General features: G+C 45.3%; 3 protein-coding genes across 7 annotated transcripts; 2 read left to right on the forward strand and 1 right to left on the reverse strand.

Moving 5' to 3' along the window:
* Positions 1-6112: 6112 nt before the first annotated feature.
* On the forward strand, positions 6113-53087 carry TRIM67 (tripartite motif containing 67). Of its 2 annotated transcripts, XM_041749700.1 has the most exons (12): positions 6113-6284; positions 6402-6912; positions 6976-7203; positions 39234-39329; positions 40419-40541; positions 41687-41797; positions 43157-43316; positions 45048-45193; positions 47066-47204; positions 48565-48868; positions 51515-51677; positions 52752-53087. In XM_041749700.1, the coding sequence occupies exons 1-12, from the start codon at positions 6160-6162 to the stop codon at positions 52815-52817; spliced, it is 2172 nt and encodes a 723-aa protein (XP_041605634.1). In that variant the 5' UTR covers positions 6113-6159; the 3' UTR covers positions 52818-53087. The 2 variants fall into 2 exon arrangements, with proteins under 2 accessions (XP_041605634.1, XP_041605633.1); XM_041749699.1 differs by having other exon boundaries at positions 6113-7203.
* An 8164-nt stretch (positions 53088-61251) lies between these two features.
* C3H1orf131 (chromosome 3 C1orf131 homolog) lies at positions 61252-76063 on the reverse strand. 2 transcript variants are annotated; one of them, XM_041749233.1, is made up of 8 exons: positions 75935-76063; positions 74770-75116; positions 64942-64998; positions 64138-64233; positions 63908-63994; positions 63607-63674; positions 63328-63380; positions 61252-62165 (listed from the first exon to the last, which is right to left on the reverse strand). In XM_041749233.1, exons 1-8 carry the CDS (start codon positions 76020-76022, stop codon positions 62080-62082), a joined length of 882 nt encoding a protein of 293 aa, XP_041605167.1. In that variant the 5' UTR covers positions 76023-76063; the 3' UTR covers positions 61252-62079. The 2 variants fall into 2 exon arrangements, with proteins under 2 accessions (XP_041605167.1, XP_041605168.1); XM_041749234.1 differs by lacking the exon at positions 63607-63674.
* On the forward strand, positions 75509-109534 carry GNPAT (glyceronephosphate O-acyltransferase). Of its 3 annotated transcripts, none has more exons than XM_041749231.1 (16): positions 75509-75652; positions 85290-85472; positions 91504-91680; positions 94599-94728; positions 97000-97127; positions 97440-97515; positions 97793-97944; positions 98062-98192; positions 99856-100079; positions 102799-103041; positions 104436-104515; positions 105355-105495; positions 106647-106746; positions 106827-106920; positions 107862-107923; positions 109244-109534. In XM_041749231.1, exons 1-16 carry the CDS (start codon positions 75632-75634, stop codon positions 109285-109287), a joined length of 1986 nt encoding a protein of 661 aa, XP_041605165.1. In that variant the 5' UTR covers positions 75509-75631; the 3' UTR covers positions 109288-109534. The 3 variants fall into 3 exon arrangements, with proteins under 3 accessions (XP_041605165.1, XP_041605164.1, XP_041605166.1); XM_041749230.1 differs by lacking the exon at positions 75509-75652 and adding an exon at positions 76251-76389; XM_041749232.1 differs by lacking the exons at positions 75509-75652; positions 85290-85472 and adding an exon at positions 76252-76389.
* The last annotated feature ends 18882 nt before the right edge of the window (positions 109535-128416 follow it).

The raw sequence follows: 128416 nt of genomic DNA on the forward strand, positions 1-128416 counted from the left end.
AATTTCAGAGATTCTTATGTTTGAGAATACAGCATTTATTTTTAGTTGATAAAGTCTTAAATACCCTTCTCATTCATACTTGAAATTCAAAGGACAAAGCAGATTGATTGTTTTACTTGTAATTTGCTGTTGCGATAAATTGTTCAACTTATTTGTAGTTTTTTGGGAGAAGAGGCAACATTATCCTGCCTCTAGAGTATTTCTGGGACACTTAGGCATAAAAACCATCCTGGAGGGGTGCTTGGATGGCTTAGTCAAGCATTTGAATCTTGATTTGGGCTCAGGTCCTGATCTCAGGGTCCTGAGATGGAGCCCTGTGTCCAGCTCCATGCTCAGCACAGGGTCTGCTTGTCCCTCTCCCTCTGCTCCTATCCCTATTTGTGATCTATCTCTAAAATAAATAAACAAACAAACAAATAAATAAATAAAATCTTTAAAAAAAAACAAAACAAAGAAACAAGACCATCCTGCAGCACAAGAAACTCATGCCTTGATGACAGTGCACTTCTCTGCCTTGATGACAGTGCATTGTGGAGTTTCAATTATTAATGTGCTGTTCCAAAGTGTCCAAATGCTTCTCTTTTAAAAGAAACAGGGCTATGGGAAATGGACTACTTAGGGTGACACTAGAGGGATTTATTTTTACAACCAGGAATTAAATATGAGGCCATCTTTCTGAGATCCATGAATAGTTTAGAATAGAGATGGAGATGACCAAAGGAAAGAGAAGCACATAGAAATAATTAAAGACTAAGATGATCAGGAGTAAGTAAAGGATATTAAGAGAAGATGTGCATTGCTAAAAAACAAAATTCCACTGAGTAAATTTAAAAAATCCTATTGGTTTTCTTCACTGATTCATGAACTGGGCAGCATCCCACCAAACAGATAGAAAGGAGCTATTTGGAGCTATACAAAAATGAAAGACTTTCATAAGCAGAAGGGAGCAGGAATAAGGATGTCATACGAGACCCAAAAAATGGGTTGGTTATTACAAGGTGGTTTTCCTCTAGGGGATGACAAGGGTCTATTAGGCAGATTACCTAATGAGCGCTAATCAGGCGATTCTTGATTGACTGGTTTTAGATTCCATTTCTAAGAGGGCCAAAATTGTAATTTTAAGTCTCAGTTTGGTGATGTGGGGCTTAGCATAAGTGGCTCCATTTGGGGCCTGCTACCTTATTTTTCTTTCCCCCCCCTTTTTTTTAAGGTTTTATTTATTTATTCATGAGAGACACACAGAGAGAAGCAGAGACATAGGCAGAGGGAGAAGCAGGCACCCTGTGAGGAGCCTGATGCAGGACTGGATCCCAGGACCCTGGGATCAGAACCTAAGCCAAAACCAGACACTCAACCACTGAGCCACCCAGGCGTCCCCGGACTGTTGCCTTTAACAGCATGTGCACACACACACAAAAGAACAAAAAGAAAATAACATATTTGAATCTGAGACTTAGAAGGAGAAAATTTCCTAGTGGATCTGTTGATACCTTCCACAGGGAAGAAAAAACAAAAGAAAGATTCCCACCAGTTCACCAGTTTTCAGAAAGGTTATGGGGATGAATAATCTTGAACCTATAGACAGTCAGTTGGTCCACAAAGACAGACAGGGAACCAGGCAATGATGGAGAAAACACAACGTAGGGAACAAGACAGACACGATCTCATCCTAGAGGAACTTCTTGTCAAGAGGAGAGAGATATGTAAATAAAATGGCAGATGATGATACTGCTACAGAGAAATAATCCAGGCTGCTTCCAGGAACATATTAGAGGCACACCTGACCTGGAGAATGGGGATAGCCTGGACAGCCTCACATTCAACAGTACTGAGTGAGAACAGAGAGCATGGTTTGTCTGGATTCCTGAGATCCCCTCTACTGTCCATCAGTCACTCAAAGCTCAGAGGGAAATTATCAACTGTGGCTTCATAGAAATACTTGAGCTTGAAGTCAATCCAGTTCTAGGTCCATCATCACAAGTTGCGAGACCTTGAGTTTCCTCATCTCAGTTTCCTTGCTTATAAAATAGAAATAATAAAATATTTCCATAATTCTAAGTGGTTATTAGATGAACATTAATTTAATAAGAAATTTTAAAGGTCAGGGTAAGTAGAGGAAGAAATATCTCTCAATTGTAGGATACTTCCAGATTTCAGCCACATCAATACATAAAAATACGTACATCATAAGGTTGAGGAAATATGGTTGCCCAAGACTGTGAAGATTAAATGAAATTATATGTGAGAATATGCTTCCACATTGTGCCTTGAGCTGAGCATCTGTGTCACGCCCCACCCCCACCCCCGCTGCCCCAAATTCATGTATTGAAATGTGGTGGTATTAGAAGGCAGGACCTTGGAGAGGTAATTTGGTCATGAAGGTGGAATCCACATGAGTGGGATTAGCACCCTTAGAAGGAAAGCCACCCGGTGGCTCAGCGGTTTAGCACCGCCTTCAGCCCAGGGCTGGATCCTGGAGACCGGGGATCAAGTCCCACATCAGGCTTCCTGCATGGAGCCTGCTTTTCCCTGTGCCTGTGTCTCTGCCTCTCTCTGTCTCTCATGAAAAAATAAATAAAATCCTTTGGAAAAAAACAAAAAAAAAAAAAGAAGGAAAGATGATAGCTTTCACTATCCTTTCACAGTGCTCTCCTCACTCCCCTCTCCCTTCCATGTAAGGATACAAGAGCAAATGATGTCAGCAAACACCAGAACTGCCAGTGCCTTGATCTTAGATCTGCCAACCTTACCTGCTTCACCCTCTGCATGGCCCTGACTTTAAAAATATACAAATGACTTGAAAATAATGGATATGGTATTCAATCCTGGGATCACATTTCTTCATGAGCCCTTTTTATTAAGTAGACTATATTGTTATTAACAACTAATATATAGAGTCTTTTAGAACCAAAAGGAAATTTCAAGTTCAATGAATTCTATGCTTAAATCTTAGAATACAAAAAACTGAGGATCAGAGAATAAGAGACTTTTCTACACTTTTCTACATGGCAAAGTTGGGAGAGAAAGAGGGCTTTTTATAGATATAAAAGATATATTTGACAATTGTTACTAATTATGGTTCTATACAGTGAGATATTGGAAATGACTATGTAACCTCAGTTTATACAAAGCAGCTGTAGAATACCAATCCCCCAAGTGAGCAATGCCCTAAGCAGTGCAAGGCTAAGCTGATTTAGGTTGTGGAATTGAGGTGGTGGGAATGGAGGGCATGTGAGAAAGGCATAGGTGCACAATTCTGTTGTATTAGATGAGCTTCCTCTCCAAGGAAAACAAAATCATGCTCAGCCTGAGTGACAGAGTTATTGGAATTATAGGTCCTCTGTACAGGAAAAGATTTACATACCCCTCCAGCAGTCTTCCCCATGCTGCTAGGCAGTTTACCTTGGTCTAAAAATGACAGAGTGGGTCTCAGGTTTATGGCGGCTTGGTGAAGGAGGGGGCTGTTTACAACAGAACTGTAAGAGGTTATGACTTTCTTTGCAGTCACCAGGAGGCTGCGCTGGGCTAGACAGAGGGATGATAATGCTGAAATCACAAGAAATGCATCTTCAAGTGCATTCAATCACAGGCCTGCCTATACTCATGCCAGGCATTCATGACCTGATACCGTAGCAACTTTCTTGAAGGCTTATCAAAGCATTGCAGGCAGGATCCACCTCATTATGGTTTTATCTATAGAAGGCAGATTTGGATAGGCTTGTCACCATCTCCCACCTGGGGATACTTGATACCTGGTTAAATAATTGTTCTAAGCTCCCTGTAGCTGAAGGGAAGTCAAGTCGGGTCTCTTAACCTCTGTGGGGCTCTGTTTGGCAGGAGGTCGGCCTGCCTGCTCTTCAACCTTAAGACAAACTGGAGTCAGGCTGCTCAATAGTGGACAAAATGGAACTGAACAGTCATAGGATGTTAAAGCCGGAAGTAGGCTTTGCAGTTTGTATTTAGGATTATTTCATTTAGTTCGCATACATAATTTGACCCATTTGACAGCCGCGAGATGGGAGACAGAAAGCTTAAGCAACCTGCCCAGGGCGGGGCGACGGCTCAGTACAGGAGCCTGCAGCCTGAAGTTCGGGCGGCCCTACGGACTGCTGTCAGGAGGGCATCGCCCCCCGTCCCCGGTGGTCTACCTGCCAGCGACCCCAAGCCGTAGTCAGGGCTGCAGCCTTTTCCTGCTGTAACCCGCCAGCCAGGGCAACCCCCAGCGGGTGACGAGCAGACGCTGAGACTCCACGCCTGGCTCGGTGGCGCCTATCTTGTCTTTGTTTGGAGTACGGGGAAATCTGAGAACGGGGGAGGCGTGACTGCAATATTCAGATCGTTTTTAAACAAACGATTTCCTAATTTGTGTCTGTTTCACGCCTGGTGACACCTCCGCAGGCAGCGCCTGCCGCGCTGCGAGCCCTTCCTCCTGCCTGTCTGCACCCGCCCCCCCCCCCCCCCCCCCCCCCACCCCGGCCTCCCCCAACCACCTTCGCCCGCAGCAGAGACCGAGGAGGGAGCAGAGGGACAGGCAGCGCCGCTGCGGGAGGCTGTCGGTGCAGCTCGCGGCTGGCCTGGAGATTTCCCCATTCATAAAACCGACACCTCTGCGCGCTGACTTCCCGCCGGCGCCCAAAGGCCCAGCCACAGCCGGGTGGGACCGGGTCCCAGGCGCTGCGTTCCGGGGCCAAGGGGCCTGCCCCGCGCGTCTTCGCTCTCCGCCAGGGAGTCTCGTTCCAGAATTCCTGCCTCGTGCCCTCGCCCAGCCTGTGCGGGCGGCCCGCAGGGACCGCGGATGAGCACTCGTGGTTGAGACCAAGAGAGAAAATGGCTCGCGGTCCCATCCGTAACCGAAACCTCGCCCTCTGACTTCAGGCTCTCCGACATTTTGTGACTCGGCATTTTCGGCCCTACCGGAGACCTAGGAAGCGACTGTCGAGCCCCGCTACCTGACCGTTCGCAAACCACTGGCTTTCCGGGTCCCCTTGTGCCCTTTAATGGGGATGGGCGGGAGCGCGGGAGCCGGCGGGGGAGGTGCTGGCAGGGCGGGGCGGGCCGGGCCGTCGCTCTAATTCCGGATGCGCGCTCCAGCCACGGAACAGATGGTCGTTGACAACGACCCTCTCTACCACACCCTTGAAATTGCCCCTTGACTCGCCTAGCAGCCCAGGCAAGCCCTTCCTCGCTGAGCGGACGCCCCTCGGCTCCTCCCGCCCCCCGGCGCTCTCTGCTCTGGAGACCACAACTCCTCGGCACGCCGCGCGGGGAGGGGGCGGGGGCGGGGGCGGGGCGGGCGCGGCGGGGGGCGGGGAGGGGATTCCCGAGCCAGCCGGGCGCTCGCCCTCCGCCGCCGGCTGCAGCGTCGCGCGGCCAAGGTCAGAGGCGCCGCAGGAGCGGCAGCGGCGAACCAAGGAAGCGGGTCAGTCCTTGCCGCGGGGGAACAGCCCCAGGGCGCGTCGGGCCGGCGGCAGCGGCCCCCGGGGGGGCGGCAGGCGGAGGTCTCGGAGCGGCCGGGCCCCGCGGAGGCAGTGGCGGGAGCCGGGACCCTGCCCGCGGGGGGCGGCCGCCGCGTCCCCGCCCGCAGCTGGGCTCCGCCTGGAGCCGGGGCGCTGTCCGCCGCCTCGTGGTGCTGAACCCAGTCCCGCGGCCCAGCGGCCCAGCGGCCCTGCTCACTCTCCTCCTCACCTCCTGGTCGCTCCGATTGGGGCGGGGCAGGGGCAACAGGGAGCCACGAGCAGCTGCCCCCTGGGGCCGACGGGGGGAAGCGGGACAGCTAAGAAACGGCAGCCCGGCCGCTGGTCCTGATGCGCCGCGGAGACGCGCACTGCAGCCGGCGGCGGCGCTAGTGCTGATTCATCACCTAGAGCGCCTCGCAGGCCATCGCGAGGGCAGCTACTGGCTCCGGACTCCGGCCGCAGGTGGAGGAGCCTCGCGGGCAGGAGGTGAGGACCCCCTGCCTTCTCTTGCCCCCGGTGGTCGCAGGGCGGTGGCCCCAGGATAGGAGAGGGGCGTGCCCCCGGGGCTGCGAAGTGGGCATGCCTGTGTAATGCCCTCGCTTGCAGTCTCTCTGGTGCTAACTAGGCTCGGTCCCTCCGCCTGTCTCTGGGGCTTGGGCCGTTCCACCTCCCCCCCTGAGCAGCTCGGTCTGCCGGTGCAGCGATGGAGGAGGAGCTGAAGTGCCCCGTGTGCGGCTCCCTGTTTCGGGAGCCCATCATCTTGCCCTGTTCCCACAACGTTTGTCTTCCTTGCGCTCGTACGATCGCCGTTCAGACGCCGGACGGCGAGCAACACCTGCCCCAGCCGCTCCTGCACTCCCGCGGCTCCGGGCTACCGGCGGCCGCCGCCGCAGCGCCTCCTCTGGACCAAGACCCGGCGGCTGGCCCGGCCTGCAGCGGCGGGAGCGGGGGCGCAGCTGGCGGCCTGGGCGGCGGTGCGGGAGGTGGCGGGGACCACGCGGACAAGCTGAGCTTGTACAGTGAGACGGACAGCGGTTACGGGTCCTACACCCCGAGCCTCAAGTCTCCCAACGGGGTTCGCGTGCTGCCCATGGTGCCCGCACCGCCTGGCTCCTCGGCCGCCGCGGCCCGCGGAGCCGCCTGCTCCTCGCTGTCCTCGTCCTCCTCAAGCTCCATCACGTGCCCGCAGTGCCACCGCAGCGCGTCCCTGGACCACCGAGGCCTGCGCGGCTTCCAGCGCAACCGGCTGCTCGAGGCCATCGTGCAAAGGTACCAGCAGGGCCGCGGGGCCGTGCATGGGGCGTCCGCAGCCGCGGCAGTGGCCATCTGCCAGTTGTGCGACCGCACCCCGCCTGAGCCGGCCGCCACGCTATGCGAGCAATGCGACGTGCTCTACTGTGCTGCCTGCCAGCTCAAATGCCATCCATCCCGGGGACCCTTCGCTAAGCACCGCCTGGTGCAGCCGCCGCCGCCGCCCGCGCCCGCCGAGGCCGCCTCAGCATCCCCAGGCGCGGCCCAGGGCGCCCCCAGCGGAGGCGGTGGCTGCAAGAGCCCGGGGGGCGCAGGGGCCGGAGCTGCTGGGGGCGGCGCTGCCCGCAAGTTCCCTACGTGCCCGGAACACGAAATGGAGAACTACAGCATGTACTGCGTGAGCTGCCGAACCCCGGTGTGCTATCTGTGCCTGGAGGAGGGCCGTCACGGCAAGCACGAGGTGAAGCAGCTGGGAGCCATGTGGAAACAGCACAAGGTGAGCGCAGGCTGGGCAGGGCGCAGGGACACAGGTGCAGAGAAGCGGGCGCGACAAGGCCCCCCCCCCCCCCCCCCCCCCCCGGCCTCCTCCCCAGAGAGGTGGCAGAAGGCAGGAATTCCTTCCTTCTTTCCTTCCTTCATTCATTCATTCGACAGACGCTGAAATGAATCCAGGGACTCTGAAGTGGGTGTTGGGCATGAGAAGGGCATAGAAAGATGACTTACTCGGTCCCCTTTCCCCTGAGATTGGATGATTTTACACAAAGGGCACCCAGAATGCAGAAGCAGGGCTTTTTCACTCCCAAAGTTGTCTAATAAATTACCCTGAGGGCTTTGCGGGATTTATGGCATCCGGGGCCCCCTTCCTCCCTAGAAAAAAAAAAATTTTAAGTGCAAGTGTTCCCACCCACCTGCAAAAAAGTGTCTGATCCCTCCCCGCACTTGGTTCATCTTCCCTGAAGATAGGAAGTTTCTATCCTAGCACTCAGTGAAAGGACACACTACTTCCTACAGAGCAGAACTCGCCTCTGCTTTCAGAGCAGATTTGCCTACACTCTCAAGGAGTCTCCAGCACTTTCTACCCCCAGAATGCCTCCCAGCCTAGAGGGAAGATATCATTCCTCATGGGCCTTATTTAAGAGTTTGGGTGTGTGGCCTTTTAGGAAGGGAGCATCATTCCCTGAGAGATTTTCTCTTGCTGAGACACTGCCACTCCTGGCAGTGGGAGTGTGGTGGCCCTGCAGATCAAGCCATACTTTTCTCTGCAGGCCCCCGAAAGCCTCCTTCCCCTGTGACTTGCCTGGGGCTGGCACCTCCCAAGTGAAAATGGAACAGCCTCTAAGTGCCAACTCATGGTTGTCAATGTGTTCAGTACCTGACACTGGGAGGGAGAATCCTCAAAATGAGGTCACATCCTTTTTCAGGATCCCTGGGCAAGAGTGGAGTAAGTTCTTCTCATGAACATTCACCTTAATTTTCTATCCAAAGGCCAAGCCATGCAACCGGACTTGCTGGCACCTGAGGTCAGTGATTGTGGCCTGACCAAGTTAGAGTCCCTTATTCAATGACCCCAACTACATCAGCAAATTTGGACACTTATCATTCAATATCCTCTTTCTCATAAACTCTCACTCCACAAATAGACAGAAGGTCTCCAAATGGCCCAACAGGAACTATGTATTCTGCTTGAGGAGGGAAGACATGGAAAAATAAGGAATTTGCCATGGTTACATTGAATCATCCGACTGGAAATGGACAAAAAGGGTGGCATAGATGAGAGAAGGGACTAACCATTCCTATTATAGATTTGTTGTATTTAGTTACTGTATAATTTCATCTGCTATTATGTGTGTGCTATTATTGTAATTCAACATTTTCAAATCAGAAAATTAGAAAAGAAATGGGGGAAAACATTAGAAATCTACCTTGGAGTAGGAAATTTGCAGAAGAGACATCATTTCACAAATAAAGAAATCTTTTGCAAAGAAGCTGTGATCAGCACCAAGACAAGAAGCATAGGTTCACATTCAGATTTCACAAGCTGTTACTTTTTCACAGCCTAGAGGGCCAGAATTAATTCTAGGTGTTGCCACCTAAATCTTTAGATTTAGTGAAGAGTGGAAACCAGCATGATTTGAGATGAGTGTGCACTCTTAGAAGAGACTAAGACTCTTGCCAGGAAAAGTTAAGTTGGATAATGAACTATGATTTAAAGAACCAAGACTATGCAGGAAAAAATCATTGGTCATCCTTCCTTTCGTATCCAAAGCACCTTTAGAACATTTCTATCCCGGGATCCCTGGGTGGCACAGCGGTTTGGCGCCTGCCTTTGGCCCAGGGCACAATCCTGGAGGCCCGGGATTGAGTCCCACATCGGGCTCCTGGTGCATGGAGCCTGCTTCTCCCTCTGCCTATGTCTCTGCCTCTCTCTCTCTCTCTGTGACTATCATAAATTAAAAAAAAAAAAAAAAGTTTCTATCCCCAACCAACAATGGAAAGTTTTGAGGAAATATGGAAAGCACATGTGATATTTGCTCAACAGAGTGGGAAAGTTATCTGTGGGAAATAGGACAATGGAGAATCTAGTGTCTCGATTTTATACGTAATGCCACAGCTTCAGGAAACTAAGACATCATCCCAAATCCAGAAGGAATGATGTGAGATACTTTTCAAGAATGAATAGGAGTTCTCCTGTTACCTTTCAGCAGGGGCTATTTTTCTACAGAAAGGACAATTGAGTGCTTACTATGAGCAGCCCAACCAGGGGCTAGGGAGCACTGCTGGAGGTGTTTGGTCTGAATTTGTGGGCAGATGTCTAGACATCCACTGTGAGGCTGGCTAGTTTTTGTTTGTTTGTTTGTTTGTTTGTTTGTTTGTTTGTTTGAGGGTGGCTAGTTTTGAAAGAGAAACTGGAACACTCAATTTCACACTCCCACCAGGGCAGTTTAAGCTCTTCCATAAAACTTAAAGTTTCCATTGTTGTTGCCATTCAAAAATCCCAGCAGCCATGACAAAGCCTTGTGGTACTACCAGAACTAGATTTGGGACAGAAACATTTCCCTAACACTCCTGTGACTGCAGAAGCCTTCATTAAAGCCCTGCTCTAATTCTTCCCAAGTGTGGCTGGAGCTTGCCATCTAATTACTGATTCTTTAGCAAAGAGACATCAATGTGACACTGAAATCTATTTTAAAACAAGATTATCACCTTTTGAAAACAGTGTAAAACCTTTAGGTTTGGGCCAAACACATTTTTACATATTTAATTTCTTATTGAAGTATAACTGACATATGATATTCTGTTAGCTTCATATGTACAACATAGTGATTCAACATTTATATACATTGTGAACTGACCTGTGACCGCAGTACATCTAATTACCATCTACCCCCATACAAAGTTAATACAATACTATTGACTGTTTTCCCGTGTGCTGTACATTATATCCCTATGACTTAGTTATTTTACAACAGAAGGTTTGTATCTCTTGATCCCCTTTACACACCCCCAAGCCCCTTGCCCTCTGGCAACCACCCCTCTGTTCTTTATATGTATGAGTCTGGGATTTCCTTTGTTTATTTGTTTGTTTTGTTTTTTAGATTCCACTTATAAGTGAAATCATGTGGTATTTGTCTTTCTCTGTCTGACTTATTTCACTTAGCATAATACCCTCAGCTCCATCCATGTTGTCACAAGTGGCAAGAGCCCATTCTTTTTCATGGCTGAGTAATATTCCTCTGTGTGTGTGTGTGTGTGTGTGTGTGCACGCGCGTGTGTGTGTACCACATCTTTATCCATTCATCTATTGATGAACACTTAGGTTGTTTCCATATGTTAGTTATTGTAACACATTTTTATATTATTCTTTTGGAAAGGGATTAATCATTTCAAAGAACTTCTGATGTGAAGAAATAATGTGTTGTAAAAGATAGAACACAGAAGGACAGCTTTTGTCTTTTTGCCTATTGATTATGGAATTCCAATTTTCCTGAAGCCAGAGGAAATGATCATTGTGAGCTATATCTCTTCCCTAGAATGACATGTCACAGAATGTCAATCAGTTTGTCCATAACCCTTGCTGGGTACAAATGCTCAACCCTGAATTAAAACGGTTAGAAATTGATTCCTGAACTAGGTATAAAATGCTGGATAAATCCTTTTTTAGAAATCTTTGGAAAACTCTGGAAGATAAGAGAGTATTAAAACAAAACTCTCACTGATACCCTAGGATTATTGTTCTTAATGAGTCATCACTTCACAAGAGCAAAGGAGGTGATGCAGCCTAGAAATCTCAGGGAAAAGAGGGCTTCAGATTACTCTCATGTCTTGAAGTTCTGCCAAAGGGCACTTGGCTTCTCAGCACTTTATTCCTATCTTGTTTTAGAAAAGCAATAAGGAAAGGCTTTTAGCCTTTAAAGCCTCAGAAGAAAGACTCCTCCATTAAAAGAAATAACATATAAATAAGAAAGGCAGAACCTGTAATCAAATCATAGCTGAACTATGATCTCAAGTACACTTATTTGAATATTGGTAGTAGTTTATAGCACAGGTAATAAATGCTTGTTAAGAATTAGAATTACATGGGATGCCTGTGTGGCTCAGTGGTTAAGCATCTGCCTTCAGCTCAGGGCATGATCCTGGAGTCACAGGATCGAGTCCCACATGGGGCTCCCTGCATGGTGCCTGCTTCTCCCTCTGCCTCTGTCTCTGTGTCTCTCATGAATAAATAAATAAAATCTTTTAAAAAAAAGAATTAGAATTACAAATGTAGAATTATAAAAATTAAATATCTCCAAATTCTAATTTGGAGAGGAAAAAAATCTCTAATGTTTTAGGGTTTCCTTGTAGAATTCTATCATACGTTTATTTTGTGTTTTTTTCTTTAATAATACAATATAAATATTTTTCTGTCAGTTAATGTATGTCATTTGTGATGACTGCATGCCATTCTTTCATATGAATTTAATATTTTATTTGATTAACACCTCAGTGCTGGATTTTAGGTTGTTTTGAGTCTTTTGTTGTTACAGACATCTTTCTAGTTAAATCAATGCCTATACTCTTTTTTTTTTTAAAGATTCTAAAAATTTATTTATTCATGAGAGACACAGAGAGAAAGAGAGGCAGAGACACAGGCAGAGGGAGAAGCAGGCTCTGAGCAGGGAGCCCTACGTGGGACACAATTCCGGGTCGCCAGGATCAGGCCCTGGGCTGAAGGTGGCGCTAAACTGCTAAGCCACCCGGGCTGCCCCTCAATGCCTATACTCTTATTATTTCCTTAGGTTAAATTTCTAAATATGGAGATGCTATGTGAAAAGATATTTGGCCTTAAGATATTTGTTTAATGTTGCCAAATTGCCTTTCATAAAGTTTATGCCTATTTTCTTCCAAAAGAAAAATTATGTAAATAATAAAATATTCGTGTAGACAGGACCATGGGGGATGAAAATAAGGTGGATTATCTTGTTTCTAGTAATTACTGTTTGCTATTTTCATTACATTATTGTTAGAGCTGTTTTTTTTAGAGCTGTTTTTAAAAAAAGAATTACAAGTATCTAGATTTTTATATTTTTAACTACTAGTTGGCAATCTGCCCTCCCTCAAAAATTGGTTTGATCTGAGCAGCTATTGCCCAAGTATCCCTCTTTATTTGAAGGGCTGTGAAAAGACTGGCCTTCAGGGCCCACGTAAGGCATTTTAATGTGGGGTTGGATGGGGGGCAAGAGAGTTCAGTAGAGAGTAGTAATTGGTAAGATGTGTCCCTTTGGGGAGATCTGAGTTCTACTACTCTATGGCTGATTGCTGTGCACTAGCTGCTGACCCAGGGCTACTAAATGGAAATGCAGTAGGGTCTTCAGAGCATGTGGCATGGAAATATGCATAATCTGAGTGAAAGCCTGGATTTTTGAGAATCTTTTACCAACTCTGAAGTCCTCAGAAGTGAAGTATCTAGACTGGCTTCTGTTCCATCTGCCCCAGATTGTCAAAGAACCAATGGCTAATCTGCTCAGACTTCTGGAAACATGATTCTGCTCTGATAACTAGAGTTTACCACATCGTCTCAAACTACCCTCTATGTTAACATCACCTTGCCTTCAAAGCCGGCTGGATGATAGCCCTGCCCCATGCTTGGATTTAATTCCAAGCAAGTCAGTAATTCCGGAACAGTTATTAGAAAGAACCCTATGTTAACAACTTTTGAAATATATGCCTTCCTCAGCACTCCAAACATTCGGAAAACAGAAAGTGGATTTCAGAGAAGAAGACAAAAATCCATAAACTTGAACCGCTTTTACCTTCTTTTTGAAGATTGTTTATAGAGACAGAAGGGTTTAGAATTTAGAAATAACTTAAAGAATGAGAAAGGACATTACTAGGGATAAATATATTTTACACTATATGCTGCTGTGTCATTTCAAGGTTGAGGTATTGTATTTTTAGCCTCTAGAGGGAGATCTTTTATGTGGATGGATATTCATGTTGATGGGACTTGAGCTGTGGATGTCAATAATGTGGAGTGTTCTAGAGGGAAGCTTATATCTTCATCTCTGAGACAGACTAAGGAAAGGGTTGACAAACTGTCACCCACCATCTATTTTTGTAAATAAAGTTTTACTAGAACAGAGCCATGCTCATTTGTTTACAATATTGCCCATGGCTGCATTTGGCTACAGTGGCTGTTGGAAGAGTTGAGTAGCTTCAGCAAAGCTCTGCGGACTGCAAAGCTGAAGATATTTACCATTTGGTCCTCTGTAGAAAAATAGTGTGCTGACCTCTAGACCAGGACCTGTGATTACAGTGTGGTTGGCTGAGCAGCAGCAGCAGCCAGGAGCTTGTTGGAAATGTAGAATCTTGAGACCTGCTATAGTCTTACTGAATCAGGATTTCCATGTTAGTGAGATCCCATGTTGATTTGTATGTACTTCAAAATTTGAGAAACCCTGGTGGGATGATTTTTGGGGCCCAAGGCTTTGGGCCTGTTGTTCTAACTCTGTAAGAAGTGTAACAAGATGTGTAAGCCATCTGAGAAATGGGGTGGCCCTTCAAGCCTGAAGCTAATACTCAATAAGTAGACTCTAGGGAGTCTGAGCAGATTGAACCAGAGAATCTTACTTAATTACCCTGACACTAAACAGAATCTTTGGGTTCAGCAAATTCTGTGTGTTGGGAGACAATACAGTGTTCAAAAACCACGTGGTCCAGAGAAGCAAGAATCTCTGAGGGATGAAGGTGTGTGCAAAGCTGTCTGGGCCCTTCTGGGCTCCAGTGTGGGCATCTCAGGAGAAGGAAATGCTAGACAAATGCTCTTTGCTGATTTCCTGGGATTGAAGAGAAACAGATTTACTGTTTATATCTCTGGATTTCCTTTATATTTGCTACTTAGTTGTTCTATAAAGAGAGTGCTTTGTCCACTCTTATCCAGTTTTGAAGGGCCTGCCTAGGGAGTGGTGGAGGTTGGAAGTATCAAAACCATGGAGCCAAAAGGAGCAAGGGAGAATGCAGATGACATTGTAAGGGAAAGAAGAGGGTGTGAATTCACTCCTCCCTGCTTGGAATTTCCTCTTGCAAAGCAAAAACTGTGGATTTAAAAATTTTAATCCTAGAATAGGCTGTTTCCAACAGATATCATCAATTCCAACCTCCTCATTTTGTAGATGAGGAACTTGAGGCACAGGGGTTTGCTATAGTTGCACAGCAAGTTGTGAAATGATTCTGGTAAAAGATGATCCTTTTAAGTTCTTCATTGTACATTTTGATTAACTATATAAATGTGATAGAATGCTGTGTATGTATCTGAACAAAAACGGGTGTATATAGCATCATCTAATTAATCTAAAGTAATTATGAATGGAAGAAATATTCTAAGAGGTAGGGACAGAGATGGGGACACAATTCCTCTTTCATTTAACTGCAATGGAGCAGCAGAAAATGGAAGTAAGTGGGTGAGGAGGAGTCAAAACGTCCTGTTTAGAAGAAGTAGTATGAAAGAGTTTGAGGTCTGGAAGGAATATAACAGATCATGTAGCACTGCCTCTTCATTTTCCAAGCAGCTATAGAGAGGTTAAGTGGTTTGGAGGAGAGAGAGGGTAGGGAATGGTCCAGAAGGAACAGAGACAGGTGAGGTGGGGCCGGTGAGCTCACTAGTATGGAAGAGGTCTAAATGACATAGACAGGAACATTAGCACTTGCCAGAAGGCTGGGCCTTGGTCACATGTCATTTGAAAAATCTGTTCAGACAGTAGATAATTTTTAAAAATGAGGTCAATGGGCAGCCCGGGTGGCTCAGCGGTTTAGCCTGGGGTGTGATCCTGGAGACCCGGGATCAAGTCCCACGTTGGGCTCCCTGCATTGAGCCTGCTTCTCCCTCTGCCTTTGTCTCTGCCTCTCTCTCTCTCTCTCTTTCCCCTCTGTGTATTCTCATGAATAAATAAATAAAATCTTAAAAAAATAAAAAATAAAATAAAAATGAGGTCAAGGTTGCATTATGAAAGTGGGCAAATATTTTTACAAATATTGTCCAATCTCTTGATCCTTGGTAACAATTTGATTCTGGGTGGTAGTAATAAACCAGGAAACCAATAAAATATGAATAATCAGAAATGAGAGGCCTCTTAAAGTGTGTGGCTTATCATCACTTAACAAATTATGTGTTACCTACCATATGGCTAGCTTTCCCTATCAGCTGAGTGGTATCCCCATGTAACTAAAAGTAATCTCTAGTATATGGATAACTAAAAAGCAGAGGGTGCATTTTGAACATTAATCTTTTTTTCTGAGCTTATACTTCTAATGGGTATTTATTCTTCGGTTCAACTACTTACTTATTCAATCAACAAGTAAATCTTGAATATCTATATCATACCAGGTACCATTCTAAACATTTAGGCCACAGAAGGATGTGTTCTCTTCCCACAGAACATAAACATAAAGAGAAAGAAGATCAACAAGTACACAAATAAATAAATGGGATATTTTCTGATATTGGATGATTTCTTAGTGGATATTAGATCATTTCTGATATCCACTAGGATGGAAGTAAAATAATGTGATAAAAAAAGACTTGGGGGACTTCCTTGTGGGGAGGGTTGAAAAAGCGAGACTTGAAAACTGGGTAAGAAGTGGCCAGCCCTGCCCAGTTCTGAAGGCAGCATGTTTTATAGGGAAAACAAGAACCAAGAACCAGAGGCGGAAGATGCGCAGTGTGTTTGGGACAGAAATGGGCCCCTGTGTTTGGAGTGTAATAAAAAAAAGATGAATAAGTAGTAAGAGATAGGCAGGGTGCAGAGGAGTCAGGGCCTGGCCCCAGATAAGTGCAGTAGGAAACAGCTGGAGGCCTTTAAGCTGAGGAGTCATTTTTTAAAAAATCATTCTAATTGCTGTTTACAGCAAGAGTAGAGGGTCAGAGCGGAGGCAGTGAGGCCAACTGGAGACTATTGGAGTAGTTTGGGCTGTAAAGATGGGGACTTGAATTAGGAGAGATGTAGCAATAATGGAGAGAAGTTTATATGTTCATATCCTGCTTGGGATTCTTTGAGCTTCTTAGATTTGTGGTTTGATGTCTTTTATTATTTTTAGAAAATTCTCTTATTTATTTCTTTAGATAATTCATTTCTCAATCTCTCTCTCTCTCTTATCCTTCTGGAATTCCAATTATATATATATATATGTTAGATTGTTTGATATTGTCCTACAGTTCTTAGATGCTCTATTCTTTTTTCTTTAATCATTCCTCTTGTCTCTTTGTGTTACAGTTTCAATAATTTATATTGGCTACTCTTCAGGCTCACTGATTTTTTCCTAGGCTGTGTCATGTCAACTGATTAACCCTTTCTGGATTTCCTCTGCATTTTCGTAGTGGTCCTGCCCCTTTTCCAGCAGTAGGAAGTTTCAAATAGCCTGGCCCAATGACTGTTTTCTGCATTTCCCTACCCCCCCCCCCCCAGAAAGATATGATTTTTCTCTTTTCTTTTTCTCCAGCCACATGGGTCTTCTCCTTGCTCAGAGTGATGGGACAGAAGGATAGTGTTGTTGCTTGTCCCTAGTGGCTTAGGATTTTGTTGTGGAAGGGAGAAGGGTCCTCATGGGGCTTTGTACTTCCCTGCAGTGACAGTCCCATTCCTCTTGCAAGCCAACTTCTGGGGTGCAAATGTTTCCCTCTTTTAATCTAGGAGTCACTTTAGATTGTGTAACTAATCAGGTTTCACTTTTCTCTTCAGCTGCTAGAATGCTTAGAGCCAAATATTTGGTGCATACATAGTAGATTTAATTATGTTACAGATTCCAAGACTTATTTCTGGCTTCATTTTATGTCCCCACCCTTCCATTTCTCTCTTTTAAGTTATGCACTATTGAATTCCACAGACCCTTGCAAACTGCCTTAAATACCTTTTGAAATAAATTAATAAAGAAGCAAATAGTGGCCTGCTTGAATAAAACCAAAAGAACAAGAAACCTCTGGAAAATCTCATTAAGATAATACCCTACTTCTGAACAGTGTTTAGTCACTGTTAAAGAAGTGCTGCTTGAAGACATTCAGCTCAAGGAACAGGGATCTTCCCAGTCACTGGGACATGTGACTGTTCCCTTTCAGTCCCATATAATAAAGAGACTCCAAAATAACTGTACCTGCTCTAGACAATAGGATCATTCACCCTATTTCACATCTTTCATGGGAATATCACCACATACCATCAGCTTGTTTGGAAGGTGTGGTTATTACCTCTCAAATTGGTTACCTTTACAAGTATCTGCAGCTTATCACTGATGAATGTTTGTCTTCCTCACAAAGGGACAAGTCAGGGCACATTAGAGGCAAGAAAATCCTGCTGGGGGTGATAGTGTCAGGAAGTGTGAGAGGTTTGAGATTTTAGCCTATGTACAGGCTATCAAATTCACTTACCACAATTTCATGGATGCAGGCAGAAGACATGAGACTCCCACATCAGAAATGAAGAACAATTTACCACTCAAAGCAACTGCAGTAGTCAGAGTATCAGCATTTTTGTGCCAGTTTCCTGATCCCCCACTCACACCAGGTGGTATGAAGAGGGCCAGATGCCACCTGCACACGTAGTAGGTCATATCACAGGAGAGGAACTTCAAACTTAGGGAGCCCAAATCCATTATAATGGGTGATTAGTATGGGACACTTTGCTCCAGAAAGAGACGCATCTCTAGCTTCCAAGATTGTTGCCTATACAAACATTCTTGGAAAGATTGTCCAAAAAAAGAGCAATCTTGTTGGTCAGACTTATAGGAACGAGGGACCCATAGAAAATTATCTTCCAAAAAGAAAAGAAAATTATCTTCCAACAGAATTAAATCAAAATTGAAATTATTTCTTCAGTGATTTCTGCTTCATGTACATCATAGGAAGTTACACAGGGCCCCCTGGTTCCCAAAGCTGCTTCTTTCAGTTTGAGTATACAGGCCTCAGAGCCATCTGGGTAAAGGAGGCAGGATTCATGGTATCATCTGTCATGTTTCTTGCTCCTCTGGAGTTTGCTGGGTGTCATGAGGATAGTGGTAGTGGTTATGGTGATGATAATTCTGGTATCTCTGCGGTGGGGCCCAAATAAAGTATGAGTTAAAGCTGCTCAGTTATGGTACCTTCATTCCTGAGTCTATTTGCATTTCCTCTAGCACCTGAAGGACAAACATCAGCTCATAGCTCTTTGTATTATCCAAGCAAAACATTCCATTGGATAAGCATTTGTTGGGCATCTACCATAATTCACAGGCTGTGCTGGAGACTGTGGATACATATAAAACAGGCTACAGGAGAGCTCGCAGACAACTGGAGGAGAGGAATCATTTTATATCCAACCTAATATACATGGAACTAATGTTAAAAAGTGGAATGAAAAAAAGAATGGAATGAGTGCCATATTTGAAATGTGAATGGACCAGTGAGGGAAGAGAGAGGAGAAGGCAGTTAATTCTGCCTAGAGTTTCAGAAGGGGAAAATAATAGTGAGGGGAGATTGAAGAGAGGATGATGTTTGAACTGATGTCATGAACGATGAGGAGTTTTGTTAAGAAAGAAAGAAAAAACTTAAATGTACAGCAATGTGTGAAGTGTTAAGAAGGATGTTTAAGATCTAGTTTCTACTTTCAAGCAGCTTATTATCCGCTGGTAGAGTGCCAAGGATTAACACACATTAACTTAAAGCAGAGGGGCATTGAGAAATATAATGCCATTTCTGATTTTATTTTTAAAAAAGGGGCAGCCCTGGTGGCTGGGCAGCCCTGGTGGCTCAGCTGTTTAGCGCCACCTTCAGCCCAGGGCCTGATCCTGGAGACCCAGGATCGAGTCCCGCGTCAGGCTCACTGCATGGAGCCTGCTTCTCCCTCTGCCTGTGTCTCTGCCTCTCTCTCTCTCTCTCTCTCTCTCTCTCTCTCTCAGGAATAAATAAAATACTTTAAAAATAAATAAATAAATAAAATTCAAAAATAAATAAATAAATAAGGGATCTTCAATTTTTCATTTTTAGCATCTGAGACTTACTGAAAACATCCTAGATCTGGAGTGGTAAAAGAATGATGTGATAAATGGGTTCCAGAAGCCACATTTAAGGGGACATCTAGCCTGAGAGGCTAAAAGAGATTGAATCTTAGCTTTACTTCAATTTCAGTGGAGAGCAGAAATCCCCTGGCTATATTCCTTTGGAAGATTCTTGTAAATTTTTATCATTATCCCAGGTTGTTATATTTAGCCTGTTTGCCAGTAAAACCTGGTAGCAAAAACTTCTGAACATTTCAGTTTGCTTTGCTTAGTTAAGGGGGATAAGGGTGGAAAAGGAAGAGACAAAAAAAAAAGAAATAAGAAAGCTAGATGAGAAAAGAGATTCACAGGAGGAAGGAGGCAATGAAAGGGAATGGACCAAAAGGTTGATTAAAAGGATGATTTTGGATTGGTCATTAGCTCCAGTCATTAGACAAGAGGGTTCATCACTGATGCACAAGAAATAAAGAACAACATGAGAGCACAGGTAACTGGTGCTGAAAGTATATGAAACCAACCCTAAGTATGAATACGAATGAGCACAAAGTAGGGGGCCATACCAACAGAGACATGAGGGAGGGCTATGAGAAAAGAGGAAAGTTGAGTTGACTGGAAGAATTTGGAGAAGTGAAAAGGAAGGAGATGTCCCAACAAAAAGGCAAATGCTCTTTTCTATAATTTGACCACTGAAAGAAAGGTCTAAGACCAATTCTCGTCAAATATGATTGTCACAAAGACAGTTCTATAATAGTTACCAGTGACTGCAATTGACCTGATCCTAACGAAGTAGTTTAGGAGATAGAAAACCTCAAACCTCACCTACCTTTGCTCAGCAAATGGCTTCTGTATATTGGCAAAGTCAGGATTCTGGTCCTGGGGGTTTGTGTACCTGACATCCTATTCCAGGCTTGTTTGGTACTATCCACGCATGTTTGGCATTATCACCTGATCTCTGGCCTATCTTCATGCAAGCATGGTTTTGACTGTGCCTAATTTTACTTTTCTGCCAGTTGAGTCTTCTCAGAGTCTTTATAGGCTCTCCTTCTAATACTCTAGCTCATCTTGATTAGATTGTTCTTATTTATATCTTATTTATATCTTATTTATATTATTAATCAATGGTGTCTTGCAGCTAACAGACTTACCAGGTGTCTTTCTTTATTTAACCAACTTTATCCCTCACATGCATAAATAACACTCTGCTTTGATCTTCTTGACAGCAAGAACTGTGTCTTATTTATCTTTGTATTCACAGTATCCAGCAGGGTAGCTGGCACCCAAGAAGCCATGAGAAACATTTATTTCATAAAGGAATAGTGAAAACACCAAAATGTATTCTAACAACAATACCACAAATGACTATTCCAGCACAGTTCCTATTAATTCATGGTGAATCATGGAACAGAGTGATTCATGAAGGAGGGGCATTCCAACCAATGGTATGGAAAATAAGGGGGGGGGGCGGATTTTGCATATTTCTGGGCCCCTGATTGAAAAGAGCCATCTACACTCATTAACATGGAACTTCCTTCTCTCATTTTATGTTTAAGAGGTTTCAGAAACAGTGAGCTGATCTCATGGCATGACAGAAGCTAGCTGGAAGTGTCGATGTGACTTTACCCAGATTTTTTTTCATTAAGTTTTAAAATTTTAATTCCAATATAATCAAACATACAGTGTTACATTAGTTTCAGATACACAGTATAGCAATTCAACAATTCCATACCTCACTTACACACTGCTACATCTTGTCCAGAGGCTAGATTGAGCAGAAATCTACTAAAGTGACATTACTGAAATCTTTATGCTGTGGAGGCAGTAGAATGTGGGGAATAAGAAAATTCATTTTAGAGACAACAGTCCTAAAACTCTATCACTTGCCATGGAATGGCTTTGTACTATATGCGATATTGTGCTTGAAGAACTCAAGGCAGTACACACCTCCTAGTAGGTGTTCAGTAGAAGAAATCCACTAATGCCATGGTTATTATCATGAAAGACAAGGTCAAGTATGCTGTGGAAGGGTCAGAGGTGGAGCACAGGAGTCCTCCTGCAGTAGGGCTGAGAAGCAGTGCCATCGTTGGATGCGACCACTTCACACCATCACATTAAATGGATATCTAGAGAGATCCATCCCAGGATCACCTGCACCAACCATCTGGTCCCTCACTGGCTAAAGTTATGGGGAAGATGTGAATTGAAATCAAAAAGTCTTTGGAGCTGTGTCTTTGGGTCAGTTTCTGATGCCTCTGTGCCTGTTTCTTCACCCTGGAGAGGCTGGTGTGGGACGAGCTTAGATGAAGTAAGTAAAGTACCTACTGTACCTTTAAGGCACTCATTCATTATAGTCCCCCACTTTCCTGAAGGTACCAGAAACTTGACCTGCTTCCCTTTCCCTGATATCCATATTTATGATGTGAGACAGAGTGTGTGTGATATGATTCCATGCAGTGAATACATATGAAATAATATGTGGCAGGATACAAAAGTATACATAATATATTTTCTTGCTAGGGCTACTGAAACAAATGATCACAAGTGAGTGGCTTAAAACAGCCATAGTGCATCCTCTCATTATTCTGCAGGTTAGAAATCAGAGATCAAAATGCCAGCAGGGCCACACTCCCTCTTAAGCCTCTGCGGAAGGATGGGTCCCAGGCCTCTCTCCTAGCTTGGGGTGGTTCTTTGGCTTATGGCTGTGAACTCCCATTTTCACGTGGCATTCTCCCCAAATGTCTGTGTCACTGTGTCCAATCTTCCCCTTTTTATAAGGACATCAGACACCTTTGATAAGGGCCCCCCCTACTACACTGTGATTTCATTTTAATTTAACAGATTACATCTGCAATGACCATAACCCCAAAATAAGTCACATTCTGAGATAATGGAGATTAGGATTTCCATATTGGAATTTCTGTGGAACACAATTCAACTCATGGCACACAATAACATTCATAGTCAATCTGGGTAGAGGAATGAATCAAAAAAGAGCTGGCAATTGAAAGACAAAAGTACAAATCCAGACAGATTAAACCAATTGTTTCCTGAAGCCCTCTGAAAATATTCAGCCACACTGAATGGCTTTGCTCCTGATGTTGCAGAAACCAGGCTCACTAATGGGTGTGGGGATTTAGATTCCAGTTGTGGGTCAGGGGCAATGAAGGTCCTGGAGTTGGTGGGGGGTAGTTTGGGGGAGGGCTAGGGGTGTTAGATGGCAGTGCTGGACATCTGCAGGGCTCTGAAGACTCCTAGGAAAGATGGAGAAGAATGCAGGAGAAGCAGGTTTCATCCTTACAACTTTTCACCCTTACAACTTTCCAACCCTACAATTTTCCCATGAGTCCTCATGATAATCACCAAAAGTAACTATATTGAAAATATTAATCATTCAAGATAACCATAATAAATGTTATTGCTTAACACTGTATATTAACTATGCTGGAATTAAAATTAAAAAATAAAAGCAGCAATATATATATGTGTGTATATATATAAAATTGTGTATATATATATATATAAAATTGCTGCATCAGGACATTGTTCTCACATTTAAATATCCTGAATTAGAAGGTATTTTGGGGGAAAGAGCATGGAGCTGTTTGTTTTCAGCTATAAAATTGCTTAGCAGTTCAGGATGGAGATTTCAAATATGATCTTACTTAGTAATGTGCTTTTTTAAAAAAAAACAACAACAAATAGCTTTAGTGTTTTTTCTTTTTTTTTTTTAAAGATTTTATTTATTTATTCATGAGAGACACAGAAAGAGAGAGAGAGGCAGAGACACAGGCAGAGGGAGAAGCAGGCTCCATGCAGGGAGCCTGATGTGAGACTCGATTCCAGGTCTCCAGGATCAGGCCCTGGGCCAAAGGCGGCTTTAAGCCACTGAGCCACCTGGGCTGCCCTGTTTTTTCTGATTGTAAAAGAAGAATGCTCATTGTTTAAAAAATTCAGACAATACAAAGATGTAAAGAAAAATGTGAAAAATCACCTGTACTCTTACAATTTATAACATGTATAACACACACACACACACACACACACACACACACAAATTACCTTAATAGTGGCTAGATAGATAGATAAATACAATATGTCTCTATACGTATCTCAAATACTTTCCTGCCCCAAGCTGTACGGGACTCCTGTCAAATCCATTGCATTGAAGTCAGCAGCAAGGAGGGTGGATGATGGATAAAGAAGGCAATGGTAGAAGGAGGGGTTGGCGACCCAGGGGAAAGGAAGAAAAAAAGGCACACGTTCCGTTTTTTGTTTGTTTGTTTGTTTTCACTTGTTATAAGTAAGAAGTAGGCACTATAATCCCCAACAAAAAGACTCTAGAATAGTAAAAACTCACCCAAGAGCCAATGGCTAGTAAAGGAAAGCCAAAGTCAGCCTGATTCCAGACATCACGTTGCTACATTTTATTATTTCTTCAAAGTACTTTCTGCTCTCCTTTTGGGATAGTTGTGCTTCTTACCCCATTCATACAAGGCTGGGCCATGTAACTCATGGCACCAATGAAGTGAGAGCTGACATTATATGCATCACCTCTCAGGAGAAGCTCCAAGAGTCAGTATGTGTTTCAGCGGTAGCTCCTTTTCCTCATCTCAAATGTGAGATGCTTCTTTAGCTGGATCCTGAAATGAAGACGATATGAAATTGAGTTACAGGTGACCTGTGGTGAGCACTCTGTGTGAGCAAAAAGTAAATCTTTGCTGTTGGCAAAGTAAATCTTCCCTGTTGGAAGCTTTTGAGCTATGTTTGGGGTGTTTGTTATGATAGCTTAACTAGCTTACACTGTCTGATACAACCCCGCTCTTTCCACTTCACTATCCTTTGTCTCTCTTCTGAGACTTGCCCTGTTTCTTGGTCAAAATATTTCTCTTTTCCTTTGATTGCATAACATTGAGGAAACACTTTTTAAACCTAGTGGTGTCCTCTACCAGACCCATATTTAGGTTTCTTTTTAGACTTGAATTTTTTTTTTTTTTTTTTTTTGAAATTTGGGCTTTTTCCCAAGATCCCCTGAACTATATAGAGAGATACTCCCTGTCACACGTATAACTCCTGGAACAGGACATGTTATTCAGAGATGACTAAAAATGTCTTTTAAAAAAAAATTATTTATTTATTTATTTATTTAAGAGAGCATGGGGTGGAATGGTTAGAGGGAGAGGGAGAGAGAATCACTAGCAGACTCCCTGCTCAGCATGGAGCCCTATGTGGGGCTCAATCCCATGACCCTAAGATCATGACTTGAGCTGAAACCAAGAGTCGACACTCAACCAACTGCATCACCCAGACATCCCAAAATTGTTTTTTATTATTATTTTGGTTTTCTTTGAACTTTTTTTCTCTAAACCTTTTTCTGGATAGTTCCATTTTGTATAAAATCCATGTACTCTTCGATGGTAGAAACATAAATGTAGCACTTCCTGAGCAAGTTTAAAAGTGATAGTTTGATATAGTTACTATACCTCAATAAGTATGTTCTCCTCATAATATCTCTGTGTGGTTAATGACAAATGAGAATCATATAATCCTTTTGTATAGTAAGTTACCCCAAAGAGTAAGAAGGGAAATGGCGTGATCATTCTAATATCATATTGCATGTCAGATTCAAAGCTAAGATAGAGTTCTAGTCCTTGTGTCTGAAACTTGGTTCACTTTGTAAACTTCCCTGTCTTATTGTCAACTAAAAAAAAAAATCATTTATTCAACAAATACTGAGTATACCCTGGTAGTTCATATAAAAATGAAGCAGAGTCAGGCAGCCCTGGTGGCGCAGCGGTTTAGCACCACCTGCAGCCGGGTGTGATCCTGGAGACCCGGAATCGAGTTCCACATCAGGCTTCTTGAATGGAGCCTGCTTCTCCCTCTGCCTGTGTCTCTGCCCCTCTCTCCCTCTGTCTCTATGAATAAATAAAATCTTAAAAAAAAAATGAAGCAGAGTCTCCATCCTCTAAAACCACACAGTTTAGCAGAAGAAAAAATAAAGACTGGATGACAGTGTAATATAATGAAGTGTGGGGTGGCATGCAGGCCCAGAAAAGATGCATCTATAGACTCAGGGAGGGCCGGGGTTGGAGGGCAAGACAACATGAAGGAGGGACACTTGAGCCAAGTTTTGAATGACAACTGTGTGCATTGGCAAGCAAGAAGGGCACAGCAAGTGCAAAGGTGCAGAGGTGTGAAGCAGCCTGACAGGTTGTGCTAAGGTGGTTTGTGTCTGGAAGGTGGTACCAGCTGCTGCCTTTGCCTGTTAACTGCAACAGGAACTGACAAGCCCAAGTCCCAGTGGGGCATGAATTTTCCAATTATTCTGAGTCTGGTTCCTGCACATGTGCACTCTTGAGGGTCATTTGGCACTAACTGACCCCCCTTATCAGAATAGGAAGGAACTGTGTGCCCACGGGTTTATCTAATGTCTGGAAGCCACATCCTGGTGATATCAGCCACCAGGCTTGCCTCTTCTTATTTTTGAGCTCAGCATTAAATCCTAGCCAGGAAGTGTGATTGGGGGCTCTGACATTATCAATATTGGCAGCTTCCAGATCCCAGTTGACAGGCCGGACTGCTCCCCCTGCATGCCTGGGGGCAGGAGTTCATGGAGAACTCCTAAGCTGTCAGCATTTGGAGAGTCGTAGCCTGAAGATGAGTCGTGGTTAGAAAGGAAAAGAGGCCTCTCTCCTCACCACCTCCATAAAGATGGCATTCATCGAGGTGAAGCATGAATCATGAATTATAACATAGCTATCTTTGTGTTTGTTTGGCCTCCTAACCACTAAATCAGTTAGAGTTCTTTGTTGCAAACAAAAGAAATAAACTCTGGTTAACTTGAAGAGAATTTATTGGAAATATAATACTTTTTTCTGAGCACTCGCGGAATCAGTGAGAGTTTTAAAAGATGGTGTTGAAAGTATAACAACAGTGAGCACACGCATAGCGTTGCCTGTTCTCACCTTCTCACATGTATGAAGTCACTTAACATGATAAAGTAGCTACCACCATTATCACCCTTTTCGTGGCTGAGAAAATGGCAGCAGGGACAGACGAAATGATTCACCCAAGCTCACAGAGTATGTGGGTCAGGATTCAATTACAGCATTCTGGCTCCGCAGGCTTTTCCAATGCTAAGAAGCAAGCTCGACAGGAATAGTCTACTACCAGGAGTCTGGACAGGGAGCAACAGAACACGTGCTTATTTTTCTAGTCTCTTTGTCCCTTTGCTCAGTTTCAAATTCCAAGTAGCTGGCATACTGCTGGTCTAGATCAGGCGGTGTTTGCTCCTTGTAGGGGTGAAGGCAATGGTATCAGGGCCGACTCCAGTCCCACTAGACTATACCCCATGGGGAAAAGGCAATTTCTTAAAGCAAAATTACAGTTCTATTATGAAGATCTGGATGGTGAACAGCAGGAAAACTATAGTTCCTGCAATTTCTGGAGAAGCCTCTCTGGGGTCTTTTTTTTTTTTTTTTTTTTATGATAGTCACACAGAGAGAGAGAGAGGCAGAGACACAGGCAGAGGGAGAAGCAGGCTCCATGCACCGGGAGCCCGACGTGGGATTCGATCCTGGGTCTCCAGGATCACGCCCTGGGCCAAAGGCAGGCTCTAAACCGCTGCGCCACCCAGGGATCCCTCTGGGGTCTTATTAGTAGAGTGCTGGCCCCTAAACCCAGGGCTTTCCATGAACCTGAGACGGCCCTGTGGAGTGGATATCATTACCCCATTTCACAGGTAAGGACACAAAGGCTCAGAAAGTGTAAGAAACTCAGTCACATGAAATTAGAGTTTGCATTCAGACCCTGACTCCAAAGTCCACTTCTAGGGGTCCCTGGGTGAGCACTCAACAGGGCTTCTGAGCACGTGGTGGGCAGATTGAAGGGTCCACTTATTCTGCTCTCAGGGTCTCAGTAGATATGAAGCTGAACTATGACCTAGGGAACAGAGCCCCTCAGTCACTGTTGCCCATATACCAAAGCCTGAGTGGCTGGCTCGGTGGAAATGTCCATCTGCAGGGATTTCTGAGTCTAGCCAGCTGACATGTAGCTACACTAAATCCATTCCTGTTGTCCACTTTCACATAGCCTTTATCTGAAACCTCTCTGCTACAAAGGAGTCTCCTCTTCCCCTAGACCTCTCTCCATTCCATCCACTTACTTTTGAGGGGTCTAAGGAAATTAAAAGAAGGAAGTTGGAAGGGTTCCTGGCTCTATTTTTCTCATCTGTAATGGGGAAAATCTAAAATTGCCCAAAGGAGTGGATCTCAGGTGCTCCCACCAGGGTAGGACCCCTGGGAACAGGCCATGAAGCTGGGATGAGCCAGACAGGGTAGGCCAGGAGCTGAGGCCACATCAAGAACAAGGTATCAGAACCCGTAGAAATAGAACTAAATGCAGTTTACCTCTGTGCCCCTAAATCCCACCAAAGGGAGACGACTCATCCCTGCTTTTCTCCTGCCCCAGAGTCCATGGCACTAGATTCAGTCAATTCACTATTCACTAGTGAGCAATTCAGACACTACCAAGTGCCTGTTCTTTGCAGGCACAGTGCTGAGGACACAAAGATGAATTTGCTTCTCACTCGGAAAGTGAGAACGCCAGCCAGTAGACAAGTAACTAGATCTCAGGACAGACAGTGATGAGGTCTGTCACTGGGAGAAAGCAAGATGTGGAGGGAGAACAGTGAAGAAGGAGTCCCACAACTCCATGGACTCTCAGAAGACTCTGTGGGAGAGGGGAACTAGGAGTGGGACCTAGGCAGGTTGAGCAGGACTGAAGACGAACATCATCAGTGGAAGTGACAGCTGGGACAAGGGCTCACAACTGGGGCGTGAAGCCAGGGTTGTGGATCTGCTGGGAGGTAGGTGCTTGGGTTGCAGGTTAGCCCAGGAAGGAAGAAGGTGCTAATCCTTCTGAGCACATCACTTGTCTTCCTCATCTGCAGGAGGCCAACAGATGGTTGCTGAGTGAATAAACCAGTGAATGGATGAAAGTCTTGACAGCCAGGCTGAGACGTTCTGACTTTGTTGTGCATGAGCCACAGGAGAGAAAACCTTCAAACCCAGGGGTCAGAAGGGGAGACATTCTGGCAGAGACAGGACTTTTTACAGAAGAAGGAATACATTTCCAGGCAGAACAGAACAGATGAGGATCGACAGCTGTGAATGTCCTTCTTAGACCCTTTTGCATTTTGCTGGGGCTGCCTTAACAAAGTACCATCAACTGACTTAGAATACTAGAAATTTATTCTCTCAAGGCCAGAAGTCTGAAATCAAGGTGACACAAGGCCACTTCCTTTGAAGGCTCTGGGGAAGCATTGGTTCTACACCTCTCTCCCAGTATCTGGTAGCTTCTGGGCCTGCTGCTGCTTAATTCCGGTCTTTACGGGTAATGTCCCTCCATCTGTGTCTGTCTCTGTGTCCAAACTTCCCCTGTATCTAAGGACACCAGTTTTATTGGATCAGGGCCCAGGAGGGTACTTGGAAAGTAATCTCTCTGCTTATCCTGGAGCCCCGGCCTTTTCATTTTCTTAAGTGAATCCCACACATCTCTATTATTGCTGTTCTGAAATCAGAGGATTTCAGGCATTTTTAACCCTTTGTAGGGATTACCATCAGCCACACATTTAAAAAACCAACACCTTATTAGTGAGTGGAAGATGAAAAGGTGGTAGAAACCCCCTGTGGTCCATGTAACCCCATTTCACAACTTCCTCCCCTGTGTCAAGGAGGTTACCAAATGCTTGCTGAATACCCAGCTCCTTTTTCAATACGTGTCCCTTTTCTACTGTCTCCCAAGGGGGTGTCAGGCTGTAGGAAGGGGTGTGGGAAAGGCAGGTCAAGAGGAAGCCAAGTGCCCCAACGGCAGAGGAGTAGGGAAACCAATCTCACTCTGAGCCGGGATATGTACAAAAGTACTGGTGGTACTTCCCCATGGAGACCTGCTGCAAATGGGCCCCTGGTTAGGATGAGGGACATCTAGTGAGAGCAGTGAGTCATTGGGCATGCCCTTCGCAGATAAAAGCATGTCCTCTTGTCTGTTTGCCCTTCTAGAGTTGAGCTGCCTGCATGCCCCACCTCTACCTCCCTATTCTTGCCTCATATACCCTCCTGATGTGATAGTATGATATTGCCATCTATAAATAAAATAGATGAGGGTCTTCATCTCAGTTCCTGGCACAGAGCTCCTAAAACCCTAGAATATCCTATGGGATAAAAGCAATAAAGTTTTCTTTTATATTAATGAGGTGAATTTGGGAAGCCCCTGGGTAACCTACAGATGGCCTTGTGCCTGGAGAGTTAGGCCCTTCTGTCCCACCCACCCACACCTCCCCACCCCTACCCCTACACTTCACCTCCCCACCTCCAACCCAACCTCCAGGGAAGGGAGAGAGGCTGGAGGTTGAATCAATCTCCAGTGTCCAATGACTTAATCCATCATGCCTCTATAATGAAGCCTCCACCAAACCCCAAAAGGATGGGGTTCAGAGAGCTTCCTGGCTGGTGAACACATGGGGATTTGGGGAGAGTGGCCAGCTCAGAGAGGACATAGACATTCTATGCACTTTCCCCAAGCCTTACCCTAGGCATCTCTTCCATCTAACCAATCCTGAGTTATATCTCGTTGTAATAAACTAGTAATCTAGTAAGTAAAGTGTTCTCTGAGTTCTGTGAGCTGCTCTAGCAAACTAATCAAACCCAAGGAGGGGGTCCTGGGAACTTCTGATCCACAGCCAGTCTGTCAGAAGCACATGTAATACGTGAGCTTGAGATGGGCATCTAAAATGGGTGGTGGACAGTCTTGTAGGACTGAACTCTTGACCTATGGGATCTGATGCTATCTCTAGGTATTGAGTTGAATTGGAGGACACTCAGCTGGTGTTGCTTGGTGTGCGGGGAAAACCCACACATGGAAAATGGTGTCAGGATCATAAATAGAAACATCTTTTTGAGAGCTATGTTCCATGACTGTGTCCACATAATCCCTCCCACCCTTCAATTGCATTAGGACCCATGTTAAATGAGGTGTGGGGACAACATACCCACTCTCATATACCTACCTGGCGCACTCTCTGCTCTCTTGCTTTCCCCAATAAGCCCACCCCCAGGGTAGAACTGGACTGGGAAATAAATACTGCTCAGCATCTCCTTCTCCTGAGGGTGGGCCACAAGGCTGCATGGCTGTGCAGGCACATCACCCAGGCTGAAGGGAACGTCACTTTGACATCTGGAAAGTTGCTATGGCCCTTGCATATTTGAAATTTTCATGGAGTGGAGAATGGTGCTCAGGTCTGACAAATAACTGAGATATTGGCAGATAGGCAGCCTGAACAAGCAGAATGACGGGGGCAGGGATCTGTTCAAGACTAAAGTTGCAAGGACTCCTGGGTGGTTCAGCGGTTGAATGGCTGCCTTCAGGTCAGGTTGTGATCCTGGGATCTGGGATCGAGTCCCCTGCAGGGAGCCTGCTTATCCCTCTGCCTATGTCTCTGCCTCTATCTGTGTGTCTCTCATGAATAAATAAATAAAATCTTTAAAAAAACAAAAAACAAAAAACCCTAAAGCTGCAGCCAGAGATAAGGGACAATCCCAGCCCACCAGCCCTGCCTCCAAGGAGTGTTGGTGTAAGATCAGGTTTTCTCTTTCCCCCATGTTGGTTGAGTATCTGAAAGCAGCATGAGCTAAGCACGTGGGCTTTGGGTTCAGAAAAACCTGGTTTTGAGCCCTGGCTCCACCACTTTCCAGCTGGGTGATCTGGAGCAAACTACTTCAAGTCTCTGAGCCTCAGTCCTCTCCGTTATGAAATGGGGATAATAATAGCATGTCCCTAAGAGGTTGTGAGGAATCAGCTAAATTAGGCATGTAAAGGCTTGGTGCTTAGTGAATGTTGTTCTTTATCCTTTTGTTGTTAGTGGGATGTCCCCCGTGTCAGAGAGCTGTGGCATTGTAAGAGAAGACAACTTGCAGCTGGGTTCAGGCAACCAGAATGTGCCCTGAGGCACAAAAACTATACCCCTTTCAGTAGAACCCCTGCTTCTGGCCTCAGAGGACAGGTTTTCCATGGATGGGTCTTGTCTTGATATCTGCCCTGTGACCTCAGGAGGGAACTGGGGACCCAAGTGGAAACAGGCCTTCAGTCAGGCACCATTTCTGGTCACTATGATGTGCCAGGCACCTGGCTCAGAGCTGGGAATAGAATATTGAATACACCCAACGTGACCTCACCCCAAGAGTATGTCTGAAGTAGCAGACATTGAACATTCCAGTGATCACACTGGAAAGGATAAATTCAGTTGCCAGGTGTTGCAAGCTGCATAATGTTCCCCAAGGACACCCACATCCCAATCCCAGACCTGTGACTATGTGACCTTATATGGTAAAAAGGACTTTGCAGGTGTAAGGAGTTTGAGATAAGGAGATGGTCCTGGATGACTCATCTGTATCCAATGTCAGCATGAGGGTCCATGTAAGAGGAAGGAGGAGGCCAGAGTTAGTAGTAGGAGACCTGATGACCACAGCAAGGGGCTGACCGATGGGGGAAGGGCCAGGAGCCCAGGAGAGCATGTGCCTCTAGACAGTGAAGAGTCAGGGAAACAGATTCTCCCTTAGATTCTCTAGAAGGACCCAGCCCTGTTGACACCTTGATTTTAGTCCTGTAAGACTCCAGAACTGTAAGAGAATATACCCAGTATTGATTCAGGCCACTACGTTTATGGTAACTTATCATAGCAGCAATAAGAAACTAATACACCCTAAGAACTCACAACCGGGGGAACTGAATAAGTCTAGAAATAAAGGAAAGGTAGATCCCCTCAGAGTATTCTATTTCACATCAGCCCTGGGGTAGAGGGTCAGTAGGGAGGGTTGCTGTCTTCATAGATACAGGTTTTCAGCGTGAACAGGGCCATGCCAGCAGCCTCCATCTAGAGGTTCTGAGGTGGCAGGCTCATAGAACAGAGCACTGGATCAGCATCTAGAGCCCCATTCAAATACCATGTCTCCTCCTTACTGGCTCAGTGGCCAGAAACATAGGAGTCAGTGAGGACAGAGCTGATCCTCTATGCCGTTTTGCCTCAGGGGGCCCTCCAAATCTGTGCCACATCCACTGGAAAGAAGCTTCCTAAGTAACCCCTGGTTGCTTAGTTCTTCCACCAAAGATACTTTCTGCTACTGGGGAAGAGGGGGGTCCCCTTAGCACGTGACCTACAGTAAATGCAGAAGAGACCTGCCACCCAGCATTTCTTCCCTCACAGCAAATAGTGGTCTGATCTTTCCCTAAGTGGACTTCTGCCTAAGGATCTTGTCCCCGTAGCATCAGTCCTTCACACTCTGTGGAACAAAGTTTCTATGACCTGGCCCCTTGGGTGTGGGTATTGAGTCCTGGGAGCCTACTGGGAAGGAGAGATCATATGGGATCAAGGAATCTGGGAGGTCTGGCTGCCACTACCTCACTGGGGAGAGGGGGTGTCCCCATTCCCATCTTAGCACCTGTGTGGGTCAATCGCTGCCCCTCACCCAGAACCTCCATACACCTGCCTTTCCTATGAGTTGTCCCCAGGGAGTGGAGTGCTAGGTTTTCCAGTCTCCGGCTCTGTCACTATATCTATTTCAATAGTAAGGCCCACCTCTGTGTTTTCAAGCCTCAATTTAGGCTGACCACTAGGATAATTTTGTTTATTTGGTTCCTGAGCTCTTAAAGCCTGTGGCTAGCAGTTTGGAGAAGACTGGAAAACAGCTGCTCTCTGCCAGCTGGAGAAGGGGTGCCGCTATGGGAAAGGGCTTTTTCAGCTATTGGCAGGTCACTTAGAAAAGGGAGTGAGCAAGAGTAGGTGGAAAAATGCTTGGCCTTCAAGCAGAAGCCAGGTATGGAAGGACATTTGAAATCCTGCCTTATATGACTACATTTGGGTGGATCAGTGGTGGCAGTTAACTAGAAAGAGTTAATGCCCAGAAGTCATGAAAAGCATCTTGATCAGCAGAGCAGGGTCAGACTGTCAGTGCCCAGTACCATATGGGGCTTTGCGCCCTAGAAACAGTAGGTTCAGAGTGGCCACATGGCCTTTTTAATTATGCCCAGCATGTGGGAGAATTGAGTCTTGCATAGCTCAAGGGAACAAATTAGACAAAATCTAGAACAAAATCACTGACACGGATATTTATGCAGCACATTCTAGGTGTAAGGCATGGTTCTATTCACACAACATGCACAGGACAAGCTTGCCAGGCATCAGGGGCCTGGTATTGGCAGACAGGAAAGCTATACACTTCTTCTGGGCCACATGTCTCAAAGGCAATAAGCTACATCCTAGAAGCCAGATCTGTTGAGATCAAAGGGGACACTTCATTTGGGGAAGGTAGCAAAAGCTTCGGGAGGAGGTGGCATTTGGGAAGGGTCTTTACAGATCAATGGTATGTTAACAGGTAACAGCAAGCAAAACTGGAGCAAGATTGCTTATGAAGCAGAAGGCACTGTAGGAGTCAAGGTGGGGAGGACAGAAGCCCAGGGGTGGCTGAGTCCCATTTGACCTAAAAGTAAAAACTACATGGGCGGCGCTGGGAGGTGACAATAGAGAGGGCAGCAACATCCAGAGCCTTAGACTTTGAGCTAGGGGCTGGACCTTGATTCAATGGGGAGGTGGAGAGTGCTGGTGAGAAGGAAATGACATGGTCAGAGCTGTGTTTGAGAGACAATGGTCAGGAGGTTACTTGGATAGGCAGGGTTCAATTTTCTGGCATGACTTTTAAGTGATGATCTTCAGCGTGTAATTGGGCATAGCCCCCATCAGTGCATATGGACAGCACTGAACTCAAAGCCCCACCTCACACCCTAGTAGATGGTGACTAATGGCTCCACTGAGGGCCTTGCCTTTTCTCATTTAGCAGTGGGGTCTATAGCACTAAAAGGAAAGATTCCCCAACTCATGGAAAAAAATGTTCCTCAAACTTTAGTAGATGATGTTAGATGCACACAAATAGATATTATAATAGGATGGGGTCTCGGGGAGCCTGGGTGTCTTAGTTAAGGGTCCGACCCTGGATTTCTGCTCAGGTCATGATCTCAGGTTCATGAGATCAAGCCCCACATTGGGCTCAGTGCTCAGTGTGGAGTCTGCTTGAGATTCTCTCTCCCTCTGCCCCTCCCTGACTTGCACACACATGCACACGCATACACGTGCTCTCCCTCTTTCTTAATAAATAAGTAAAAATTTAAAAATAATAATAACATGGGTCTTATGTCCCCACCCCCTTCAAGCCTAAGGACAATAGTTTCCTAAAACTCCTTGAGCACAGAGTTTTAGGGCTTTTACTTTCAAACAAGATGGCTTCTAGTAAACTTTAGTGCAACTTCACAAAACAAGCGTTTAGTGAGTGTCTGTGGTGCATATGGCATACTACCCGCACAGGGTGTGTCTTCTACCATTTACCATACACTCACACACTCATGCACTCCTTTACAGTCACCTTTTACTAGAAGCTCAGTTTCTCTGTGTGTGAAATGAGAGGTTGAACTGAGCCGTATCTACATCCTTGGTGTCTAACCTCCTGCATTCCTGCTGGTATCCTGATGTTAGCGAATAAAGACCAGGTTTGAAAGGAAGCAGCTTAGGAGTGACCATGACAAATAGGAGAATTATCTCTGAGGCCATTTGAACCAAAACTATGATAGATCCCAGTTAGGCAGGAGCCCAGTGGCTCAGTGGGTGAGTGTCTTCCTTCGGCTCAGGTCATGATCCCTGAGTCCTGGGATCGAGTCCCACATCGGGCTCCCCACAGGGAGCCTGCTTCTCCTTCTGCCTATGTCTCTGCCTCTCTCTGTGTCTCTCATGAATAAGTAAGTAAAAAAAAAATTTTTAATTCCAGTTAGGCAATTTTTAAAAATATAGTTATTTGAGGGAGAGCAAGAAAGCGCACAAGCAGGAGGGAGGGGCAGCAGGAGAGGGAGAAGCAGACTCCCTGCTGAGCAGGGAGCCCCACTTTAGGGACTAGCTAGATAATTTAAATAAATTCATGCTTTAGTCTGTTCAGGCTGCTATAACAAAATACCATAGACTGAGTGACTTCAACAAAAGATTCATTTCTTACTGTTCTGGAGGCTCTAAGTCCAAGATTCAGGGGCTGGTTGAGTCAGTTCCTATTGAAACCTCTCTTCTTTGGTACATGCACAAGAAGAGAGAGAAAGTAAGATATTTCTTCTGTCTTTCCCTCTAAGGACACCAATGCCATCATGGGAGCTCCACCCTCATGACCTAATTGCCTCCCAAAGCACGTCCAAGTACTATGACATGGGGTTAGGGCCTCAACATATGGATTCTGGGGGAACACAAACACTCAGTCCACAACAATTCATATATGACAGGCCTGGATTGAACAATTAAAGAGGATTTTGAGAATGCTTGTGTTATGTGACTAAGCATAAACATATGACATCTTTTGAGGTCTTTCCCATTTTATAGGTGGGACACTGTAGAACACAGAAATGAAGAAACCCAGCTAACTGGTGACAGAGCCAGGGTTTGAACTATAGTAGCCCAGAGTCCTCATGCCTAATGCATTATAATGCACTGTGCCATCCAGAATGGAAGATGAAGGCAGAGAACTGTCCTGTGTACCTAGAAGCTGCTCCTTGGAGCTGCTGGTGAAGCTGTGATGCTGGGCTAGGAAGCAGTTAGTTTGACCCAGCTTGGAAATACTTTTTTTTTTTTAAGATTTTATTTGTCTCTTGAGAAATTATTTCTACCTTCACCCCAAAAACGTTTCTCCCTTTCCACTTGAACACCCAGGTCCAGTTTTCACAATGCAGTACCTCTGGGCAGTTGAGGTAACTTGTGCTCATTTCACACAAGGAGCAATCGAGGTCAAGAAAAGTACAAGTATGTGCTTGCAGGACCAGCCCCAATGCCCTCCCTCCCCAGCACTTACATGGCCATCAGGCATTCTCCCATGGAGGAACAACAGACCAGGGCATTGGAGACCTCACGCAAATGAGCACACTGCTGGACCCTCAGATGGTTTGTGCTCTGGTATCCTCTCTAGGTGGTCATTGAGAAGAAGGAGCAGGAAAGGTCAGGCAGCAAGGCTGGTGGGCCTGCTAGCAGTGTCTACTGAGCTGTCTAAAATCCCTGTTGTTAAAGATCCCCTTGGAGCCCCTTTGAGCTGAGTATTTGCCTAAGGTCACTGGTGTCCTTCAAAACCACTCTGTTCTTGGGCCCCTTGCCATACTCCTTGGTCTACTCGCCAAGTAGGAAGCAGGTGGACAGGCCCTGCAGTGTTTTGGGCTGCTGGGAGGCTGGCACTGGCTGGATAGAGTGGGGCCAGAGCCATGCGGGCACCAATACCAGCTGGAGGGTGGAGGACCCTCACTGAGGCAGCCTCTCAGGGCTTCTCACTGGCAAAGGGTGCAAGCAGCAGTGATGGAGCTCCTGGGATCTGTCCTATGTTAGCATGTACCTCCAGGCAAGCTATCACTCTGCTCCTTTTAATCAGCCAGTGAGCATTTTCTGAGTCCCTACTTTATGTCAGCACCACTGGCTAGAAATGCAAAAACAAAAGACAAAGCGCCCAGCATCAAGGATACTATAGGTTAATGGGAAATGGGCCCCTTCTTGGGGAAGGAACTGGTGCAGCCTCTGTAGGCCTCATGCTTTGGGAGAGCAGAATAGGGAAGGAAGTGCTACACTTTTTAGACACTGATAACTTCAATTTAAAATCCTTGTTTTGGGGGCGCCTGGGTGGCTCAGTCAGTTAAGAGTTCAACTCTTGATTTCAGCTCAAGTCATGATCTCAGGGTCCTGGGATTGATCTCCTCATCAAGCTCCACGCTCAGTGGGGAGTTTGCTGGAGCGTCCCTCTCCCTCTGCCCCTCCCCCTGCTCATACTCACATGTGCTCTCTCTCTCTTTCTCTCAAATAAATAAATCATCAAAAAAATAAAATAAAATCCCTGTTGTTAAAGATCCCCTTGGGGCCCATGAACAATGCTGACTTCTCAGTCTCCTTTGCAGGTGCAGCTATCTGGGGATGGGTTCATTTGTCCTAGGACCCACACCCCTCCAAGGATGGATACAGAGATCTGCGCTGTCCAGAACAGTAGCCACCTCCATGTGGAGGTTGAAGCTTAAACTAAATAAAATTTAAAATGCAGCTCCTCAGTTACATTAGTTGCCCTTCAATGTTCAGTACAACATGTGGCTGGTGGCTGCCAAAGTGGACGGAGCAGACATAGAAGCCTTCTGTCATTTCCATAAATTCCATTGGCTAGTCTTCGTGCATAGATACTTGCAGTAGAAAGTGGCACATCCTGGGGATGAGTACTAAGATGAGCACTGGGTGTTGTATGTAAGTGATGAGTCACTGAATTCTACTCCAGAAACCAATATTGCACCATATGCTAACTAACTAAAATTTAAATTAAAAGAGGCGGGGGAGAGAGGGAGAGGAAGGAAGGAAGGAAGGAAGGAAGGAAGGAAGGAAGGAAGGAAGGAGGGAGGGAAGGAAGGGAGGGAGGGAGGGAGGATGGAAGAGGCACACCCTGGGCCAGCCATGGTGGGAGGAGACTAAACCGCCTGGGCAGGGGTAGGGATGGGGAAGGCAGTGGAGAATCTTCTCTGAGCAGAGCCCAAACCCCAGCTTCCTTCACCTTCAGTGTTGGTGCTTCCTAGGTCTGAGGCTCCCTGCTTCTCTTTCCACATGTCTCCTTGAGGTTCTTGCATGCCATGGCTTCACTGACCACATTTTCTCAGAAATGCTCAGCCAGGCTGCATTTGTACAGTTCAGTGGATCTCAAACTACATTAGATCCCCTCAGAGAGCTTCATAAAGGACAGGCTCCTGGCCCTTCATGCCCAGTCTGATCAGCAGGCCCGGGGGTGGGGCCAGAGGAGTTGCATTTCAAGCAAAGTCCCAGGTGACAGGTGACCCTGATGCTACTGGTCTGGGAATAACACTTTGAGAATCCTGGGATGGTCTAAAGAATCCCATTCATTGATTCATTCATTCCACAAATATTCCTGTAAAGCTACCACGTGCCAGGCGCTCTTTCTAGATGTGAACAAAGCAGCGCTCCCTGTGCTAGGGAGCTTATATTCAAGCAACTGGAAACCGTATGGCTATGTCAGATAGCGATGAACAAAGCAGGGCAAGGGAGGAGGGCTATTTTATGGGGTGATCAGGAAAGGCCTCACTAACCAGGTGATATTTGAGCAAAGACGGCAGGAAAGCAAGGGAGGGGCAGGATATAACCCTGACTTTTCTGCTTCCATCTTCAGCTTTTTAATTAGAAAAATGTGACTCATTTAATATGTTTAACAGTCAAGGTCATCAGTCTCTGTGGTAGCTAGGTTTGAAGATAAATTCAATTGTGTGTGTATGCATTTTGTTAAAAAGAAGCCTGATGCTAAAGGCCATAGATTCCCTCTGGGCTGGCAATTCCACCTTTGGTGGGACTGATGTCCTGTTTGGCCCTCCTCTGTCCATACCCCCAAGGTGTGAGGGTTAAGGGGGACTGCCATAGAGCCTGTATCCCACCTCTAGAGGATGCCTTAGAGTTCCCAGTCCAGATGACTCCAGCCTATTTCTAGGCCCTGCAGGCCTCTTCCCTGTCTACCACGCCAAATGAACCAAAAAGGGGTGGGGTGGGGTGGGGTGACCTGGGGCCTGAAATGTCCATACCTAAACATTTGAGGGATAGAACTGCCACGGAAGGAGAGGGCTCTATTTGCCTTCTGGTCCTGGGTTCTGCAACTATCAGGAGCAGACCTGTCAGCCTCAACCAATTAGCTGAACACTGAACACTCCTTACCTCTATCCAGCTTTGGGGTCCAGGCAGGAGAGTGTAGGTCAGTCAACATTTATCCACCATTGCTGGACGAATAAGCAATTGGTTAAGGCTTGTGGGTTAATAGTGGTCTCTGCCTGCATGAGGATGGTGGGTATGTGGGATCCACCCTAGCCTCTCACACATGCCAGCCTTTCTGGTGCAGTACAAACTGCACTAATTTTCCTTTGCAATACGTGATATCTTTTTAGGCCCAACTGTCCCAGGCCTTAAATGGGGTTTCCGATAAGGCAAAAGAAGCAAAGGAGTTTCTGGTCCAGCTGAAGAACATCCTGCAGCAGATCCAGGTGAGCAGAGCTCCAGCACTAGGAGGGAAATTGTGTAGGAAACAGATGAGAAGTGGCAAAACGAAAGGGAAAGACCTGTGGCTAGCATTTCATTGATGATGAACATAGAAGGTTTAATGGTCCTACTGCATAGCCTCAGACGCATTGATTAAGTGCATCGATATATCAATGCATCATTTACTGAATCAATGTGTTTACTGAGCACCCATGCTGTGTCACATGCTGAGCCCAACACAGATCAATAAGGCACAGTCTCTGGCCTCAGGAGCTGACTGTAGGGGAGAGTGCACATGCATATGCTCTATGTGAATGTGCATGCATGGAGGACTGGTTCATAGAGATGATGAATCCATGAAATATTCCAGGTGTCTGCATGGAGAGGAGGGACCACAGGCATTGCGTTCTTAATCTTGGATTAGGCCCACACTCATGACTGAATTTTAACTTAATCACCTCTCAAAAGGCCCAATCTCCAGACATATTCTGGGGTGCTGGGGGTGAGAGCACAGACCGCAACACAAGGTTGGAATCCATGCTGACTTCAGAAGGATTCTTTGTTAAGACCAAGAAAGATCCTACAGCAAGAGCACTGTATTTTGGGTTGTTTTACTGTCTTTCAATTATAAAAAGCAAAACTATATATTGTAGAAATTTTGGAAAGTAGAGAACAATAGACAGAGCTAAGAAAAAGTTCACTAATATCTCCCCACCTTAGGTGACTGCTTCACCATTTTGACATGTTCTCCCATGATTTAGACATACGTGTGCATGCACGTATACATGCACGTATACAGATTATTCTGTACATGACTTGTAACCTCCTCCCTCCTTTTTTCCTTATCAGTCTTTCATGAGCATTTTCCATGACATTAAAAACTCTTAATAAACAAGGTTTGAGTGACTATGGGATATTCCATTGTACAGATGTGTCAAGATTCATGGTACTCCTCCCCGATTCATGTTCACATTGTTTCCAATGTAATAATGTTACACATGATTCTAGGAAGAGCTTCTCTGAAATATTTCTTTGTGTTTAGCTCTGCCCAGGTTTCAGCCTGTCTTCTCCCTAAAGTTCTCTGCTTCCCCCAGGAAAATGGACTGGACTATGAAGCCTGCCTAGTTGCTCAGTGTGATGCACTGGTCGATGCTTTAACTCGGCAGAAAGCCAAGCTGCTCACCAAGGTCACTAAAGAGAGGGAACACAAGCTGAAGGTAGGTACCTGGGTGATGACACCCTAGTCCCCATCACACCCTCCGTACCACATGTGCAGTGGAGCACACAGTAGGTACCAGGTCAACATTAGATGAGTGAGAGAATGAATGAATGATGAATGAATGAATGAGTGGAGTGAAGAAGGGATGAGCAAGCTGCCCCTGCACCTGCTTACACTCATGTGACTTTCCCCAAAGCCACGTTCTCCTTGCAAAGCTGCAATCAGATACCCTGACTCCTGCTGTTCTCAGGCCATCTTCTCTGAGGTCTTGGTTTCTAAGGGACTCTGCCTCTCACCTTGCAGAGCAGAAGTGACCAGTGACAGAGGGGAGGCCTTGTTCTGCTCAGGTTGCCAACTCTGTCCCCTCCTTCAGGCCCTCTCTAATATCTCACACACTCAGTAATCAGCAATAATAATATGACCAGTGTCCACCAGGAGAAGAGGGTTTTCCTCACATGACACTGGGCTCCTGATCCGGGCAGGTGCTGTGAATACTCTGCCTCAACAGAAGATTGTGTTATTGTCTTGGAGGTTCGACCTATTTTATAGACACTTCCCAATGAATTAGGAAATAGTACTTTTTTAAAAAAAGATTTTATTTATTTATTCACGAGAGACACAGAGAGAGAGGCAGAGACACAGGCAGAGGAAGAAGAAGGCTCCCCATGGGGAGCCTGATGCAAGACTCAATCCCAGGACCCCGAGATCACACCCTGAGCCAAAGACAGATGCTTAACCAGGTGCCCCAGGAAATAGTACTTTCAAGGAAAGAAGGAATGAGTGTTGGGGATGGTCTGTGGCTTTCAAGTGAAGCAGCTGCACCCATTGAGTCATCCATGACCACCAACAGATGAGACATATGATAAGAAGCTGGTCACTGGTCACATGGAGACTGTGCACTTTCTCTACTACCCAGAGTTCAGGAACAGTTTGTTCTCTTGAGCATTGGGCCAGCTTGTTGGGAAGTGGGTCCATTTATTCCCCAGGAAAGAGGGCACATCAGCTCAGGAGCAGAGCAGCCAGGGGAGAGGGTCAAGATGGTTGCCTCTTCCAGGGCTTTGTCCATGCTAATTTTTCAAGTCCCACCACAGTCTGGCTGCTCTTCCTCTGATAGATGGTTACTAGGGGTTCTTTTCATCACAGATGGTTTGGGACCAGATCAATCATTGTACATTGAAGCTGCGCCAATCAACAGGGCTGATGGAGTACTGCCTGGAGGTGATCAAGGAGAACGACCCCTCCGGGTTCCTACAGGTAGGCTTGCACTCAGAGGACATAGACAGGTTTGGCTTCCCATCTCCAACTCCACTGGCACTCCCCAAACTAGCTGAAGTTTTAGGACAGTCCCTTTCAGTGAACTGAGTAGATATTCTTTTGCTCAGAGATTCCAGAAGACCTAGGTTCTCATCTTGGGTCTGATTCTCACTTGCTGTGACCCTCGTTCTGTGTCCTTGTTAAGAGAGGAGGTCAAATGTCATGACTTCTAGGACCAAAATGTCATGCGTTTATGCTTTGACTTCAAGAGACCCCAACTCAACATTTTTCCCACAAATGGGAGAAGACAGTCTTTGCCAAACAAGCTAGAAAGACTGCAGCAGAGGAAGTAAGTAGCAGAATCCACCCGGCCCATTACCTCAATGTGCAGACCCCTGTAGGCCTGGACATATGGCCATGCCTGCAGAGCCCGGGCAACCTTGCTGGGGCATCCCTCCAACAGCCAGGCTGAATCAGAGCCACGAGCATCTCTCAAGAACATGACAGTGATTCAGATGGTGGCTCAGTCCTCCGTCTGTGGGGAAAATGATGAGTCCCCTTGACTAGTCCTTAAGAAGAGTCCACGGGATCATGGCTCCACAGGGACATGTGCCAGTGTCTGAATGAGCAGGACTTTCCAGCAGAGGAGAGCAGAGCTGAGTGCATGATGGAGAGTTTGGAGCAGACCAACTTGGAGGGAATACACCATGGGGAGTGAGCTTGAAAACTCTGAGGATATAGAAAGTGCTTTCTTCAGACCCTAGGACAAACCACTAGCATGTGGTTTCCTACTTTCCACTTTGCAAAGTACTAGACCTAGCAAAAGCAATATAATGAAGAATGCTTTTGCATATTTAAAAAGAATAATTTGCTTCACAAAATGGTTTGGCCTGATATCCTTAAAACAGCAAGCTCTTCTTTACATTTATTTTTTTAAGATTTTATTTATTTATTTGATAGAGAGGGAAAAAATAGTGAAGGAGAACACAGGGCAGAGGGAGAAGCAGGCTCCCTGCTCAGCCGGACTCGGGACTTGGGGCTCCATCCCAGGACCCTGAGATCATGACCTGAACTGAAAAGGCAGACGCTTAACCAACTGAGCCACCCAGGTGCCCCTCTTCTTTACATTTAAGTGATTGGTCCTTTAAAATATGATTTAAATGATACAGTGCATTTTTCTTTGTGCAGTCATGCTGGCAGCGATCATAAATTTTCTGCCATGGCTTGAGAGCACATGGCTAATACAGCCCCTTCCCATCCCCCAAGCCACAGAGACCAAGCCCCTACTCCTTCCCTACCACTTGCTCTATGATTTTTCCTTTGCATATTGAAACTCTAACCTCTGTGCTCCCCTTTAAGATCTCAGATGCTCTGATCAAGCGTGTCCAGGTGTCTCAGGAACAGTGGGTCAAAGGTGCCCTGGAGCCGAAAGTATCTGCGGAGTTTGACCTGACCTTGGACAGTGAGCCACTGCTGCAGGCCATCCATCAGCTGGACTTCATCCAGATGAAATGTAGGGGTGAGCCGTAGTTGGCCCAGTTCAGTCTGTGCTTCTTTCTAAAGAGGAACTCACTCTGAGAGGGTGTAGGACACAGCTTTGAACAAGTCAACAAACTCCCTCACAAGACTGAGCTGATATTTTAGAAAAGGAAATAGACAGTACACAGATATATCATATAATGTCCAATGGAGGCTTTTTGGGAAAGGGGGATATTTTGAGGTGAGGAGGAGGAGAGAGATGCAATATAGGGGAAGAATATTCTAGGTGGCACAGGGGTGGCAAATGCAAAGGCCCCTGAAGCAGGAATCCATTTTCTGGGTTCCAAGAAGAGCAAGAATGTCAGAGGTGAGAGCAGAATGAACAAAGTGGAGGATGCTAGAAGGCAGGGGAGAGCCATAAGAGACAGGCTAAGGGTCAGATAAAGTTGTATGACTTGCACCAGGTTACAACATTAGCAAGTGATGGCCAGAACCAAAGTCCTATTCTAAAGGCTACCTCTCCAGAGGCATCAAGGGTACATTCAGGAGAGGCAATAAAGCTCTTTGATTTTTTAAAACCAAAATACCAAAGGACAGAGTGCCAAATCTACAGAATCTGAGTGCAGGAAATCCTTTCCTGAAAATCATGTGGCCATTTTTACACTGAAGACAAAACCAGTGTCTTACACAATTGCATACACACTCCCACACTCGGTTTGCACCTCAGGTGAGGTTTGGAAATGCTGCCTGCACCTAGGTGTGAATGAGACGTGGTGCTGAGGGGCAGGAGGAGCCTGGCAGCGTGTGGGAAAGTACAGCAGAAGAAGGGGTAGCTCTGGAAAGTGGGGGTGCAAAAGGAGGAGGCTGCTCTGGGTGGGACTGGGTAGTGGATTCACAGAGGAAGTGGGAGAGCCAACAGCAGAGCCTAGGATGGAGAGGGGACCCCTACATGCTTGTAAACTGAGGCCTGGGGACTCGGTTATGCTCAGCCAACCCTGAAACCAAGACTGTAAACAAGACAGGGCTGCACCCAGCTAAACCACCAGATGAAACTTGGGAGGCAGCCCTAATAATTGGAGCCAAATTGGAATCTCTAGTGTTTACCTATCTGATGTTACACATTTCCCTTTAACAACTTTTAGTGTGGACTGGATTTGTTTCCAAAATCTCTTGAGCTTGAACAAAGCTAGAATATAAAAAGTTTCTCCCGATCTCCTCACGATAGAACTTACGGTACATTTGATTCAAATCCCTAATTCCAAGGGTTGACTGCTGGATGCTCTAAGATTGCATCTCCCTCTCAGATCTGGTTCCCTGGGCCTTTAAAGTGCCTCCAGCCAAAGGTTTAAATGTGTCTTTGAATTCTGCATGCCCCCACCCCAACAGGACCCTCCCAAGCCGTGGTGTAAGCAGCACTCTGGCCCCACAGAGAGGGTCCATACAGGCCTGAGCGTGACCAGGAGGCACGCGGAACCCAGCTCTGTTGAAATCCCTCATGGGCTTCTCATGAGTCTGAGACTCAAATCTAGGGATTCTCAGTGAGCAGGTGGGGAAGAAGACAACCCTTACTTAGGGCCCTGGACGCATCTGCCATGCCTCTCCCACCCCTTACTCCTGGGGCTAAGGTGCGCCAGCGAGAAGCTGGGAGTGACCACAGGGGGGCCCCATTCCTTCTGGGGACCAGGGGCCCTGCCATGGGGGAGGAGAGTCCCCACAGGTGTCCCATGCCTTGTAAGGGTTTCATGCACTGAACCAGTAGTTCCTGTTACAGTACCACCCGTCCCCCTGCTGCAGCTGGAGAAGTGCTGCACCCACAACAACAGTGTCACACTGGCCTGGAGAATGCCGCCCTTCACCCACAGCCCTGTGGACGGCTACATCCTGGAGCTGGATGACGGCGATGGGGGGCAGTTCCGGGTGAGGCCCTGCTGCTTGTTTTGAGGGGTCCTAACATCAAGGCCTCTGGACTAGCCCATGGGGCTGTTCTCAGTTCTGATGCTGCCCCCAAAGGGCATTGGCCCAAAAACAGAGAGCCGGTGGGTCTGGACCCTTGGGAGATGGGGCTTCCTTACAGAGGGCTAGGTCTGGGCAGCTCTGGCAGGCAAAGGTGGCAGCCCCAGGGAAAATTTAGGACAGCTTTCCTGTGCAGACAGAGGTCTGAGGCCAAGGAAGAGCTCAGAGAATGTATCACCTGGATGGATCTATCTCCCAGTTCACCCCACCAGTGCAGTCCTAGCTATTCTTCACCCCCTCCCAGATATCCCTGCTCAAGCAGGTCTCCACTCCCTCAACGCTCTATCACTCCCTGCCCTGCCCGCGTCACTGATTGTTTTACCTGGCAAGGTGCTCTGTGTGTGTGAAGACACTTGGTAAGTGGTTGTTGGGTTGGGATGAACTTCTACACTCATGTTTCCAGTGATGAAATATCACGGGGACAATAAAACTCTTAGTGAGTCAGAAATGGTCTTCTCTCCCCCCTCTGGTTGAGACCCTAAGCTGACCCTCTAATGTAAATCTACTTTGAGATTTCACACAGCGAAGCTCAGGTCACTGTCAAGTTGCATTGTTGGAATGAATGCCGAGGAGCACAAACTCTAGGTCTTCTTAGAGCTCCTCCTTTCCATCCCTGAGGAGACTAAGGCACACTGGCCTACCACTGCCACTGTGACAACTGTGACATTTCTTCCCCATGTGACCATCTAACAAATCTTGCCGAAAATCCATATCCCTTTTGTTTCTCTCAAAGGGATGTATGCATATGTCATTTCATTTTTTTTGTTTGAAAGATAGCCTATAAGAACAGAAGAGTTGGGGGAAAACCTGCAGCATTCCCTTGAGAATTATTGGGTTCCCTGTGAATATGGGCAATTTAGGGAAGAGAGGAGTTGAGGTTGGGTCAGCCAGGAATGGCAGATCATTCACTGGGTTTAGAACCTCAGTCATTCTGGCCACACAAAGGAGCTAAGACTGGAAATAACTCCTGGACCAGAAACCAGGAAAAGAGCCCCCGTTTTGGAAATGGGAAGAGAAGACTGTTTTTAGAATGTTCAAAGAAGCAGCCACAGAACTTAAATACACATGGCCTCTTCCCTTTAGGACATGACCACTAACAGGAGCTAGAATTTATGAGGAGCCTCATGTTATAGTGGGAAGTGTGCTGGGTTTGAATGCAGGCAGACCTGGATTTGAACCCTGGTTTCCAAATTGGTTCACTCTGATCTTGGGCAGGTTCCTACCTTCTCTGAGTCTCCTCATATATAAAAATACAAAAGATAGTAACAATATCCAAGGGGTGTGTGAGGATTAAAATGCCTTATACAATGCTTGGCACACAGCTAATTATCGTTAATAACTTAGAATAACAAATGAAGAGCCAACTCCCTAAACAACCCTATAGGAAAGATGTTTCAGACAAAGTAGAAACAGTGGCATAGGAGGAAAGGGGGTTTCTGGACCTCTACCCCCTTGGGGAGTCCTGTCTGACTGGCTGGCCTCAGCAGAGTCAGGACATTCTCAGGCAGCATGCTAGCTGGCTGCAGACCCACCTTCACTCCCTGCCTCCCTAGGACCCCGTCACACCTCAAGTCCTCACAGGCAGAGGGGCTGACCAGCCAGTAGTCAGACTCTGTGCCCCACTTGGACATGGTCTGTGGCCCTGTTGCCATGTATCCAAATTCCCCTGATCCAAGAACTCTATTGGGGCGCTAGCACTTTAAATGTCAACACATTGCTAAGAAGAATTTTCCAACTAACTGGGGCGCCTCCTGAATGCTCTTGGCTGTCTTTTAGGAAGTGTATGTTGGCAAAGAGACCCTGTGCACCATCGACGGTCTCCATTTCAACAGCACCTACAACGCCAGGGTCAAGGCTTTCAACTCCTCTGGCGTCGGGCCTTACAGTAAAACCGTGGTCCTGCAGACATCTGATGGTAAGTAAGCACAGGGTGGGCTGGGGGGTGGGAGTGGGGAATGGGGGAGGATCAGATTCAGGCACTGTGGATGAGCTTCTAAAGGAGAATGGGGCAGGTGGGAGGGGGACCCAGCTGCCTAGGACAGAGGAGTGGAGGGGGGCGGGGAATGTGACAGCAGTGAAGCATATATGTCTCCTCCCTGCCCTGCCCCTTGCCTGCACCTCCCTCCCCACAAACCACCAAAAAACCATTTTTTCACCCCATTTGCTGGACTGGGAAGGGAAACGGGGGTCTGAGAGGCTCTGGGAGACCCAGGGGCTGAGAATGGGTAGGACGGTCCTGGAAAAAGACCACTGGTCCCTGGGTGTGACCTTCCTTGCAATGGGAAACTATCCCTTGACTATCTAGTGTGAGAGCCCCCATCTGACTGTTGACACACCTGGCTGCATCCTTTCAGGTTTCTGGTAACAAAAGCAGACCAGCATTCATGGGATTTTGGTCGTCTGAGCCTTTAGCAGGGAGGGATGATGTCAATAAAGAGCATGTTCTATAAAGAGTCTGCCCTGCTAACCCAGGCATGCCCCTGCCTGGGCTGCAGGGTCCCGGGATGATGCCAATCCTGTTTGTCATCATGTATGTATCCCAGCACATCCCTTGGGCACCCTGAGGAAAATGTGACACGCCTGGTTAGTCTCCCAAGGACGGAGGGGAGAGAGGGTGGGAGCAGATGCTCTTGTCAAGGGCACAACTGGGGATGCTTGTCTGAAAATGGTGCAACCCGCAGAGTCACTTTAGAAACCACCAGCTCTCTGCCCTCAGGGGCCCCCTGCTCTGCAGGGCAGCAGGTGTTGCCCCGTGTACTGTGGTCACCATTTTAGAGTAAGCACCCCACTTTCCACAACCTGAGGACACTAGGGAACAGAAGGAGGGGCCACTCAGTGGGCTGCAGAATAGGAGGATGGAGTGTGGTGATTTTGGTTACCTCACTTGACGTCTCTGTGGGTCAAATCCTCCACCCAGAGTGGGGCACAGATGTCTACTTCCTCTAACTCACACCAGTGCATGGAGCTATTGGAAGGGTGTCAGAAACCAAGACTCCATAAAATGCATTTAGATTTGGGGCTCCGAGGCCCGAATGTCTCCATTCCTTGGCAAGGTTGGCTTCATGGGATTGAGAACTTGGATGAACACACATCGGACAGAGTGTGTGTGCATGCATGTACATGGGAACATGTGTGTGCCTGTGTGTGAACCAGCCAGGAAAGAACATTCGATGCTGGATGCCAACCTTCTGATAGATGCAAGTGAGTCTTCCTCTAAGCCCAGGTTAGAGACGGCTAGCGAATTCTATCCCTGACTTGGCTTCCTTCCTTTCCAGTGGCCTGGTTCACCTTTGACCCCAACTCTGGTCACCGGGACATCATTTTATCCAATGACAACCAGACGGCCACCTGCAGCAGTTATGACGACCGGGTGGTGCTGGGCACAGCGGCATTCTCCAAGGGTGTACACTACTGGGAGCTGCATGTGGATCGGTATGACAACCACCCGGACCCCGCCTTTGGGGTGGCCAGGGCCAGCGTGGTCAAGGACATGATGCTGGGCAAGGACGACAAGGCCTGGGCCATGTATGTGGACAACAACCGCAGCTGGTTCATGCACTGCAACTCCCACACCAACAGGTGCGCCGTCATGGGGTGTTTGGGAATGAGGGCCCTGTGGGGACAGCGTCCCTACTGCCATTCCCAAGTCCAGGCGTCAGGAATGTGGGGGAGGTATTTCAGCTACTTGGGTGTCCAATGTCCAGGTAGAAATGGAGTGTTTGCTTGTAGAGCATGCCATGGAGACTAGAGCAGCCCCAGGGCACAGGGCTTCACAGGTTACATGGCAAGCCCCAGCACCAGGGTCTTCCAGGCCTCTTGGCTGTCATTCCCCTCCCAGTCCTGCTCCTTTCTCCTTCACACGCTATCAGCAGGGCCTGAGTCCCTGCACCGCTGGCGCCCTCACGGCTGTGACAGGGTCTCTACAGAGGGAGCAGGTGCCATTGCCCTGGCAGTGCACCCTCTCACCACCCAGCCTCATGTGGGCTTTAACAAGGCGGAGCCTGCCCTCCAAAAGGGGCAGGCCTGGGAGGGGTGCTCACTGTCAAGGCCACCCCCAGCACCCCTTCACCCTGAGGCTGGCCCTGGGAACAGTGCTACCAGGATAGACACAGGGAGATGGGCCCTCTGGGGTTACTCTGGGAAGAAGTCACTGATACCTGGGCTCCTTCAGGGACTCGTGGGCTTCTTGGTCTCTCTCCTCAAACAGGGAAGGAAGGCAGTGAGCCCCCCACCCTCCCTTCATAGCTCAGTGCTCGCTTTCTCCTCCCACAGGGATTCTGCGCTCACACTGGGTCTGTGTGTCCAGGGTAAGGGTGAGGGATGGAAAATCTTTAAGGCCAGCACTGGCCAAGGAACCCAGAAATAAAGAACCATGGCCACCGGGAGCTGCCTCCTCACAGTGTGATCTCCCTCCTGGTCTGCTAAGGGCCATCTCCCCAGCCAGGAGAGGCAACGAGCCTCAAGGAGCCAGGTTAAGGCAGCCCAGAGGCTCTCAGTGTTCTGGGTCCACCTGTGGCTCCTGCAAATGGTCCCAGGGTTCCTTGCCCGAGCCTGGGTGGGGGGTGGAAGCCGATTGGACCTCTCCCACCTGCCTTTTCTCTGGCAGTGACTCCTGTCTCCAGAGCCTGGAGGAGGGGTAGCTCCTCTATCCCTCTGCACCCTCTGCCTGGGCCCCGCAGGCTTACTGGGTGCCCCAGGATGCCCAGGCACTGGACCTGCCCCGGTCCCCCTTTTCACAAACCACAGAGGAGCTGGGTCCAGACCCACCAGCTCCATCTCCACTTGCTTAAACCAAATGGTGCCAGATATCCTGCGGATGGGAGTAACAACAGCATTTACCGAGCTTACCTCCTGCCTGAGGCTGTCTGAAGCACCTGGTTGAGATGATTTCATTTAGTCCTCCCCAAAGTACAAAGGTCATTTACAGATTCTCCAAAAGGCTTAGGTTAAACCAGTGTCCCAAGTCTCGTGGCTCCCTAGCGGCTGTCAGGCCTTAGCTCGGGGCCCCGCCTCCGCTCCTGTGGGGGGTGGGGGAGCAGTGGGAGCCTGGGCAGGGGGCCGCCCCGGGGAGCCCAGCGCAGGGGAGCCCAGCGCAGCAGCGCTCGGGTGGGAAGCACGTGTGCGCGCCTCGGGCCGGTCTCTACCGCCACCCGGCGGTCAGTGTCTGAATAGCACCAGGGGCTGTTCGAGTTCCCATTTCCCACCTGCAGGATCCTGCCCTGAGATCGGAACACCGCCCCCCGCACCCCCACCCCGGGGAAACCTGTCAGCTTGGGAAGCTCCTTTCCCATCAGCACCCCGAATTTCCTCACGACCTTCCTCAAGACCTTGCTCTCTGCCCTGCCATCAGCCTGCAGCTGATGGGCTCCTGCCCCAGCCGGGAAATGGGTAAAAATGGTTTTCTTATCGGACTGGAGCAGCTGAAGGGGAGGCTGAGAGCTCGGCCCTCAGCTAAGGGAAGGGGGTCTGAAGGACCCTCTTCTAACACGGAGAGGAGGCGGGTCGGCCAGGGCGCCGCACAGGGCAGCTCACTGATTCTTCTCCCCCGTGGAACGTGCATTCCCACCACCGCCAAATGTAAGATCTAGACATTGACGGAGAGTTTCACAGTTTAGCCTCAAGGCTCCCACACCGTTGGCACCCATGGGATGGCGACTCAGACAGGGAACTTGAATCCAGGTTCAGCACCTGACCCTGCCATGCATGGCCTTGCAAGAATCCCTGGGAGCTTTCTAAGATGAGCTGAAGCCCGGTGGAGCTTTTGGAATCTCCCTAAGGCCTGGCTGTCAGCCTCTTTGCGGATCTCAACATCCTTACTGGTTAAAGCTGTAAAGGGCGCCAAATTATTTCCTTTCCCTGGCAGGTAAAGGAGCCTTCCCTACCCACGCTCCATGCTCCAGGTTTTCAAGTGGGACGGGCTTATCCAAACCCTAACTCCCTGGGGTCCAGATCTCAGGGATGGTGAGGATAAAAGGGACAGAATAAGCTGGTCCCCTATGTTAAGGAAGCATACACACAGGATGAGGCCTTCCTGTGTGGCCCTTAACTGGAGAGTGTGCTTCAAAAACAAGTCTCAGAGCCCAGAGGAATAGCTCCCTACACTACCATGGGGGCTGTGTGTTTTAGGTGAGGATATTCCCAGCATCCTTTAGGTGACTCTTCTAAGCCATCGCCTACATCCCGAGCAGGTGTGGTGATGGGGCATCCTGGGGCTTCTCTTTCCAGGACGGAAGGCGGTGTGTGCAAGGGGGCCACTGTTGGAGTGCTCCTGGACTTGAACAAGCACACTCTGACCTTCTTCATCAATGGGCAGCAGCAGGGGCCCACAGCCTTCAGCCACGTGGATGGGGTCTTCATGCCAGCCCTCAGCCTGAACCGCAACGTGCAGGTACTGCGTACCCCTCCCCGCAGGAGCCCAGCTGACTGCTCGCCTCGCGGCTCTGGGGCCTCCGAGGTACACTTGGACAGTGCAGGCTACGAAGGAGCTCACTGTTGCCTGCCCAGGCAGAGAGCTACCTACCACCAGCCCACCTGCCCTGGAGACAGTCTCTCGGGCATGAACACTTCCTACTTACTCACTTGCAAGAAGCAGAGGCTTTAAGGTGGCAGCTTGTGGAAACACAGTTGGAGGGAGGGGGGAAGCAGGTAGGGGTTCCATTTTCTGGAAAGGGTGCAATGGAGGCATCTGTTAGGCAGTTGGGAGGAAGTCAGCGTCCCCTGGCCAGCTAGAGCCAATGGCCCGGTGTGGCTTTCCCCTGAAAGGAGAAACACAAAGGAAGGCTGGAAGACACTAGTCCTAGGGGCTGTGAGTCTTCTGCTCCCTCTCACCCCGTCTGCCCCCTCTGGCCCTCACATGAAGCAGGCAGAAAAGTTGTCCTTTTAGATGACAGGGCTGGGCCGTCCTGGAGGAGGCTCAGGAGGTCCCAAAATGACAGAGACAAAATGGGAACCCAGTAAGGGTGTGAGGTGAGCACACTTGGTTTCAAACAGAACCCTTCTCACCTCTGGGAATCCTGCTTTGTGTTGTCCACTGGCTCTGAATATTGACAGGGCAACATCAATCCCTGATCCATTGATTTGTACCTCCACTCATTCACAAAAGGGCTTCGAGGCAGCCTGAAATTTGGGCTGTTCTCCCACGGGGCTAATAGAACAGGTGTAGGAGAGGAACGAGGGCCACGGAAAGAAAGCAGAAACAGACAACCACGAGAACGGCACACCTGCTGTGACAGAGCCTCAGCCTTGCCTAGGCTCCTGGCAGCTAGGACAAAGTGGGAGGTCCAGGCACAGACCGGCTCCTCAGGGCAAACTCAGACCTTATACTAGTGCTGGCGAGCAACACAATACACAGCATAGCCCACAGTAGAGAGAGGCCCCAGGGCCGTGGCCCCTGTGCTATCTGAGCACTCAGGGTTCTCGTGGTGGCCTCCCCTACCTTCACTCTCCGTGTCTTCTTTTCCAGGTCACCCTGCACACAGGATTGGAAGTGCCAACAAATCTGGGGCGGCCAAAGCTGTCAGGCAACTAGCCTCCCAGCTCCAGCTGTTCACTGGCACCTGGGAAAAGCCCCATCACCCCTCAGTACGTTCAAAGAACCCATGAGGGTAGAATGATGATGTCATGAGTGCAGCCCCAGCAGTCGCTGAATATCTTAGAGACATGTTTTCTTTGGGAGATGCTGAATAGGTCTGCAGGCCATGCTTGTTGGGGCAACTGGTTAAACTGGCCACTTGTTAAAGTGGCCACTCGTTGGTGGTGAACATGGGTGTGTTTCACTCTGTTTCATTCCTCCTGGACATTGCAAATACTCACAAAGAAGGACCTTTCTCCAGGGAGTGAGAATGCATCCGGGGTTTGTGGTTGTGTTTCCTGCCATCTGGTTTCAAAGCTTGTCTTTTGGGGGAGGGGGGCAAAAGGAGGCCAGACTGGCATCCTAAGAGCAGGAGGCAGGAAGACACTTTGGAATCCCATGCCCCGGATGTTGACCGTTTGCTGGGACATCACTCAGTCCTGAGGCTGCAAGTTCTCATCTTCACCAGGAAATGTTATCCTTTTGCATCTTGGTCCTGGAGCCTCCACTGTGTGATGCCCTTGCAAACCTAATTCAATGTCGATAGAAAGGGGCATTAATTTTGACGTTCACCACTCCCACTGAACTATTGAGAACTTTTTAAAATGGTTTCCTATGGTCCTTCATTAATCAACCAATCTCTCTGTCTTTCTGTCTCTCTGTCTCTCTCACGCATGTGCACAGTGTGCACGCACACACACATAATAGTTCACTAAAATTCATTTACTTGGTTCTTAGTTCTTAAGCACGGGAAAATACTGAAATTGGAATGACAGAGTGAGGAGTCTTCACCTGGTGGCTCTTTTCTGATGCAAGCCTGTCATGAGTTGCTTTCTTCCAGGCTGAGCCCCACCCAGATTCGTAGCACGTGAGGCACGAGATGGGAGGCCATGGGGGAGCCTCTTAGAGCCTCCTACCTTTGCTTGGAGACCCATTCTACTGTCATCCTGAAGGCAGCAGGTGGCCCCAATGGTGGTTCTGCCCCGGGGCGTGGGGGGGGGGTGCAGATCCTCTGAAGAAGGCAGCAAACAGCAATATCAGGGTGTTCCTTGCCCCCACTGCCCAGAGTCCAAGGCTGAGAGGCTGGAGCCCAGCCTCTTCCCTGGGAGCAGGGACCTTCTCCCAGAGATGCTCACTGAGTCATCTACATCTCTCGCAAAGAGAGCTCGCTTTCAGGGCTCTGAGCTTGCAGCCTGCCTTGGTCCTGTCCCCAAAGCATGTTTCCATCTTCTCCTGCTTTTCCTCCCTGTCACCTGCCACCTCCATTTTCCATCTGGTTAGTGAAACTTCTCTCTCCTTTTTCAAAGAATATATTTTACCAAGCATTTTATTTTGTCCATTTTTCTGGATTGGATTTTTATACAACTTAGTCCATAAACCGGCAGCGACTGTTTACTCTGGTCTACCTGCTCGTCTAGACGCTGCCCTTTCCGAGTCGCCCGGCCAATGCTGTGTAGATCCTGCCCCCTAGCAGCAGATCCGACAATCCTACCTCAGAGCCCACGCCCTGGGCCGCAAGGCTACCTTGTCCCCACCACCTGCCCACGCTGCGGCTGGCATCTCCAGGAGCTGCTTGGTGCTGTTTAAGCCTCCATGTGCCCCGGTCCTGGCGGTCACCTGCAGGGTCACCTGCAGGGTCACCTGCAAGGGCAGCTGCGGTCCTGCCTCTTCATTCTCCGCCAGCTGCATGGTTCCTTGGGTGCACGGATGTGCTCTTCGTCCTGTCCCGGAGCTCCACCAGATTCCCCTCCCCGGGGGTGTCACTCCCTGGGCCCCAGGCTGCCCGTGTCCTCTGCTTCCACTTGCCTTTGGTTTCAATCCTTAGCCATAGCTCCAGGTGGACTCAGCGTGGAGGTGGGGAGGATTCCTAAAGACTGGAGGACACAGAGGAGCCACGGCCGGCAGGTCCAGGGGGCTCGGCTTTGGGAGAAGAAGGGCCATGCTGGGAGTGATGCTGGGTGTGAGTGTGGCCGGGAAGGCGGCGGTGGCTTCCTGCAATGGAGTTCCTCATGAAAGGCTGGGGAGCATTGAGAATCCCCGAAGCCTGGCCCACCAGGTGGCCCTGTATCTGCCTCTTTGGAGAGGAGCTGCTCCAGATCAGCTGGACTTGGTGACATCCTCAGGACAGCCAGCACCTGGGTCAGACAGATGTGCAGCAGGGAAAAGAAGTCCTACCACAGCAGGTGATCTTTTTAGGAAATAAAAGATAATTTTCCAGAGCGAAGCCTCCAGAACTCTTGGCCACTTTTGCAGTGGGTCTGCAGCTCCCGGAGGCCCCGTGAGTGCCTGGAGCAGGCGCCTTTGTACCTTCTCCAACTCCTCCAGGAGCCCTCAGCAATACGGCGATGCCAGGCATGTCAGACTGTCCTGCAGCCACCTCTCCTGCCCTCAGCACAGAACACCTTTCAGGGACGAGAATGGACCTAGGAGAGAAGGCAGGTCTGGGCCACACACCCATTGTTTTTGAGGGATCAGCCAAACACAGAAGGAATCATCAACAGCTTATGGCTTTATGTCACCCTCGGAGATTTGGGAGTACAGGCGATGGATCATGGGTTTCTCATCTGCCATCGAATTCCCTGTCCCTTTACAACGTGGTGGCATTTTTGAACATAAAGTCATATCTAGATGATGCTTTCGTTGGGCTGGCTGAGGAATACCGTGGTGTTTGTCTATGGAGCAGTTTCCATGAGAAAGGAATTCAAAGTAATTTAAGACGTCAAGTTCTATTGCATTGTAAATACTGCCTCCTTAACTACCGTAAGTCTGCAGTTCATTCTTTGCTAGTGAGTGAGTTTGATCAAAGTGTTTGCCTTTCCTTCTAGAATTCATCTTTTTTAAAAGTGTCCAATAGCAACTCACTGCATAGCATCCTAGCTCCTAATTCAAAGAAGGTAAGACATTATATACAGCCCTGCTTCCCCCCTTTCTGTCCTGTTTGGGAAAATAATGATTCTAATTAAAGTAGATGTCAGTCATCCTGCCCCACAATGTGACTGACCTAAAAACTATAAAACTGTATATACTTCTAGGCTGAATCTTCAGCTCTGTGTGAACTCTAGCTGTGACAGAGCCGCAGACCCCCCACGGCCCACTGAGAGGTTGGAGGATGGGCCATGCTTTCCAGAGTGAGCCTGGGCAGAACCGGAGCTCACCAGCAGCCTTGGGATCAGGCCTGTCCTCCTTGCTCGTGCTGCCCGGCGATGCCCCTCCCATCCGGTGCCCCCTGCCTACCAGAGCACTCTCAGGAAAGGATCAGAATGCAGGTTCCACATGTGCTTCTTTCGGGGATTTTTGCATCTTAGCCTTAATTCTGGTTGCAAGTGAAAGGTCTGGTCCCCTGTGAAGGCACGTCTCGGCAGATGTGCGGGCAGCTCTTCCGTGAAGCTGTTGCGGGTCCATCCCATGGCCACCTGCTCAGGGTGAGAGAGTGAGGGTAGGGAAGAGCCCTGGGAGGGACCTAGCATGTGATGCTGGAAAACACTATCACAGGGCCCACGGAGGGTGCCAGTGTGCCTCTAGTTCAGCAGTATCGCCATTTAGGGGTGATTGATCCTCTTATAGTTGGGTGCTGTCCTGTGCTCTGTAGGATGACTGGCAGCATCCTTGGCCTCCACCCACCAGATGCCAGCAGCAACCCCCGTTGGGTGTGCCAACTGTCTGTGGACATTGCCGCATGTCCCCTGGGGGACACCCGGGTTGAGAACCACTAGGCTGTGCTAGTGGTTTGTCCTGTGTCGATATGTAGAGTGATGTGTGGGGTGTCCACGTCAGCGTTACACGGAAAGCCCATGTCACAAAGCTGGGGGCCTTCATCTTAATGCCCCAGATCAGGATTTTCCAAGGGTCTGCAGTGTTCTGCCAACTGGGGAAGGTGGCAGGAGGTGAGGTGAGCCATGAAAGGAAGCCAAGTTGTCAGGTCTCACCTTGTATTTACTGAAGTTGCTCCCCATGCCACACACCCCTTCCTAGAAGGCAAACCTTATTACCTTCTTTTTCCTTGGCCACTTTCGATCGGAAGCAACAGGAACTTCCTAATGGATATGTGGCCTTTGTCTGGTTTTAAAAATCAAATCAGATCTCATTAAAAGGTATTTTAGGTCTATGCTGATTCTGGGAAAGGTCCACTTTTGTTTTGCAAGCAAGCCAGTACCTGTGCCTGTTGATCACATTCCTTGGCAGTTCCTCCTGGATGGGAACAGGATCCTGGTGGCTTTAACTTTAAATAGACCATAAAATAGGTAACAGTAGGTTTGGGGTAGGATGTGTTCATCAGATACCAAGTTCAGCCCTCAGAAACCCATCTCTTTTTAAGCTGGCTTTGATATTGGTTCATGGTATGGGTGTGGGCAAACATCTTAAGTCTTTCTGTGCCTCTGTATCCCCACCTGAAAATGAAACCAGTCATACCAACCTACCTCCTCTGATGCATTGTGAGGATTAGAGAATAACACTTTTTAAAGGAAAAAATGTAGTCTTTCATCTGAGTCTAGGCTAATGGTCCCCATTCAATAAATTAAGGCTGTGTGGTGACTTTCCAGAATGTTTTCTGACCACAGTGTCTTCCATTCAAGCCTCTTAATGACCAGCCTGCCGCCTGGCCTTGACAAGAAGTTGACATTTCAAATAGGCTTCACATGACCATTCAAAGCAACACAACACCCCAAATGTTCCCATTCTCAGTGAGGCCTGTTTTAACAGTACTTTCTGTACAAAGTTCTGTAAACAGGCTATGTACATATCAGCATTCTCATTGTTGGTCCCGAAGGCATCGGAGTACAGAGCCCCTGTAAAACCTGGAAAGAGGTCAACCTGCCTTTCTGCCTCCTTGGTCACCTTAAATTCTAGTATCTAAGGTGACCCCAAACCAGAGTGTAACTCCATTGGTTCCCAAGGTGTCAGCAGGGGAGCAGCTCTGAAAACCAACAGGCTAAGAGTAAGACGGGAGGCACCCGCATGGCGGCTCGGAGGCTGCTTCACAGTCGTCTCAGCCCTGGGATCTATTTGCACGACCCACTAAGGGAGAGTTCCTGGCTTTCTCAGTGAACGACATCGTTGGCTTCAGGCAGGGGCTGGGAGTTGAGACCTCATCTGGAGTCTTGTCTGGAGGCGTCACTGTTCTCTCAAAGAGTGCAATTCACCAAGGGCGCAGGCTGCCCACCCCAGTCCTGGGAAGGACCCCAGCAAGGTGGGCACCACTCATCAGGCCAGGCCCTCAGACAGGCTCTGAGGAAAGTCCCAAAACAGACTTCAGGTTTGGAAAAGTGACTGCCTGTGGCTGTGGAAGCAGGAACGTGGCAGGTGTCTGCTGGGTGACAGCCCAGCCTGGGGACAGACCTTTGGAGCTCCTCCCACACTTGGTGACAGGTATCCCAAGCCAAGACTTCCTCAGCACAGAGAGGAAGCGCAGAGTAAGCAAAGCAGAGGATGTTAAATGCATGATGTAGAATTGCTGCTTTCCCACTAAACTGTTGTATGAAGCATGAGAGATTTGTTTCACGTTGGCAAAGGAATTGAAAAAGTAACAAGCTTTGTGTTCTTGTTTTGACTGTCCACAGAACTTCATGTTCCTGCCTTTACCTGTTTTTCTCCCTCTCTCTGACCCCACCCATCGCATCCAAGTCCTGTTGGAGTTGTTGGTATATGGTGGCAGCTCTGGGTCCCGTTGGTGTTCATGTTTCACTGGAAACACGGGGGTGGGGGGGGCAGCGGGGAGGTGGAAATCAACTTTTTTCTAATTTTTGTATTGGTACCCACAAGCGTTTGTATTTTTTGAATTGCAAACACTGTGTTTTCTGGTCTTTGGGGGTTGGTTGAACTTTGTGTATTGCCTTTTGGAAAACCTGAGTTTTATCACAGTCTTAAGCAGATTTGAAATAAATTCTTTTGACACTGCCAACAACTTAAAGACAAGGCATGGTCTGTAATTACTGTTCAGCAGCAAGACAGGCCTCTTTCCCTGCAGGCCCTGATTGCCAGTGGGTGGCCGGGGCAGAGGCTGCAGGCCACCCTTTCTCTCACCTAGGTCTGGGCCTTGTGAGGTGCCAGTGTCAATATGGCCACATTGCATGTGCCCATGAGATCTTGAGGTGATTGCATGACTCAAGAGGATAGGTTCCATCTCAAACAATGGGGAATTTGTGCATTAATTCTTGCAAGGGGCAGCAGGGCTGGAAACTGATAACAGGTAAACATATGGTTTAGATACATCCATGAATAAACATTGATCAGAGGTTACATGGAACAGATTTGGGGAGCACATCCTTATAACCTATGAACACCCAGGAGACTGACCAGCCCCTTCAACCACACAGACTGAACCCAGGTGTGTCTGACCTGAAATCTGTCCCTTGTAGCCTGCCTCAAACTATGATCCTCAGGAGCATCCATGTCACATGCCTCTCAACAGCCCCTTTGGCCTGTACTCACAGTTCAGCTACCCGCTGGATCCCCAGATGACTTACCTGGGTAGTGATGATTGAGATGAGGCAGCAGGGCATTTACTAGAGGGTGCTCTGTGGATCACCCCCCTTGGAAGCAAAGAAAGCATGGACTGGCCACAGAGTTTAAGCTGTACCACAGACCCAGTAAAGGCCTCGGTCAGTCTAGGCTGCGAAGTGAGCACTGGGTTTTAACATCCCTAACTCAATCCAGCACAGACTACGGGCCACCCCAGTGTGGGGGCAGGTGAAGTGATCCCCACTCAGAACAAGGAAGTAGTAAGTATTCATTCCTGAAAGGGGATCTGAGACCACATGGCATTCACCATCATCTCTGTACCACAGATCTATGCTTCACTGAAGTCTGGGGAGCAGCTCTTCCAGAATTCCAGTGAGGGAAGCTCAAATAAGGCTAGGGATTCAAACTACTTGTCCTGCCACTGTAGCTAGTCTTGGAGCTTCGAGGGACGCTGTCTGCCTCTTCTCCCACTCAGTCTAGACTCCACTTGCCCTCACCTAGTCACCCTCTGCTATCCTTGGGGTTTGAGCCTCAGGTCACCAGGCCCTTCTCATCCAGGGTTGCTGTATTTGTCTATTGACTATCAAAATCAGGCAAAAGGAATATGAAGAGATGCCTGAGGGGACTGCCTGGGTGCAGACTGTTCCCTGCCCTCACTGGGTGACAGCAGCCTTTATCTCCGCTTGGTGGTCACGGTCAGCCACCCCCACAAGGTGGTGGCTCTTCTTCTCTGGACTACTGGGTATTCGGTGGGACATGTGCTGTATTGTTTCTTCCTTTGGGAAGCAGGGTCTCCAGGTCTGTGGGGACGAGAGTTGTGGAGACAGGAAACGGTAGGTCACTGGGAATAATGGTAAGTGGGTTGAGCAATGGTTGATCTGCCAGATGTGGCCAGGACTGGAAGAAACCCCTGCAAAGGGGAAATGGCAGTATGAAAACAGTAAGGGGACACTTATCCACTGCACTGAAGCTCATGTCCATTTCCTTTGTGGCTGTTGTCAGAATCTTCATCATAACCATCTTCCTCTGAATGACGGTTTTTCATGGTGGCTTCTTTCTGCTGCTAGTATTGCTGGAAGAGACTTTATCAGCGGGGAAATAAAAAGCATGGTCTTAAGCATGATCACCAGCCCCTAAAATAACAGGTTTCTCTTAGTCCCTAAACGTCTGAGTATTTCTAGAGCACCCAGTGGTAACAAAATCATTCTTTAAGTATTAATTCAATAAATTATAAAGTGAAACTAAAACAAGGTAACTTATACTTAGAACTTTTCCAGAACTGACCAGCCTGCGGCTGTGGTCCGGAGTCTAAGTGCTCAGCTGTCTGAGCCACTTGGCTCATGGAGGGCAGGGTGAGGGAGGCTGCCTCAGACCCTGGGCTTTCTCTAGAGAAATGGAGTCAGACTGCCCCAGAAGTCACTCTGATAGGTCACTTCTAGCTCCTGAAATGTTTCCTGGTGCTTTGTCATGCTTGGGATCTTCTACACCTGTTTTTTTTAAAAAAGAAAAATCACTCTTAAAAACTGCCGAAACGTATATCCTGCCAAGTAACACCTTCCAAAATAAATTTGAAAAAGAGGACATGGATTCCACTCTTGCTTCAGTTCAGAGCTTTCCTGGAGCTCCTCATTTGGCAATGCCTTTGGAGTCAAGTTCTGACCTGCACAAGAACATCAGCCTTTGTTTCGACCAGAACCTTACTATTTACTAGGTTTGGATCAGAACTTTTTGGTCATAAAAAAAGAGTCAAAATTAACACCACTGAAGACTTTTTTTTTCTTAATGAGTCACAAGCTTTGAGAAGTTCCCAACACCCTCAGCAAGGGCAGTATCATTAAAAAATAAATGTTTAGCCACCCGAGGTGATTATCTTGAAGGAGATAACATTAGCATACGTGTCCATACTAGGACATGAGTTAAAGTCTCTGCTGTGTTAACAGTCACAGCCACATTTACTACAAAGTTGTGTTTTGTTTACATAACTTCTTAGGAAGGACATTTTATACAGTGGGGAAGCTAAAACTTACAACTGTTTTTCCTATAAAACAGCTGACGAATATTCACACTCTTGATCTCTTCATGATACAGTATCATTACATCACTTTTAGAAAATAAAAGGCAATTTGGGGGCACCTGTGTGGCTCAGTTAGTTAAGTATCTGACTCTTGATTTTGGCTCAGGCCATGATCTCAGGGTCATGGGACCAAGCCCTGCTCCATACTCCATGCTGAACGGGAGTCTGTTTGGGATTCTCTCACTCCCTTTCCCTCTGCACCCTCTGCCCAGGGAGGAGCATTCATGTGCTTGCTGTCTCTCTAAAATAAATCAATCTTGAAAAAAAGAAAAGGCAATTTAAAGCTAATCATTAGCATTTACAAATCAATAAATTATTACATTTATGAAAAATTACATCACAAGCAAATGTACAAAACACCAGGGAAAGCGAATCTAGCATAAATCTTGCTGGAGAAGATTAAACAATCTTTTCAATAGATTTGTTTTATACTCCCAGCACTGCTGTCCCTTCTCATGCTCATCACTGTAAAACAGACACTTAAGAAATGACAAACTTTATTATTTCTATTTGACATTTTTTCCTCTAAAATAGAAAAGCAGTCTATGAAATATGAAATAAATAAGAATAATCTGGAAGTTTTGTGGGAGTCCAGTTTCAGTACAACGTTCTTCCCTTTATTTTATGAAGTATTTCATTTAGCCACTCGAGACGAATTTATTTTCTTGATATCAACCTGGCTCAAAATCAGGGTCCCATTTTTGAATTTTCCAACCTGCCCAATCCGTCCATTTGACAAAATACTGGGAGCTGATTTCTTCTTTTTGGATTTCCTGCAGTTAAAGGGAGAGAAAAGTATTAGAGTTAAGCTTATGAAGATGGATTGCAGCACCATCAACCAGGTGACTGTGGTCTGCTCCTGCAAGCTCCTGGGATCCTCCCGTGCACACCACCCCCAATGCCCTACCGCAACAACCGCCTGCCTTCCTGTCTCAGGGCCTTTGCACTGGCTTCTTCTTCTTCTTCTTCTTTTTTTTTTTTTAAGATTTTATTTATTTATTCACGAGAGACACACAGAGAGAGATAGAGGCAGAGACACAACAGGTAGAGGGAAAAGCAGGCTCCACGCAAGGAGCCCGACGTGGGACTTGATCCTGGGTCTCCAGGATCACACCCTGGGCTGAAGGCGGCGCTAAACTGCTGAGCCACCAGGGCTGCCCTGCACTGGCTTCTTCTATGTGCAGTGTTCTTCTACAGATCTTTCTGGGCTGTCCCCTCCTCTTCACTCAGTTCTCAACTCAGAGCCCACCCTCAGTGATTTTCTTTTATAATGCTTTATTGCAACCTCTTCACAGAACCTTCCGGCACCTGACATCCCCTTGCTTACCTGTTTGTATGTTTTGGTGTGTTTCCCTCACTACAATGTAAGGTCCTCAAAGGCAGGGATACCCCTCGTGTGATCATGGCTGTATCCCTGACACCTAAGACATCTATATGCTTGGCACGCAGGGGACCCTCAACAGACAGACATATGTGGCCAGGATAAATGACCATCCGCATGCCAGGTCTCCAGGAGTCCAAGAAAAAGGTTAAGATGTCAATTTTGAAACAGTAACTCAAGGAGGGAGAGAAGGCATTTTTGAACAAAAGCTAAGAAACAAGCATGAAGCAACAAAATCAACACTCTGTTACTCAGATGATGGTGCTCCACCTTGTGTGGTATGGTAGAGGACAGTATACAGCCCCAGACTGCGCTATTATGTGGGCAGGCTCTTGGGGGGGGGGGGGGAGGATCCCCAATTAGTTCTGAAGTAGCTGTTTGATCTGGGGCAATGTCCTAAAGCCTGTCTTCTCCCAAGACTAGATCAGAATGCACGGAGACAGTGAAGCACTCTAACAGGTCAGAAACACCAGGTAAACTCAAGGTGTTATTTTCAGGACTAACCAGTAGGTTTATCCGAATAACTCCCCCTAGTACCTGAGGATTTCACTCACCTGTCTTCCTGCCCTCTCTTCTTCTTTTTCTTGAAAATATCTGTGTCCTGGGCCTAATTTCAGGATTTAAGACAACATATATGTCAATAATAGGTAATGGAGAAAAAAAAAAAAATAGGTAATGGAGATTCAAAAGCAGACAAGAGGTTTGTGATCAAAAGCCAGGGAGACACCATTTACTTTTCATCTTTTTCTCAAAAGCAGGCATATTAAACATACACTCAATTTCATCCCAAAACTCTCTCAAGAGTGTGAAAGGTCATTCCAGAAAAGACTTACAGGAGAAATATGAAATCTTCCATGAAAGGGAGGGAGCACAGGATCCACCCCTCTGTGGCCCCTATGTTCTATACAATGTAAAATACAACAGAGGAAAAAGATCACAGTAGTTTACATGATCTGCTGGCTTACCTGGCTACTGCTATAGAATGCAACTGACCTGAATGGGTCGGGGAAGATAATCATTTCACCCTCTATCTTACTGTGGTCTACACTGCTTCCCCAGGTCCAGCATTCCCCTGTGGCCAACCATAGGCAACTTCCTGTTCTAGCTTAGTAACAAAAAGGCTGTTACTCGTACCATTCTCTTTTCTTCTTCCTTTGCTGCCTTTTTTTCTTTGATCTGCTCCTGCAGAACCTTGTAATTCACATAACTGTTTTTGGGAGGCTGAAATCCAAGGGGGGAAAAAAGTCAAGAGATAATCATTTTTTATTTTGCAAAGATCTCTCGGTGACCCCTGTCCTCCCTTGCCCTGGGATCTCCCCTTCCTGTATCCTGTCTGCTGATGGAAGACAGAGGCAGCCCCTCACCTTAGCACCCAGCATGATGGCACGTTCCCGTTCCAGGACTCGTTCCTTTCCCTTTCCATAACCTGAGATCCCGAACCGGTGCACTTCCAAGCGAGCCTGTGGACACAGACCGGAATCAGATCCAAGTGCATCCCAGAGACTCCAGAGAAGAAATACTCCCTTGGAGCAAGACACATCAGACAGGATGTGCTGTGGCAAAAACTCTGTTGTGCTGTAGTTTGCGGAGCTTTGTGGAGGTCTTAACAATAATCTCATACCATAACCTCACAACGCACATTCTCCCATGTTGAAATTTGGATAGCAGAAGCAAAGACTCAGTAGCACACAAACTAGCAACAGAACTAGGATTGAACGCAGAGTTCTGTATACTCTGTGCTCTCTGAAACAAGCTATTACACTAATGGGCAAGAATTTCGACCTAAAAGTACCTCTCCAAACACTCTTACTCACACCAAGAAACCATTTCCTCTAGCAGCTTCAAACACAGATCTATGTTTGTCTTTTTTTTAAAGATGCTGCAGAGGAAGAGAAAAAGCCACTGATGCCACTCTTAGCAATTGAGTTACCTCCTCCTTTTTTCTCATGCATTTTAAAAACCTAGTTACAACAGGAGAATACACACATCCCTCCCTACTTTCTTACTTACCACTGCATCATGGGCACTGCAGTCACAAACCATCATGTTTTAAATGACAGCCAATTCATCAACTGATGTAGTGTGATTTACTTCAACCACTGGACATGTAAGCATATTCTTTGTTTGGTATTATAAAGCTGAAAAAAAATTAAGTTTCAAACACATACCTTCTCTAAGTTAAATTCTTGTCTATCCACATCTTTCTCAAGGATACTACCTTTGGTCTGAAAGAAAAAAAATTCTTATTAAGATCATCTGTTTCTATATCGTTGGAGTATTTGTCATCAACAGAGTAATCATATTTTAAAAGGCCCTGAAACTGGCCCAGATGCCTAAATACCAAACAATAACATAAGTATGTTGCACAAAAGCTGTAATGGAAGAAAAATGGAGAAAAGAAATGTTAAGGTCTCAGAGCTTAAGAAAGGATAAGAAATTATTTTAAGATACAAAAATAATAAAAGACGATGAGACCAATGTCTGTCTCTCATAAATGACATGCAGATTCTGTGCAGCAGGGGAAACAGTCTAGAAGAGGGTGACTAAGCAGGGATTCTGGAGGGTAAACATTATATATATATACACACACACACACACATATATATATATACACACACATATATATATATATATATTTTTTTTAGAGGAAAGTGTGTGGATGAGCTGAGGGGAGGGGGAGAGGAAGAGAGAGAGAATCTTAAGCAGGTTCCACGCCCAACATGAAGCCCAACTCAAAGCTCAATTTTAGGACCCTGAGATTATGACCTGAACCGAAACCAAGAGTTGAATGCTTAGCTGACTGAACCATCCAAGTGCCCCTGAATATTATATTTAAATAACTCTTTCTCTCCCTTCTTCCTCCCATTCAGCCCTTAAAATAATGGCTAACAAAACTCTCTTAACCTAGATATTTCTTTCAGGAACCTCACAATTCTAGAAATGGTGGAGATTTGGTTTATAATTCCCAGTAGAAAATAATAATGCTGCAAATGCCTTCAAAGCATGACTCTTTACACTGATATAGCCACTCACTAGCTTTGGTTACCAATCCACAGAACTGACCAGAAGCTTGAGATTTTAAGGGAATATACTGTCACATCTGGCTAACAGCAGCAGTCACTACCCAACCCCATCCTGGACCAATAGGAAGCAGGCTCTAAAAGCTGTGAAGCCTCTAGAAAAGGCCCCCCTCTCCCTCAAAGGACAATGTTGAAGACAGGTAGCCAGCCAGCCGCTCACCAGGGTGGGACCTCCTGCCATCCCGCTCAGCAGGGAGCTCTGCAATGTACAGGTCTCCCGGTCTCTCCTTCTCCAAATGGAGCTGTACTTCAGCTTATCCTAGTCTGTTCCCCCAGTGTGTATTTTGGGTGTGCAGGTCACTGAATGCTTCCACAGGTGACAGGCTCTGTCTCTGTGAGGCCATACACTGATCTCACAGAGGGCTTCTTACAATGAAAGTGGATAAGGCGTGCGGTGGTAAATGTCAGTGAGGTCCAGTAAAAAGGAAGACGTGGCCAGCGCTCTCATTATTAGCTAATCCACTGTGAAATAACAGCCTCCAGCAGTCACCCCAGCACTGCTCATCTGCTGGCATGCTGCATGCTGACACCCAGCTGGACAGGCAGAACATGGTACCATGAAGGATGACTGCCGTGCGCTAAGCATGTGACCCTGTTCTGGGCTCTCAGTCACAATAAAGGCATCTTCCACATTATTTTACCAAGATTCCTGACTTTTGTTATGCTTCCAATTTTCTTCCATCATGTATTTCACAGAATCGAATGCCTTAGTTAAGGCGATGGGCACACAGAGGACACCAGGCACTTCCATTCCTCTATGCCAGAAAGTCTGATTTCGTGTTCCATGACAGAAAAAAAATGCTCTATTTACCTTGAAGTTAAAAAACCTTTTCCATTGGCCTGCACACCCAATCTATTTAATATGATAAACAGTAATACTACTTTTGGAAAACAAATTGCTTATATCTTAATGAATTCAGGATTATCCAGAACCTCAAATGCAAACTGTATGCTAAAAAGAAAAACTGTATGTGGTTCACAGATCTCCAAAATCCCATGAAACATTTACCTCCTTTCCTAAAAATTTAAAGAGTTCTTTCTCTCTCTTCTTCCCTCCCATCCATCCAATGAAAGCAACTAATTATGTCTTCTGAGTTGGAAATTTCGTTCAGGAGCATGAGATTCCCAGCAGTACTGGAGAAGTCACAGATGCCCTCAGCAGCCCTGTATCAGATCAGCATGAGGAAGGAGCAATCTAAGTGGACCTAAGTCCTGTGATAAAATCCCTGGCCACCTGTGTGACAGTCACTGTGGGGCCAAAAGCCCTGTGTCTGGGGGTGAAACTGACCCATGGAGAAGAGGGTCACAGCCTCTGAGGTCCCTGCTTTCCCCTGCAGCCCCATAGAACACCAAGTCCTTGCACACAGGCCTCCATTTATCCTGGCTGCGGGGACACGCAGGCTGAGGGGCAGTGTGGACAGGGTTAGCAGGTGTGGTCGGTCACACATAGACACCTTGCTATTCCCTCTGTTATCATTTCACTAGAAACATCTCAGCTTTGCAGCTCTTGATGTTTGAGAAAAGGTTTGGATTCTAGGTCTTTTTTTTTTTTTTTTAATAATAAAAGCAAACATTTAGAAAATAATTCTTAGCTGTCTTGTGATGCTGAATCCATAGGCATGAAGCCACCAATATCTAATATCGAAAAAAAATCTTTTTATTTATTTGAGAGAGAGTGCATGTACAAGCAGCGGGGAAGGGTAAACAGGAGAAGCAGACTCCACGCTGAACAGAGAGCCCAATGTGGGGCTCTATCCCAGGACCCTGGGATTGTGACCTGAGATGAAGGCAGATACTTAATTGATTGAGCCACCCAAGTGCCCCCAATATCTAACTTTTATTCACAGCTTTAAAGACCTTTCAGTCCATTATTCATCATATATTGCCTGATTTAGAAATCATCAGTAGTTTTGCCTGTTTTCTTTTCCCTCATGCTCACTGTAGCAGGAAGCTTACTACCTACAGGCAATACTAGGTCCTCCCCTACTTCTTGCTCCCTGCTGGAAGTTTGGCAGGGCTACATGACTTTCTTTGGCCAAAGAAGTATGAGCAGAGGGGACATATGCCCCTTCCATATGGAACTACTAAAAGCCATTCACTGACTCCCCTTCTTCACCAAAGCAACTAACAGCCTTCTTTCTAGACGGTGGAGCCCCTATTATCCTGGGTCCCTAGATGAGCATGGTGTGGAGCAACACACTCTGTCCTTGCTAACCCTGATGGACATATGAAAATAATTAACTTTGCCTTCAAACCACTGAGATGTAGGGAGCATGTTACCAAACCACTGCCTAATCTATCCTGACCTGTAAAGCCTTACTGTCCCACACACAGGAAAGAGAAATGTTTGCAGATTTTGAAAACCTGCATGTTAGGCTCTGAAGAAAGAAGAAAGCTATAATGCAAAGAAAAGTTCAGGGGTGCGGGATAAAAGCTGGCAGTCTCCTGGGCTAAGTGAATGCGTCCATGGGCTGACTTTGCTGACCACGACTATTTTCCGCTGCACTGGTTAGATTCTTTTATTCTACTAGTTACATTGTCCAACCTTTGTCCAATGAGAGAGTAGTTCAGTAATTAAACACTCTTTTTAAAATTCAAGCAGTTCTAAGAACATTGGGAAATTTATTCAAATCTTCTAGAAGGCAAATTACTTCAACTGTGTTACTCTCCTCCTAATACTTAATCAAAACTGGATTTGCTAAACAGGAGTGTGGAACAAAGTTAAAGGGTGCCCTGGAGCATGAAGCATTTCAGGGATGAGTCCTAGGGAATGATCTAGATATTACAAAGGTTATGAGAGCAGTAAAGAACCCGTGGCAGTAACACAGGGACAGGTCTTTCTATCTAGTGAAGATTCTAGACCAGCGCATTTGTGTTACTAAAAAGATGAAGAGCCTAACCTAACCTGCTCTCGCTCTCTCTGTTGTAGCAGCTTTCAAGCCAGAAACCCTGGGGTCAAAACCTGAGCTCTGGTAGTCACTTCACATCCACAATCCTTTCTGTGGAATTCTTAGAAAATTCAGGAGCTTTCACATTTGAGAAAGGTAATATTGTGAATGTACTGATACAATATACCATTTTCACTGGGGGACAAGACAGCACCTCATGATTAAGTACATTTATATTTCTGCCGCAGTGTCTATGAATATTCGTGCCAAATGGAACAAACAAAAATTATTCCTTAGCCCCATGAGTTGAGTTCAGATCAGCTTTTGCTGCCCAATAAATCTAAAACACAACAAAACTGTGACTTCCAAAGCTCTGGGGTTCTGGAACTGTAGATATGGGGTGACTGACAGTTTAAATGTAGGCAAGTATCTTAACCTAAGGCATCGATTTCCTCTGTAAAATGAAGACAGGGTCCATGAACTGTGAGGATCCAGTGAAATAATGAATTAGTGAACAGAAGTAATCACCTGTGATACATAGTATGCACAGGAAATCTTATTTATTAAAGTGATTTACTGCATGCTTAGTAGCAGTCTGCATGTACCTGCATCCAGGCCATAAGGGCCAAGAGCCTCTTCTGATCTAGAGTCCACTGTTCTATTATTTCTATTCCCTCTTTCTCATCCCTTTTCTATGGAGGCCAAAAAGAAGGCTAAGGTCCAGGACGCAGATGCTACTAAGGGTAGAGAAAATAAAATACTAAGATGTATCCCTTGAGCAAGCAACACTTGGATCATTTCCAGCCACACCTGGTGCTTTCAGTCTCAAGACCTTTCTTCCTCACAGGCAGCCTTACACTCATCCCTCAAATCCGGAGTCTAGGCCACCCCATCTTGAACCAGAACCACTGTAGGAAACTTCTAACCTAGTCCCCCGTAGGCCTCTTGCTACTGCTTATCTACAATCTACCATACAGGGACCTCAGTGAACGTTTAAAATGTAAATCAGATCACCTCGTGCCCTAAAATTCTTTGTGGTTTTCTACATACTTTAAATTTCAAAGGCCTTGGCCTGTCCCTCTACCATGGCTTGGACTCTTCTCCCCTTTGTCCTACTCCATTAGGTTTCTAGCTTCCAGAACCCAAAGGCCTTTTCTTTTCCCTTTTTTTTTTTTTTTAAGATTTTATTTATTTATTCATGAGAGACACAGAGAGAGAGAGAAGCACAGACACAGAAAGAGGGAGAAGCAGGCTCCATGCAGGGAGCCCGATGTGGGACTCGATTCCGGGTCTCCAGGATCATGCCCTGGTCCAAAGGCAGCGCTCAACCACTAAGCCACGGGGCTGCCCTCCATAGGCCTTTTCATACCTGTCATGACACTTCTGGCTCCTTTCACTGGTAAGCTTTAGCAGAGCCTCATGTCACCTCCTCCGGAGACTGCCTGCCCACTCTACCAAAAGGAGGTTCTTCCTATTAACTCTCAAGACTATTTCTCTCCCTCAGGGGGTTTAAAACTCCTTATTTTATTAATTTACCTGATGCTTGACTCCACCAGTAGACTGTAGATTCTATGAGGGCAGAGGACTATATCTCATTCACTGCTGGATCTCCTGGGTCTGGCAAACAGGAGACACCCAATTATTCATGGATTAAATAAGGAAGATCATAACCTACTATTTCCTGTCAAACTACTTCTATAGTCACTGCTTTATAAAAGGGATATGATCAGTTAGTTCATTTGCAGGTTAGACAGTTGGAATGGGTAAAATGTTATATAGATGGTGGCCAAGTTCCCCGATTAATCCATTAAAAGGCGTGTTATGGGGAGGATTCCCCCACATAGCAATGCTCCCACACCAGCTACAATTCAAACTAATGGTGACACTCTCCACCTGGAGATAGCATCAGATTACACAGGTTGAGGGCTCAGTCCTACAAGATGGCCACCCATCTCATTCTCCAGCTGCAAGTTCATGCTGTGACCTGTGTGTGCTTCTGACCACCTACAGATTAAAAGTTCCCATGACTCCCTCCTTGGGTTCCATTAGTTTGGTAGGGTGGCTCACAGAATGCAAGAAACCTGTCTAACTTACTAGAACACTAGTTTATTATAAAAGAATATAGGGGATCCCTGGGTGGCTCAACGGTTTGGCGCCTGCCTTTGGCCTGGGGTGTGATCCTGGAGTCCCCGGATTGAGTCCCACGTCAGGCTCCCTGCGTGGAGCCTGCTTCTCCCTCTGCCTGTGTCTCTGCCTCTCTCTCTGTCTCTCGTGAATAAATAAATAAAATATTAAAACAAAAACAAACAAAAGAGAATATAACTCAGGACGAGCCAGATGGGGGGATGTACAGAGTAAGATAATGTGGGACAGGACGAGGCATTTCCATGTCCTCTCTGAGTGTGTCAGTTTCCAAGCACCTCCACACCATCACCAACCCAAAAACTTTCCAAACTCTTTGGGTTTCTACAGAGGCTTCATTTCATAAAGTATGACGGAATAAATCATTGACCACAGGCAATTAATTGAGCCCATTATTTCCCCCCAGAGGTCAGGGAGATGGGATTGAAAATTCCAAATTTCTAATCATGTGGTTGATTCTCCTGGCAACCTGCCCTAATTCACTCACTATAAAAGATACCTTTACTGCTCTCATCACTTAGGGAACTACAAGGGTTATAGGAGTTCTGCACTAGAAATGGGGGACAAAGACCAAATACATATTTTGTATTAAAAATCACCATACCACACCATGAACACCTGTTTTGATATACAATGTAGTTTAACCACAGTATTTACGGCACAAGCCTAGGGAAAGAAGGTCATTTCCTGGGTTCAGGCAGGGCCAGCTGGGTTGTCCAACTTGTCAGTACCTCTCATGTATTCTCCAAAGAAAACCAGCTGACTCCATGAAGGCTATCATTATCTTATTAGACATTTTTGCTGATTCCATGTCTGTCTGAACTGTCCTACAATGACCTGTAAGCTTTCAGAAAACAGGGGTCACAACTATCTTTTACCGCATTATACAAACTCTTAGCATAGCATCACATATCCTAATTACTCCCAACTGACCGACTGACTATTCCTTAGCTGGCATTCCCAGGATATGCCATTAATAATTAGCGTCATATTCACTGGTATTTGTTTACATGTTGCAATGTAAACATCCTGAAGTCTTGTACAGGCTTACGTGTTTTTACTGTGTTCATAATCTGTCTCTTTAGCCAGACACATTCATGTGTTCAAAGGATAAATTTTAAAAAGGAGGAAAGGACAGAACGCCAAGGACAACTGAAAAATTTCATTAAAGTCAGGAAATCCAAAATGTCAAATGAACTGAAGTTCCTGAGAAAAGCCAACTACAGTGAAAAAGGGATCAAAAGGGAAGAGAAGGGCAGCCCCGGTGGCCCAGCGGTTTAGCGCCCCCTTCAGCCCAGGGCATGATCCTGAAGACCTGAGATGGAGTCCAGGGTCCGGCTCTCTGCATGGAGCCTGCTTCTTCCTCTGCCTATGTCTCTGTCTCTCTCTCTCATGAATAAATAAATAAAATCTTAAAAAAAAAAAAAAAAAAGGGAAGGGAAGAAGATTGGAAAGGGAAGAAAGTATCCAACAGCTGGCAGCAAATGTTCTATTATTAAGAGACAGAGAAATGCACCCATTCAATGCCAACATTTTTGTCCTATTAGAAACTTTCCATTCTACAAAGAACCCAGCAAGTGTAAGAGGAAACAGAAGACCGAGACACCTGAAGAAATGAGGGAAGGTACTCAGATGCTTTGTTCGCTAAATTCTCCAAATGCAGAATTAGATATAATGCAAAGCCAACCTTTTCCTTTGTGTGGCACATAGAGAAAGTACTACTCTTGGTAAGGTGCACAACAGTTGGCTGTGGTAATACCAATCACTCTAAGTTCCCTGCCTGGCTGAAGGGCCAAGGGAATCCACTTCCTACCCTGCCTTAACAGTTCCCAGTGTCCCATGTTTGGAGTATGAGTTGGAAATTGACCTAGAATCCTAAAATCAAGGTAGAGGATTACAAAAAGCACTTAGTCTTTGAAGAAGGCAAGCTGGTGAGTGTGACATGAAGAGCTGGCTGAATGCTAGGAAAGATGACACAGATGGCTTTTTAAACCATGAAATAGATGTGGAAAGCACTGGACACTAGCATATGATCACAAGTTCATCAAGAAGGATGCATGCCTGACTATCTTTGTGGTGGGTTGAATTGCTGTCTCCAAAAAGACATGTCCATGTCCTAATCCCCAGAATCAATGAATGGATCTTACTTGGAAAAAGGGTCTTCATAGTGTAATTAAGTTAAAGATCTCACGATGAGACCCAACCTAGATTTCAGGTGGGCCCTAAATCTAATAACAGCTGTCTTACAATAAGGGCAGAGGGAGATTTGAGACTCAAACATATAGAGAGCCACATGCAGATGGAGGCAGAGTTTAGGATGATGCAGCCACAAGCTAAAGAATGCTTAGAGACACCACAAGCTGAAAGAAGGAAGGAAGGATTCCCTTTCAGAGAGGAGTGTGCCTAGCCAACACCTTGATTGTGGCTTTTTTGGCCTCCAGAACTAGGAGAGACCAAATTTCCATCCAGCAGCCCTAGGAAACTAATACAATCCCTTTTTCCTTTTATGAGACAAAAGTTTATAGGACATGAGGAATCCAACAGAAATAGAATATCTGGATTTTTGCAATATATTTGACAAAACTATAATATCCTTGTGGGAAAAGCTGGATAAGCAATGACATCTCTCTCTTGGCCTGAATTTTGAGTTAGACTTACAAAATTCAGTCTGAGAGAGATTACTGCTCAGTGAAATCAAATTGCTTTCCAACAGAATGTAAGTTCCTTGAGAGAGAACAGTTTTCTCTCTTGCTCAATGCTGTATCCCGGTGCCTGAAACAGCAGCCAGAAACAGTTGTTGAATGACTCCGTTTTCTCTGAGCACCGTCAAGCAGAAGGCTTATCGGTATGAAAAGATCCACTCAGCAGGCTTGCATTTCTCAAACTCTGCAGATTCCTAAGAAAGTCTTATTTTCATATTTGGCCCTTGGCTGGCTCCTGGGAGCTGACCAATTGGAATATTGTCTGATAAGAGTGTTTTTGCATCCCCAAGCCTTGAGCCAAGCCACACCAAGTCTGCCCAGATCATTTATTCTAACAACGTGATTTATGGAGAATACCTGCTTTTATTCTAGGGGTCTAGAGCTTTAGTAACTAAGGTCAGTCTGCGTGTCTACATAACTGACCTCTAACAAAAACCCTGGACACCCAGGCTGGAGCTGAAAGTGGTTAGCAACACTTCCCACATACTGTCAGAGGACACTGCTGGGGATATGAAACATCCCATGCAACACCACTGGGAGGGGATATCTAGACACTTGCACTTGGTTTCCTCTGGCCTGACCCAATCAGGCTTTTCCCTTCACTAGTTTTTACTCTGTATCCTTTTGCAGTGGTAATTTGTACCTGTGATGATGACTACATGCTGAGTGTTGAGTCCTGTGAGTGCTTTTAGCAAATCCTCAAGCTTCAGGGTGGTGCTGGGGACACCTGACGCGGTCTATATAGAAACTAGAAACTCATCTAGCGGTGCCTGGCTGGCTCAGTCCCTACAGCTTGCAACTCTTGATCTTGGGGTCATGAGTTAAAGCCCCATGTTGGGTGCAGAGATAAATAAAGAAAAACTTATCTTTCTAATTTTTTTTAATAAAAACTTTTTTTAAAAAAGGTTTTATTTACTTAAAGAGAAAAAGAGATTGCACATGCCTGTACGAGCAAGTGGAGGGGCAGAGGGAGCATGAGAAGCAAGCTCCTGGCTGACTAGGGAGACCATTGTGGGACTCAATCCCAGGACCCCAGGATCATGACCTGGGCCAAAGGCAGACACTTCACTGACTGAGCCACCCAGGTGCTCCCTGCAAACCTCTTTAAAAAAAAAAGGAAAAAATACTTATCTAAAACTGTGATATCAGGGTTTTCACCATATACATATAAACCAACTCATTACCTGCATGTTCTCATTTTGATCTAGCTTCTCTTTTCTTTTTTTATTTCTGCTGTGAAATTCTATCACTTCTACTTGCTCCCTGCTGGTCTTCAGGGTTGAGGGTGATGCTGCAGCACAAGGGTCTTCTGGTCCTGAAGGGGGTTCTGCAGGGGTCACAGCAGGAGTGCACTGCAGCTCCTCTTGGAGTTCCTTGAAGAAGCTGGAAGCACTTTTCCTTTGGCCTCTTACAAGAGAACGAGGTAGGGGAGCTGGCTCTCCTGTCACTGCCGCTGGGGTCCCAGCATCTCTCTTCTTGCTTTCTCCTTTCTTTTTGCTCCTTTTCTGTTCTGCTTCATATTGTGTTTCTCCTGTTTGTTCAAACGCAGAGTGGAAAAATAAATAGCTTTGGTTTTATCAAATCGTTAAATCACATGACTGCGCTTATGTGCAAGCCAGGGCTATCCACACCCAGAAATACAAAGAAAAAAAGTTTTATTTTTCTTCAAATGGGGCTGTAGTTGCACAATTATTTTTACTGTTTAAGCAAGCTCAGAATTTCGACCAATGGCTCCACGCTAAAACGCATCTTGCAGTATCAGGTTACAAATTTAAGAAATGTTTGCTCCTTAAAGTCCCTAATGCCTTGGCTCTCTGCGTTGTGCGAACAAGGGATGTCCTCTAACGTGGAGCAGGTTCTTAGAACGTGTGGAACCGCCTTCTGGCTAAAGTGCCAGGCGGCTGCCAATCTGTAATAACTTTCTATTTCCTTTTCCCCAGGCCAGATTAAAGGAGAGCACAGACTGGCCAGCTTGGTATTAGAAAAGGCTGTGAAAAGCTTTACGCGAAATGCTCTAAGAAGTCTGCGGAGAGGACACCCTAAAGGATGGAGCTCGGCCGAGACAAGGTGGTGCCGACGCCCCGGGGTCACGCGGGGCTGGGGGGTGGCGCCGGGAGGGCGGGCTTCCCAGCGGGCCGCGAAACGTGCCAGGGTGGGCTACCCCGGGACTCAGGCCCCGCGCGCATCTCTGTGCTCAGGCCGAGCACCTCGGCGCCCACGCACGGACGACTCGGGCTGTCTGTCCCTGGATAACAGAGCCCGATCACCGCAGCGGTGTGTGCGGACCCATCCAGGGACCCCGGGCGGCCCAGTCCGCTCTCCACGTGGGCTCCGAGGCCCCGCACTCACCAAAGTCGTAGAGGTTCCCGAGCAGGGCGTCCAGGAGGGTCCGAGAGCCCGCGGCCGCGCGGGCCCCCCGCCCCCGCTCCTGAGCCATGCGGGCCGCGCCGCCGCGCTCCCGCCCACAGCCCGCGGACACCCGCGCCTCGCGCGACCCGCACTTCCGACTTCCGACGCGGTGCGCGAGCGCGCGCGTCGCAGGTCCCGGCGCGGCTTCCGTCCTGGTTAAGATGGCGGCGCCCGGGGTCCTGCGGAGCGGCAGCAGAGGGTGCCGCCGCCCCAGGCGAGGTCGGGCCGCCCTGCGCGGAAGAACCGCCCCCAGCAGCGGCAGCACCACCACCGCCTAGCAAAGAATGTCAGGCCCCGCCCGGGACGGCAGCCGCACCATGGATTCTTCCAGCTCCTCTAACTCCTGTTTCTCCGTCGGCTCCGCCAGTCCCGGCGCTGTCGTGCTCCTCTACTCGGTAGGCGCCCAGGGGAAAGAGGCCCGGGGCGGGGCCGCCGGAGAGGACTCCACCCGCCCGGCCCCGGCCTCCTGCGGGCCACGGCCCCCCGGCCCCAGAGAGTGGGTTCCGGGGCCGCGCGGGAGGGGTTGGGTGCTTGACTTGGTTTCCAAGGCAACGGTGTATCGGTGCGTGTGTACGTGTGTGTGCGCTTTTGGAAGTTTCTATGGGTGGCGGCTCCTGTGGTTCCTTCCCACTCATTCCTTCTGGTACCCTGCGCCAGGCACGGGGCCTTCAGAGAGCCCCTGAAACAGGAACGAGACGCGAGAATGGACCGTTCCGCCCCTGGCGAGGGCCAGGCTTCGGGTAAACCCAGAGACCTGCGGGTCTGACCCGGCGGCAGATGCTTCAGCCTGTGGCTCCCCGCCCCGCCCTTCTGCTGCCGCGGTCCTGGGAGAAAAGTGTTGGGCTTGCATGTGGGCATAGGATTTGAGAGACGGAAAGTTTTTTAGTCTAGGAAGACTTGGAACTTCCGGACATTTTTATTGCGTTTTTGTCTTCCATCCGTACTTTTTGCCGTAGTCATTTCGGAAGACGGGCATCCTCGGAGAGGCCGCCCAGCCTCTCCGCAGCTTGCCTCCCGGCCCCCCACCCCTCTCCCGATTTTCACCGATCTTTTTGGCCACCGGAATGTTGGTCACTCACAATTTATGTGAAGAAATTATGAGGTAAACGGTTTGTAGTTCTCAAAATTGCACAATTGTGGGGCAACTGATCCTTTTTTTTTTTTTTAACCACTAAATTATGTCTACAAGGAAATAAAGAGAATGCATTTTAAAAGCACGTTACTGTGTCCAGGTTAGTGCCAGTCTCTGACTTAAATATAGTATTAATTTGTGTAGGAAGATCACGGCAGCAAAAAGACTAGACAAGGTAAACAAAAAACTCAGTTTCAAAAGAAGCGATATAGAGGGCTACCTTCACATTGGGACACCAGTATTCTTTGGAACTTGGGGAAACTTCTCTTTCCTTGATGTGGAGAGCTCTGGGTTTATAATTGCTGTCAACTGTCCACTTGTGTGAGGATTATTACTTTAACCTCTCTCCTCATCGACCTTTTCGTTCCACATCTGTGGTAGAACTATTTTGACCTCGTTTTCTGACTGCTAATCCAGAGCCAGCATGTAGGGAAGCCGGTTGCTGTGTAGATCTGACTCGCCATAAGTAGCTTTCTCAGCCCCCAGCTGGTTTGTGAGTTGACGGTAATTTTGCAGGAAAGAGTAGGGGTTTTTTACTTCCTCACTTACCAATGGTTCTTTCATGAGAACACTTCTGTAAACTTTTTCACGTGAAGAATTAAGGCAATTGTATGGGAGCTTTTTCTGCTTCTGAATCTGGCCAGAGCCCTCACTAACTCAGGATTGTGTCGTCTACTATCATGATAACCTGAACTTTTTCTTACTCTTTCAGGCTGTTCTTATTTCCTCAGCCACCGTTATTGTGCAATACTCCACCTAATGTGAGAGTAGTGCTTAGGGATATTTAAGATACTCCTGATTGCAGCAAACATTGCAGCACTGGTTGATTACCTACAGCGTCCTACTCATCATACTCATTACTCTCAATGTCTGAGATATGGAAGTAAAAGATCCAGCCCTTGCCTCTGTGGACTTGAAGTCATAGAAATAAGCAGTTACAGTTGAGATAAGGGCAGTGATGGAATCATGCCAGTATGTTGTGGGAGGAGTGAAAAGGAGCACCTGACTTGTCCAGGGCTTCAGGGTTTTTAAGAAAAGGTGACACCTGAGCTGACTTTTTGAGGTGTGAATGGGAGATAAGGGAGGAGAGGAAGGCTGGCCTAGGCATCCATGTAAGAAAGCCACTCCCTTGCATGTTTGGGAGGACCAAGTAGTTAGATAAGGGTGGAATAAGGAGACATGAGAAACAAAACTAAGGAGGTACCTGAAGATATTTCCTAAGGGGGCTTTATATATTATGTTTATATACCTTTAAGGATAGAATCTTCACTTCCTAAGGGAACATTTCAGGATTATCAAATTTGTGTTTCATTTGTTTTGTTTTGTTTTGTTGTTTGTTTTTTTTTTAAAGATTTTATTGATTTATTCGACAGAGCCCAAGTTGGTGGCAGAGGGAGAGGGAGAAGCACACTCCCTGCTGAGCAAGAAGCCTGATTCAGGACTCCAGGATCATGACCTATGCTGAAGGCAGATGCTTAACTGACTGAGCCACTCTGGTCCCCCCAGATTTGTATTTTTGGAAGTCTAAGAAGACTAGGTTGCTAGAGTGGTTAGTTGTGTGGATAACCTTTACTTGAGTAGAGACTGTAGGAGGGGAATCTGATTGGAGAAGGAATCTGATACCAAAAGCACGGAGATCAGCAGAACACTATTACAGTAATCCAGAGAAGTGATGAAAGCCTGAGGCAATGGCAGTGAGCCTAGGGAGAGAGGGGATGGGTGAGTTTGTGTGATCTTTAGGACAGTTGAATGCAGTGGCTAAGGAAAAGGAGGTGGGTGGATGTTGCTGCCTTTTGCTGATAGGAAATCTGGGGAAAGGAACAGGTATAGTCAGGGTAATATATTTCAGTTTGGAATGTGTTCAGTGTGAGATGCGAGTGGTAAAATTAATGATTTCGAACTTACGGATTGCTGTGTTATGGACCAGATACATCACAAGGTGTTTGGGAGATACCCAAATAGAATTAGAAATATGGTACCAGAGCAAAGGAGGAAGGTCTGGCCTAAACACATGGATTTGTCAGGCATCAGCAAGTAGACTGTATGTGAAGCCATAGGTCTGCTTGAAATCTTTCAATGAGACCACAGAATGAAAAGAAGACTGGGGGGGATCCCTGGGTGGCGCAGCGGTTTGGCGCCTGCCTTTGACCCAGGGCGCGATCCTGGAGACCCGGGATCGAATCCCACGTCAGGCTCCCAGTGCATGGAGCCTGCTTCTCCCTCTGCCTGTGTCTCTGCCTCTCTCTCTGTCTCTCTGTGACTATCATAAATAAATAAATAAAAATTAAAAAAAAAAAAAAAAAAAAAAAAAAGAAAAGAAGACTGGGAGTAGATAATTACTGTACCCAGAACCCAAATTATGGCTTTCTCTTAGAGTCTGAATGAAAAATCGGGACTCCTTACAATGTCTTACAAGACTGCATAATTGCTTCCTCCCTGATTTTACTAATCTTGCTCACAGGGCTTCAACCACACTGGCCTTCTGTTTACTGTTCCCTCTGTATGGCATGCCGTTTTCCCAGAAATTTACATTTGCTACCCTCTCCCTTGTTTTTTTTTTTTTTTTTTTTTTTTCCCCAGTCCCAGCTCAAATATCTCTCAGAGAGGCCTTACCCAACCATCCAATCTAAAATAGCTCTCCAGGGCAGCCTGGGTGGCTCAGCGGTTTAGCTCCGCCTTCAGCCCAGGGCGTGATCCTGGAGACTGGGGATCCAGTCCCACATCAGGCTCCCTGCATGGAGCCTGCTTCTCCCTCTGCCTGTGTCTCTGCCTCTTTCTCTGTGTCTCTCATGAATAAATAAATAAAATCTTTAAAAAAGAAATAAAGTAGCTCTCCAGTCCCTCCTCCTTACTGTATTTTCTTTGTATTCCTATTCCAGTGTTGTACTACAGTAGTCTCGTACTGACTCAAAGCTGAGTGATAAATTTTCATGACGTTAAGAGCACATTGGTGGAACACAGCCATTATCAAAAAGTAAAGATTAAGTTTTATAAATTCTGTTAAAAACAAAACTAATAAATGCTCAAAACTCAACACCTCCTAATTATTTTCATCAGATTTTACTGTTACCTCTGCTTTCAAGTTTATGTCTATCAGACTGTAAGATGGAAATCCTATGTAATACTGGTTACTACCTATCTGTCCCCAGATCGGTGTTCAGTGAGATCATGCTGATAGCTTCAGGTCTGCCATGGGGGGGAGTGTAAATACGACAGAAATCAACAAATGCTAGAAATCAGGGCTCTCGCGTAGTTAAACATCCACTAGCATGCTACTGCTAGTAGGCCTAAGTAAAACTTGTTTATTTGTTGTCTGTCTTTCCTGAAGGGAGTGTAAACTCCCTCAGTACCCAGTTTTTGTCTGCCTTGTTCATGCTTTATTCGTGGCCTGGAGAACAGTGCCTGGTACATTGTGCGCTCTCCGTAACTGTGTCGAATGAATGGATACTCCAGAGCCGTCAGCAGGGAGGTACAAGGAGAAGCCTGTTTAGCTACAGATGAGGGGCTGCTATAAAAATTTAGAGAAACAAGGGGGGGAAATAACCTAAATCTTTCTGGGACTCCTCTCTGTATTGTGCATGAGTAGCCATGTAAATTTATTTATTTTATGATGGTAAATACTACCATGGTTTACAGAAGGCCAATGAATGAGTAGTTAACATTCAGCCCAAGCTGCATGTAGGAGTCACTTGGAGTACTTTTAAAAATAATTCTGATGCCCAGGTACCATTCACACACCAAATTAATCAAGAATATCTGGGGGCGCCTGGGTGTCTTGGTTAAACACCTGACCTTTTTTTTTTTTTAAGATTTTATTTATTTGTTTGAGAGAGAGAGAGTGCACAAGTCTGGGGAGGAGTAGAGGGAGAAGGGGAGGGAGAGGCAGGCTTCCTGCTGAGCTGGGAGCCCCTCTCAGAGCTCTATTTCAGGACCCTGAGATAGATCATGACCTGAGCTGAAGGCAGATGTTTTAACCAACTGAGCCACCCAGGTGCCCCTAGTGTCCAACTTTTTATCTTAGGTCCTGGCCTTAGGATGTGGAGCCTACTTTAAACAACAACAACAACAACAAAACCACTATGTGGGGACCTGAGCATCAGTATATTTTTAAAGTGACCAGATTATTCTCATGTGCAACCTGGCTTAAAAACTACTGGATTAGACATCGGCTTAGAACCAGATTGAGAGAAGTTTGAGCTTTAGCCTGTGAATATTGGGGAGCCATCATCAGTAGGGTTCAGGAAGTGGCTTTAGTCAGTAATTTACTTTTTCATTCTACAATGATTGAATTCCTATTAGGAAATGGGAATACAAAAACATATAAGACACATTACCTACACAGACAAGTTTACAGTCTAGTAGGGGAGATACCAATCCAAGCTAACAAAGTATATAGATGCTGTCTTGAAAGGCTCAGTCAAGACTCAAAGGAGAAGATGTTAAGTTCAGTCAAGGTTGAGGCAATTGGACACAGAGATAAACAGTAGCTGTGGTTAATGGCTAAATATTTCCAGGTGAACAGTGGGGAAGGCTCTTTCTCCATCTCTTCCTCCTCCCCCCTCCCCCATCTTTGTGCATATGTATATACATGTATACTTATTTATAAGTATTTTATATATTTATGATATAAAGTATATTTATAAGCATGTTATACATGCCTGTATGTTGATACATATAGTATATCTTTATCTCCCCAGCTGATTCTGATCCTTTTCTCTTTCCACTCCCAGGACCACTAAGTAGAAAGTCTTTGAGTCCCCTTTCATTCCTAAAATTATATAATTTATAATGATAGGTTGTTGCATTGTACCAAGTCTGAGTCTACATAAACTATTATTTTACTAATGAGAAATGTGAAATTGGAGAAAGTTCTTGAAACTTATAACCAAGAGTATGGTATGTTGCAGTTTTACACCAGAATTCCATCAGTGAGAAGCTTTTCCCTCATATATTCTCTATGTATGTGGGCATAAAAATGTTCATGTTTGAATATTTCACATGTTTTAGATGCTACCCTTTTTATATTGAAACTCCTAAATGCTCTGCTGTTTATATTCTCATTATGCTTAGTCATGTTCTTAGCTTAACATTTGTTATCATTTTGTTACTTCAGCATTTAGTTGTTCAATTATGCTATATTCCGAGCACAGCTCTATGTTGAGAAATAGAAGGAGGACATGTGTTTCCCATCTTCAAGATAATTGCATTTTAGGGAGACAGACTTGTGAATGATTGCATGCTATGAATACACACCCTAATAGCTGTAGGTAGTAGGTAAAGATGTTCCACTGAGGACAGCGGAGTCATTCCCTGTGGGCATCTCAAGGAGGGTTCCACAGCAGAGTGATGGCTGAGCAAGGATGACAGAGGAATGAAAAGGCCTTCGGGGCCCAGAGTTGAGCATGCACCAAGGCCTAGAAGCGAGTCAACAATGGATTGTGTTGGGGAAATGCAAATCATTTGCTATTGAGCGTGGGGGCCAGTGAATCTAGAAAGGGAAGGACAAGTCAGGTCAGAGTTTCTTGTCTAATACCAGAAGTGGCTTAGGTCTTAATTCTGAAGGAGGTGGGGAGTCATTTATTTTAAGCAGGGAACGATTTGGTCAGAATTGTGTTTTGAAAAGAGCACATGGCAGCCAGGTGGGTTGGTTCAAAGGGGCAAAGAGACCAGTGAGGAGGCTATAGTGATAAAGTACAGAGGCTGGATTTATGACCGAGTAATAGACCTGTTCTGTCCTTGAAGGCCACCTGCACGGTATTAGATGGATCACATGTAAGGATCAGGGAGGAAGGATCTAGAATAAGGCAAAGGATTATACATGGTACAGCAGTTGTTGAGATGCCTGGAAAAAAAAAAAAAACAGATTGTAAGACTGTGCAGAGGAGAAAGAAGTTCAGTTTTGGAAAGGCCAAAGATGAAGTGTTTACACTAAATGTGTCCATCAGGAGTTCACATGGGAGAACAGAGCAGGAGATTCAACAGCATGTATAATTAGTACCTAAAACCAGTTGAGTTGGTGCGAGGATTCAGTACTGTGTGTGAAGACAAGAGGGCTGGAGATGTTAACATCAAGAGAAGTAGGAGGAAGACATGTTTTAGTTTTGGTTGGAACTTTTCCTCCCAAGTTGAGAATCGCTAGTTTAGAAAAATGAGGTGGATCTTCTGCTGTGCCAAGAGTCATGAATGAAAAATCAAAGTAGGAAAATTTCAGGAGGATTGGAAGAGGGGAAAGAGGGAGTCCTTGAGAATGGTGTCAGGCTGCTGGGGGCGTTTAGGAATTTGAAAAGTAGAAAGAGAGCAGGAGGGCACCTGGGTGGCTCAGTGGTTGAGCATCCACCTTCAGCTCAGGTTGTGATCCCTGGGTCCTGGGATCGAATCCCGCATCAGATTCCCCACAGGGAGCCTGCTTCTCCCTATGTCTCTGCCTCTCTCTCTGTGTCTTTCATGAATAAATAAATAAAATCTCTAAAAAGAGCAGAGTGTAATATTGAAATTCGGAAGAAATGTTGCATTCATAATAGCAATGCATGAAAAATAATTCAAATGTCTATTGTTAAAAATATAGTGGAAGAAACTTAAAGGGAAGCGTTTATAACATGAAGTGGAAAAATCATATGGCTATTCAAAATGTGTGTCAGGGGAGGGAATATGTTCACTAAAATGGGCCCTGGGTCATCAGATGACAGGTGATTTTAGTTTTCTTTGTGCTTTACTGTGTCTTCCAGATTTTTATAATGAACATATATAACTTTGGTAATCAGAAAAATACTTTTTTTTTGCTTTTTAAACATTTTATTAGAATCGTTTTGATTAAACTTTGTATCGTTTAAGATAAAGTAAAGAAGTAAAAATGACCTAATTGCTATTTGAGTGCCCCAGAATTGCTAAGCACTTTTCCCCTAGTAAGTTGACAGCTGCTCATACAACATGCAGGAAAGATGTAAGTTCCTAGGGTCTGCCCAACACTGGAGAGAAGACACGGTTGTGTCAGCAAAACCCATGGAAGCCAGGGAGAAAGGATGTGGCTTTTGGCTCCTCATTACAGCCTGTAGAGGGATGTGGCAGGACCATGCATGACCCAGGCATCCCTGCCATCTCAGCAGCAGTCCTACAAGAGGGTAAAGTCTAAACCTTAGCCCTTCAATCCACCAAGGAAAAAAGGTATTTGAAGAAGCTAGGGCACAAAAAATGCATCCACTAAAATGTTTTAAGCCAATTATTAATACAGAAAAATGCCCATAACATACTTAGGCAAGATAAACTGTATTTTGTATCGTCCACATTTTGAATAAAAGCTATGTATTTGTGTAGCTGTGAATGAAAAAAAAGAAACTAAGTAGTGGTAAAGAGTAGTTATTCCTGGGGTGTAAAATTGTGAGCAATGTATATTTACTTGTATGTTTCCAAACTTTCCATAATTAACATGGTGAGTGGTATAGGGTAGTGGTTAGGAGCAAGGTCTATGAAGCTATAAGGCTCGAATTTGAAACATGTCTCTGCCCTTGGCGAGCTGAGGAACACCAAGTGAGTTATTTTGCCTCTCCATACCTCGGTTTCCCCTTTGTTGTGAGGATCGTTTCCGTATTAAGGAATAGTGCTTGGAATAGCAAATCAGACTGCTCACCAGTAGCTTCTAGGAGGACACTTTTTTTCTTAAGTGAATTTTTCTTAAATTTATAAGGAAATTTTCCTTATATTTATAAAACCCATGTAGTTTTATTTGATTTGACATCATTTTGAATTTCTATTTTATGCTTTAATTTTTAAAGCTAAGTAGAAGAGGCAAACAGATTTATCATTGTGCTTGATAAAATTGATCAGATAAAGTTGACTATAAAGTTGATTAGATTATTCTAGAGCTTAATGTCACAATCTTTATTATCCTTTTTAACTTTCCCAGAGGGGTCCTGGCTTTACAAAGATTGATTGCAAAAAGAAATAATAAAATATCATGATAACTCAGTATCAATTTATTGACCCCAATTTTCATTACATTTCTTCCTCTTAGTATAGGAAAGCCTATTTTCAGTGCACTCTGCTCTTGTTCATATGCCATAGCATAAAAATGTTGGCAAAGATGAAACCTTACTAATGTAGTCTCCGATCTTTCCTGATTTACTTTATAGTATGTGCATGACTTTCTTTTATTTGCCTTACCCACAGAAGGAGCTCAAAAAATGGGATGAATTTGAAGATATTTTAGAGGAGAGGAGGCATGTCAGTGACTTGAAATTTGCAATGAAGTGCTACACACCTCTTGTCTATAAGGGAATTACTCCTTGCAAGCCAAGTGATATTAAATGTAGTGTTCTCAATTCTGAAGAGGTTCATTATGTCATTAAACAGGTAAGTGATTCCCTCTTCAACCCCAGCCAGGTTTGTTCATTGTCAACAAGGAACAACACAGGAATGAACTGCACAGGTCCACTCACACATCGATTTTTTTTTTTTTCAGTAAATATAGTATGGTACTGTAAATGTGATTTCCTTATAGTTTTCTTAAAAATGCTTTCTTTGGCTTATTTTATTGTGAGAATACAGTATATTATACATATAACATTGAAAATACATATGAATCAACTGTGTTAATCAGGAAGGCTGTCAGTCAACAGTAGGCTATTAAGTTTGGGGGGAGTCAAAAGTTACGCGTGGATTTTCAGTCACATGGGTGATCGGCACCCCACCCCCATGTTGTTCAAGGGACAGCTGTTGTCTGACAGGGAATGATGACAGTTATGTTAATTACAATGAAATATGATACATGACATGCTAGTAAGAGTCCAGTGTACAGGGGCATTAATTACTTATAGGGCAAATACTTTTGTGTAGGGAACTAGGAAAGTGATTTTTTTTAAGTGATGCCAAAAAGATGGTTAGGGCTTTTTCAGATGAAGTGGGTAAAGAAGTGTTCCTAGCAGAGCAAATAACTTTTTCCCCATGGTTAAACCTCACTTCACATTAAAATTGCTGGAGAAACTTCCAAGAATCCCTGTACATAGATCTCACCCTCATATGAATTAAATCAGAATATCAGGGGGAAGGAACCAGACATCCTAGTAGTAGTTTTTAAAGAAGCCCAATCAAGGGGTGTCTGGGTGGCTCAATTGGTTAAGCACCTGACTCTTGGTTTCAGCTCGGGTCAGGATCTCAGGGTCGTGAGATCGAGCCCTGCGTTGAACCCCGTGCTTGGCATGTCATCTGCTTAAGATTCTCTTTCTCCCTCTCCCCACCTTACCCTACCCTCACTTGGATTTTCTCTCTCAAAAAAAAAAAAAGTTGGTTCCAAAGTATAGCAAAGTTTGGGAACCACAGGCATATTTTAACAACTAAAGAACATGCATATTCACAGTACCAGAAGCAGTTCGGTATCAGACCAAAGAGAGCAAAGAACAGGTAATGGTGAGAATTGAGACTAAAGAGCCAAGCAGGGGCCACATCACAAAGGGTTTTATAAATCATCCAGAGGAATTTGATTTTATCCTACATACAGTGCAAAGCCACTGCAAGGTTTCAGGTTGGAGTGTGACCTTCTCTGTTGATGTTTTATTGTATTTTTTATTTTTTTTATTTTTAGGGATTTTATTTATTTGTTCATGAGAAACAGGGAGAGAGGTAGAGACACAGGCAAAGGGAGAAGCAGGCTCCAAGCAGGGAGCCTGACGTGGGACTTGATCCTGGGACTCCAGGATCATGCCCTGGGCCGAAAGCGGTACTAAACCGTTGAGCCACCTGGGCTGCTCTCTGTTGATGTTTTAGTAACACCATTCGGCTACAAATGGAAACAGGAAGTCTGGTTATGATGCTCTTGCAATAATCCCTTTATGGAATGACAGTTGCCTAAATGGTGGTTGTAGAAACAGAGATGGACAGATTTAAGAATTTAAGAGGTAGGGGCACCTGGATGGCTCAGTCGGTTACGTATCCAAGTCTAGATTTTGGCTTAGGTCATGATCTCAGAGTTCTGAGATTGAGCCCTGTGTCAGGCTCTGTGCTGAGCATAGAGCCTGCTTAAGGTCTCTGTCTTCCTCTGCCCCTCTCCCATCCTTCCTCACTCCCTCTCTTAAAAAAAGAAAGAGAGAGAGAGAGAGAGAAAGAAAGGGAAAGAAAAGAAAGAAAGAAAAATTCAGAGGTAGAGTAGACCTTATTTATGACCAGTTGGGTGAATGAAAGGAAGGACAAGAGAGAGAGAGGATGACAGAAGAGCTCACTGAGATTCAGGATCTAGGAGAGGGAATGGGCTTGGGAGAGTAGCTGAGGTCTGATTGCTGTCATTTGAAGACATCATGATAGAGGTATTCAGTGGGCACCATGACAGCTTCCTGATGGCTGGCCCTCCCTGTTGCGTTGTCCAGGTGTTCCCAGGCCTTGAGATTTACCTGTAGACATTGTGCTCCATTGACTTTTTTTTTTTTTTTAAGATTTTGTTTATTTATTACAGTGAATGAGAGAGAGCACATGAGCAAGGGCAGAGGGAGAGAAGCATACTCCCCTGTCAAGCAGGGAACACGACACAGGGCTCGACCCCAGGACCCCTGGATTGTGTCTTGAGCCAAAGGCAGACACTTGAACCAACTGAGCCTAAGTGCCCCTCCATTGACTTTGAAATGGAATTTAGTCAGGCCTACGGCCTCAGAGAAGTTCTTTATCCCTACTGTTTTGTTTTGTTTTGTTTTGTTTTTTTCTGATTTGAACATATAACCTATGCTCCTAATCTTTTTGGTTTGATCTGTCATGATTTGTCTTAGAGAAACTATTAGCCCTCCCTACCCCCCACCCCTTTCCCTCCCTACCTCCTCCTCTTTGTCCCCCTTTCTCCTCCTTCCCCCCTCCTCCAAAAGCTCCCCAAATAACTAATACACAGCCAGATTAAGTGTGACTGACATAAGCCAGCGTTTCTCAAACTTGGCTGTGCTGCTGAGAAAAAAAAAAAAAAAATCACATAATGCAGGTAGTTTGGAATTATAAACTCAGAATTGGGCAACACACTGAGCCCTCTGCGTTACCCAGAAATTCCATTTCCCCATTGAACTCTCTCCTGTTCTCCAAAATTATAGTGTCCGTGTCTGCCCTATTCTGAGTCTACAGCCTCCTCTTTTCACCCTCAACAAGTGACATTTCTTCCTACTTCACAAAGAAAATATAAACCATTATACGACAACTCTGTGATCAAGCTACTAATATAATATAGGTACATCTGATACCCATCATTGTCTTCTTCGCTCCTGTTACAGAGGGTCAGGGAGCCCTTTCTCCTCTGGGAGTTCAATCCTCCCCTACTCCTTTGCTCTGAATTTCCTCTGCTCCCTCCTCTTCAGGGACTTTGCTCTGCTATCTGTCCCTTCAAATGTGTTTCAGCTTCTTCCTCTTCATTAGCTCTTTACTGTTGTCACTGAACTCGCTTGATTCTCTTCCAGCTGAAATCAGCCTCCTTTGGGCATATTCCTCTCCGTATGACTCAGTGCTTCCTTTCCCACTTCTGTTCTACTCACAGAAGAAGTTGGCTATGTTTTCTGTACTTGGGGCTGTACTTTGTCACCTTCCATATATACGCAGCTCACTGGGATCCAGTTTCCAGCCCGCTGTAATTGCTCTTTCCAAGACTGTGAATGGTTCCTCCCTGATGGCTAAAGTCAACCTTGTCAACATCCTTCGTAGCTTTTGGCACACGCCCCCTCCTTTCTTTCTCTCCCTTACCCACCAAATCTTTTTTTTAAGATTGTATTTTTAAATAATGTCTATACCCAATGTGGGGCTCAAACCTACAACCCCAGGATCAAGAGTCATATGCTCCAACTGAGCCAGCCAGGGCCCCCTCCCCCCCATCTTTTTCAGCATTCTTCACATGTCTTTATGGGCTTCTTTTCCTTTGCCTGTCTCTTTAAATGCTGCTGTTCCTCAAGATTTTATTCTAATCCCTTCTCATTCTACCTACTCACTCACTGGGCAGTTTTATTACCAGAATTGTAAGTACCTTTCTTATGCTGATGTCTCCCTGTTATATTATTATTATTATTACTATGTTATAAATAAATAACAATATGTAATGAGTATTAGTATCTGTTACTTCAGCCCAGATCTCTTTTGAGTGTCATACGTATATTTTTCTGTTTACCGGAATACCTACTTGGAAAATCCAAAATCAGGATGAATGAAACTCTGAGACCCTCCCAGCCCTGCCACTGTACACGTACCCCTCCCAGTCATAGCAGTTTTGTACAGATCTCCAAGAACGGCCCCTCCATTTGCTGGAAGCTCATAGCAAGCATCTGATGGCCATCTTCGGCTTCTTGCTTTCCCATCCTATGTTGTCAGTCATGAGGAGCCACCAGTTTGCTCTCCTCAACAGCTCTTGTCTCTCTTTGTCTCTGCTGCCAACTCAAGCTGCCTTTGTTTTCACAAAAGCTACTGAAGAGCTTTTTGCCAAGGAAAGATGCGATTATTTCTGCATTCAAGAAACCACTCAGGTGTGTGACATGGAGTACAGACTGAAAAGGGACATCACTGGGACAAGGAGTCATAAAGCTGGTGCTCATCTTTTAATCTAATCTTAGGTTTCCAGGAAGAAGGATCTGGAAGTACAGACAGGTCTCTTGGGCAAATGAGAAGCCCAGTTGCACAGCATAAGAGATCAGGTCATTCTCTGCTTCTGTACTTCCCTCCATTCCTGGGGAAGGCAATTCCTTCTGAACAGACCAACCTGCTCACTTGTGTTCTTCATCTGTCTGACTCCTTCAGATCCCCAGAGGTCTTGTGTCCTGCTCTTCAGCCTTTTGCATGGGCCCACCTGGCATCAACACTTCCGGGCTGGGGAAGGCCCTCCCGGCCATGTCTTCTTCCTAATGCACCGTTTCTCTTTCCCTTCTCTTCTCAGCTCCTGAAAGGTATAGTCTGCCCTCCCCCAGGCACCTCCTACTGTCAGCAGGTTGGTGCACTTGGTCCAGTAAGGTTGTGGATCTCCAAGTGACCCAGTTCAATGGGTCCTTTTAGTCTGTACTTTGTCTTTACCACTTTTTCCACTCCTGTTGCATTTTCATCTGTAGTCTGACAATGCCCAAACAGGACCTCTAACGTTGAGTAGGTTATCAGAGTTCAAATTCTTATCCAACTGGCCTACTCCCTACAGGTCATCTAATTTATATGTTTCACAAACACCTCAAAATCAGTATACCTGCCTTCTCAACCCCTATACCACAGTGCCTTCTATCCATCGTCTCTATCCTCAATTTCAGGATGGCCCCATGGTCCATTCTGTTGCCTGAAACAACTGAGCATCTCACTGACCTTCCCCTTCCCTTCTGCACCTATTATTACCTTTTGGGGGGCCTTTTTTGTCTCCGGCCTGAATTATTTTGATGGTTTTCCAAGTGTACTCCTTTTCCTAGACTTCTTTCCTGAAATCCATCCTTACCACCAATCCACTAATTCCTCTATTTCCCTGAAAAAGATAAAATATGGAGCTGGGGTGAGGATGATTATCCATTTGTGAAGTGGCTACTATTTTGAAGTGGCTAATTTTATGCTATGTTAATTTCACCTCAATTATTAAAGAAGAAGCAGCAGTAGCAGCAGATTCTCCACTGCATGTAATTTTGGAAGCTGGGACTCCAGCATCCTACCCTCTCATTTTCTGGGCCTCACCCTAAAGCAGAACATTCTCCTTGGCGAAGGATAAATACTATCTATCACATAGACGCCACTCTTTTTCAACCTGCTTCTTTAGGGGGAAGTTAGAAAGGTCAAATTAAGGTTTCCTGAGGACAGAAACTAACTTGTTTATCCCCAGGCCTAGTACACAGCCAACATTTTGTTCTCTTTACAAAAAGATGTGGTATATTTTTTTAATAAAGAGAGTTCCAGTGTGAGGTCACTGATTTCACTAGTTATCCTTTGATAACTTTGGAGAGTTTTGTCCCAATGACCTGTGTATCTGATATAGTCTGAATGGTCACTTCAACATAATCTTATATTTTTACCTTGTATATTACCTTGTAATAGCATGGAACAAGCAGATGAAGTGCTGTGACAATCTGCTGAAAGAAACTGCTAAGTATATATGCTAGGACACTAGTTCATGGGCAACAACTTATTTTAGAGAATTTGGTTGTAAGCTTATTGACAAATCAAATGGAAAAATGAGATGCTATCCTAGAAAGCCTATTCTCTTTGAATTTCCAGTCTTTGAAGTTGTCTAAATAGGATCGTTTATCTACTGGGTTATGTCAGAAGATAAATTATTTCAACTGAAATGAAGATGAAAACATAGCATTTTTGAGCTATATAATGTTGGTCCGTTTGGACCTAGTCTTACCAGTTTGAGTGATTAGAGTTCTGGTGGCTTTTCTTCAGAGATGTATCCCTGCTTTCCTTTTCCTTTTAGCTTTCCAAGGAATCTCCTAAATCCATCGATGTCCTCCGAGAGGAAGTGTGTGAGATTTTGGATGAGATGAGCCACAAACTGCGCCTGGGAGCCATTCGGTTTTTTGCCTTTGCTCTAAGCAAAATATTCAAACAAATTTTCTCAAAAGTTTGTGTAAATGAAGAAGGTATTCAGAAAGTGAGTATTGCTTGTTTGAAAGCAGTCTCTTCTTCTACCTCTCACGATATAATCAACTCAGAGACACGTCACTCTGCTCACGTCTACTCACTAAATGAGTAGCCCTCATCAGCAGGCATCCAGGCCAGGTGGACAAGGGTCTGCCTAGACTTACAGACTAACCTAATGTCACATGTCTGTTAAGTTACAGAAGTAATACCGGGAATTTCTGTATATGATCTACCTGGATCCCTTTACAACACTTCTTTTATTGTCTCCTCAAACCTCTGCTATGTCTTTTCCATAAACAAGGACATTCCCTTATGGTGCATTTATTAAAGTAAGCAAATTGACGTTGATAGAACACAAATACACAGTAGTACAGGCATCATTCATATCGCATCGATTGCCCCAGTTATATCTTGTATAGCAAAAGAAATCCTACATCATATGTTATATTCAGCTTCCATATCTCCTTAGACTCTTAGTTCAAAACAGTTCCTTAATCTTTGTATTTCATATTAGTTTTGAAAAAAAACAGACCAGTTATTTTAGAACATACCTTGATTTGGATTTGAGTGATATTTTCTTAGTATTAGACTCAGGTTGTGTGATTTGGGCAGGAAGCAACATTGTAACCTTCTCAGTGCAATAGATCAAGGAGCGCATGGTGGCTGCCTGTCCCCTTATGGTGGTGGTCACTTTCATCATCTGGGTAAGGTGGTATCAGCTAGGTTTCTCCACCGTAAAGTTACTGTATTTCAATTGGTAATGAATAAGTGTTGTGTGTAGAGATACTATCTAAGGATGGTTCAGGGTCCTGGTTTCCACCATAGTTTCCTCCATGAGTTTTCACATCGACTGATGATTTTTTTTTAAGATTTATTTATTTTAGAGAGAACTAATAGGCGGTGGGGGAGATGGGGAGGGAGAGAGAAAGAGAGAGAGAGAGAACCTCAAGCAGACTCCTCAGTGAGTGCTGAGCCTGATGTGGGGCTTGATCCCAGGACCCCGAGATCATGACCTGAGCCGAAATCAAGAGTCAGATGCTCAACTGAGTGAGCTCCCCAGGTGCCCCTCAGCTGATGATTTTTGCCTGAACCAGTTATTACCCTAATGATTGTCAAATGGTGATTTTTCTAAATCCAGTATTCAGGAGTGATTTAACAGGAGTGTTATAGTCTCCTCTTTTCCAAAAGGAAGAGCTTTTCCTATTTTTATTCATTTTTAAAAATTTTTTTGAGAGTGAGAGCACATGGGGTAGGGTGGGGATAAAGGCCAGCGGGAGAGGGAAAGAGAGGGAGAATCTTAATCAGACTCCATACTCAGCTCTATCTCATGACCTTGAGATCATGACCTGAGCTGAAATCAAGAGTCAGCTGCTTAAAGACTGAGCCACCTAGGTGCCCTTCATTTATGTTTCTTTTTCTTTTTTTAAAAAGATTTTATTTACTTATTCATAGACACAGAGAGAGAGAGAGGGGCAGAGGCACAGGCAGAGGGAGAAGCAGGCTCCACGCAGGGAGCCCGACATGGGACTCGATCCCAGGTCTCCAGGATCACACCCCAGGCTGCAGGCGGCGCCAAACCACTGCGCCACCAGGGCTGCCCTCATTTATGTTTCTTAATATTGTTTTTCCTCATACTAAGGAGCTCTTATCTTCATTGGCCTTCCTCTCCATGTCTTTTAATGTTTGGTTTTATTCAGTCATTTATTTGACTTTCAAGTGTTCTTCCTTTTTCCTGCAGTAACTATTCTCTAGATTGCTCACTCACTCTCTATATCTCTGTCAGAGAATTTTTGGTATAGCCATCCAGAGAATGTTGACCGACCATGTCTCCTTAACTGATCTCAGATTACCTTGCCTTGGTGAATTATAGTTAGATTGGAAAAACAACAACAACAACAACAACAACAGATGCCTGGGTGGCTCAGCAGTTAAGCATCTGCCTTTGGCTCAGGGTATGATCCTGGAATCCTGGGATCGAGTCCCACATCGGGCTCTCTGCATGGAGCCTGCTTCTCCCTCTGCCTCTGTCTTTGCCCCCCCTCTCCCCCCGTGTCTCTCATGAATAAATAAATCTTAAAAAAAAAAAAAAAAGACAAAAACAGCCCATTAATCCTGGTGAGTATTTTTGAGGCTGACAGCCTACAAAATATATCTGGAAGCTCAAATTCCTTCCAACTGTGGGGCACCCATTCTTCCTGGCGGTGAGTCCAGTGTATGGCTAGAGAAACACCATACCTCTCATTTGTTTTACTGTTTCAGGTTTGTTTTTATTAATATACCTAAGAGACACTTTGTTTTCTCTTATACACACAACCAGTCTAGCTCAGCGAGTGACGACAGCTAACTTTTAAAATCAGGCACACTTCAGGTCCATTCCTAGCTTGGCCATGGATCAGATGTGTGACCATGTCACAAATCAGGAACCTAATGCTTAGGCCTTATTTACAAATTGTGGTATTAAACAATGCATGTAAAATACTTAGTATGTAAAATGCTTAACTAGGGATGCCTGGGTGGCACAGTTAAACGTCTGACTCTTATTTTCGGCTCAGGTTGTTATGTCAGGGTCATGAGATTGAGCCCCACTCTGTGCTCAGCACAGAATCTGCTTAAGATTCTTCCTCTCCTCCTCTACTTGCTCTCTCTCTAAATAAATACATCTTTTAAAAATTATATGGTACCCAAATAATACTTAGTGATCATCACTATTATAGTAATCTATAAAATTTATATTTTTAATGTTCTTGCATTATGTGAGGTTATTTAATTAGAACTCTGAAATAAGTTTTCTGTATGTAGTAGGGGAGGCAGAAAAACATCTTCAGTATTCCTTCTGTACATATGTACATTCTTCCGTTTTCTGATGTGACATGTGATTTTAATGATATGAAAACTGAAATTACTCAAAATGTAACATTTATTTTAAAGCTACAACGAGCTATCCAGGAACATCCAGTTGTTCTGCTGCCCAGTCATCGAAGTTACATTGACTTTCTGATGTTGTCTTTTCTTTTATACAACTATGATTTACCTGTACCAGTCATAGCAGCAGGAATGGGTACGTATTGTTTTTCTCCTCTTTTGTTTTAATTATAAAAATGAAAATATTCACTGACATAATTTTAACAGTTACTGAAGTATTTGAAGATGAGGATGAAAATACCCTCTCCTTTCTTTCATCCAACCCCAGTGTTCAAGAGTCTGGATTAGGTCTTTCTGTGCTGTGCTTCACTACATAGACCTAAACAAGTATGTATGCACGTAGGGTTTTTGGTTTAGGTTTGAAAAATGAAATACCACCAATATGTATGACCTTCCATGCCTTTTTTTATTTGATAATGTATCAGTGGTTACCTCTAAGGTCAATAAATAGATCTAACTTTTTTAAAAATATTTTAAAATTACAGTAAAATATACAAAACCTAAAACTTGCCATCTTAGCCATGTTTAAGCATATAGTTTAGTGGTATTAAGTACATTCACATTGTTCTGCAGCCCTCACCACTTTCCATCCCCAGAACCCCACCTACTTTTCATCATGCAAAACTGAAATTCTATCCCCATTCAACACTAACTCCTCATTCAACTCTCCCCCAGCCCCAGGTCATATGTTGCACCATATTTCAGAATTTTCTTCCTAAAGGCTGAATCATATTCGACTAGGTGTATAGACCACATTTTGTTTATCATGTATCTGTCAGTGGACATTTGGTTGCTTCTACCTTTTGACCATTATGAATAATACTGCTATGAACAGAGGTGTACAAACATCCGTTTGAGTCTCTGCTTTAAATTCTTCTAGGTATATACCATAAGTAGAATGGCTGGGTTATATGGTAATTTTATTTTTAATTTTTTGAGGAACATCATATTGTCTTCCACAGTGAGTGCACCATTTTACATTCCCACCAGTGTAGTATGCAAGGGTTCAGTTTCTCTGCATCCAACACTTATTTTTTTTTTTTGTGGTTTTTGGTTTGTTTATTGTTGTTGTTTTTTTATAATAGCCATCCTAATGGGTAGTAAGTAGTATCTCTGTGTGATTTTGATTTGCATTTCCCTGATGACTAGTGAAGCTGATCATCTTTTCATATACTTGTTGGCCATATCCATGTATTCTTTAGAGAAGTACCTATTCAAGTCCTCTGCTCATTTTTGAATTGGGTTATTTGTTCTTGAGTTGTAGGAGTTCTTTATATATTCTAGATAACACCCCGTTGTCAGATTCATGATCTGCAAATATTTTTTCCCCTTCTCCCATAAGATTTCTCCCATAGTTGACTTTGCACTCTATCAGTGGATCCTTTGATGCACAGAAACTTTTCATCACAATGAAAAGCCTGATTTCTCTTGTCAGTTTCTTCTGTTCTCTGTGCTTTTGGTGTCCTGTCCAAGAAATCATCGCTTTACCTCTTACGTTCTCTATTAAGAATTTTATATTTTTAGAGCTTACATTTAGGTCTTTGATCCATTTTGAGTAATTTTGTATACAGTGTAAGATCAAGGCCCAGCTTCCTAACGTTATTATATAGTATTCAGCAATATAGATATACCGTAATTTGGTAGTTTTATGGATACAATTTTACAATATATTCTTAAATTGGTGCTTTTATTTCTGTAGGACTGATTCCTAAAGGCAGGATTGCTAACACAAATCATTGTTTATCATCTCCCTTTCAAGGTAGCCAGGAAAGTTGGGATTCAGGCATACGCTTTGGTTAATAAATGCAGTAAACAATAAGGTAAAAACTGCCAGCGACTTAAGTACTTTAAAATCATTTTCATCTGTACAGACATGTGAGGAGGTTCTTTGAAAATTAAGGAAAATGGAAAAAAGGAGGTTTTTAAAATTGATGGTAAAATAAAGCATCCCAGACTTGCTTTGTTTAATCTGTGCCACTAAAAGAAGGCTATTTTTATCTCATGGGTAAGAAAGAAAGGTAAGAGCTGGTCTGGTCAGCTGTCCAGCAAGGAACACACATGCCAGTCTTTTGTCAAGATCAGCAGCAGCACTAGCCGAAGAACTCAGCATGATGACATTACTGTAACCTTGTCTGCTGTGTCCCCCATCTCTGGCTTGTCTAGTTGTAAACACGGAGGTGTGTGGGGGCGCATGAGGTAGCTTCCACACGCACCCGTACATTCCCTTCCCTCCCATAAATATTAGATGTCTCTTCATATGGATTTTCAGCTTTTGAAGTGTGATTATTAATATCATAGAGCTGTTTTCCATACATGAAATCTTTCTTAAAAGAATGTGAGTTTATAGATATTTATAGAAAGTTTCAAGATCAGCAACTCAAGATGAACTCCTTCTTTTATCATTTAGACTTTTTGGGAATGAAGATGGTCGGTGAGCTGCTGCGGATGTCGGGTGCCTTTTTCATGCGGCGTACCTTTGGTGGCAACAAACTCTACTGGGCTGTGTTCTCTGAATACGTGAAAACCATGTTGCGGGTAAATGCAGATAGTTTCCAAGGACTTTTCAGGCTGTGTTTCCTTTTCACTGGAGCTTGAGCTTGCCATAGGATCTTAAATTCTTCACTCCCAAATGGACCACTTAGCTGCTTATTCCCCTGAAGGAATGTGTATGACCTCCTCGGTCTGCGTGCAGCCCTCGTACCTGAGTGCCCCACGTGCAGTGTTTGCTCAGAAGGCTAGGAGCGCGGGGGCAACTTGGGGAAAGGAATCAAAAGAAGCATTTGTCACTTTGAGAGTAGGCAATGGGTTTTGTGTTTTGTTTTGTTTGTCTGTGTTTTCTCTTTAAAGAATGGTTATGCTCCTGTTGAATTTTTCCTCGAAGGGACAAGAAGTCGCTCTTCCAAGACATTGACTCCGAAATTTGGTAGGTCCTTTAGAGATTGAAAGAATACAAACCCAAAATGTGTAGTTGTCCTCATAGCTGCTAAATACAGCTTGACACTTTCCTTTTTTTTTTTTTTTTCTTTCCTTTTTTTTTTCAAGAGATTTGTTTCTTTTTAAATGTAACTGTTTCTTTAAGTTGTAACTGTTTATATTTATGGGCTTAGTATGTAATGTACACTTTGGTATCTTCCTGTTTATGTATCCTTGTTTGCTCCACATTTCAATACATAGGGAAAACCATTTTTCCCTGTTGACAGGTCTTCTGAATATCGTGATGGAACCATTTTTTAAAAGAGAAGTTTTTGATACATACCTTGTTCCAATTAGCATCAGTTACGATAAGATATTGGAAGAAACTCTTTATGTGTATGAACTTCTAGGGGTTCCTAAGCCAAAAGAATCTACAGCCGTACGTAAAAGATAATCAAACTTGATATTCTTTGAATTTAGAGAAAATGCTGATTTATACACCAACTCCTTTCTGAATTTACTCTTTGTTTCATTTCCTCTGTTGTGATACTACTAGGGATTGTTGAAAGCCAGGAAGATTCTCTCTGAAAATTTTGGAAATATCCACGTGTACTTTGGAGACCCGGTGTCACTTCGATCTCTGGCAGCTGGGAGGATGAGTCGGAACCCATATAACTTGGTTCCAAGGTGCAAGACCTGTGTTTTCATAACTGACATAGAAATAAGGATGAAAATCTGAAAGTGTGGCTGTGATTCTTGAGTTGACCACTTCTAGGACTGAGACTTCGTTATCGGAGATCACATATCAGGGAAGCAGAAAGCTTCAGTTAAAGAATTAGGTTTACAGGGTGCTTGGCTGGCTCAGTCAGTGAAGCATATGACTCTTGATCTCAGGGTTATAAGTTTGAACCCCACATTGGATGTGGAAATTACTTAAACATTTTTTTTAAAAAAGAGTTATGTTTGCCAAAGAAAACAGCTGCAGGAGATATATATGTCACATTCACAGTCAGACTGCTGCTCTTTCTCCTCAGGGGAACCAGTACCCTACTACCTATACTATACTATACTATACTACAGTATATGCAGTACTGTCCCGTACTGTGTGGGGGGCAGTTGTTGAGCACTATTGGTAGGTCAGCCAAAGTATGTGGTAAGTAGTATTTTGATACTAGAAGGGATTATATAATATGAACGGGAGTGAGTCCCTATCCTCAAGAATGGTATAGTTTTGTTTTTTAAGGTTTTATTTATTTTAGAGAGTGAAAGGAACAAGCAGACTCCCTGTTGAGTGCAGAGCCCGACGTGGGGCTGGATCCCGTGACCCTGAGATCATGATCTGAGCTGAACCCAAAAGTCAGGCACTTAACCGACTGAGCCACCCAGGTGCCCCAAGAAGATTATAGTTTTATGGGCACAGAAATGCATTAGGTTCTTTTGGGATGCAGGTACAGATACACATTTGGGTTTTCTAAATTTGGAGAAATATACCTGGGGAAGTGAGGGCAACCGAAGCCATCTACTCAGCCAGGCTTTGTGTGACTACATCATCATAATTTATAGTGCCAGCAGTCCCACAGCCACTAACGTGCCTCCCTAGCTGCTTCATTAGCTATCAAGCAGGTGTTAGCTTTTTGCTGCCACCGGCTTTCACTCTCAAGATCAAGGCCAGTTATCTAGGACAGAGTGTCCTCATTGGCCATAGCTTTCACATTAAGCCACCTTACTGTGTGGCCGCTCTAGGTCCTGTGCATATTCCTGCTTCATCCAGCTCCTTGTAGGCTCCTGATATCATTTGATTCCAAGTCTGGTCCATGCATGAAGAATCTGTTAGGGGAGGTTCATGGCAGTTCTTGGCAGGTGACCTTGAGCTTCTCAGGAGGGCAGCATAGTAGCCAGGCAAACTGTATAGCCTGTCTAGTGTGGACATGAGCAGTTACCATGTAACCTGGTAAGCATGGTATGGGAGACATATTTGAAGCACAGTGGATTCCAAGAGGACAGAGTAGCTCAGTCTATTGGAGGAGGCCTCAGTTTCACAGAGGAAATGATAGATTCTATTTATAAAGCAGCAGCAGCAGGGTTTTTTTTTTTTTTTTTTTTAACTTGAACCAGGAAGAATAGGACTCTGTCCCCCTTGAGTGTATTTTATCACGTCTTGAGAGTGTCCTGTAGACAAATGGACAGTTTACACTACCGTAAAGTTATATTCTGGCTTTGTGACCTGAGAGAATTCGGTTGGCAGAAAGTATGTGCAGCCTTCTCAAGGGTCTATCTTCTTCCACCCCCCCATTCAGATTAGCGTAGGGTAGCAGAGCCGTGATTTGTTCTTCTCTATTCTTCCTTGTAGGTATATTCCTCAGAAACAGTCAGAGGACATGCATGCCTTTGTCACTGAAGTTGCCTATAAAATGCAGCTTCAGCAAATTCAAAACCTGGTTCTGAGTCCCTGGCCCCTAATGGTTGCTGTTCTGCTTCAGAACCGGCCATCCATGGACTTCGACGCTCTGGTGGAGAAGACTTTATGGCTAAAAGGCCTAACCCAGACCTTCGGGGGGTTTCTCACTTGGCCTGGTATGTATGTGGGACCTATGTGATAAGAGTACTTGCTTTTTATTTCTTAATCTGGAAGGATTACAGCCTAAGCATGAAAAACCCTACATAAGACACTGAACAAAAAGCTTTGCTTAGAGAGAAAGAAAACTTTTATCACTCTGGGACTTTGCAGCATGGTGATTACTTGAGAATAATTGTTTATACGTCACTTCTTCCTGTGAGACTTGAGTGTCTCGAGAATTAGAACACTGTCTCCTTGGTACCCAGCAGAGTGGAGGGTAAATGAATCATCTTGTCCTCTGTGTATTATTCCTTCCATACCCATTTCTTTTTATTTTCGTTTTTCCAAAATTTTTTTTTTATCGAAATACAGTTGGCATACCATGTTATATTTGTTTCCGGCGTGCAATGTTGATTAGACAGTTCTATACATTACTCAGTGCTCACCACAATGAGTATAGTACACTCACCTCTTTTTAAGCCACAGTTGGAAATGAAATCCATTTATAGTCAGCTACCTGCTGTTCACTCATTAAACCTCTTGAGTCTGGTTGGTGCTGGGAACTGCCAGCGATACAAGGATGAACAAGATGCCACCCGTGCTGGGTTCTCCTGGCTTTTGGAAGGCAGGGGTGGGTGATCTTGTGACAAGGGCCCAGTGAAGTAAACACAAAGAGCTATGGACAGATCACAGAGGGTTGCTGAGAGCTCTGTGTAGGGAAGGGCCCACACTCAGGGAAGCTCTCATAGAAATGATTTTTTTAAAAAAAAGTTATATATTTATTTGACATAGAGCACAAGCAGGGAGAACAGCAAAGGGAGAGGGAGAAGCAGGCTCCTCGCTGAGCAGGGCTCCTGATGCAGGGCTTGATCTTGGGACCCTGGGATCATGACCTGAGCCAAAGGCAGACGCTTAACTGACTGAGCCACCCAGGTGCCCCATAGAACTGACTTTTGATGTTAAGTTCCACATTGATGGAAAAGTAGGAGCCGTTCAGGAGAATGAGTGGATGAAGGATTGCTAACATAGGATCAGGTTCTAGGGGCGAATTTTAAGCAGGGAAGCATGACTGAACACAACTGTAGAAAACAGCCTGTGTCAGCTTTAAAGATGGGCTACTGGGAGGGGGACTGGAGGCAGGGGGACAGGCCAGGAGGCTGCTCGGCCTCAGAAAGGCAGGAGCCTGATCCAAGGCCATGGCAGAGCTGGGGAGGAGCTACAAGATGTTTAGGCGGAACTGCTAGCAGAAGTGGCCATCAAATTGGATGGTAGTCACCAATAGGGAAATAAAGATGAATCAGGCATGTGTCCTGGTATTTTCACAGTCTTGTGGGAGGCAGAAGACATGTTGAATTTGATTCAGGTAGAAAATCCTAAAAGAATAGGTAAAGTACTAACTCAATTTGGCCTGGAAGCATGTGAAAATAGAGGCACCTGTCTTTCCAAGCATCTTGCTTTTTCAAGGTGGGATAAATCAGTGGCCAGTCGACAGATAAGAGCCTCTATTCAGCAACTAAAATAACTCCAGTTATCATGGAGTGAAAGTCTGTTGGTATCTAAGTAACAGAATCATGGAGAGTGCTTCAGTATACTTCCTGATGCAGTTCCTTTTTTCTTTTTGACTTATTCCATACTCCTGTTTTCATAGCTAGAGCTCTTTGTGATCCATCTATCATTATACCATAGCATATTCTGTTACATATATAACAGTATCATATGTTATATCATGACCTTGAGCAAGCTGAGACAAGGCGTGTGAGTGGAGAGTGATGTGATTGAGTCCAGAAGGAATACCACACCCCTCAATCATCCCCTCCATGAAGCATTAGCAGACTTTGTTGCCCAGCTGGAGTGGTGCACCTGGTCACACACCCTGTCAGCTAGTCCTTTGGCGCAGGGTAACAGTAAAATGATTTCCCTTGCTAAGAATGTTAAATAACGCCATCTCTTCATCATGCTTCTGTAATTCTCACTCCTTGGCTGTCTTCTGGCTTGTGCAGTGCCAGTGTGGTGAGTTACCAGGACCTGTTATGAGCCCAATTGTTTAGTTTTCTCTGATGTGGGAAAACTAGAAAATTACCTCAGCATCCCTCTGTACTCAGGGAGGCCTGGTGCTATGGGAGTGCCTCTGGGTTGTCCTTTGTTTCACCAGCAAATTTGCAAAGCAAATTGTGTGTGTGTGTGTGTGTGTGTGTAGCATGTTTTATTCATGAACCTTTTTGTCTTAGTATTGTTAAATTCACATATACATGATTTTTCTTGTCTTGTAACTTGCTATTACAATACTTTGAATATCCTTGGCTCCTGAGGGAAGTGTTGGTTTTCAGCGTGGGAATTGTCAGAATGGCTAACAAATTTGGGGTAGAAAAGAAAGTACATTAAATGTCTTTAGAGAGAGAGCTTATAGTACTTTTATAAATAACCTTCACACACACACAAAAAAATAAACTTCACACAAGCACCTGGCTGGCTCAGTTGGAGGAGCATGTGACTCTTGATCTCAGGGTCATGAGTTCAAGCCCCACATTGGGCACTGAGATTACTTAAAAAAAAGAAAAAAGATATATTTCCCATAGAGTATCATTACTTCAACTGATAGAGCTCAAAACTAGAAGCTGATACTTGAAAGTAAGTCTGTCAGGTCAGTAGCCTTGTTGGATGGTAGGCCTAAAACTCCCAGCAGAGACCCATCCTGTTTTTGTGCAATTGGCCTGAATGAATTGTCTCTTTGTGTAGATAATGAACCTGCTGAAGAAGTTATCCAGTCCAACATTCTCTTGCATTCCAACATCGCCAGCCTTGTCAAAGACCGGGTGGTTCTGAATATGGACTCCGGAGACTCAGAAGTGGTCGATGGACTTATTTTCCAGCATATCACTCTCCTCATGTGCTCAGCCTATAGGAACCAGTTACTCAACATTTTTGTCCGCCCTTCCTTAGTAGCTGTGGCACTGCAGATGACCCCTGGGTTGCGGAAAGGTAACTTGCAGGAATATGGTCTTGAACTTTGGAAGAGACCCGACCATTGAGTTCCGCATAGGCAGCAACATTTGAAGCCTTATAATGCCCAGCCACATGTGTGCAGCCCAGGCAGCAGCAAAGAATGGGGCTTGTACACCCAGAAAAATTAAGTTTATGCCCTAAATACGTGGCTGTCTGCCTCAAATTTGGGAATGGAAAGGGACCTAAGAAATTGCCCAACCTAAATTGTTCCTTTTATAAATAAGGAAAATGAGGCCTAGCAAGTTACACAATTACCTTGGGAAGGGTCTGGGCCTAGAGCACAGCTCTCCATCTCCTGGTCTGGGGCCGTTTCTCTGCTGCCAACAGTTCCGGTATCTGGCAGAAGCAGGCAGGGTGGGTAAACAATCCAGGAGTGTAGGAGTGCCTACTAGATACACAGTAGAGTTCTAGAGGCAGTGAGGAGCAGAACAATGAATAAAACCAGTTTTGTTCACAGGAACCTGTAGTCAAGGTCAGGGGTTTTCTACCCAGGCTCCACTGGAGGGAGAGCTACCCCACCACCACCACCAAAGATGTTAATTCAGTCGGTCTGGGGTGTGGGCCAGACACTGATGTTCTTGTTTTTGTTTTTCAAAGCTCCATATATAATTCTAAGGAGAAGTCAGCCATAGACTTTTAGCCCTGGAAGGAACCTCAGGTGCTGTGTCCATGTCCTCATTTTGTGAATGAGGAAATGGGCCTGGAGAAGTCAGACAATTTAATTCAAGACACAGAAAACTCAAATCTTATCTTTGTTCTAAGATTTCTTACATTGGAGTTTGTTTACAACTAAAGGCTACATGTGTAGTCTTCCAGAGTTGGGACCACCCAGAGATTGGAGGCAACATTTCACATACCTGTGTCTATATATTCTTCTAATGAGAAAGTTCACAGCGTGTGTCAGAGAAGGTGGAGAAGCCTCTGATGGGCCAGGCAACCCTATGTGTCGCGAGAATGAGACTGTTTTCTCTATTGTGTGCTGGTGAATTCTAGTGCTGCAGGTACCGTAAAGACAACAGGAAGTAGAAATAGAGAAAGAAGTAATTCATTACTTTCCTTCTCTTCTAGGGAGCCATGGGAAGGGAAAGTGAAGCATCTTAGCTTCTAAGAAATGTGGCCTCTTGCTCATCACCACATTGACTGGTAGAGGCCTGGTTGTCATTCAGATCCGTTGATACCACTAAACTGTAGTTTGCTCTGTGGGTAAAATTTGGAATGGTTTAGCTTCCTCTGGGGGACCTTAATTCTTATCCTTGGCATTGAATAATTTGCCTTGAGAATAGTGCATTTTGGAGAATCACGGACTTCTTGACATTTCCTGAAAGTCTAAAAACCAGTGTTGTAATGTGACGTAATTAATTTATTTCCAGAGGATGTCTACGGTTGCTTTCGCTTCCTGCTCAATGTTTTTTCAGATGAATTCATCTTCCTTCCAGGAAACGCACTAAAGGTAAATCTTTATGGCCAAAGAGCACAAGTAATGTTCTCAGTGTGAGTTCTAGAGGTAGTAGGCTTGGATTCACACATGTGACTTCCCTTTCTCCAAGGCTACATGTGGCAGAATTATAGAGACACTTGGACACTCACTGTTCAGTGAGCTCTATTTTGATTCTTAGTCAAGTTTAATAAATAACGTAATTATTTGGTGAGAGGAGAGGCATTCTTTGAACATTGAGCGCAGCCACTATGAATAAATCAATAAATCAATTTTTAAAAAAATTTACCAACCAGTACACATTTTCTGTTAACAACTTGTTGAAATGTGTTGGGCCTTTTGCTTTGATATTAGAACGCCATGGTCTTGCCTGATGGTGTAGGTAGCTTGTGGGCTAGACTGCTGGGTTTGTTGGGGTGGGGGGTTTAACAGGATAGCAGAAGGTGGTTGGGTTTATGAGCACTATGCCAGGGAGCACAGGTTTTACTTAGCTAAGAGTGAGATGAGCAATTTTTTGAGCATAGCATAGTTCCACATATGTTTAGTACTTGCTATATGTGCTTCCTATTTAAATTTAAGGAACATGGCTGTGCAAAGTGAGAAAATCCATCACCCGGTTGGTGATTCCTAAGACTTACAAATCTTTGGTGTGTTTTCTGTGTTTGGGGTTCAACATTTTGAGTATTTGAACACATGCTCCTCTGGCAGCTAACAACCAGAATCTTCTGGAAGGGTTGTGGAATTAGCTGATGTTCTCTCATTCTGAGGGCACATGGCTGCATTTACTGAGACCAGCAGTGTACCCATTAACCTGGATTAGTGGATACATCCTGTCCTCTCCCCTCCCTTGCCAGGACTTTGAAGAAGGCTGTTACCTGCTCTGTAAAAATGAGACAATACAAGTGACGACCAGGGACATCCTAGTTACAGAGAAAGGAAATACTGTGTTAGAATTTTTAATAGGTCTCTTTAAACCTTTTGTGGAATGTTATCAGGTATGTAACTCTCTTGCAAATTCTCCTTCATTCTCCCATACCCTGTGCTTATTAACTGAGACCTCCCACCCTGTGCTTATTTCTGGTCCAAAGGGCAAGAGTCTTTCCACGGTGAATAATGGAACTAGAGAGATTGTCCATAGGATGAAAGATTCACCTCTCAGGTGAATCATTAGGGGAGCAAGGGCTCCTCTAACGGGGCCTTTTCCAGACCCCAGAGGGTAAAAGCTCTAAAATGCGACATAACCACACTGATTTCCAAGCCTGTCATACTGTGTCTTACAGCTTTTTCCATAGCAAGTAGCACGGTGTTTGATACCTTGTGGGTACTCAGTAAATGCAAGATGTGAATGATACATAATGTCAGTTATTTATATCACTAGATATTGGAAGGGGAAGAAAGGTTCAAGTGCAAGTATCCGAAACAGTTTGTCAGAGCTCTAAGGAGTGGTTAAAGAGAGGGGATTGGATAAATGGCCAGCAGGATCTGGGCAGATTCAAAGGGAGAGGGGAGTTTGCAGTGGAACCCCTCAGAGAGGCCATACATATTTGCCAGAAGAGGACTCTGGCTCTGAGCTCCGTGTGCTGGTCAGAGGCCCCTGGGACCGACGACCTGGTGGGGCAGTGCTCTGACTGAAGACATAGCCCCTGTGCAAAGTCCAGCATGAATAGGTATTTGACAAATGCCACTTCTACTTGTAAGCACCTTTCTGCAGTAAAAGTCATTGAGCATTTTGGGACCTAACAAACTGTTAGATGTTTTTAGGGAAAACAGTTACACAAAATCTGGCCTCTCTCTTCGTAAACAGAATAAGACCTGCTGATAGTAATTCACTTAATTTGCAACCCATTAAAGTAAGAAAGTGACTTGTAATAAATATCAATACTAAAAAAAAAAAAAAGAAATCAATACTATTTCAAGCTCTTTTTTTCTAATTTTCTAAGCAATGATACAAGCTCCTGAGAGACTTGCTAAGAATTCTGTAGCTTTTCTGTGCTCCAGCCTTGGAGAGTCTTTATTCTGCTCTATCTATAGTGTTGCTTTCTATTAAGGGGGTGCCATGTCGCATTGGCGGCTGTTGCATTGTATTTGGATTGTACTTTTTGCATTGTACTTTCTCTCTTTCTCTCACCTTCCCTGTTAAAATCAGATAATTTGCAAATACCTCTTGAATGAAGAAGACGACAACTTCACTGAGAAGCAGTACTTGGCTGGAGTTCGAAAATTCACTAATCAGCTTCTTGATCAAGGTTAGCCACACCTCTGTGGGTGGTGACTTCTTGTAGTTGAGAACAAAAAGGGTCTACTCACGCTTTCTCCTCTGTTGTAGGCACCTCACAGTGTTACGACGTACTGTCTTGTGATGTACAGAAAAATGCCTTAGCAGCTTTTGTGAGGCTAGGTGTGATAGAAAAGAAGAAAGTGTAAGTATTGGGCAGGACTGCAGGGCACTGGAGGGTGGTGATAGCTAATGGCTGCTGAGCACAGGATATACAGACCACGTCCTCTAAACGTGATATCGGGCTTCACTCATTAATCTCCAGAGGAGTTATTGTCAGCATGACTTACTGTGCAAATTTTATGTAGTTATGAATAAAAATGGTATTGAGGGGCGCCTGGGTGGCTCAGTGGTTGAGCATCTGCCTTCAGCTCAGGGCGTGATCCTGGGTCCTAGATTGAGTCCCACGTCGGGCTCCCTGCGGGGAGCCTGCTTCTCCCTCTCTGCCTCTCTCTCTGTCTCTCATTAATAAATAAATAAAACCTTTAAAAAAATGGTATTGAAGCAAAGAAAGTGTTTTAGGCCAGCATTTTGGCCTTGGCCTAATATTGAAATGTATAGATTAATCATAAGAAAAGTTTTGAAAAAAACAAAAAAAGTTTTGGGGGAGTGTAGTAGAGTGTGTGTGTGTGCATGTGCTTGTTATACACTTACATATATACACACAGACGTACATGTATGATAGATAAATACACACATGTGTACATGCAGATAGTTAGATGTTTCCTCTTCTGGGTGAAAGAATTTTAAAGTGACCAAGCTTCGTGAGGAGAGTCTCATAGTATGTCTCTCCTGTCATCAGAAGGATGAAGCATGAAGCCAGCAAGTGGAGCAGGAGCAACAGGCTTGTCAACTACTTAAAGACTGGCCTTGAGGAAGACTATTGAAAAGTAGTTGGCTCAGTCAATGGAGCCTGAGACTCTTAATCTTAGGGCCATGAGTTCAAGCCCAGCATGGAGTGTAGAGATTACCAGGAAAAAAAAAAAAAATTAAACAAACCTGAAAAGAAAAGTAGTCTCACTGTATAAATAATGAACACCTCCCCCCCCCACCTGACTTTAAAGAGCTTTTTGCTTTTTTCCCTAGAAATGGTGACAGTGTATTTAATGTGAATGAACCTGCCATGACAAAATTAGAAGAGATGCTTGGTAAGTTCAATTTAGTGACAATACGATGGGTTTGTATTTATTACCATGTAGCAAAACAAGAAAGTATAACTGTGGCACCAAATACGCTATCAAAATGAACAATAGAGTTTTAATATAAACAGAACTATTTATATCATCTAGGTTTTTCCCAAGGAAAGTGAGGAGAAAGTGCAGAGAACACACAGCAAGCAGAACCTGGTCAGTCTTCTACAATATAACAATTATCAGCTTCTAGGTTAACTAATTAGGGTCCAGGATCTGGACCCTTCACATCCAGTCTTGGTGAACATGGAGAAAATACTCCTCATCTGGGTCCTTGGATTCATTCTTTCCCTCTCTACTTTTAGATCCCTTCTTTCCCCGGTAAAGGGTTGGGGTCAGTGTTTAGCGTACAGATTTTCTGAACTCAGAATTGGGGCTGATAGCACATTCTTGAGAGAATAAGCCAACCCTTACTCTTCTCCAGATGCCATCAGCTTCTCAAATAGTCCAGCCCAGAAAGGTAGGGTCATTGTGGCTTGAAGAGAGAGTCTTATATCCCAAGAGTGTGGATATAAGGAAAGAGATCTAAAAGGTCTGAAGAGGTAGCAAACACTTCTCATAGGAATGATGAGGTAGTTTAAGAAGGGGAGGGTCTTAGTATTCAAAAAGAAAATACTTATCTGCTGATTATATTGACTAAGCACTACATCGTTGAGTGGATATTCTTATAAGTAGTAAGTTTGTAACTAATCCTAATTCAGTACATTTCTCCAACCTCATGGAAGAGCTTCAAGTGGATGTCTGGTGGGATGAAGGGAAACCATATGGCTAAAGGAAATGGTTGAAGAAAAAGTGTAGAAGGGCAAAGGAATGGTTGACAAACAGGGAAGGTGGAAATACTAGTTTATTGTTGAAGAAAACATGAAGGTTGAAATCCTAGTCTTGTTTGTATTATGTCTGAAATCTTGGAATTTGTACCCTTGAAGTTCAATTTTGAGTTTGGTTAGAGGGGCATATAGCTGAAACAAACCCCCAAACCCTCATTCTGTGAGGGTGATGGAATTGATTCCTTAATCATCAATGGCAAATGTAATGTGGGTATGAATGTACCAGAACATACTAGACTGGAAGTACCAAAAGCAGACTGAGTTCTGACCCTGGCTCTACTCCTGGCCCTTGGAGGGGTGGAGGGGATGGGGGCTGCTGCTGCTTCCCCTGCAGAAGGGCAGGTGTCTCTGTCGGTGCCCTCTCAGCCTGTGAAACCACACAGAGCAAAAACAGCTTTGTGAGGAAAGGCAAATTCAAGGTCATTTCATGGGCTGTCTTTTTTTTTCTTAGGTTGTAAGACACCAGTAGGAAAGCCAGCAACCGCAAAACTTTAATATTGCCAAACAGTTATGAGAAGTTTGGTCACATAGTTGCTATCATCGAAGGACTCTTACTCCAACAAGCAGGGACATGAAAGAAGAGAGCCATCTGCTCGTGGTCTGTGAGAGCCATGGGCTCAGCGGAAAGGAAGAGGTGACAGGTGCAAGCAATCAGTGTGACCCTCTCCACCACGACAGTTAAAAAGGCAGTTGTGTCCAACTCTGTGTGTGTTTTAAAATAAAATAGTCTTTTGGAAACAAAGCCCACTCCTATTTCACTAACACTTTCAGCTTATTATTACATGTGTCAAACTTTGATGCCGACTTGTGCATCACTGTGTGACCTTGATCCTAAAGGCATGGCTGTGAGAAACACACCACTGGGAAGTGTACACCTGTATTTCTGTCGCTGTTTTTATATCAGGTAGCCTCAAACAAGTACAGATTTGACAGAGATATGCAATTAATTTGCTAGCTGATGTTCAAGTTTGCCACCCAGGGGCCTTATCATTGAAACTGCTTTAGATAAAGTATGTGCACCAAAGAGAAGTTATATGATGTATCATGAATAGGCTTAAGAAAAAAAAAAAACAGGGCTAAGAATTTGGGAAGAGGGGTGTCTTGCTGTAGAGCAATCAACTCTTGAGCTTGCTGTCGTGAATTTAAGCCCCTGCTGGGTGTAGGGATTACTTAAATAAACTGTCAGGGTGCCCAGGTGGCTCAGTCAGTGAAGCCCCTGCCTTTGGCTCAGGTCATGACCTCAGGGTCCTGGGATCAAGCCCTGGGTGGGGCTTCCTGCTCAGTGGGAGGGTCTGCTTCTCCCTCTGCCTCTCCGCTGTGCTGTTCTTGCTCACTTACTTCCTCTCAAATAAATAAATCACTTAAAAAATCAAAATAAAAAATAAACTTTAAAAAAAGTTCACAAGAAGAAAAGTTTAAAATGGGTGAACCCCAAAAACTGACAGAGAGCCACCTCTGGAAAAGGACATTTAAGCTGAGAGTTAAGATACACAAGTGTCAGCTGTCAAAGTGTGAGAGTAGGGGCCAGAGGGGCAGGGTGTGCAGAGAGAGTAGTGATCAGAACGTCCTGGGGCTGGTTCGGAGAACCTAAAAGACCACCACGGCCGACGTAAGAGTCATGGGCAATGAAATTAAGAAAGGCTGGTGTAGTATGCTTGGGCCGCCAGAACGAAATACCAGGCTGGGTGGCTTAGAAGTTTCTTTTCTCATAGTTCAGAGGTCAGGGTGCCAACAAGGTAGGGCTCATCCTCCGGCTTCTCCCTGGGCTTGTGGGAGGCCCCACCCTCATCACTCCACGTAGCCACAGTTGCTTCCTGAAGGCTCCATCTCCACAGTGGTGTTGCGGGGGACAGGACCTCAACGTCACAATTTGCAGGTCACAATTCAGACCATAGCAGCAGGGTCAACACACATGAGGGCTTAGGGACTCTTATAAAACATTTGAGCTGAAATACAAGTGCCATGGAAGATGTTGGGAAGCATCAGCATGTGGTGCCAGAACTTGCTGTATCCAAGTTCCTGGAATGTGCATTTGTTCTGCAGAGGCCGGGCTGTTTTTGTTGCACATGCAGTTGTGGAGAACCACTGCTCCAGTCCAGGCCTTGGTGGCAGAGGGGTCTTCTGTGTGGCTCTGCTTGCTTGGGAAGCCGGAGATTTAGGTGTGCTGGTACTAAGTAGAGGAGACAATGAAGCAATGTTCCCTGGCAAAGGATTTTATGGCATGCCAGCTAGACAGGCAAGGGCACTTGGCTGCCACCACCCAGGGAGAGGGAGTCAAAGCAGCTGAGAGCCTGGGACCCAGGCCAATTCTTGCTGAGTAGATTTCCCTTAGAATCCACATACACACCCAATTTTGGTTATTTGGGTTTCTCCATGACATTCATACTATGCATATAAATGGTGAAGATGAGTAAGATGACTCATTTATACTGCAGACATTTCAGGTCTTGGGGTACGTGCCTTTCAGCTCCTCTCCTGGCCAGCTCTGACATTGGAGCCAGTGAAGAAGCAGATCGTAGAGGGCAGGAAGATGGGGTGCAGCCAAAACCAAGTGAGGCTTTGGAGCAGAGGCTGCTGTGAGGGATGAGGGAGGGAGACTTTGTCTCCCTCTGTCTCTACAAACCCTCTCAACTCACCCAAGTACACTAACATCTTGGAGGATAGCATGCTTCCTCTGCTAACGTACTTTTAAAGCATGTATCCTGTACTCTACCTCACAATGCTCCTGTACACACCCATAGTTTTAAACCACACTGCTGTCCCTAAGCCCTTCCACTCGCACCTTTCTATAAATTCTAAAGTTGCCACTGCTTTGAAGTAAGGAAAAAGGCCCATAGCATGTGGCTTTCCAAGGAAGTCTCCTATCCAAATGCAATATAATGTAGCAGCTTAAGGATGCAAGGTCTAGAGCCCAACTGGGTGTGAAATCCAACTCTGCCACGTGCTAGCCCTGTGTTCTTGTGTGATCTGTTTACACTCAAAGCCTCAGCTTCCTTATCCATAAAATAAGGAGTGATGGGGATCCCTGGGTGGCGCAGCGGTTTGGCGCTTGTCTTTGGCCCAGGGCGTGATCCTGGAGACCCGGGATCGAATCCCACATCAGGCTCCCGGTGCATGGAGCCTGCTTCTCCCTCTGCCTATGTCTCTGCCTCTCTCTCTCTGACTATCATAAATAAATAAAAATTAAAAAAAAAAAATAAGGAGTGATGGATAATCCCTCTTGGGCTGTGAGAAGTAGAAATGCCGAGGGGCACGTGGCTGGCTCAGTCAGTAGAGCATGCAACTCTTGGTATCGGGATTGTCTGTTCAAGCCCCATGTTGGGCACAGAACCTACCTGGAAAAGCAAAAAAGAAATAGGAATGTTAGTAAAATATTTGAAACCGTCTTTGCTAATAGATGTAATCTCTTATTGTTGATGGGGACACACCCTAGTTGGCTTCTCAGAGAAGATGAGATCGGCTGCTTTCAGGTGGTTCCCATGGCCGTGGATGCTCGCATCCCTGACCTACAGCCGTAGCAGCCTGCCTCAGCCCAGCTGCCCAACCCAACAGCAGTAGGCCGTCGTACAGAGCTCCAGCACCTCACTCAAGACACCTGCTGTAAGAGAAACCACTTCCACTAATAGAATGAGAACATTCAATTTGGGTTAGAAAACAGATTTTGATGCCTTGTGTAACTTTGTTCATATCTTTACTTTTTTCTCTAAATTAGAATGACCAACTCTGACAGAAATAACTATCTCCCATCAATAGATTCAAATGTCATTTTTTTTTTCTTTTTCCTAGAGCCCACTCTGGGCCTACTGCATAGCTATCAACCTGGGATTCCCCATCACTGTCCTCTTGGCAATTTCGTTCACTTTTCTGTGTTGGATTCCACTCTTTTGGATCCCATTTCTTCCTTTTTGATTATCAGTTCTAGTGAATCCGGTCTCTAGCTGTTTTTGGGATTAATGTATTAGACTTCACATGTTCAAAAATGTCTTTTTTTTCTGCTCTCATAGTTGTCTGACAATTTAGCTGGGTTTAGAATTCTAGGTTAGAAATCATTTTCCCTGAGACGTTTGAAAAGCAGTTCTCCATTGTCTCCTAAAGTTATTCTTCTGAAGTCAAAAGAGCATTCTGATTCTTGAACACAAACTATTTGCCTTCTCAGAAAGCCTTTAGGATCTCTTTTCTATACTTTCTGAAATTTCGGGTGGTGTGTTTGCTGTCAGTGTTTTACGTTTTGTTTTCTGTGGATTAAATTTATGATCTTACAGTTGAGGAGGTCAGAAGTCTGAAAGGAATCTCACTGGGGGGATCCCTGGGTGGCGCAGCGGTTTAGCGCCTGCCTTTGGCCCGGGGTGCAATCCTGGAGACCCGGGATCGAGTCCCGCATTGGGCTCCCGGTGCATGGAGCCTGCTTCTCCCTCTGCCTGTGTCTCTCTGCCTCTTGCTCTCTCTGTGACTATCATACATAAATAAATAAAAAAATTTTTTTTAAAAGAAAGGAATCTCACTGGGCTAAAATCAAGATGTCAGTGTGATCAAGAGGCTCAAGTGGGAGAATCTGTTTCCTTGCCCAGCTCCTAGACACTGCCCTCATTCCTTGGCTTAGGGCTCCTTCCAATCCAGCAATGCTGGGTGGAGTCTTCATTCTGGATCTTTCTGGTTTTATCTTCCATCCCCCTCCTTTTTTTTTTTTTTCCATATTGAGATAACTGACATTATAGTTTCAGGTATAAAACATAATAATTTGATATCTGTACATATAGCAAAATGATCACCACGACAAGTCTAGTTAACATCTGTCACCATATAGTTACAAAAATTTTTTTCTTGTGATGAGAACTTTCAAGATCTATCTACTTTCAAATATGCAATACAGCATTAACTATAGTTATGCTGTGTATTATTACATCTTTATGACTTACTCATTTTGAACTGAAAATTCATGCCTTTTGAGCCTCAGTGTCCATCGAAAGATGAATGGATAAAGAAGATGTGGTTTATGTATACAATGGAATATTCCTCAGCCATTAAAAATGACAAATACCCACCATTTGCTTCAACGTGGATGGAACTGGAGGGTATTATGCTGAGTGCAGTAAGTCAATCGGAGAAGGACAAACAGTGTATGTTCTCATTCGTTTGGGGAATATAAATAATAGTGAAAGGGAATATAAAGGAAGGGAGAAGAAATGTGTGGGAAATATCAGGAAGGGAGACAGAACATAAAGACTCCTAACTCTGGGAAATGAACTAGGGGTGGTGGAAGGGGAGGAGGGCGGGGGGTGGGGGGGAATGGGTGACGGGCACTGAGGGGGACACTTGACGGAACACCAATAAAAATTAATTGAACACCAATAAAAATTAATTTATTTTGAACACCAATAAAAATTAATTTATTTAAAAAAAAAAAGAAAATTCATGCCTTTTGACTGCTTTTACCCATTTTGCCCATTGCTAAACCCCCTTCAGGCAAAAACCAAAGTCTTCTCTATATCCATGCACTTGTTTTTTTGTTTTTGTTGTTTTTAGTTTGGGGGTTTTTTGTTTTGTTTTGTTTTTTTTGTTTGTTTGTTTGTTTGTTTTGGTGGGAAGGGGTTTCTTCAATTCTACATATAAGTGAGATCATACAGTATATATCTTTTTCTGTCTGCCTTATTTCATTTAGCATACTGCCCTCAAGTTCTACCCATGTTGCTGCAAATGGCAAGGTTTTCTTCTTTTTAATGGCTGAATAATACATTGTGTGTGTGTACCACAACTTTTTTATCCATTCACGAATAGACACTTGGTTGCTTCCATGTCTCTGCTGTTGCAAATTATGCTGCAGTGAACACGGGGGTACAGATGTCTTTTCAGGTTAGTGTTTTCAGGGGTGCCTGGGTGGCTCAGTCAGTTAAGCATCTGCCTTTGGCTTGGGCCATGATCTTGGGATCCTGGGATTGAGCCCTGCATCGGGCTCCCTGCTCAGTGGGGAGTCTGCTTCTCCCTCTGCTCCTGCCCCCAGCTCATTCTCTCTCTCAAATAGATAAATAAAATCTTTTTAAAAATTAATGTTTTCATTTCTTTGGATAAATCCCCTTAAGTGGAATTACAGGATAGTTCTATTTTTGATATTTTGAGGCACCTCCATACTGTCTTCCATAGCGCCTGCACCAATTACTCCCACCAACAGTACACAAGGATCCCTTTTCTCCACATCCTCACCAACACTTGTTATTTCTTGTCTTTTTGAGAACAGCCATTTTAATATGTGTGAGGTGATCTTTCAGTGTGGTTTTAATTTGCATTTCCCTGATGATAAGTGATGTTGAACATCTTTTCATGTACTTGTCGGCCATCTGTATGTCCTCTTTGGAAAAATGTCTCTTCAGATACTCTGCTCATTTTTAAATTGGATTGGGTTTTTTTGCTATTGAGTTGTGTGCATTCTTCATATATTTTAGAGAATAACCCTTTATCAGACATATGATTTGCAAATATTTTCTCCTATTCAATAGGTTGCATTTTCGTTTTGTTGGTTTGTTGTCTATTTTTTAAAATCCTTTATTCTGGGGGCACCTGGGTGGCTAAGTCGGTTAAGCATCTGACTCTTGATTTTGGCTCAAGTCATGATCATAGGGCTATGAGATTGAGCCCCACATTGGGCTCCATGTTTGGCGAGAAGTCTGCTTGAGATTCTCTCCCTCTCCCTCTGCCTCCCCCACACCTGAGAGTGCTCTTTCTAATAAATTAATAAAATCTTTAAATCCTTCATTCTGGGGCTTTTTAATAGATGTGTATTCTTCAGTTCTACAGGAATGTTCTTGTATTATTTCTTTTATAATTGGCTTCCTCTGTTTTCTCCTCTCTTTATTGCTTAAGTCATGTTATTTTATTTTAGGACCTCCTAGCTTCTAGTCTTCTAAACCCCTGTCTTTGTCTCATGGATGCAATATCTTCTTAATCTCCCTGAGAGCATTTATGGTTTTGTGGAAGTTCTGTCTCTTGCAGTTTTATCTCTGCCAGTTTTCTGCTTTGTTTTTTGCCTTTCATGTTTGAGATTTCCCCCAGATACCCAGTGACCTCTGCCTACTCATTCACACTCAGCAATGAGAGACCACAGAGCTGGCTGGCAGCTCTCTCCGTGGGTGCAGGCTTCCCAGAGTGGTCTGCCCAGGTAGGTCCTGGGACAGAAGCCTGGAGACTTTGTTGATGGATCCGAAACTTCAAGAGATTTTGGTCTTTTTCTCTTTGGCCAGTTTCTCCAGAGAGGGATCATTCCATCTCCTGCAAGTTGCTGCCAGCATGTGGAGGCCTGAGAGCCTCATCCAGTGAATATGCTTTCACAACACCTGGACCCAACTGTACTCAGGAATCTAAGACTAGAGTCACTTGAGTTTAGCCTCCTCAGAAAGTATGTCTCTAATCTGGAGGCTGAGGAGCAGTGCCTGGAGGGGCAAGGTGGGCAGGCTCTCTGGACCTCTAACTGCTTCTGTCACAGGCTTCCAAGAGCAGAGCTCCTCCTCATGCTCCTGCCTCTCTCGAGCCTCTGATTCCTGGGTCTTGCTGGGGTTCTCTGGCACTCATTGACTGGCCTTGTCTCCAGGTTCAGGTTTGTATCTCCTAAATCAGTGAAGTCAACCACTCATTTGTTGCCTTTCAGCTCACAAGTATTCAGCCTGTAAGGCTTTTGCCAGATTTCTCTCAATTGTCTATGTTGAAGAAAAAATGTTTGATAATTTAAAGCATACATGTTACCTCTCTGTAAGAGAAAGGCCCTTCTGAAAATTTTTTTCACTTTTATTGTGATCTTTAACAGATAACCTTCTGTAAAACCAGTTTGCCTGTGGTGGTGGGGGAAAGGTTTCACCCGAATGTACGATCAAGATTGCATCAGCATGGTTGGAACAGTCTAGAGGCCCTTGAGGGCCCCCAAGAACTGGCTAATATTGATCTACAAAGAGCTATTGAATAGGCACATCCCTGAGACCAAACTATGTTTACATGGGAGGTTGGCTCAGGAGGTATTAGCATCTTCCGGAACAAAACTGGATGGAGGGATGCCTGGGTGGCTCACTGGTTGAGCTCTGCCTTTGGCTCAGGTCATGATCTCAGGGTCCTGGGATCGAGTTATGTATCGGGCTCCCTGCAGGGAGCCTGCTTCTCCCTCTGCCGCTCTCTCTCTGTCTCTCATGAATGAATAACTTACATATTTAAGAAAAAAAAAAAAAACAGATGGAGAACAGCTCCCAGGAGTCAGGAAATGAGAAACCTATTAAAGTTATTGACCATGAAATAAGAGGAAGATGAGAGGAAAGATCACAATTATCTCAGGGGGAAAAATGGTTTTGGGGTCCCTAAATTGCTGCTTCTATATAGGCTCTTAGGGTTTGAAACACTCTTTGGAAACTAGGCCATTAAATACTGAGAACAAAAAGGCAACAATCCCACAAATAGCTAATAAATGAAAATGAACTTGTTTTAGAAAGTGAGTCTGCCTCAGCTGTGTTAGCTGGGAAAGAAATATGTATTTTCTGACTGCTTCATTTTGACAAAGAGGCAAAGTGATTTGTCCAAATTTCTGGCCCCCTGAGAAACTCTCAGAGGTAGAATGACCTCTCAGTTTCTTAAGGCAGGCTTGGAGAACACACCAGACCACATCTGTGTAGTGAATTGTAAGTCACTGTGTTTTTTGCTTTTTAAGAAATGTTTGTAGTGCCCAGGCGACTCACCTGGAGAGCTGGTCTATCTGATCGAGTGTGCAGACTGGCAGCTTGTCCCACCAGGCTGGGTCTTTGAGGTCTAGGCATGGCATCCAAATCTGATGGCTCCTAGGAGACATCCATCTCAGCGACACTGATGGGAACAAGTGGAGGTGGGCCAGACAACCAGTACTCGTCTTGCGCTGAGCATCAAGTGCAAGGAGGGGTGAAATCTGAGAACTGACAGGAGCAGACTCATGGAGGCCTCAGCCAAAGGTTAGCGCCCCAACCAGCATGCGCTCAGGGACAGCACCACACATGCATATGCTGCTCATAAAAACGATATTGTGGAATGGTAGCAGAGCACTTGGCCAAAGCAGAATCAATATCTCCCATTTTTTCAATGACATGTTTTTGTTCTGTTTTGTTTTTTTCTTATCTGATTTTCCGTCGTGATCTTTCTTTTGACAATTGGTACTAGACTCCTTCAGAAGTGAATTAAAAAGTCTAAAATTAGGGCACCTGGGTGGCTCTGTCGCTGAAGCGTCTGTCTTCTGCTCAGGTCATGATCTCAGGGTCCTGGGATTTGTCTTGCTACACTGGGCTCCCTGCTCCGTGGAGTGTGCTTGTCCCTCTCCCTCTGCCCCCACTCGTGCTTTCTCTCTCTCTCTCTCTCTCTGTCTCTCTCTCTCCCCCTCTTTCTCTCTACCTAAAATAAATAAGTCAAATCTTTAAACATTTTTTTTTTAATTAGAAAAACTCCATCCCCCTTCAGGTTGGAAGCGCCATCACTGTATTGCCCATACCCTGTATTTCCCAGCTGCAGATTTTCTGCAGACCGCACCAGTGTGACGATGGAAGGAACAGGGCTGCGAGTTCCTATGCAGCTTGTTCTCTCTGCCTACTCGGTGGGGATAGGACCCGTTTACAAAGGCCCAGCGCTGCCTGGACTCCTCTGAGCCCCGGGAAGGTGGGTGTTCTGGGTGCCCTGGCAGCTGGAGACAAACAGCAATCCTAAGCAGTTAAGGTCTATTAAGCATCCACCCTACACCTAATTAAATTGAAATAGAAGGTGACGTTATGCTCAAAAACCTGCAGCTTAACCTAGCACACTGCTTGTTGTGGGCAACAGCCTCTGAACGGAAGCCCTTCGTTTGAGGGCAGTAGGAGGGGTCCGTGTGAGGCCTCGATGGCCCTGTGGTGTCCCCTGCAGAGGGAAACCCTGGGACTTGCTCTATTTCACTGACCCTTAGGGCCACTTCCTGCTTGGCCCCGCAGCTCACTGAGTCCTCAGGACACGCAGGCGGGGGTCGCAGAAGGAGGACCCTCTTGCCATCAAGGAGAGAAGCGAGCTGCCTGGAAGGTCAGCTAGAAAATCGTCTTCTATTTCCCATTTCCATTCCACGAATGCCTTGCATGAAAGAATCACACATGAACAAGACTACAGAATCCAATTTTTGTTTCTTTTAAAAACAAAACAAAAATCTCAGGCCAGAGAGCTAATGGCTGAAGCCACAGGAGCCCAGGCAAAGGCCAAGAGATGCTCAGGGCAGGAGCCCCAGGAAGCAAGAGCTCCTGGTCACTTCAGCTGCCCTGGGCCCCTCCTAGGGATGGAAGGGCCCTTCCCACAGCCTCGGTTCCCTAGTTCCCCGGTTCCCCGGTTCCCGGTGAGGCTGCTAGATCTCCCAGCTGCGCCTACAACTCTACTGTCAGCCCTGAGACCACCCTCTCTCTCCCTCCCTCTTAAGATCCTCCTCCTCCAGGTGAGGCCCGGTATATGTACCTATTACATAGGTGGATGAATACCATTTCTTGATGTTTTTGGTGTTTTTCTCCTTATATTTTTCCTTTTCCTTTTTTGCAGTTCAAGCACATAACTAGACCTCGTTCTCCACGTCTAGCAGCTGAGTGGAAAGCAGCAAGTTGGCAGCAAAATATTTCCCTCGGAGGCTTTTGTTTTCGGTCATTTAAACCCAAGGCAGGAAATAGGATTTGCAGGAAAAAGCAGAGGGCCTTGACAGGAGCCAGGAGGAGGGAGGGGGAGATGCCTCCCCGCTGACCCCCCCAGCCCCTCCCCCAAAGAAAGAAGTTGGGGTGGCTTTTGCCTTGCAAACTGTCTCCCAGGCCATATCAGAGCAGAGGAGATTGGAGAGAAGCAGTCTCCTAGGAAAGGGTCCCGGAGGTGACCCGCAGGACACCTGGAGGAGCCACTGGGAGTGCAAAAGAGGGACCCCCCCTGCAGTAACCCCATGGACCTATGATTGGGGGACCACACCACACAAAGCGCTGTGCTCCAATGTAGCCCGCTCCATGTCTGGGGGGCAGCAGCCCCATCAACGCCAGAGGTTAAGGTTAGAGCTAATGAGGATAACAAACCAGGCGCTGCTCCTTCCTTAGGTTTGGAGCTATTGAGAAAGAGACACAAGTGTCAGACAGATGGAGATCCAGTTTTATTCCTGATAACACTGGACTCCAGGCTGTGCCAAGGCACAGGCAGGTCTGGTCCTCTGCCCCTGTGTCAATCCTAGACCTTCAGCAGAAGCAGAGCAAAGCCCTTAGGGAACTACAGGCAGCTAGGCTGCAATGGGATTATTAGTAGTAGTTTTAACATAAGTATTTGGGACGCTTTTATTTGTCCCAAGGATTGCAGTAGTTGAGACATACTGAAAATTGTTGATCTAAATTCAAGTTAAACTGCACCTGGTGTCTTATCTGGAAGCTCATCTGGCCCAGCCAGGTGCGGGAATGGCTCTGGCAGCCGAGGAAGCCACAAGTGGTGGAGCACTCAGGACAGGCCCCGAGGGACAAGCAAGAATCCAGAATAAACTGGGAGGTGCCAGGTAGGGTGAAGGTGGTGAGCAGAGCAGGGGAGGGAGCTGGCACAGAGAACACTAAGCCGGCTCCTCCCAGGGCCCCTTTCACAGGAACTAGTCAGACTGGATTGAGCCAGCCAGAATGCAGAGGTCCCGGTGGGAGCCAGGGCACAGTCACAGACCGGATGGATCCTGGCTCCCGGGTCCTCTCCCGCCACGTTCCCAGCGTGGTCTTCCCTGCCCAGCTCTGAGTGTGACTGGCAAGTCCAGGCCTCTACCTCTCTGTCCAAACAAACTCTCTTGTCACCCTTCCAAAACCTGTTTTCTTTTCCTCTGGAAACTTCCTGCTGCTTTTTAGCCATCAATGAACTTCTTCTGGGCTTCTGTATTGTTTTAAGTGCTTATGGCAGTGATTACAATAATCTATTTATTTATTTATACAGGAATAATTTTATATTTATTTATTACAATAATTTATTTATGTCCCCTCTTCTCATTTAACTGTGAGTCTTTCAGGAGATTTGAATCAAAGTTGTTTAGAAAGCCATCAGACCCTGTCTTGTTTCCTACTCCTTAAAGCCAGGACTCCTGTGCCCACATCCATGGCAACTGGAGATTTTTTCCTCTGATGAAGTAGTGCCCAAGAACAAGACGAGATGTCTCCTCAGTTCCCCGAGCTCTGTCAGTCACACCTCAAGCTAAGAGGCTGGCAAAGTCTATGGGCAATCTGACAAAGGGGTGCCAGTGGAAGCTCTGACATCCTGGTCCCCAGATTACCTCACACTGTTGGCAAGACCCCACCCGTGTGCTCAGAGCTTCTTGTCAGGTTTTTGGTCCCCAAATTGTAAACATGAGTAGCAAGTAAATATTACCTTTTTTATGAAAGGGATGAAGAAAAGCAGAAGATGCATGAGGTGGAACAAAGCTTCAACACAACCACAACAAAACCAGATATTCTGAATATCCTCAGTGAGATAAAAGGTGCTCGGATCCCTGGGTGGCGCAGCCGTTTGGTGCCTGCCTTTGGCCCAGGGCGCGATCCTGGAGACCCGGGGTCAAATCCCACGTTGGGCTCCCGGTGCATGGAGCCTGCTTCTCTCTCTGCCTGTGTCTCTGCCTCTCTCTCTTCTCTCTGTGTGACTATCATAAAAAAAAAAAAAAAAAAAAAAAAAAAGATTTGAGATAAAAGGTGCTCTCTCAGAAAAGGATAGTCACACTCAAAGAGAACTCCTGGAAATTAAAAGTATGGAAGCAGATATGGAATGAAAAATTCAGTAGGAGTTTGGAAGATGAAGTTTCTCACAAATTAGGGTAAAAATAAAGATGAAAATAGGAAAATAATGCTCTTTCCTTCTGAGGTTCTAATTGCATGATTCCATTTCTCTGTTTTGGTCTGGATACTTCCAACTTAACTTCCAGATCACTCACGCTGGGTCTGATTTACTCTTAAATCCATCTACTGAATTTTCAATCTCAATTTTTTTTTTATTTATTTATGATAGTCACACAGAGAGAGAGAGAGAGAGAGGCAGAGACACAGGCAGAGGGAGAAGCAGGCTCCAAGCACCGGGAGCCCGACGTGGGATTCGATCCCGGGTCTCCAGGATCGCGCCCTGGGCCAAAGGCAGGCGCCAAACCGCTGCGCCACCCAGGGATCCCTTCAATCTCAATTTTTGAATTTAATAGCTCTGGACATTCTATTTCATTATTTTGTTGTTGGGTTGTTGTTGTTGTTGTTTTAGCATCCAATTCTCTGAGAAACTCTCAGTGTTGCATTTATTCCTGTGAGTGTATCTGTGCTCTTCTGTTTGGATCTTCTGTTGGTCTGTTTCTGTTATGTATTGTTTCTCTTGGATTCTAATCAAATGGTCTCTTTTTCTCATTGTTATTTTTGAGTGCTAGATGTTGTACATGAGTGAATGTTTGAGGCCTGGAGAATTTTATCATCCTGGTGAGAGATGTATTTGCTTCTGGCAGGCTGCCAGAGGCAGTAGCCACCTAAGATCCCCTTAATCCAATTTGGGTTTAAGGTGGGGCCACCCATCAGGATTGATGGCTTCAATCCTCTTGATGGCCTCTTTATTTCATCTTTATTCATAGTGTATAGACTTTTAGGGTTCCATTCCAAAATTTAGATGGAACTTTACCAGGGTTGCCTCAAAGTCCAGTTTTTGTCTCCGTAGCTCTGTGTGTCTATGGATAGTCTGTTGACAGCCTGTTTCTCATTCTGCCACTTTGAGCATCCTGCAATTCAACCTAATTCTGATATTAACTACCTGGAGTTAATGTAGATCCCTCAGACCCACAGGACTGCCCGTGCTTCAGGTGCCAGCTGCAAGTCCTCGGTGTCCTCAATCTACCCTCACTTCTACCCATCTAACTATAAATTTGGGGTCTCCCATGACCACCACCAACCCCCGCCCCTTCTCCAAGTTTTGATATCCAGCTAAGAACAACTCACAGAACTCGGAAAGTGCTATATTTACAATTATAGTTTTATTGTAAAAAATACAATACAGAGATAGCCAAATGAAAGAGACACATGGCAAGGTCTGGAGGGGACGGAGGGCCAGAGAAGTCTCTGTCCCTGTGAGGTCTGAATCCTAGTACCCGATATGTCTACCAACCAGGATGCTCCAGGAGCCTTGTTCAGTTTTATTGAGGTTTCCTGATGTACACAAGCTTGATTAACTCCCTGCCATATGATTGAACTCAATCTCCAGTTTCCCCTGCCTCCTGGGGTTTGGGATGGGAGGGCTGAGAGTTCTGGTCTTCTGATTACATGGTTAGTTTTCTGGTGATCAGTCCCCATCCTGGAGCTTATTAGGGTCCCACCAGGAGCCACCTCATTAGCATAACAAAGACACTCTTACCGCACTTGGGTCCAAGGGTTGAGAAGCCTTGTGCCAGGACCAAGGAGAAACACCAGATACGTATTTTTATTAAGCTACGCCTTCAAATCTGTTCTTTGCATATATGTTTTGTATAGTTCTAATTGTTCTCAGGGAAGGACTGGTCAGAAATACATAGTCCACTATAACTGGAAGCAAAATTTCTTGTCAATAGATACTATTTAATGAAAAAAAGAACAAGAGAAAAGAGAAAGCTGAGAAACTGAGTTCTATTATTATCATTATTTGATAATTTATATTTAAACAGCCACATGTGGTGAAGGGAGTACGTATCAGACCTTGGATGTTTCATCTCTAAAAGAGAGACTAGAACCACTCACCTCCAAGTCGCCTTGCATCCTTCCCAGCTTCCCAGCATCTCAATGGCTACAAGTCTGCAGGAAGGTGCCTGGTATCCCCGTTGATGAGGCTGGCTCAAAATAACTGAGACCTTCAAGCTCCAGGAGACCGGGTCTAAGTGTTACAATTCCCAATTATGTGGGAAAATGTGATTTTTTTTTTCCAGGAAAAACCTGAGGTAAGGGAAAGAACAAGAACAGAAGAGAGATGATACCATGACCACATGGAAAAATGAAAATGTTTGACATCTTTATTGGCGAGCTGTTACAGAAGTAGGTCCACTTTCCAAAATTGTAGAGCTAAGAATTATGCATTCCAAGATGTGTAAAGTTTATCTCCAACCAGCTGTTAGCGATAATAATAAGTAATAACAACCCAGTGGTGATGGGGCAGGGTGGGGAGTTGGGTGTAGTTGAAACAATGACAGAATGTTGACAATTGTTGAGGCTCGGTCATGAGGACATGGGATTGTTAATATTACTCTGTCACTCTCTACACATTGAAAACATTCAAAATGAAAGTCTTTAAAAATGAGTATCCTTAGGGACACCTGAGTGGCTCAGTTGGTTAAGCTTCTGACTCTTGATTTTGGCTAAGGTCGTGATTTCAGGGTCATGGAATCAAGCCCCAGGTTGGGCTCCATGCTCAGTGCGAAGTATGCTTGAGATTCTCTTTCTCTCCTTCTGCCTCTCCTCCTGCTCCGTCTCCCCCGCCTCCCCCCAAAAAAGTATCCTTAGACCTCATACATTTGTATAAAAAACGTGCTGGAAAGACACACCCACAGAATGGAAAGAGTGGATCTTATTTTTAAGATCACACTTAAAAATGTTTTGGAAAGGTGATGTGTTCGAATATGAAAAAAAAAAAATCTATAGGTGTGTCTCTACCCCTGTCTCCACCTAATCAGTTCTAGCTGGTCGGACCCCTGCAGAATTTCTACGCAAATATGCGACTGTATTTTCTCCTTTTTCACTCCTGAGGTGGCACAGCAGATGATCATTGTGCACTTTGCCTTATACTTAACACATTTTATTTTTTTAAGCAATCTCTATGCCGGACGTGGGGCTTAAACTCAAAACCCCAAGATCAAGAGCCATGCTCTGCCCACAGCTTGCCTGGGTGTCTCTCGCCTCAGCAGCTAGGCGGGTGCTCCCTGCTATGCCCCTCTTGCTGCTGCAAAAACTGAAACCTGTTCACATGTCTTGTGTTAATCTCCTTCTTCTCCTTCTGGTTTCTCATTACAGTATATGACACCCCCCCCCCCCTTTTTTAAGAGAGAGCGAGCCCCGGGGGCGTGGAGAGGGAGGGATGGAGGGCCAGGGCGGAGGAGTGGCCCGCGCGGGGCTGATCCCACACCCCTGAGATGGGCCCTGAGCCCAAGTCAGGAGTCAGGCGCTCAACTGGCCGAGCCACCCGGGGAACCCTACAATATCTTATGCTTTTTATACTCGTTCCTCGGTCTTTGGATATTCTGGGGTTTTGTTTGGTTTTGTTGTTTTGTTTCATCTGTGTTCTCTCTGCTTTGCATTTTTCAATACTCTATCGGTACCTCCCCCAGCTCAGAGATTCTTTCCTGGCCGGGCCTGCCTACTAAGAGGCCCATCAAGGGCAGTCTTCATTCCTATTACTTCCATCTCTCGGCTAATATTGCCCGTCTGTCCTTGCAGGCTGTCTACTTCATCCATTAGAGCTCTCTGCTTATTAGTCATGGCTGTTTTCAATTCCCAGTCTGCTAATTCCGACATCCCCGTCATGTCTAGTTCTGATGCTTGCTCTGTCTCTTTGAATTGTGTTTTTGCCTTTTGGTATATGCCTTATAATTTTTTCTTGGTAGCTGGACCTGAGGTCACCAGGATAAAGGAACTGCTATAAATAGGCCTTGAGTGAGATGATGGTGGCTGGGGGAGGGGGCGGGGTGCAGAATTCCATCATCTAGTGATTAGGTGGTTTTTTAAGTGAATTTCAGAAGTGTTTCTCAGCTGTTTTCTCCCCCGTGGTGGGGGACAGGATGGCTAGAATGGGCTGGGGTTGGGTGGTTCCCTTCCCCTGGTCAGCCAAGCTCTGATAACACTCCAGCAGGTTAGTCTCAGGTTAACTAGTCTCCCCTGAGAGCAGACTTGGTTAAGAAAACAGAGGAACAGCTGAAGCCTGGGTGGCTCAGCAGTTTGGCACCTGCCTTCGGCCCAGGGCCTGGTCCTGGAGACCTGGGATCGAGTCCCACGTTGGGCTCCCTGCGTGGGACCTGCTTCTCCCTCTGCCTGTGTCTCTGTCTCTCATGAATGAATAAATAAAATCTTTTTTTTTTTAAGAAAACAGAGGAACAGAGTGCTCTGTCTCATTTCTGAATGTTCTTTGCTCCACTCGCAGCTGAACGTCTGAGGGGTTTCCCTCTGATGCTTAACTGTGAGAACCTGGAAGGAGGTAGGGTTCACAGTATTGTGGGGGTTCCCTTTAGGACTGGGTTCCCTTGGGTTTTTTAACTCTGAGTTGTGCACAGAGCCCCCAGTTTTTGTCATTATGATTGAGGTTTCTCTCTCCATGGCACTGGTCTCCGCAGTGGTTTCCACCCCAAGCCTCTGCTCCCCTAAGGCAGGACTTCCCACATCTGCCTGCTGGTTTGCCTTGTGTCCCACCCCACTCTTGGGGATCCAAGGAGACTTGTTGATTTTTTTGGGGGGGGGGGTCTGCTCAGCTTTTTATTTGTCAGGACAGAGTGCGACTTCTGAGCTTATGTACAAAACTGGAAACTAGAAGTGTTCTTAAAAATGTATTCATAAATCATGTAAGTTTAATGGGTAAGTTTAATTTAGGAAGTATGCAAATATTTTTTGTAGAATAAATCTCCAAAAGTGGTTTGTAGGGCCAAGGGGTTTGTATACATCTGTGGTTTTATTATTTTTTTATTTTTAAAAGATTTTATTTATTTATTCACGAGAGACACAGAGAGAGAGGCAGAGACACAGGCAGAGGGAGCAGCAGCCCCCTGCGGGGAACCCTATGTGACACTTGATCTCAGGACCCTGGGATCACGACCTGAGCCGAAGGCAGACGCTCAACTGCTGAGCCACCCAGGCGCCCACCTCTATAGTTTTAGATATTGCCAAATTGCCAGTGACCCACTTTATTCCCACCAGCACTATCTGAGATGACACAGACAAATATTTTAGAGACTTTTCAACACTGGCTTGGCTCTTTGTCTAGTGTGTTTGGCTAGGTAGATAATAAATCTGAGAGTATGTCAATATATTAGGTGAATCAATCGTGACACTTAAAAAACAAGCTCTTAAAAAATAAAAATAAATTAAAAAATACAAGCTCTTGTCTGGCAACTTTCCTATATAAATGACACCCACTCAGCTGTTCAGGAGTTTGAGCACTTATTGTAGAAGCCAAGTTTCATGTAGCTTAATGCCCCATGAAATTTCTTCAAGACTGCTTAATTTTACCAACTTCAAAGATTTCAATAATGTACAAATTGATGTTAATGGGGCACCTGCCTGGCTCAGTCCACAGAGCATGTGACTCTTAATCTCAAGATCATGAGTTCACCCACATTGGGCATAGAGATTAAAGAAATATAATATTTTATTTAAACTTTAAAAAAATCTTTTCAAGATTTTATTTTTAAGCAACCTCTACACCCAATGTAGCACAACCCTGAGACCAAATGTCGCATGCTCCACTGACTGAGGCAGCCAGACACCCCTAAATGAAATGTTTTAAACAAAACCAAATTGGTGTCAATGGAAATAATCTGGTTTTAACTATCCCATTAACTCAAACTTGCCCCTTTATTTTTTAAAGAAAATTATAAATTATAATGTCCTGTGACAGGGACGCCTGGGTGGCTTAGTTGGTTAAGTGGCTGCCTTTGTCTCAGGTCATGATCTCAAGGTTCTGGGATTGATCCAGGCCTTGGGCTCCCTCTCAGTGGGCCATCTGGTTGTCTCTCCCTCTATTCCTCATCATCACCCCTGCTCGTGCTGTCTCTCAAACAAATCTTAAAAAAAAAAAAAAAAAATCCTGTGACATAACACCTTTAACAGAATACTTACACTTATGAATGGGTAAGCCTTTGAAATAAAGAGCAATCTGTACTAGTGAGATGTCGACCATCAGCCATAATCCAATGATACAGCTCAGTGGCTCAGAAGCCAGCCCTAGAGAAAGCCTGAGTTCAAATCCCATCTGGGCCATGTAGGTAACTCTTTGTAGGTTGAATCATTTGCAAATTACTTCACAAAACAACTCTTTTGTCAACTGATGCGAAGATTAGATAAAATAACCTGATAAAGGTACTCATCACAGTGGAACACAGTAATCAGTGGTAAATGACGCCCTAAAGGAAGACTCCCACATTGCTTATCATACTTGAATTTTTTTCATATCATATCATATTCTGATTATTTTTTTGGGCTCAGACGCCAATAATTCCATGAGGACTCTCCAAACTCCTCAAAAACATGTTGCCCTCTTCCTTGTCAGTATTCCCACGGAATACTATGAAAATGACAACACACAGGGCTGTCTTTTTTGCAACATAGTCTGCACCCAATTATTTAATTAACATTACGTTAATTGTAATTTGCAACACACTATTGTGTATTTAATTCACTCTCTAGTTTTCCCAATTTTTTCCTCTATTTTTTTCCAATTCTCAAGCATTTCAGAGAAAGCACACTCAAATTTAGTTTGTCCTTCCCACCCCACATTATAGTCAGTGTGAGGCATAGCATTTAATACTTTTATTTTTCAATAAATACTCTTAAATCAATTATATGTGAAAGTTCCCTGAGATCTATCTGTATTGAAAAGCATTCCTTTGTCATTTATGCTCCTAGTTCTTAGGCCATATGGCCTACATTTATTTCCTTCATTTATGGAT

This window comes from Vulpes lagopus, chromosome 3, assembly GCF_018345385.1.
Source record: "Vulpes lagopus strain Blue_001 chromosome 3, ASM1834538v1, whole genome shotgun sequence".
In the NCBI taxonomy this organism is placed as follows: domain Eukaryota; kingdom Metazoa; phylum Chordata; class Mammalia; order Carnivora; family Canidae; genus Vulpes; species Vulpes lagopus.

What these genes read in the sequence shown, in the direction of transcription:
- C3H1orf131 (XM_041749233.1), bottom strand. Translation starts at nt 76,022, where the DNA reads ATGGCTCAGGAGCGGGGGCGGGGGGCCCGCGCGGCCGCGGGCTCTCGG. An exon ending in CGGGAACCTCTACGACTTTG is followed by an intron (nt 75,117 to 75,934) that starts GTGAGTGCGGGG and finishes TTGAACAAACAG; the next exon opens with GAGAAACACAATATGAAGCA. An exon ending in AAGAGAGGGCAGGAAGACAG is followed by an intron (nt 62,166 to 63,327) that starts GTGAGTGAAATC and finishes CTTTAACTGCAG; the next exon opens with GAAATCCAAAAAGAAGAAAT.
- GNPAT (XM_041749230.1), top strand. Translation starts at nt 76,279, where the DNA reads ATGTCAGGCCCCGCCCGGGACGGCAGCCGCACCATGGATTCTTCCAGC. An exon ending in ACGTGAAAACCATGTTGCGG is followed by an intron (nt 97,128 to 97,439) that starts GTAAATGCAGAT and finishes TTCTCTTTAAAG; the next exon opens with AATGGTTATGCTCCTGTTGA. An exon ending in TTCCAGGAAACGCACTAAAG is followed by an intron (nt 104,516 to 105,354) that starts GTAAATCTTTAT and finishes CTCCCTTGCCAG; the next exon opens with GACTTTGAAGAAGGCTGTTA.
- TRIM67 (XM_041749699.1), top strand. Translation starts at nt 6,160, where the DNA reads ATGGAGGAGGAGCTGAAGTGCCCCGTGTGCGGCTCCCTGTTTCGGGAG. An exon ending in TGCAACTCCCACACCAACAG is followed by an intron (nt 48,869 to 51,514) that starts GTGCGCCGTCAT and finishes TTCTCTTTCCAG; the next exon opens with GACGGAAGGCGGTGTGTGCA. An exon ending in GCCTGAACCGCAACGTGCAG is followed by an intron (nt 51,678 to 52,751) that starts GTACTGCGTACC and finishes CTTCTTTTCCAG; the next exon opens with GTCACCCTGCACACAGGATT.